We start from the raw sequence: 125,984 nt of genomic DNA, 5'->3' as shown, positions 1-125,984 counted from the left end.
AATGACGGTATCGACAATTCTTCATTAAATCCTGTGATTTAAAAAAAGCACGCCAAAAATTGATTACAAAACATTAAACGAAAGCGACAACGTGCAAAAGACATCAAAACAAACATGGATATTTTCAATACTGCAAAAAATGCGAACTGCCAAAGAAAAAATGTCAAGAAGCCGTTTAGCTGGTTCAGCTTGACCCCCCAAGTTGACTAGGAAATTATAATTTTTAAAGGAAAAAAATTTTGTTGTTCGTGATGGAAATTTTTGAGGAAATAAACTTTTGCAAATTTTCTAAAAATCACGAGAGCTGCAAAGGTTTCTTTCGCAAACACTTTCTTTCCTTAAAGTACATGTGCCTGCTGTTAGTCCATTACTCTAAATTCTGTTAACTCAATTAGTGCAAGAACTCTAATTTTGAAATTGAGAGTTGTTTTGCAAGATGGGACTGTATTCATTTCACTTTTGCAAAATTTAGTTAGTTTAAGAATCATTTTCAGAAAAAAAATAAGAGAAGATAGTTAATTTGAGAGTAGTTCAAAAATATGGCAATGATATAGTAACCTACATTGTACGATCACTTCGAGGTTGTAGCCTGGACTTGTTGTATTCACTGAGTTTGTTGCGGTACAAGTGTATTTCCCTTCAGAGTTGCTTGCACCAGGTTGGGCATTTATAATAATCAAGTCGTTAAAATCGTTTAAATCGAAGCGTTGATCTTTAGCGGGAAATACTTGTCCGCCATCTTTAAACCACTTTATAACTGTTTGAACACTTCGACATTTTAACGTTAAAGTACTTCCTTTTTCGATGACGTTCCAACTTGGACCATAGTCAGTAATTCTTGGCTGATTATCTAAATAGATGTTTAAAATTGGAAGCTTATTAAAATTGGAAGTTGTTCAATTTTTTTATTGTTTAAACATTATGCTTCGCCTGTTTTGTTTGCATCTTTTATAAGAATCTAACTTTGTTTCGTAACGGCATTCCATTAGGGCATGTCGCGCCCAAGAGACATTAAAACATGGGAATGAGTTGATAAGAATATTAAGCCGCATTGTTTTTATTATATATTTAAATTATATCAGAATAAATTGACATCAATTTTGTTACCATGCCTTTTTATAGCTTTTGCATCGAAAAAAAAAGTAAAAAAGTCCTGGAGGAGATACAGCCTGTTTGAATTTGTTATTGCTGATAATAAGAAATAGGCATCGTCATTGGTGCCATTAGTAAAATGTATAAAAAAGAGCCTGTAAATGATGAATTACCTTCTTGTGAGCTGGCAAAGTGTATGAGACAAATCATCAGTATTATATATTTCATGGTGACGAGGCTGGAATAGAAGAAGTATGAACATACATAATCTGTTGTAAAAATTACACGAAAAATTAGCTCTAAGTTGAATTGTTATTTCAAAAGATGTGGACAGACAAAAGGGTTTCTTAACGAAGCGTTCTCAAGGTATCGAAAATGTTACCCAATAAAAAATTTTATTTAAATGTCATTTTTGCCAGGCTTGTCAGGGTTACAGTAATTCGTTTAATTTGAAGAAGACTTCAATCACGATTAAGTGGGAAGTTTTTCAGTTCCTTTTCGCAAAAATATTTCTCTTAACTGTAACACAACCAATCATTTTTTCTACTCTCTGCAACTATCTGTTTGATTCCACGTAAAAGTCAACTTTTACATGTTCTCAAAGCCCCCAAAGGTAGGTAAATAAATAAGTTAAACAAAACGAATGAAAACATAAAAATCAGAATTCTTCTGATAATAAATTACTTTCACGCTGTTGATTTCTTCACCTTTATACTGATTTTTGTGTTGTTGTTGTTGTTGTTGTTGTTTTTCTTCGTTTGTTATAGTTATCTTTGTATGTGTAACAGTAATTCTGTTGCTGTAATTACTCAGATAAGCCGATACAACAAGTTATGTAACAACATAACTAACTTCTTATCACTGGATTGAAATACAGAAAGAATAAATTTTTTAATTGAAACAACTAATGACATCAGAACTAAAAGTGTTTTTGAATAGTTTTTTCTTTGAAAATCAAAGTTCTCCTCAATTTTTAAAAAACTGTGATTTTTTGAAAAACATAAGAACAAAAAGGCGCTCCTTTAAAGGCAATCCGTGTCATAGATTTTATTTATTTCAAAGGTCTTCCAGCCATGAAAAACATGTCAGTCCCAGGAGAGACAAAAAATAGTTAAATTCCTAGGAAGAAAATTTTTCATTCTGCAGGCGCTAACAATCATTATAAAAAAAGATGTTTGCATGAGTATGGAAAAGGACTGTTTAGGACCAGCCATATATTTTATGTGCGACGTACTCCTTGTCATCGCACATAAAATGTATCTCCAGTACAAGATAAACGTAATGGGTCCCGCGAACCAGTAGTTTAGATTGGATAGATTTTTGGGTGACGTACTTGACTTTATTTAGCTATCCTTTCAACTTACACTATTTTTATTTGTTATGTTTCGTTGTTGCTAAGCAAAAAAACAGTACAAATAAAATTGTTAAGATCAGCGGTTTTTAATTTAGGAGTTGGGTACTCAGTTGCGACTAATTTGGGCATTTTCTTGTTGACCTGCTAGTTACTTCTGCGTATAAAGTTAAACAGAACGCACTGAGCTACTTTACAGCTCCCATGACGAGAGGTTCGCAATTACTCACAACAGGACATATCGCAAACTTCTTCAAAGTAATTCAGAAAGTGGGAGTGCTTTGAAGGTAAACCAGAGAAAGAACATATACAAAACGCTTCTCCGCCTGCGGGCTGTATTCATTTGAAGCTACTTTTAATACTCATCATATTTTAAATCCTCTGCGTGAGAGGGCATTTGTAATTGCGATATTGTGACAAACTTTACAAATCATTACAAACAAGATACAAATCAGATCTAATGAGCTAATTATTTGTTACATAATCTTATCAATTACCCTAATCAAGATTTACCGAAACTGTACTTTATAAATTTCCTCGGAAGTTATTTTAATAGACAAATGATTTCGGCAAAGTTTGATCTCCTGTTGTTTAAAAACCGAGGCTAGTTTAGAATAACATAGTTATCTTCCTACAAAAATTTCATATGGTTTATACAACTTATAGAATATAAAAAAATGAAGAAAGGAAATAATATTCACAAAAGCTCTAGTTGTATTAAACGAGAGAAAAATTATAACAAGTATAACGCCTAGCATTGTCTATTTCATTTAACTATAAGGCTGATGAAATAGAAAGTTTTTCCTTTGGCACTGGTCAAACATTACGAATGTGTCTACGGCTTAATTTAAAGACATTGCAGTTTAATTAGATAAAAATGGTACGGTTTGATCTCCTATAAAGCTCCTTCATAATTTAGTTCTTATTCTGTCCAAAAAGAGAAACTCAATCCAAGACAAATTGAAAACATAATTCATCAATTCCCTCATAAGTAAAACACAACTTTGAACGAGTGGATTGTGAGTGCAACTCTTCCAAAACAAAAAATATTTGTTGTTAAAGAAACACAATGTTTATAGTAAATCCATGCTTTAGTCAAATTTTGATTCGCCAAGTTTATTTCATTCTAAGAATCTAATTCCAGCTAATCACAATAAACCTACACAAAAATTTCTCCGCTTATGGTAAACATGAAATGAACAATTTCGTCCCTAGAGATTTATTTCGCTTTTTCTAATACGCATGAAGACATGAAACAAGCGTTGGCCACATATCAGAAAGTGATATAGAAGCCCTGGGAGCAAGATTATGAGTAAGGTGTCTTTAAAATTGCGTCATATAAATTTGGGTTCATAATTGATATCTCGAATTGAAAATTTAGCCAAATGCGTAGAAAGCTTTGCATTCAATATTCTTATAACTATTCAGTTATATATTGAAAGTTTCTGTCAAAGAAGAGTTATGAGTTTATAATTTAAAAAATGGTCGATACATTTTAACATCAATTATCATTGTCAGTGATCTCTCCTTTTGATCTGCTTAAGCTTTTGCAAACTTTAGACAGCACCGTTTAGAAATACTCGTGACGCTTGTATCGAAAAGTACGTAGAAAATAAAAAATGAGTATGACTTTGTTTTAGCAACATGTTACCTACTTTTTTAATTTAAGTTTTTTGCTTCAATCTACAGTACCTGTGCAAGCCAATTGTTTTGAAATTAAAAGTAATCAAAAAATTTTTGTTAACAGTATTTAAAAATAAAACCTATAACTAAAATCCATAGTTTATGTTTATTGGAAAAATGTTTGAAAAAATTACCGATTAGAATCGCCCGACAAATGCTGCTTTTGACAGGTAGGCTGTGAAAGACATACTTTGGGTCGGGCAGGCCTGGTAAGAACGTTGATAGGGACTAATGGCAGTTTCTGTGATGTTTTAATTGTGGAACACGCCACTGGTCTTGATCAAAAAAATTTATAACTTTTAATTCTAAGTCCATACGTAAACATTAACAATTTCAAAGTGCATGTACTTAACGATGGTGCTATAACCTAATTTGCTCTGTACGGTGTTTTAACAAAAAAGTATATAAGCATTGTGGTCTTACTTATGAGATTAAATACAAAAATTTGTTGAATTAAATGGTATTAAGCGATATCATATTGCCGGGATATCTTATTGTCGCCGCATGATCATTCATCGGCAGGTAACTTTCAGCTAATTTAAGGCAGTTTCGAAGCGGTTATTTAGCTACAAAAAATCCAAAAGGAATATACGTGTTTCTTATGAGGTGAAAGAATTATATTAAGAGTAAACGTAGACAACGATCTCTAACAAAAAAGCTGTCCGAAAATCTTTTTCTATGAATCGCAATGAAGAGATTGGTCGATATCATCATTTATGAACCACGGAAAGGATAAGATAAAAGTCACTCGTATATAATTTAAAAATATAATAAAAGTTAGTAAAAAAAGTTAAAGTTTCTTCCCCAATTTTATAGGAGGTAATTTTTTACCACGATCTAATGGTGACAATTTTCTACCCAGTGGAGCTGTTTTTTTAATCGGTGCTAAATGTGGAATTGTTTGAGTCTTTATCGGAGCAAGTGGTGCTAATTTTCCAGCTGGTGAAGGAAAGGCTGGTGTTCCGAGTGGAGCCAACTTTCCACGTGGTAGTGGTTGTGTTTGCGTTATTGGTGGCATTGTAACCTTGGCCTTTTGTGGTGCGTTGTTATGGTTGTTTTTCATATATTCTTCATGGTAAAGTTCTTGTGCCATTAAATTCTGCAACATTCCCAATGTGGGTACAAAAAGTTCATGGCCATCGCTATCATGCTCCATATGTTGACCAGCATTGATATTTTTTTGTGATGCTTTATTAGGAAGGTAACTGTATTGATGATCATCATCGCTTTGACGCTTCATATGTTGACCAGCATTGAGATTTTTCTGGGATGCCTTATCAGGCAGGTAACCGTGATGATCGTTGCCATCGTCATAATAATCGTTGTTGTCATCATCAAAATCGCTAGGATGTGCTGTGAATTGTCTGGCAAGTGGGATCCCGAAACTTTCTTCGTCAGAAATGTCACTGTTTTCTGGCGACATGTGCATCTTTTGATTCTCAGTTGGACTCTTTCTAAAAAATTTAGAGAGACAATTATGCATAGATCTGAGATTTTTTTTAAAAAAAATTCACAGTAAACCATTCAATGTCCATTAAATAAAACTCCCTTCGCGATATTAGGTGAGATTTTTATTCGTGCGTTGTTTCAAACAAATTATCAGATGGTAATGGTCACCCTTAATATGGGGAATTAAAAACGATTAACAAATGCCTGTGAAGGCCATACAGTGTGGATTGTTCTTACTTCGAAAGAACAGTTTGGTGCTCATACAAATCTTACAGTATCAGTAGATTATAATAATCCGCAAATTTGTTTGATATCTCGCTGTTCTTTTACGTGCAGGGAATGTAATTAGAGACAATAAATTTTACTGTCAAGTTCTTCCCAAATGATTAAAAGAGCCAAATTTTCTTCTTGATTGATTATTAGCTACTTCAATACCGTTAGAAAGAGATAGTTTCCTTTCCTTTACTTAAGAAGTGAAATTTGCAGTGAAATGTATTGTTTTATATATTTTCAATAAATGATACTGGCTATTACCTTTTTAAACCATTATTGCTATTGGTGTTTTTTTTAGTCAATGTTATATTTTTTTGGCGATCCTTTTTTTCTTTTTGCGCGTTGTGTCTAAATAAGAGTAAATAAATCAACAATTAAACAAATTTGCTTCCATTTTAATCAACAATGGTTGTCATTTAATATAGCAGCTAATTTTAGCCCGTTGAATTTGACAATGGATGTCAAATGCCATAAAAATAACTAGAAGAAATATCATTACAGGTTTGATCTGTCAAAGCTATACACAAACAATGAAGTACAGACTTACTCTTCTTCGAGAAGAAATTCCAGCTGTCTTATCATTCGTGTTAGATCGTCAATAGTTTCATCTTGCGCTACTAGTGCTTGCTGCAGTTCGCCAATTTGTATATCCCTTTCCTCTTTTTCATTTTCTAATTCTTTGATTTTTTCATCCATGTCCAGGTTTGTTAATTTTGCATTTCTTTCATTTTCTAAACGTTCTTGCAAAATCTCTTTATCTGCAATAAGTTGATCAATTTCGGTGTTTAATGCTGTGGTAATTTCATTGGATTGCAATACTTTCGCTTTTTCGTTCAAATAACCTTTCTCTAATTCTGATGACTGTTTTGTAAGATGCTCAATTTTCTTTTTAAGGACAGATGTTTCTGTTTCGTTGTTCTTAGTTTCATCTTGTAGTTTTTGTAACTTCTTTTTCAACATATCTTTGTCATCTTGTAGGTTTTCTATTTTTATTTTGTTGTTGTACAACTTGTTATCGTATTCTTTTTTCAATATTTCTTTTTCCTGTTGTAATTTTGCAAGTTCTTCTTGAGCTAGTGAAAGTTGATGACGAAGTTTTTCCAATTCAACTTTGTTGTTTTCTTGACTTTGCTCGAGTTGGCTCTTATTGATTTCCTTCTGATCTTCAATGCAGTTTCTTCTTTTTAATTTCTTATGCTCTTCCACAGATTGTTGACTCTCCTTCAACTGGCTGCTTAATAAGTTTATCTGTTCTTGTTTTTGTTCAACAACCTTTATAATCATTTTTTTATCTTCTTCCAATATCCTGCACCTTTCTTCGTTTTCTTTGACTTTCTTTTTTTCTTCTGCTAACAAGTTTAAAAGCTCGTTGACTTTTTCTTCATTCTTTGTGTTGTTTTTATATTTTTGTAATTCCGCGTTATGTTCTCTCTCTTTCTTTCTCAAAAACTCAATCTGTTCTTTTTGCTTCTGGTTGATCTGTTTCTGCTCCTCCAAGATCACATTATTTTTAATAATATCTTGTTCATAATTGTAAACCTTTTCTTGTAGATTCCATACCTGCTTATCAGAAATACGTTCTCGCTTTTCCAACTCCTTCTTACTGGCCAATAAACGCGAATTGCTCAACTTCAAATCTGATAGTTCGACTTGACTTTGTGTGTTTACTTGTTTCAAATCGTGGATTTGTTTTTCCATATCTGAGATTTTTTTCTCATCTTGTAATTTATGTTCACTAAGTTGAGTTTGTTCTTTCTTTAAAAGATCTTCAAGCTCCATGATTCTCTTAGTAGCCCAACTGTGCTTCTCCTCTATTTCATTTAGTTTGTCATACTTCTGCTTCATCTTTGCATCATTCTGTTTCATAGATTCTTCTCTGTTGGCAAATTCATCTTTTAGTTGCTGCAACTCCATGTTATTTAATTCAAAAGTTTTCTCTCTTTCATTCATCGTGACTTCTTTTCCTTGTAACTCACTTTCCAATATTTTTATTTGTTTTTTTAACGCGTCGATTTCGGGAGATAATAAATTTTCCTTTATCTTACGTTCTCTGTCTAACTGTTCTTGTAGCTTGATACAATTTTCTTTCCAGGTTTTCAATTCAGCTAACATCTCTTTACTATCATCCAACGAATCTTTGCATTTCTCCTCACACGCACCACTCTTTTCTTTTTCATGTTCACTTCTCACGTTTTTACACTTTTCTTCCCAAAGCTCAATTTCAAACTGCGCTTTTGCTCTCTCGTTGGGATGTTGGCTTTCGTTTATTCTTAGCCTTTTCTCATTTTCCAATTTCTTTTGCAACGTTTCGCATCTTTCTTCGAGTTCATTTACTGCATTGGAAACTTCTCTCTCGTGTTTCATACTTTGATCTTGTAACTGTTCCTGTAGCACTTTGCAATTTTCTTTGCAATCTTCCAATTTACTTTGAAGGTCCTTGCATTTATCATTAATGTTATTGTAGCGTTGACTCATGTCAGTTAATTCCTTTCCATGAAGCTTAATTTTTCCATTTTTATATAGAATCTGCTTTTCTAACTCAATTTCCTTTTCACGTTTCTCTTCAACGCAAAGTATTTTTGCCTTCAACTCGCTTTGTAGAGAAACAATTTCACCTTTAGCTTTCTCCAATTCACTACTAAATTTCTCCTCTCTAACCAACATATCCTCGATGGTTTGTTGTTTCTCGATTTGCAGTTTAATCTCTTTCAATGGTTTATCAGAGTGGAGCTTAGATTTCTTTTCGGCTTGTTCAAATTCAAATTTTAACAGCTTAATCTCCTCTATCTTTAGGATCATTTCCCTTTCATGTTGCTTCTGTCTCATTTCCCTTCCTTTAGCATTTTGCTTTTCCAATTCTTGCAACTGAAACTTTAACAAATTGATCTGTTTTTCTTTATCCGTAACTGCAGCCACGAGTTCTTGTTCTTTTGTTTTTTCTTTTTCCTTTTCTTCTCTTCTATCCTTGCAACCCATTTGATCTCCAGTATCTTTCTCAAAGGCAATTCCATTTTCGTCTTTTCTTGGTTGTTGATTTCCAATTTTTCGTAGCTCTTTCTGCAAGCGAAAAATTTCTTTTTCTTTGGTGACAAGTGTCTTCTGTAACTCTTGAATTTGAACTTTATGTTGCTTCAAATCTTCCTTCAAGCGTCTTATCTCTATAGCACTGTTGTCAGTTTCAGTTATCTTTGCCTTCAAATCTCCAATCTTCTTTTCTTTCTCTTCAATCACATCCTGGTAAGCCTTAAGTTTGGATTTGCTTCTTTCGTTTTTGGCACACATTTCTTCTTTCTCAGCGCGCAAGGATTCGTTTTCGATCTTCATAACATCCACTTTTCCCTCTTTCTCTCTCAGAAAGTAATATAAACTTTCATCACGTCTCTCAATTCCCACTGATGTGTGGATGCGACTATCCAATCCAAATGGTCGTCCAATTTTTCTCTCCATGTCTCTCACATCTAATTTCTCAAACTCTTTCCCTATTTTTTCAAGAGAAAAGTTTTTTTTTATCTTATTAAGATAAACTTTACGAAGCGTGAGGTAATCTTCAGTCTGATTTTTGAATTTATCCAGAGCTTGCAACAATTGCGCACTTTCCCGTTTCATGTCCTCATTATAACGGAGGATTTCTTGTGCAGCTTCATGAACGTCAAGCTGCGTCACTCTGTATGACTTCGATGCGTCAACATATCCCTTCTTAGCATTACCTGATCTACTTTCATCTTCGTCGCCATCCTCTTCTCTGCTGTTAAATTTCAAGCGATCCACTTCGCGCTCAACACCGTTCAGCAACATCTCATATCGGTATCTGGTTTCCAAAATCTCTTCTTCATATATGTCCTGGAATCTTTCCAATTTGACACGAGTAATGATCTTTTCGTTCTTATATTTATCATGAAGTGCTTTATACTCTTCTCTTTCGTATTTCAGATACCACTTTAATCGTTCATTTTCAACATCTACCTTCTCCAGCTCTTTCTTGTATCTCTGCGATTCCGCCAGCAACTATAATGAAATTACATGCAGGAAATTCTAATAAGTTAAAGTATATCTTAAAGGTGGTCGCAGAATTTTAATTTGCAAGTCTAAAAATTAGACCTCTTCGCAATGTAAATTTTGCAACTTTTTTTGAAAAAGGGGAACTTTTAGCGGATTTTATATTCGCGAATTCGTAAAAAATTAACTACAGGAGAAAAATGAGTATTAGTAATACAAATTAGTATTAGCAATCAGAATTTCGCTGTTTTTACCTTTTTTTCCTAATCTAATGTCTTGTGATATCTAATTTAGCAAAAATGTCTGAATCAACCTTTATGTAATTTTAATATTCTATTTGACAAGGGATGAAAGTTTTTGCTATGTCGGATAAAAACATTTCTCAGCAAACAATATCATCAGATATCGCGAAGTTTCAACCATATTTTGATTCTCCATAGTTTTTAACTAATCGACGGAAATTTATCACTTGGGGAAGCTTAGTGTTCCTTCAGAAAGAATTTTTTCCAGCATTATTCAAGAACAATGTTTTCTAAAACAGACATTAAATGAGATTGAAACGGTACTGAAATATTCCATTTAAATAGAGTTTTCATACGACATTTGAACTTTATTTTGCCCAATGTCGGCATATGTCAACAACGAAATTTTTCAGTGATGGAATTAAAAGCAAAGAATGAAATGGTCTGACCCGTCAATTTAAGAGGTTGTAAAATAATTTCAACGTTGATAGCGTGGAAAGCAACTTTTTCTTACGAAGTATTTTTATTATCAATCAAATTAACTTTCTAGCTTACTTTCTCTTCTCTTCTGCTGTACATTTGTTCAAGACGTCCGCATTTCTCTTCTGTTAACTTCAGTTCCTTTCTGAAAGACGTGCTCTCCTTTCTTCTATCTTTCTCTACAAGTAACTTCATGCGTTCCGCTTCTTTGTTTCGCAGAGCTTTCTTCAAATCGTACTTCTCAGATTCGAGTCTAACAACTCGCTTAGCCAAGACTTCATCGTCTGAATCTAAAATGAATTGATTGATATTATTATTTGATCTTCCTAAAACGCACTAATTAAAATTTTGTTAAAAAAGAAACAAATTAAGAACAGCCTGAGGCTTGAGTGCAATTTGAAACTAAGATAAACTGGGGAAAGAAAGACAAAAAAAATTGCACGTAAACTTAAGTGCATAAAAATGAGATTGTCTTCACTTGTAAACACCAATCTCGCCAGGTCCTGCGCCGCAGACGAACACTCTACACTACGTGTGGCACGCAGATAGTTCATCCAGATAATTCACCCAGGTCCGGTCAGGGAGGAGGGAGGGGCATTCTTTGTTCAGAATGGACACACCGATGTGACATGATAAAGATTCACCTATATGCACATTTTTTTTTTCTTTATAAATCATCTTAAAAATCCAAACAAATCTCCCTCATGTGGAAGATTTCCATATACTGGTAAAGTGTACCTAAGGTTTACAAGAAAATGACATCGAATCAGTTGCCTTTGAATTCTGTGTTTACTTCTTATATTTAAATTATGCAAGAGATAGAAGGGTAGAGATATGCTCGCTTTAAGCAATACAAAATTTTAACTGAGGTTTAATGTTGTTTAGATTTCTGCATCTTTTAAGCTCTACTGTTGTTGCTTACTTGTTGCTTGTTCATAACTAAACTAATCGACAGCAAACTAGCGTTTTGAACACATCTATAGTTGCGCTAACATGACTTTTGTCTTCCTGTTGTTTGTTGTTTTTATTTTGTATTTACATAAAGTAGGGCTGTTATAAGTTTCTTCATTTTTTCAAAGCATTTAAGTCTTATGTTACATAAAACTAAGACGTTGCTTATTTAAAAGGTGGGTATCACTTGCGAAGTAAAAGCAACAACATTCTGATTATCAGAATGCATGCTGTATTACGTGTTTAACACAATTGCTGTAAAGAAGGTTCGCAGGAATATTAATTATGACTCACCAGTATCGTAAAATCTTGGGCGACATTTGTCCAACTCTCTCTCCATATCTCTTATTCTTCTTCTTCCTACAACTGTCATCTTCTCTTTACAATTTTTTGTTTACAATTTACAACCGTTCTCTCAAATCAGTTTAAAACTAATAATGTTGTCACAAACTTTTCTCAATATATTTGACGTCAAATATATTTGACGTCATTTATGCTTAAGAACGGCATCTTATTGGCGGTAGCCATGGATTTATATACCAATTGGATAGTGTTTTGAAAGTGAGGTTATATGTTTTGTATCCTTGGAGATATAGTTGATCCGGTAAGGGCGGAGGGCTACGTGTATCACAAGCCGTGTAAAATGCGCGATTCACTATTCTTATGCTAAAAGTTTTAAAATGGTTGAGAATCACTAGTAGTTGACAATTATTTTTGTGTGGAGAACTTCTAGAATTCATGTTAATTAAAGGTGTGATAGTTTTTTTTATCACGGTTATGATGGCGGGAAATCGTGTACAAAGGAGTTCCTTGTAATCTACTGACTTTTTTAAGACATAGGGGCGCTTTTGTAACATGAGAAGCAGTCCGATATTAGAAACAAGAATGATGAGTGGGATAAACAAAATGTTCACTATTGTTAAACCTTTATTCAATTTGTTTTTAAAAGTCTATAAAAGGACAACCACTGCTGTTCCATTGATTGATCTGGAGAATGTTGCGGATATTTTTGTTGATTTTTTGGAGGATGACTTTGCTTATTCTACCCAGTTCGTTTTTGTGACCTTTCAATGTTACGAAGCAGTTGTTTTGGCCGGTGGGTGGAAACCCCAACATTAGTTGGAAAATCATCAAGACATCCCCGGAAAGTGTTTCATGTCAGCTCTGCCAGGAGGAAGAACACCAAAGTGCAATCTACCCTGGTAAAAATCAGCTCAATAAAAGAATAGAAATTGTGGCGAAATGCAGACACATGAACAAATTTTTTCTGGCTACGTACGACTCACGCGTCTGACGTCTGATCTTTTTTACGTCCATTTTACGGTTAGGTTTTGTTACTACTAAAGATTGTCGTCCGTGTGGCGGCATGAAACTATTAGCTTAGAAAATATAAACAATTTTCTTACCTTATGTAAAAGGACAACCACGATATTCTAGGTGTATAGGCGCCGCATTTTTGCGCAAACAGTCGCCCCACCTTTTATCATTGCCTCTACACTTACTCTGTAACTCTACACTTTAACGGAGGTTACACTTCTGAACATGTGCTCAACATTTAAACATTTACTCGCTTCGCCTCTATATTTTTATAAGTCGAACATGCGCTACGCTTGAACTGTCGCTTCCCACTGACGTTATCGGCCGACATCTATTTGTTAATGTTTTTATAGTGGGAGGTGAGTTTAATTCTGACGGTTTAGTAAGCAGAATTATACCAGTGGAATCACCGGCAGTATTGATCATTTGTGTTTTTATACCCTGTAAACCTCGAATTTGTCTCATCTAGGAGTTCATCAATTCTTATAAAATTTTCCATCACAATAGTTGGAATACCGGTTACTGAAGCATTACCTGCGAAGTGTGTGGGGAAGCGAAGTTTTTTTTAGTGACTATTTAATGTGGAGAACACGTTAAGGTGTACAGCCATTGTTAAGGTTAGAGCCATTGAATAAGCGTGAAGGCAACGATAAGGTGCACGACTCCTTTCAGGAAAAACCCGCTGAGTTCACACAAACGTTCAAAAATAATCTGGTAAAAACGCCCTTTTCTGTACAAGTTTAATTGTGCGATTGCATCAGTGAAAAGTAATCTGTCTCCTCATTATGGTTCTGCTCTCAATTCTGAAAATCCCTTGGGACGAAGTTACATTCTAAAAAAAGTAGTACGAGCAAACAAGACATTTTCTTAGCTTCAGCCGAATTAAGTAAACCCAAGGTTTATCTGAAAGACAAAGATGGAAAATTTTAAATATTAACTGATAGATGAAATATGCAAAAGTTACGATATGCCCATTTAATAAATGACTATAGAACAAATTAACACAAAATTCCTCGAATGAAAACTACTTTGTCATATCTTTCCATACACATTTATGCAAAAAAATTACAAATTTCTTCCTTATTTCTTGATGATTGCGTGCAATGGGACTTCTGCATTTTGATAACTTTATTCTTCATACATTATTGACAGTAGTTCGTAAAACATAAAACGACACGTGTTTTTCTAAGATATTTTAGAGGCGTCAGTAGCTAGCCAAAGTTCAGAATTAATTTACATCAATGAGTTCAGTTAGATAGATCAACAGCAGTTTTTCGACTCCCCACATACATTTACTTAGATCTTGCTCGCATCTTTCTTCTCTTTCGCTTTAAACGTCTCATACGCTTTTTCTTCCACTTTTCTCTCATTGTGGCAGTACTCGAGGATATGCCATTAGAAAAGAGCGTGTAAGAAAAGCCCACACTTTTTATAAAGTCCTCCACCGCAGAGTATCCAGCAAGATTTTTAGACCGTACATTTTATGAAAGCGAAGGAGCACAAATATATTGTCGATAAGTGCAGAGTTGTTAAAATTTTAAAATTCATAAGGGAGATGGCAGAAACAATTATATTTTCATGTAACATCATTATCTGCATTAAAGCGAAAGTCCACAATTATGTCAGCATTTTATCATTGTCTGCTATAGCGGCGAGAATTCAAAAGGGTTTTCTGTTAGCGCGCGATATCTCTAACTAATTTTAAGTTCGCAAGCGCTTAACAAAAAAATGTAAGTTTTTTAAGGAAACGAGGCTTTCAGTGTACGCAACAAAGCGCTTGATCTTCCGTGTTCCCTTCAAAAAATCAAAGTCATTTTGAATTTATATAACCTCGGACAAAGCAGTGCATAATGACGTCAATTTATGATTATGACCAATGAATTCGCTTGAAGCTTCACCATTTTGAGTTTGTACGCGCATTTTAAATTTCTGTGAACACTGCTCTTATGCACCACGAAGCGTCGCTCAATACGTCATGTTACGCAGTGGGGACTTTCGCTGTAACGTACTAGACTTTTTTTTTTTTTTTTTTTTTTTTTTTTTTCGCCAAAAGAAATTTACATACAACTATTTCAAAATTACAGATACAAGTTCTACATACACATAAGTACAGGCATAAATTTCTACATTAGGATATATATATATACATATATATATACATAACTGTATCACGTACGTAGAATAAAATGGCAGGAGTAAGTAGAAGACTATGCAGTCTTATCATCTCACACCTTAGACCGTACTAGAACAATTAAACTATTATTAATCGGTGGCCCGTGGAAAAATCCACGGGTTCGCCTGTCCTCTTCATACAGCACTGCGTGCGTCTCGTTATTAGCAGTACCATTTCGCGTGACAGACAGACATATACGGGCATAATAATATAGATTCAATTCAACTTTTAATTTTATAAGTTGTGTGTACTCTTTGAAAAGTGTTGTCGCGTTTGACAATAATTTTCTTGTTGACTAAACACTTTATAGCTGTGTGTTAATTTTGTCCTGAAACGGTATGTGATTTTATAAGCAGCACAAAATTTAGGCCCAGGGCTCATGTTCAGGCTTAATTGCTTAATTGTCTTTTTGTGTTTTTATTACGTAATTTACATAACTAAATCGTCTACAAGACTTTTTTCATTCCAAAGTTTATGTTTCGCCGCTTTAGTTCTTTTTCAGGTTCGGAAATACACGATAAAGTCCAACCTCGATAACAGGGGATTTTTTCTCTTTTAAATATGGGGACGGCGAGAAAGAAAGTCGTCGCGCTGTGCCGTTATAAATAAAGAGAGACAAAGCGCGGGTCGAGGTTGGGTAACGTCATCTTGCAATGTCAGTAATCATTTAAATAATGCTTTGTCACAAAAACGACAACTAAAAAAAGAATAGAAATCGCTAATCAGGAAATTCTCAATGTCAGAAAGAGTTATTCACGGGCATCAGTACGCTGATGAATGTGGAAATAAGAATACTTCGTTCTTTTTAGTATGCAAACCTTGCGAATTAATCTCCGCATATTCGCGAAACTAAGGTATCGCTAAAAGATAGGTAGAAAAGGCAAATTTTTACCTGTAAGCGAATATCTACAATCGGTTATAAAAAATATAGCGCAACGGCTGTTTTTAGCTATTTTTAGCTTTTAGCTAAGTTGGTGCAAATAGGCAAAAATCATCAAGTCGCCAAATCCCTAATATCCGAAGTTCACTGTCAATATTGACAAGTTCGAATTGTGTAAATCTAATATAGAAACAGACGAACATATTACTTGTGGTTACTGACTTCCAAATACAAGCTCATGTACCAGTATTTATTCTTATCGATTGTAGTTACCAAGGCAAAAGAAGAAAGGGAAAACGTCCACCAAAGTTTGACAGGCTGAACAGAATGTTAGGCGTAATAACTTCACGGATCATAAAAAATTGCACAAAATGTTCGCGCATTCGCGTAGGAATTTCAAAATAAAGAATTACAGTTGTCACGTTAATCTTTGATATATTTTTTCCAATACTCGTCATATGGCCATCGTACCCCCGGCATATTTAAAAAAGAGAGGAATTAGCTAAACCCAGAAACACGCAGTACTTCTAAACAACTATATTATACAAGAAGACATATCTTCACTATTTTTTATGTTGTATTTCTTCTTTCATAGTTTTGTATCTGTCCAACTCAATGAGACTGACAGATGGCGTCGTGCGGCGAATAGCAGCCTCGAAATCAGCCATAGTAACAACCGCCTCTTCGCAATTTAAAGGCGTGCGCTTCTCTTCGTGTTCACTGATCAACCGTCGAAAGCAGTTCATAGTGGCGTCTGATGCGAGGGCGTAAAAATCTGCGCCCGTAAGGTTAACAGGACATGAAGTTTCTAAGAAATCCATTTTGACGTCTTCTGCCAACTTAATTTTTCTGGTCACTGCTTTTAGTATCTTTATTCTTTCTTCAATTCCTTCTGGAATACCAACATAAACCAGCTTATCAAATCGCCCAGGCCTTAGCAGGGCGTTATCCAACAAATCAGGGCGGTTAGTTGCCCCAACAACAAAGACGTCTGTGTTATCGTGCATACCATCTAGTTCAGAAAGTAACTGAGACACAATACGATCCATTACTCCTCCAGAATCTCCACTACGACCTCGGTTTGGAGCAAGCGAGTCTAATTCATCAAAGAAGATAATGCAAGGCGCCATACTACGAGCTTTTTTGAAAACTTCCCGAACATTCTCCTCGCTTTGACCAACATACATGTTAATCAATTCCGGACCTTTGACACTATAAAAATTCAAGGTAAATTCTGTAGCAATGGCTTTCGCGAGCAGAGTCTTTCCACAGCCCGGTGGCCCGTAAAATAGCAATCCAGATCTTTGTAAACCATTCGCAAACAATTTGGGGAATTTTACAGGTAGTTCTAGCGTATCCATAATATCGGCTTTTACGCTTTGTAATCCACCCACGTCGTTCCAAGTCACTTTCGGTATTTTAACAGAATCTGATGACCCAGCTTTCAATGCTCTAATTTCTTCTATACATTGTTCAATGTTCGACTTATTTATCTGGGCTCCATTTACACCGAATAAATTTTCGTTCGCAGCCCGTCTGAAGAGACCCATAAAATCAGAAAATATAAAACCAGCGGTCTTTTTGGCTAAATCTGTTAAAGAAAAATTACGATTAGACTCATTTTCTAATAGCGCTGTTATAATAGATTCACGTGCAATTTCATTGGGCGGTTCGATTTCGAAATGATAAACGAACTCTGAGTAAAACCTGGGTGACATTTCCTTGGAGCAATACGTACTTCCAATCACCATGATTGATTGAGCGTTAGAAACCAGGTCTCTTAGCTGATTTAGAAAACATTGCAGTACTCTCCGCTCTTCATGCACTCCTTCTTTATCTTTACATAACAAATGTATATTTTTTAAATATAACAAGCACGGAGAAGCGCTCTTAACTAGCTGAAACAAATTCTCGATTCGTCTTTCAGTTGCACTCAACGATTCACCGATCAAATCAAAACAATTTTCTTCGTGGAAGTGTATACAGTGCTTAAAACAAAGACTTCGTGTAAGCAAGCCTTTTCCAACGCCTCTAGCTCCTTCCAGTAAAATCAAAGTCTCTTTGGCAGGAACTTTATTGGAACATGCAAGTTTCATTATTTTCGACATTTGTGGCACCACCTCTATGAAAGCATTTTGAAAATATGAACTGCGAAATAAACTCATTTGGGCGACGTTATTTTGAAAAGTACACGGACACTCCGGCACATAGCATTTTACCGGACTGCATAAGTACAGGTTACTGAAATGTGAATTGACAAAAAGAAAGTTTGTTTGGTGATGTGGACGTCTATCTTCATTTTGCTTTAAAGAATTTACTTTAAAACTAACATGCCGTGGTAAATGAAACTTCTCACCCTGTTTCTTCTCCAGATCGATAGAGAAAACTTCTCCCTGAGATAGCACTTTTGTTTGTTCAAAGTGATCCTTTAGTGTTTCGCTTAGCATATCATCGCTTACGCTGCCATAAGCACAGGACACTGCAGATATTTCAACATTGTTAGCAAAGTAGACTTTTTTCGTCGCCGTGAAGTCTTCTAACTGAGAAAACGTTACGGTGAAATCTGCAGTTCTGCATTTTTTGTACAAGTTCACATCCTGTTTGGCGATATTAAAAAGAGCAATCGTGGAAACATACATAACATCATCTTCATAAACAACGGTACCATCGTTATCCATTATGCTGCCATTTTGCGGAGCAGAAATTCTTTGCTCTCCATCACAGAGTTGATCTATTTCTTTGAATAATTCATAGAGATCATCAGCTTCGTTATTTGCTTGAAGGAGTGTTAACTGCAAAACATAGTCATTTTTGCTTTCCTCGAAAGCATGGAACTTTTCAGCAACTTTATTTTTTTTGTTTTTATGCCGGTCTTCAGAATTTAGGGTGACTCGGACCCATGATTCATTCAGTACATTTAAATGAAGTAAAGTGTTAGCTGTCACATATGCGCGGTGGGTGTGTCCAATTGAAGGATTTACCCGAAGTACGACCATTTAAGTGAATGTTAATCTACACGAGAGAAACAAAGCTTTTCAATTAATTTGCTTTCTTAAAGCCTCCCACAATAAAACAAGTTGGTTTCGTATGAAAAAGCTTAACAATGTTGTCCAGAAATCTTTTTATTAATTTTTTTGACAATCTTGATTTTTTCGCTAATTATAACATCAACCAGTGACAAAAAATTTCGGACCACGGAGCTAGTCGCACTTTTTGAAATGCTATAGTTACGAAATAATTTACGTCAGGTGTTACAAAGTGCGGAAATATGGGGAAAAGGGACCATGCTGATGTCAGAAAAATTAGCAGAACTTAAGAGTATAGATTTAACCATGTGAATTCCACTGTGGACATTAACAATTCGAACTTTGACAAGAAATTGCGTAAATTTAATATAGAAATAGCCAAACTTACTTTTGGAGGCGATGGATTTCAAAATTTGCGCTCATTTGCCAAGCTTTTTGTCACTTATTGTAGCTCTAAAACATGTAATTGCTGGTATCATGCAGGATTATAGTAACTTAATGTCATATCAAATGTTCTGCCTTGGCGAAATTGTTCAAAATATCACCTAGCTATATAGGCTAAATAATGCCATGTATAATTAGTGGAACTAATCAAGCGGTTTGAAAAAGATAAACAAATTTGTAGACAACTTTTTAAAGCTTTTTCACATAAAGTTAACTTTCCTTCAAAAAACTGGAGTATTAAACACATTAACTCAAGCAGTTACACAGTGCAGATAACAGTAACAATTGGAAACAGTATCTACTAACCAATATTTAAAAAAAACATCTTGAAAATATTGACAAGATTTTGCTATCTGGACAAAAGCATTGCTCTTTAAAATACATTTCCTTTAAATAAAGAAAGTAAATTTTGTCCTTTTTAACAAAGCGAGAATGGAGAAAGCATATAAAACTGATCTGTTAAACATGAACATATTTAGACTAAGCATTGCTAAACAGACCAGAACATGATTACGAGCAGATCCAGATAAAAAAAATATTAAAAACTAAACACTTACAACAGCTCACAAAGAAACACAAGTAAAAAGGAAACAGAGCCATCGACACCGGGGAGACAAAAGGCGGGCGAGCTGCCCTGCCCTTCTCCCACCCCTACTTTTTTTTCTAAGGTTTTTTTAGAAACCAGAGGTCTTTATTATACTAGTTATAAAGAATGCTTTGTATAATGTAATAATCGTGTATAGCACAACATATAGTTCCGAAATTTAAAAATTACACTTTAGGCTCGTTCCATGAAACAAAGTAGGAGATTTCATGTTTTCAGAACGTAAAAATTATAAAAAATTTCCTCTTGCATGTTAGACGCTCTTACATCAATAAAATTTTCTTTGTTAGGAACAAAAAGTAGCACATATCACACTCTTGTTTTATTAATAATTACTTGCTAAAGATATAGACATTATAGAAATACTTAGAAATTATAAAGTATACTCCAAATATTGTGTCAATTAAATTTTTTCTGAGAAATTGTAGTAGCTATGTCTACAGCTGACCATTTAAACAGTAAATAATTACAATATAACCATAAGTATAGCTATAATAGCTGTTATTAAGTGTTAAACAATGCCTCTATTGCTCTTTCTACAACCCATGAATGTGTGGACAAGGCTGTTCTACTGCTTTCTAAGTCAAAACCCATATCAACAAGTTTTTTTAACTTTTCTTGGCATTCCGAGTCTAACTCCTCCCCACCTTCGGCATACGTTGATGTCCAATATTTTGCAGTCCTTAAAAAAGCAGTCGGTTGTTCTTTAAACTGCTGTGCAACGACAGCATCCTGTGGGTCATCAGGTTCTGGGGATGCCAATAATGCTTGGATTGATAATAAAACAGTTCTTAAAGTCATTGCTGCAGCCCACTGGTCTTTAAGTATGTCCAAACAAATCGCACCTGTCACCGAACTAACATTGGGGTGCCATATTTTGGTAATAAATTTCACTTTTGGTGGATTAAATGGATAAGTTTCTGGAATGACAATGTCAAGATTAAATTTTCCTCCTTCATATGGAGTATCGGGTGGTCCCATAATTTCTCCTTTAAGCTTTGAAAAACTACCATCTATCAATTCCAGTCTTATATTGTTCTTGGACACTTCTTCACTCCTGACAACTTCCTTAAACTCACGTTGGATTCTAGCTGTGGCAATATTAGACATTCTTTTTAATTCTAAAATAGAATTTTGTAAGTAGTTTTATTAATAAAATGGCCGGTCTAATCGCTCATACGAACTCCTTAAATGATATATATAACTGTTGGAGTAATGTAAACAGGATACACTAGAGTTGCTGACATATATAACACACATATATATAATATATATAGATAATATAGATAACAAATATAACATAACAAGTAAAAAGGTTTAAATTACTAGCACAATATTGTTTTATTTTGAATATGGACATTATCCAGAAATTTATGAAATTTATTGAAACATGCCGACATCATTCTTTTTCACAAAAAGGGTCCCAAGACAAAAAAAACTTTAGAACTATTAGTAAGCTTCCATCTGTCTCTAAAGCATGATCAGATATCTTTTTTTATGTCGGGTAAGATGCTACCGTTATTGAGTGGTTTTAGGAAAGGCTATAGTTCACAGCATGTGTTATTACACGTGCTGCACGATTGGCATAGGGGATTAAATCAGGGAAATATGTGGCAGCCGTTTTAATGGATTTGAGTAAAGCATTTGACTGCATTGACCATGAATTACTTCTTGCAAAGATGCATGCATATGGTTTCTCAAATCAAGCTCTACATGTCATCCGTAGTTACCTCACCAGTCGTAAGCAAAGGGTAGGATTAGGTGGCAAATATAGCTCATGGCTTGATCTGTTTATTGGTGTGCCTCAGGGCTCAATTATTGGGCCTTTGCTTTTTAATACTTACTTGAACGATCTCATGCTAGATTTTAGTGATATTGACGTGAGCATATGCAACTATGCTGATGACAATACACTTTATGCATCGGCTACTGATATTACTAAAGTGAAGCAGAAGTTAGAAAAAGCTTTAGTTTTTGTATCGGAATGGTTCACTAAAAATAGTCTTCAGCTTAATGCTGATAAGTGTCAACTAATTGTGTTTGGGAAAGCAAGGCTTTCTCCCATTTTAATAAATTTAATGGAAATGTTTTAAGGGAATGTAGCAATGTAAAATTGTTCTGAGTTAACTTTGACAATGCCCTTTCTTTACAAAGCATCTAAATGCATTGTGCAAGAGGGGTAGTGCCAAGTAATCTGCTTTAAGACAAATATCTATATTTATGTCATTTGATAAACGAAGTATAATAGCGAATTTGTTTGTAGTGTCAGAAACCAGATACTGTCCTCTTCTTTGGTCTTTCACAACTAAGTCATCTCTAGCAAAAATAGAACGAGTGCATAGCAGAGCCATTGAGTTGTGTTATGATCCTACACAAGAGAGATCGGTCTGCAAAACTATGCACCGTCATTATTGTGAGATATTACTTAGGGAGGTATTTAAGACTAGAAATGGTTTAAGCCCATCATATATGCAAAGTGTTTTTCCTTTTGTAGAAAATCCACTATACAATTTGCTAAGGGGGTGCGCTATTATTAGAAACAGAATTAGATCTACAAGATTTGATCTACAGTCTGCTTCCCATATTGGTGCTCAGTTATGGGACAGTCTTCCAAAGGCAGTGAAAAGTGAGACATCTTTTAGCGTTTTCTGCAATAAGATTGGGCAGTTGGATAGTCTACACTGCAAATGCTATCTATGTACTACCTATATACCATGTTTAGGTTATATACACTAGATTTATTTTTTTCTTTTATATTTTAATTATAGTCGATCTTAATTAGCCTTAGTAAGCTAACCACCTTCCCTCCCAGAAAATATTATCTCATTAAATTGATAAATCATTTCTGGCAGGGAAATGGTAGTTTAAATTTTATTTCACTTTATTTTATTAAAATATCTTATACAAAATTGTATATTTTTATTCGACTCTAAATAAAGTTATCTTATCTTAACAGGTTTAAAATTTTAGCACAGCCAGATCCGTGTTTTACCTAGCATAACCTTTAGAAATAAAGGTTTTTTAAAATGAGCAACAAAAATTTAACAACCAGCATTTGTTACAATAAATGACTGACGTAGCTTACTTGTTATAACTCTCGCACTTTGTGCAGACCAGAGTTCGATTCTCACTGGTGGTGATTTAATATGGGAAAGTGAATGTTACCAAAGCCCAGGTAACCCCCCCAAGCCATGTAAGGGAAATTGGTGAAGATAGTACATTGTGTGGGCCATTTAGTGTTGCAGGGAGTTGCCTTGTAAACTGCTGATCCTGCCTATCTATGATAGATAGATGTGCATATTTTATATGGCTAGCCTCACAAATATCGAGGGATATACCCTGTCTATTATTTCCAGGAGGGGCCATGGCGTAGATGGAGAGTCCTAGAGTATTTAATGCTCACTTTGAGCTACGCAGACCCAATTAGAGCCCGCGCTCTACTAGACAACTCCCGGCAACATCCAACGGCCCACACAGTGTGCCATCTTCCCAATTTCCCTCACATGGCTTGGGTTAACCCGGGGCTATGGTAACATTCACTCGCCCATGTTGAATCGCCGTCAAGAGGAATCGAACCCCGGTCTCCCGCACAGAGTACGAGAGCTATAACCACTAATCTACGGCGCCACTTACTCTCTACTTACACTCTATCATAGATACTTCAGCTAATCTGAACTAAACAGGAAATTACCTCCGATTAGGATAGTGCCAATAGCAATAACATAATCTTAAAATATCTCCCGCTTCAGGGGATCAGTTGCCTGGATCAGAGAATTCCTTGTTTTTAGATTTAGCTTAACTGTATAGCTAGCTAGCTAGCTAGCTACAAAACACTCAAATTCTTAGAAGTTTATTCCTGTGAAAATTTCTTAAGGTCTATATTATAGCTAGCCACAAAAATGTTAGTTCTTAAAATTTGATCATGATTTTGATATTGTAAATTACCTTCCTTGCGAAAGTTTCTTCCCTAGTAAGCCTGATTTGTCATCAAGCCAAGAAGGAAACTGTGGCACACACAGTGTGTAGCTAGAGCTAGCTGTAGCTAAACCATGATAAAAGGCTACTGAGCAAAAATTAATCCTTACTATAATTACTATGATAATATTGGAATGCAGCTAGCTAGCTACGTGTTAATAAATAAGAGCACATATAAAAACCTCCCCCAAACAGTACTTAGCTAACACCTCCTCAAAATGGACGCTGGACATTTAACTGATGACATTTAGCGTAATCGAAACGATGATGAAAGCAACAGAACATCCATGTAAGATATCATTAAATAATATATAGATTGTGCGTGCTGGCCGGGCAAGCGGGAATGATTCAGTTTTTTGTCTCCACGAAACACGGGCGTCCAACCCCGGGGATTTTTACTCTTTTTACCACCCTTAAAGCTTGTAAATACAGTAGTTTGCTAGTGGTACATTAGTCACTTGATATATACGATTCATACACATCTACTATTAATATGAAACGACAGATACACATGACACGATAGAGTTTGGTGATGAAATTGTGTACATCGCGGAAGGGTTTTAGGAAGAGAGATTCTTATTTAACCTTAAAGGAAGAAATTTATTTGCGGATGAAATTTGTGCGGAATTTTTTTTTGCGGAATTAATTTTTGCAGATTTTGCCCAAACCTGCAAAAGTTAACTCCGCAGAAGTTAAGAAATCTTGGTCACCGGCATAAATAAATAATAATAAACTCTTTTTATATTTTTATGACCCTCGTTTAAAGCGAACATGGTTTCTAGCGAATATATCGAACAAAATGTCTCGGTCCCTGTCTGTCTGTCTGTCTGTCTTTGTGACTGTCTGTCTGTCTTTGTGATTGTCTGTCTGTCTTTGTGACTGTCTGTCTGTCGAAATAGCGATTAGTACCACATTTTAAAAGCTGAATGCTTCGAATCACCAAAATCAAATCCGCTTCATTCGAAATTCAATCTTTGAATTTTATTCAATTGTTTGTTTACATATTTTTTTGTTTAAAACATGTCGGCTACTAAGAGAAAGCGGGTGAGCCTCGATGAAAAATATAATGCTATTAAATAAATAGGTATTAAGCCACCTAAAGTTGCCGAAAAGTATGACGTTCCTAGAAATACAGCAGCGACATGGCTTAAAAGAAAAGATGAGATCTAAAATGCTTTCAAGTCCGTTGAAGTTAGCTCAAAAAGGAAGATTTAAACCCATTTTTGAAAAGTTCGCTTTAAACGAATCCCTCATTATAACGAACTTAATTGCTCGGTCCCCTGAGGGTTCGCTAAAACGAGGGACAATTGTATTAATGAACACATTAGGGAGTTTTAGTGGTATATCATCTTTTTTATTTAGTCCATGGAAGAATGTATAGCTACCTTGTTTTAGAAATATTTAAGGACAGTTTGATTGCTTTAACCAAAGTTCAATATTCACTGTGTAAAATAGTGTTTTTATATATTTATGTGCGTAAAACATATTGGTATCATCTCCAAATAGAATTGAATGTAAGATATTTGAAGCTTTGTTTAGATCCTTTACATATATAAGGAATAAGAGTGGTCCTAATATTAAACCTTGTGGAACTCCACAAATTATTGTTTTGTAATTTGTTCTTTCTCCGTCATAAGAAATGTATTATTTCCTGTAAGATAAATAACTTTCAAATCACACAGTAATTATGTTATCGACTGCGTAATTTTTTAGTTTCTCCAGCAGAATATTATGGTCTACAGTGTGGAACGCCTTCCTTAGATCAATAAAAATTCCTAGCATATACTTATTTTCATCAAATGCTTTAGATATTTTATGAACGAGTTTAACTTTAAGTTTGCATGATCAGTAGAATAAGCAGCTTGAAAACCAAATTGATTTTCATAAAGGGTATTATTTGCAATCAAAAAAGAGTAAAGACCATTGTATATTATCCGTGCAAGTATTTTGGAGAAACATGGAAGAACTGAGATTGGTCTGTAATTAGATACATTAAACATTTTACCAGCTTTATATACCGATAGAACTCTGGCAAATTTTGGTTTTCAGGAAAATGTTCCTGCTGTAAGGAAAGTTGAATATATAAAGCAATTGAACCTTGCAAAACTTTTTTGATTGCTATATAACAATACTATTTACGTCATCAAAAGCTGGACTTTTATTTGATTGCATACAGTCAATCGCTTGAAATAATTCCTCTTCGCGTAGTTTATCATTTTCCCATTTATGTGTTATTAACATTAAAAAAAGATCTAAAACGTATTTTGCTAGGTTCGAATTGAGATGCGAGATAAGCCACCTTGAACTAAAAAATCGTTACCTTGATCAGCTATCAATCCTATTTCCATTCACATTCAATTTTTTGCTAGTTTTTCTTTTTTAATTTTGTTTTGCCTATTACTTCATTGATTATACTCCATTGTTTTTTTTGCATTATTCCCATGCTTATTTATCAGGTCGATGTAGTCTTTTTAGAATGTTTTTTTACTAATTTGAATACATGTTTAAATTCTTTATATTTTTTTCATTTTCAAAAGTTCTGTGTTTTAAAAACTTTTCATACAAGCGCTGTTTCTTTTTAGATGATTCAACAGACCTTTGGTAAGCCAAGGGTTTAAAAATGATTTAGTTTTAACAATTTTTTTTTGTTCCAGGACAGCTACTTAAATGTTTGAAGAAAGTTATTATAAGCCTGATCAGCGCTATTGTTCTCCAAAAACGTGATTGATCAGTCTTTTTGTTATTTTTATTTTTGTGGAACTATTGTTAAAGTGAGTTGTTTGTGACGCAATAAAAATTGGGAAATGATCAAAAATGTCTGCTTTTATTATCCTGTTTTAAGTGTTGTGTTATTGTTGTCGTTAAATATAATATGGTCTGTGGCTGTACTTAACCTCGTCAACTCGTGTTGGGTTTTTTTATAATTGGAATAAAGTCATTCTGGAAAACGAGATTAAAGAAATTTTGCATATGCTTGTTTTTGTGATAATCAGGTATATTTAAATTTCAATCGCCAACAAGTACACTTTCTTTCTCGCGCTTTTATGAGCTTTAGAAATATTTTTTGCATGATTCTCAAAAATGTCTGTTAATCCTGCGACTGGCCGGTAAATTAAATAAATGTGGATTTCTTTGTTTATTGTTTTTATACTTGTTATTTTAATTACAGTGTTAATTTTTAAGACCAGACCAACTGGCTTGGTCTGCTCCATAATAAATCAATTTACATGTTACAGCCTTCATAACCAAAAAGTCTATGATGTTGAAAATATCGTAGAGTTATAAAAATTTGATGTTTTCCCCAATAATTGACTATTTTTACACATTTGCCAAATGGGTGGCTAAATTAAAAAACAATGGAATATATTTGTCCATCCACAAATAATGAATTTAGGAAAAATATTGAAGAACATGTGAAGAACATATCTTTATTATTTTATACTACTGAACGTACTGAACAAATTGATATTTACTTTGTGAGTAAAAATAAAGAAAGTAAAGATTCGTGAATAAAGATGAAGTCATTATACTACTCAATCGATTTGTTGTTGAATGTTTCCGGTCTGTATATTTATTTAAATTTGGCGCCATCTCGTCATAACAAACTTTATCGTTCGAAGCTCGTAGTATTTTGTGAAAGAGAGACTCAAAACATGAAAAATTATTATTGTTGGTCATTACAGATCTTTCTTCAGCTCAATAAAATTTAAACGAAGGTTATAAAATGCTGTTACTACTATAGTACGTAAAATATTCTTAGTTAACTCAAGTGAAAGATCTTATTTTTGATGTTTACTGGTAAGTAAAACTAAAACCTACTTATTTTCACCCCATTGAGCCACAAAAATGTTGTTAGAAAGATATATTGATACTTAGTTCTGAAATATAGTTGTTTATTTGTTTTCAAAGTACTTATCATAGTAGATTTTAGGATTTAGAAGCATGACTTTAAATTGCGTAAAACATGTTTAAAATTTTCAAAATTTTTTTGCATGCTTCTAAAATATGAAAACAGGTTCATATCAATGTTTTTAAAAAGACTTGAATTTGGATTTTAGTAAGCTGCATTTTTTGTAACCTTGTTTTTAAAAATGTAAGGATCGGTAGAATCGTCTAAAAGTACAGTCTTGTTAATTTGGAATGGATGAAATTCCAAGTTTTCGTATTTCGTTTGTTCAGTCATTTTTTTAAAAAAAAATTATTGACAAAAATACTTTTTGGACTGTACAGTATCCTGTTCATCGCTTGTGTCATCAATGAGTTTCAATGTATTCCTCTCGTTTCTTTGTCCAACCCTGTGCGCTTGTTCAATAATAACATTTTTAACACCAAACTTATTCCCGAATAGATCCAAAACCTTTTTTTCCTCATCCTCCCAACTTTCATTTTTACTCTCAGGTATAACCCATTTATTTTCTAGTTGTCTGTTTCTTTCTATCTCCCTCTTCTCCGTGTTGAGCTTTACTTTTCCTTCCAATTCTTTTATTCCTGAATATCTGGAGTTACAGTGGCTCTCTCCTCAAGATCTTTATTCACATTCTCCAGTTTTTTTAACCTTTCTTCATTGTTTGTCAGCTTTGTTTTTAATTCATTATTCTCGTTCTTTAAGTATAAGCACGTTTCTTTTATCAGCTCCAGTTCATTCTTCATTCCAACTAGCCTATCATTTAAAATTTTACTGTTCCCACTAATGATTTTCAAGATGTCTTGCTGTTGCTGTAAAAACTAGAAAATAAATGGGTTATACCTGAATTTAACTGATGGAAAATTAAAATTAGAACCTTTTCACAGATTTTATTTGTTATATCAGTTGTCCTGTTACAAAATTCATCATTAGCGTTTTCCATTGGAATAAGGAGTTCCAAAGTGGAACAAGCGCGTTACAATCAGGTTGTTCCGTTTGCTAACAGTAGGCGTTTCTAATTGAGCTAAAACAGCTCGGGTCTTATCGTTCCCAGATCTCCTTAAAATAAACCTCGTGCAGTGCCGTAACCACAACTTTAATATTGGGAGGGGGCTATATAAAAAATTTATATATATGAATTTCACCTTGTATAGTGGCTACTCAAGGCACCCTCATGGTGTGGGCGGCGAGTGGAAAATTTTTAAAGTTTACATCTCTAGATTGGCGGAAAATGCCCTTGCAGACGTCAACGATCTCAAAGTTCAATGTTAAAAAACACGGTGAATGTTTCGATATTTTTGTAATTTAAAAAAGCTGCATTGTTTAATTGATATCAAAATTTAGATAAAAATTTCCATCAGAAACCAAAAGATGGAAAGAGAGACATATTTACATTACACGACTACAATAATATAAAAAATGATAAGAACACCAGAAATTTTAACGGTGGCACTTTTTAGAAAATTTACATCACATTTGGACTTGTGCTTCCACCCCTTTGACCATGAGTAGAACATCTGTTCTATGATTTTTATTTTTCTCTGTCTCTCTCTCTCCCTCTCTTCCTTCCTTCATTTTATTTCTTTCTTTCTCTCTTTCTCCTTTTTTAGTAGGAAAATTATTGGGGGCCTGTGCCCCCCCCCTGCCCCCCCGGTTGTTATGGCACTGTCGTTGGCCCTGAAAAAGGCTCTTGGAACAAGGACAAAATTTCTGTACATTGTGTAGAAATCATTTTGTTAAATAGTATTTGCTTGTGGTTATCATTTTCAGTTTTACGTCAACACTTCTTTAATACTCACATAATACTTTTATAATACTTCTATTTGTGGATTAATCGTCACTAGCAACGCCAGCCGACCTGGTTCCAAGTTTTTTTGTCTTTCTGGCACTTTTGCCGTCTGCAAAATGTCAGGACAGAGAAAAAAGCCCGGGAATGAAGTTGCGATTCCTTACATTATCTGTTACTATTGAAGAAACGAATAAAAGACTAGAATTTGACAATTTGAAAAAAACAGGAACAGCAGTTCTCCTTGAAATATCGTTATCCTACTGGCAATTTCTGAAAAGCCCAAACCCTGGGTACTAAGTAATTCCTTAAAATCTGGAGAGCGATAAATTGTTTTTATTGCTTTGTCTTTGTGAAAAAGCAATGCAAAAAGAAGCGGCAGTTTTCAAAATCTCATAAGTTAAAATAAGTGATACAATTTAAAATATGATACAATATACGACCTTTGTACCCAGTCTTTTTCCCAGCGCTTTCATGTTGAACTTACATAAAAAAGAACGTGATAGCGTGAGAAAAACTTGAAAACAATAAAAATGTAAGTGCAATCGTGAAACCAGAGATGATAATAACTCACTACGTGTGTTGCGTCAAACTTTTTAAATGTCGGTGCCAAACAACCTCATCCCCAGTCCTTATTTTAACCTTTAAAAATCTTTCAATTCAAGGTCTGTTTTTTTTCTTAATGATTTTTGTGTTACAGTGCACGTTGTGTTTGTAATTTCACAATGACGATTTTATCTCACATTTTACAAATGTTACATGAAAGACTGCAAACCGCATAGTGTTGCAGGTAAGGATGTTTGAAAAACTATCCATATTTCTGTCGACTATCGTGACAAGCCAAAGAATTTAAATCAACATTATGCGCACTACTGACAAGTAATACAACATCAACGATAAGACGGAGGAATATAACTTTGTCCTCAGAACTTTTTTGTTAGTTTTTTTAATATCGAAACGAAACCTAATAATTGTATAAAAAATGTGCAAATAGTTTGTTTTCATGCGGCACCACTGAAGAAATTTGACTCGCCGTGTTAATTTATCTGACTAACGATATTATCGATTCTATGCATCTGTTTTGCAAGAAATTGTTAAAATAAGACGACTGTAAAACACTATACGGGAGTTTTTGTTGCACTCAAGAGCCCAGGTCTAATCAGGTGGGAACCAAACACTATACGGGAGTTTTTGTTGCACTCAAGAGCCCAGATCTAATCAGGTGGGAACCAAACACTATACAGGAGTTTTTGTTGCACTCAAGAGCCCAGGTCTAATCAGGTGGGAACCAAACACTATACGGGAGTTTTTGTTGCACTCAAAAGCCCAGGTCTAATCAGGTGGGAACCAAACACTATACGGGAGTTTTTGTTGCACTCAAGAGCCCAGATCTAATCAGGTGGGAACCAAACACTATACAGGAGTTTTTGTTGCACTCAAGAGCCCAGGTCTAATCAGGTGGGAACCAGGCATAATTTAATTTACAGCGTTCGTATGAGGACTCCACAAAAAGCGTTGTCTTAAATTGATTAGTTTTTCAAGGTCTGACCCTCTTTCTTCTCCCCCTTTCTTGACTTAAAAATCCTAAAACTTCCTAACCTCTATTCTAAGTTGCTGTTGCTTGCAGATCCCACATTATAAATCCTGCTGCCATACCAACCTCGTCTAACCTCGTTCTCAGGGCCTTTTGATATCAAACTTGTTCCCTAAATCCTTTGATATCCATTTCGTTAGAGTAGATCCCGTCTCATCTATTGTGAAAAGCAATTTTTTGAATTTTTGACAACCACCAAGAACATTTTAAAGACAAAATCAATGGAAAAAGCAAGGTAAAAACCACTATTTATTGATAACCATGATAGATAACAATTGGCTGGATAAGTAAGTAAAGATCTCTCTACCTAGATGTGCCAAGTTTTTCGCAGGGTGAGCAGGTAAGCAAATTTTATTGATAAGAAATTCACTTTGAAAATATATCAAATTACAACGTTATTAGTAAATCTAATATCTTGAGTTGTCGATATAGCATATTAAAATTATTACAAAAAAGGATGTATTCTTTAATACGGCTTACGTCAGATGCTTTGAAAATAAATATTAAATTACATAATTTAATTAATTTTGTAATAAACTAAATTAGTTTTAGTGTTAACAAATCGTGTACAGTTCCCACGACGCATAGTCTAGAAAGTTTTAATGTAAGAGAGGTGTACAATAAAAAAGTACGTCGAAATGTTTAATGTGAGCAGGTTATAACTAACTACAGCTCAGAAAGTATTATAGAATAGAATGTCTCCTTGTGTGTGTGTGCATGTTCAAGTTTTTTCCAGGTCAATTTATACGCTTATTGTGTTGCATGACGTTTTACACGCAGGTTTAGCCAGATTCTTTTTTGTATTTACTTATTTTGTTGTTGAGGTATATAAACACGGAAAGAGATACTTTTGATTACACGATAAAAGGTTAGGAAGTAAGTAAAAGTAAAATCAACATATCTCTGGTTTTAGCTTGATTGAATATCTCACTGTCAACCGTTTCATTTTTTGTTTGCTTCAGAAATTTCAAATGGAAGTCAAAGGTAAGATCTTTTCTGTTAGGCTATCCTGGGCAAGTTGTTTTACAACGCCAGAGGTACATAAACATAAGTGGAGTACTTTGAAGGAAATTACATTTCTTTCAAGAAAGTATAGAGCTAAAAATGCTTAGCTGACTATAGCTTGCTGTAACTACGAAGTTCCACATAGTGCTTGTATTCTCTGACAGGCAAGAAAAGAAGAATCACATAAAGACAAATTGCCTATAAGTAAGTTTCTTGTGTGGTGTAATGTTGTGTTTAGAACAATAGACATGCATTTACGTGCATCAGTTAAACAGCAGTGTCAGGATAACAGCAAATAAGGTTATGATGATCAGAGAGATGGGATGGATCCAAGGACTTTTCATGTATAGTCCTGTGAAGTAAAGTACGCAAAACTTTGCTTGAACAAAGATATGGCACAATAGTGTAATTTGCTGTGTCACTGACTAAATAGACTGCCATGATCAAGGAAAACTTATGAAAGGATTTTGGCAGCTTAACTTTGAAAACAGAAGAGAGCTAGAGTGGGTTCACGGCCAGACGTTATAAATTGCATTTGAGTTCCTTTGATTCTAAAATGCTATATATATGATGTTAGCAAAGGTGCATAATCACCTTGATTACATATTTTCTTTCTGATTTTAAACCAGTGTTTGTTCTATTTAAATCTCCTGAACATGTACAAATATTTCACTTGTATATGAATACTTGCTATCGTTCAATGTCGTTTTCTCTGGTATTTAAAAACAATAACATTGTGTCCTTTCTCAATATTAATATAGTTTTGTTCTAGCACTTTATTTGTCACCTTCAGCAGTGTATACACTCACTTCAACAATTCCATTCCAGAAAATTCAGTTTGATTTATACATTTAGCTGGGTTTCATTTAATAACTTTTTTTTGCTATGCTGCATGGTTGTTCTTGCAGTTGGAATGTTCTCCTTCGTTGCTCTCCGATGAGGGTAAAAGTGAAGTTTTAACGGTCAAACTTTCACAGTAAAAACCTTAATTAAACAGAATTTACAAGCCAAATGGTGTTAAAATGTCTGATTACTGTCCAGGCCCGTGATTGGTTCAACCAGTATTATGACGCGGACCCAACCGCAAGAATGATACTGTGTTTTTCCTAGAGCCTTGGATACTGGCTATTACTTGAAACTGCATATACAAATCTCTATGGAATCCATATAATCAAGAAAATGTAATAACCTTTGTTAGCATTATCATAAAAATGTACAAAATAACTTTATATCATCTAGGAATCATACTGCAAATTTTGGAAATTTGCATTATGATTCCAATTTTTCGGATTTTACCCAAAAGTAGGGAAAAATCAAATTTTCAGGCAACTTTTAGCTTTTTTTCATGGGACCTATGTAAAAACCAGAAAAAATGGTAAATAACTTTTTTTTGGCTGTCAGAAACTTTAAACAGAATGTAAAAGTTTACTCTAGAACTTAAATAGTTAAATTTTACGTAAACTTAGTGGCCCCATCTAAACGTCTTAAGTTTTCATTGTGTTCAAAATATTCTTTTAGCAACTGACCATAGTTTATGCAGCTTCTGCATCTTTTTTTTACTTAAAATGGGTGTTGACACCCAAAAAGTGTTGAAAACTTTGTTTTGTATCAACATGTATTAGTAGATTTGACTATGGAACATTTGAAAAGCTATTGATAAAACCATCCATTAAGCTATTGACAAAACCACCATGTTACACCCTGGCTATACATTTTCATGTTCAAGTGTTATGTGTATATGTTGTCTTCTGCCATTACCTGTATAACGGAACCACCTGCAACTGAATATAATTCACCCGCAGCAATTGCAATACTTCTATCCATCTTGGCAGTAATGACTTACAAAACTTTTGAGTCCTGTTGTACATAGAATGAACTTTGAAGAAATTTTACAGCAGGGCATGAGAGTGTACAAGAGTTGAACTTTAGACAAACTTGTGCAGAGTGCCTTTAACATGTCCCTACTCAGCCAGCTGAACCATTAGTCCCCACTCCCTTGCCAGAATGGCCTTACCAACACATATGTATGGACTACTTCGAACTTCATGTCAATGCATACTTATCTGTAGTCGATCTTTAGTGGTTGGATTTGTGTGTACTCTCTTTCCACAGGAAATGCAACCAACATTACACTGGTCAGCATATGCAGATATTCATTTACCTTGTATGAGGTAGCCAAAGAAATAAGCTCAGATGATGGGCCACTAAATTCCAAGAATTTCTGCATGGATGGGGGAGTCAAACACTGTATCTCCTCTGTATCATACCCACAATCTAATGGTCAACCCGAACTTGGAGTAAAGACCACTAAAATGATTGTCCACAACAACCTATCTCTTAATGTATCCTTAGTCAACGACCGTGCTGCCTGCACCATTCCTCACTACAATAAACTCTTATGTCACATTAATCTATATCCAGCCAAAATCTTATTTCAACGTCAGTTGAGAGATAGCATCCATGCAAACCCAGCCCACTACCGCCTTCACAAAGACTGAATCATCTGCAAAAGATTGAGAAGCAGCTTTTGCCAAACACAACCACATCACCATTGCAGGCTACAATGGCTATACATGACAGCTGTCCACCTTAATTGTTGGCACAAATGTTGTCGTGCAGGATAAAATACTTGGTGGAAATAAGTGAACCACAACAGGCACCGTTACAGAATTCCTAGATCACTGCCAATTCTGAATTTGCATGGATCATGGTCCCGTCTCATCTAATCCTTTGTCACCCCCTGCAACCACACCTACCTATTGTCATAACTGACCCCCTGCAGTGCTATCCCCCAACCACCTACAGTATGATACACAGCTCCTCCACGAATACCATGAGCCTTGAAAGCATTATGGTCATATAAAAAACCTTGCTAAAACGAACAATGAACGATGTAATAACTTAATTTGAAAGGAACAATAGAGGGAGTAATGGAGATGTTAATCAATTTATTGTAGTGTACACTGACTAATGACTATTCTCCTTAAAGTGTAATCAATATTGTAATTGCCCTTCGTGCTTATTTTCAAATCTTTATTTGTATTGTTTGTTTGCTTAATCTAACCTTAACAAACTAACCAATTGTTAGTTCTCCTTTAACCCTATTTGGCCAGACCAGTAGGTATTAATGATTTTACTCCAAACTATCCATAAAAATCTCTGTGAAGTCCTAAAAATTTGAATATGTTACATTTTTGTTCCTAATTTGATTGGAAATAATTCCAGATAAACATAAGAATGTATTCTCACTATAAATATTTGTTAATACCGAACTATAAATTACAAACTGAGTCATTCCATGCCCAATAAACTCTAAAATAGGGACTTTGACACCCACCATCTAGTTGGTTTTCTTAGGTTAGATTATTGAGAAATGAAATTGTGCCAAATATTAGCTCCCAACTCCTTGTGGTTCCTGCCATACAGACACTCCATACCAGGCCCTTTTTAGTCTAAAATCTGCAGTGCCGCACAATTTTTCATATATCTTGCGATGTTATTTGCTAATTGTTTATTATTAAAGGGTGCTATGGATGTGAAATTTTCTACCCCCATAGGTTTTAGAGGTAAGGAATCAGTATAAGTGAAGTCAAAATTAGTGTAAAAAGAATAGATCTTTAGTTATTGTCAATTTAACACAAAAGTTAGGAAAATCAGTCAGCTTTTCCTAGCTTATCCTTTGACCATAGATATCTGATAAAGCATAAATCCTACAAACTTGAAATTCTTTACAGATAATCTGCATGTGTTTAATATCTTGTAGAGTAAAAACAAAAAATGTATTAGTTGTACTTTATGAGTTAAAAGTGTAACGCACTAAAAGATCACCCCTTGTTACTTTAATTCTTGTATCTTTCAATGAATCATGCTAATATCTTTTACAGTTTTCAAGAAAGCAGTGGTTGGTGTTATGTAACTATACTTGATGTTTTGGCTATTAGTTTGATGATTTTTCAACTGATGTTTATGTACCAAAGTTACTTTTTATGGAATTTTATGTGTGGCTTAGATTTTGTTAAAATTCGTTTTTGCCAACTAGACACAATTGTCATCATTTTCACAAAGTTTTTAGCAACTTAAGGTAAAAATTTGTAAGTTATTCATCATCATCATCATCATTCTCGGCTTAACGTCCGTTTTCCATGCTAGCCTGGGTTGGACGGGGTATATTAACGACCCTCTTCCAATCTGATCTAGACTGTGTTAGATCTAAACTCAACTTCTTCTCTATCAAGTCTGTCCTTATAACCTCCTGCCAAGTCTTTCTCGGTCTGCCTCTGGGCTTTGCCCCAGGAACTATGAAGTCTCTACACTTTCTTACCCAATTATCCTCCTCCATTCTTTCCAAGTGCCCCAGCCAATTCAATCTTCTTATCTGGATAACATCTTTAATTCTACAGAGACTTAGCCTGCTTCTTAGCTCATCTGAACTCTTTCTGTCTCTCAGACTGGCATGACACATCCACCTAACCATTCTCATATCATTCCTTTCTAAACGGTCAAGATCTTCCTGCTTCACTGCCCATGTCTCACTACCGTACAACATAACACTTCTTACACAGGCCTCATACAACCTACCTTTTACCTCAATTGACAGGACTCTGCTAGTCAATAAAGGAAGTAACTCTCTAAACCTTTTCCAAGCAGAACCTATCCTGCAAGTAACACTTCTTCCAACACCCCCTTCACTGCCCAACATATCACCTAAGTAACAGAAGTTCTTAACTATCTCTAACGAGCCACTGTTGTACATCATTAAAGCTGGAAATACTTCATTCTCTATAATCTCACCTTTGCAACGCTTGCATACAAACTGTATGCCAGCTCTTAACCTTCCACTAATACTACTGCACTTCTTATGTACCCAATGCTTGCAAGTCTGACAAAAAATTGAGTTACTACCAACCCCTTTCCTGCAAACTCCACAAGGCCACTTTCCAACTACAAGGTCACACTTGGCTGCAATGCTACTTATCATGACTTTAGACTTTGCTGTGTTTACCTTCAGCCCTTTTTCTTCTAGTCCTTTCTTCCACTTCTCAAACTTTTCAACTAATTCTTCCATCGACTCTGCTATGAGAACCAAATCATCTGCATACAATAACTCCCATGGGCAACCTGTTCTGAACTCCATCGACAGCGCTTCTAAGACTAGAATAAACAACAAAGGACTAAGTACAGAACCCTGATGTACACCAACATTTACACTAAATTCATCACTAAGTGAATCGTTAATCCTGACACGACTTCTAGCATTGCTGTACATAGACTGAACCATCGTAACTAGCCACTCATCCACACCTAATTTTCTCATAGCCCACCAAATAACTTTACGTGGCACTCTATCAAAAGCTTTCTCTAAATCTACAAAGGCAAAATAGAGATTCTTTTTCTTTCCTAAATACTTTTCCTGAAGCTGTCTGAGTAAAAATATTGCATCTGTAGTGCCACGCCCTGGAACAAAACCAAATTGCATCTTATCTATATCAATTCTTTCTCTAAGTAACTTATCAATCACTCTTTCAACAACTTTCATTACTTGATCAACCAACTTCAAACCTCTATAGTTACCCCTTTCTAATGCATCACCCTTGCCCTTGAAACAATTCACTATTACACTCGACTGCCACTCACTCGGAATAGCACCATCCTTTATAATTTGGTTAGCAAGACTTGTAATAAGCTCAACTCCAATATATCCAGATGCTTTTACCATCTCTGCAACAATACCTGATACTCCTGCAGCCTTGCCAATCTTCATTTTCCTAATAGCCTCCACTACCCATTCTGTCTTGATCTGCATGGCTGGCCCTTCTACGACATCATCATCAGACAAATTACCCTCGTCCCAATCAAACTCAGTGTTAAGCAACCTCTGATAATGATTCTTCCAAGCTACCCTTTTCTCCTCCTCTGTGCTAGCCAAAACACCTTCATCATTACGTATACACTTCTCACCTACAATATCTTGATTAGTCTTCTTCATTTGCTTTGCTATTTTGAATACCTCATTGCGCTGGTCTTCCCTTCTTAACACATCTGCAAATCTGTTTCTCTCTGCTTCTGATTTTGCCTTATACACTGCTGTACGAGCTCGACGCTTAGCTTCTAAGTAAATATTTTTACTACCACCTGACTTCCACTCTTTCCAAAGTTTCCTCTTTTCCTTTATACACTGGTCAACCTCATTATTCCACCACCAGGTCTGTCTATGTCTAGCTGGTCCTTTCGTCCACCCACAGGTATCATCAGAAGCTTCTAGAAGACAATTCTTCAAAGTAGTCCAAGTACTTTCAACATTGTCACTATCACATTGACTATTGTAGGCTACCTGCTGAACTTTTGCACTAAATTGTCTTGCTACAATCTCTTCCTTCAGCTTCCAGACTTTTCGACGGGGCCTGTACTTTCCCTTGGCTTCTCTGACACTCTTCAAGATAATATCACAAACCAGCAACCTATGCTGGGAAACACACTCTTCCCCCGATATAACTTTCACGTCCTTCACCACTTTCTTGTCTGACTTTCTAACCAAAAAGTAATCTATCTGTGTCTTACAACCACCTGACTCATATGTTATCAGCCTACTCTGTCTCTTACTGAATGATGTGTTGCAAACCACCATGTCCGTTGCCATTCCAAACTCAAGCAATCTCTCCCCTTCCTTATTTCTGCTCCCAAATCCATAGCCTCCATGCACACCTCTATAACCTTCAGATGACTTCCCAACATGACCATTAAAGTCGCCGCCCACCATGACAAGTTCAGTGTCTCCAAACTTTGATGTGACTGCTATTAACTCATCATAAAACTTATCTTTATCTTCCTCACTGAGTCCACACTGTGGAGCATAAACTGACAAAAAAGTGACAATCCTATTACCCATCAAAAACTTTATCACTATAATACGACTATTAACACGCATAACATCTATTACTTTTTCTACCCACTTCTCTGCAACGAATATGCCAACTCCTCCATATCCATCACTATTACCAATCCAAAAAAGCTTATACCTTGCCTTCCTACCTTCCACAAATCTCACTGCAGCTCCTCTCCACCTAACTTCCTGAACACAACACATGTCAACAGATCTACGTTCTAACATTTCAACTACTTCACCTGCTCTACCTCTCAGGGTACCAACATTTACACTAGCCATCCTCAACCTAGTGTTATCTACCTTATTGCCAAAATTAAATTAGTTATTTTTCAAGTCATCATTACCTATGTTTTTCCAACATGTGTATATATCCAAAGATAAACAAGAAAAGCCTGGTGATTAACACAGGTTCTTTTTACCAACTCATAAGGATATATACGATATATATCCGAAAACAGGTATCACAACTATAGTACTTGGTTTGTATCATCTCAACCAATGATACTACAATTAAAAAAATACTCAATGTTAGGTGTTTCTATAGCTAAATTAAAATTGAACAAAGTACATGTTTCTTATGGTAAGTTTCTGACTTACTTATAAACTATCACATCAAACAAACAATATTTTGTGTAATTATAATTTATTGACACTTGCGTATATGTAATTTACGTCAGTAGCTATTTTCTGGTAATCTTCTGTTTTTTGGTTATCCTCAGCAAATGCAAGTCAGGAGGTATATCTTTCGTAGCATTTTTTCTTCTTGAGACTTAACGGGCTAGCTTTTCTCCAAATATTAATATATAAAGATTTCAGTAATTTCAAAAAAATTATGAAAGTTTTTGTTCTCCCACTTTTGATGGAATCTCTTAAGATGCAGCATTTATCCAGCACTTTATTTTCCTTTTTTTTATTTGGAATTTATAACCTGAAAATGACCAAAATTATAAAAATCATACATGTAAATCATGTAAATACAAGTTCAGTAAAAATTAAATCTATTGACATGTTGATATAAATAGTTTCACATTTAAAGTTTTAATTGATCTGAGAAGTTCTTGACTAATGGAAATGGACACATCATTAGAACATTACAGGTTTTGCTCATAATTCTGTTTCTATTATTCCAAATGTTACGCGAAATGCTATATTTACTTGCCCGCTTTGTTAGCATGTTGCATTTGTGTCAGGAATTGCCGAGTGCTGATATGACTTAAAAAGGCTTGCATGTGGGTGGCCTTGAAATATTCAGGCCCGGTCGGGAAAATTTACTCCCACGAGCGCTAAATCGCTAACGTAAATTAATCTGCGTGAGCGATCCACGTGCGATCACAAAAGCTCGTGCAAATTAGTTTGCGTGAGTGGTCAATGAAACGAAAAGTTACGACTTGCACATGCTTGATCTGTAAAATAAAAATTTCTTTCTGCAGATGCAGGAATGCCAGCCTTAAAACGAAACCCAATAAAAATGAATTTTGTAAAACGTATTAACCACAAGTGCAAAGTTGAGCGCGATGATGTATTGGCAGATTTTTGGCTATATTTTTAAAACTTTATTCAACATGTTTTTTCTTCGGTATACATCATGAGAACATTCGTCCGAAAGCTGTATTAAGGTACAGGGCACCTAACCTCTCCCATGTTCTGATTATATTTAACTTGCATGGGCGCGCACTCTTCTCGCAGTATTCTCTGGGACGATGAAAGTCGGACTGACTTGTGGCATGGTTCCAAATGGTCTTCCCTTTTTCGTTCGAGTCTCAGTGTAATGAACCAGCCGAGCATAAGAGTGTCAGCATGAAGGAAAGGAGCCGACCTTAATGTTCTTTTTACCTCAGGTTCTTCATAATAACACGATCGTTCTTCATAAGCTTTGTGTTTTTGGTGGCGCTTATTTAGTATATTCTCTTAAAATGTGAAAAAAATATATCGTAGGATCTCTAGAAAATTCTGATAAATAGTCTCTTACGTGAGCGATAAATCGCTCGCGTAAACTTTTTTGCGCGTATATGGGCGTGTGCGCGTGTGATCGCATGCGTCTCCTGACCAGGCCTGAATATTCGTAAATGCTGTTGAAAATGCCGTCCTAGCTGTGGTAGAAAAAACATGAAAAAACCTAGTAGAATTATAAACACTTATAAAAGTCCTTATTTCTTTTTTTTCTTCTTTTCTTTCAGTTCACAACATATTGGTACAACTCTACCATTTTGTTTTGTTTTTATTACTAACTTGATTGTGCAATGCATTATAATCATTCAAACATTAAAACATTTATATATAGCTTAGCGGGAGGTCCATGTACCAAATTTATGTGAAAAAGAATTGACAATGTAGGTGATATTAAATGACAGATTGCAAAAGAAAAAAAATAATTACAAATTACTATAACTGAATATTATATCAAAAGAGGTCAATGAAGATATATATCTCTCAAAGTTCTATCTTCTGCATCCCACAGCCTGCAAAAAGACCTGCACTTTGTTTTGCAAGAAAGGTTCTATTGAGGACTCTGTTATTGCAGTTTCCTGCGTAGTTCTACTTCTGTGGAGCTGTGTCCATGACAAGCATTTTTTAAGGATTGTCTCCAATGACCTCTGACTAAAAGTGAAAAATCCACTTTGGTAGAAGAACAATGTCTAAAAATCATTTATAGTTGCCAAATTTTGTAGATTCTGTACGCTGTATTTTCCAGCTTGTGTATACTGGTCCTATTCATAAATCTTAAAGAGTTTCAGCCAAATTACACTGATAACTTTTATGCTTATTAAATTATATAGACATATTTTTATTTTTAGTATAACATAAAAAATTGATGCACAATAAACCTTTTATATAAAATGGTGAACAAATTTACTTTAAACAGAGGGCCGACAAAGAAGTACATGTGGGATTTTGACGATGACAAAGAGGAAGGCAGAGAAAAAATCCATGACTGGAGCAAAAAACGGCAAATAAAATTAAAAGGACTGCGGAAATGGTACCATACTTTTTCAGTATATACATTTAACTTAGGCACACTGTATAGTTTTACACAGAACTTTAACTACATGGTTTTTATACAGATGGCTATTGCTGGGATTACAACTTATCTTTTTCAACATTTTGATGTTGCGTTTGATGTTCACGTTAGTTTGTTTGTCTCGCCCATTGTGTTTCCACTTGCGTTTTCTATAAATACTGACTTTCAAAGACGAGAGAAGGTATTGGAAGATTTGGCAAACTTTAAATCAGCTGGAATGTTATGGTATTTTTGCATGAGAGAATGGAAGCAGGCTGCAGAGTTGGATGATGCGTGGATGAATGCTGTTCATTCTAAGTTAAAAAGCATGCTCTTTCATCTAAGAGAGTATTTATTGACAGATAAACTGGATCGCAGAAAGATCATTTTGCGAGCAATGTACGAGGATTTTAGTGATACAAACCAGTTAATCGAAAAAGTCCGTGCCAGTAAACTTCCTGCAAATACCTCCATTGTGTCACGAGTCATTCATCTGCTTAACATGATGAGTTTGTCGTTTGAAAGGTTACGCGTGGTGCGTGAATACAGATCCCCGCGGTCCATTCGCTCGTTTAACAAAGTGTTAATTTTATTTTTGCCAGTTATTCTTGGTCCATATTTTGTGGAACAAGCAAAGAAAAGTGGAAATAGTTGGTCTGCATATTACATTGCAATTTTAGTGTCATTTGTATTCAGTGCTTTGCAGGGTGTTCAGGATAAACTTGATGACCCTTTCGATGGAATGAGTGAAGATGATATAGATTTAGAACAAATTGATGAATGGACCTTTCATTCTCTTGAAGCTACAGTAAATCGAACTTTCAAGATTGGTCGTTTTCAAGTTAACGTTAATAAAACTGAAGTTATAAAACCTAGGGCTTTGAGTATAAAGCAAACGTCCCTGGAACAAACTGACAGTGTTGTTTTGAGAAAGAAAAGTACAGTGGCACAACTGTTTGAGCGACATAGCATCAGAAGAAAGAGCACATTAAAACGAGGTACCTCTATCAGACAAGGCTCTACTGAACACTTTGAACCAGAAAATCACCCTTTTGCTAATGTTCTAGAAAAAATAGACGGCAATACAAAAATTACACGAGGTGGTCTTGTACACGATGATAGCTCTGGATCTTTAAACAATACCACTTCTAACACTCAAAGTAAGAGAACTGAATTTAAAAATGACCCAAATAAAACAATAAACATTCCTGATGAACGTCCTCCCGTGAACTTGCAATCTCTTTTTCAAGAAACGAAACCAAAAAAAGCTGCCACCAAAGATACCCGAGGTGTGTCTTTCTCAGACAATCCTGTGGTTATTGATATATCGAATCTACCATTGACAGATATTCAGCCAACAATTGATACACCATTATTGGAAGAGAATAAAATTGTAACAGGGTCTAGATTTAAGTTGATGAATATTGGTGGAAGGATAACATCTTCAACGTCCTCACCCACCCCAAGTAAAATTGACGAACTTGATGAAGAAGATGAATCCGAGTCTGGTTTTGTTGTCATTAACGACAAATCCTCTCAGGAAGTAAACGAATATTTATCTAAAAAGGAAGATGATGTATTTGTGTAAACTTAACTTAGCCAATTAATGATGTCCTTCCGTTGACATAATTGTATTTACCAAACATTTATATTTATCATTTGCGTTATGCGATAATATTTTGTAAGTTTTTACACCTTTCACACTTCTTAAAGAAGTTTTAACGTATGAAAACCTTCCTTTATTTTGTTGCTCGTTTTTTTATGACTTCATAAAAATCTTAGATTATAATGTTAAAACAAAAGGATACAGTATGTGGTACAAAGATATCCATCATACAAACAAACATCACAGTGACATCAGGAGTAATACCTCAAATTAATCAAGCTCTATCCACTTCAATATGACAATTCAGGATATTCAAGTCCAACATATTGTATTTAAAAGAAAGCATGCTTTTGTTGGGTTTCAATGGATTTATTATTCTTAAACAGATGGATTCATAGGATGCTTTTATTTTTGCTAGCAATTAAAATATTTCACTTTTGTTATTATTATATTATTTTATTATTATTTTCAAAGACCATTTCCTTTCACTTTTGTCATTGTATTGTATTATTGATTTTTTCCTTTTTTGCTGAGTAGTCAAAAAAATTTTGTTGTTGCTTTGTTGATTTTTTTTTGATAAAAAATGTCTTATCCAAAAAACACTGCAAAGAAGGATGTCTGTGGGAACAGCCACTTTCCTGCACAGTGTTTTACACTAAAACTTCTCAACTTTATATGTGATTCTCAATTTGTAAAAGATTCAAATGTTCAAGTGCAAGAAATGAAAATGTTGTTTCACACGGTGTTTTTTTTGGACTTAATAATTGATTAATGGATCAATTGTTTTACTACAAACTTTACTTTGTGTTTCATTTGTATCAAGTAACTTTAAATATTATATATTAATATTTTCTATGGTACTTAAAGTGATTTAACTGTCTGTGGGAAAGTGTTAAGGTGTTTATTTGTGTACCATCAGCTTTTGTAAGTGCTCTTAGTGTATTTATAATTTATATGTTCCTGTTTGTGTGTGAATGTGCCACTATAACTGTCTCACTTATCTTGATTTTTGTTAATTAAGTTTTTAAAAATGATTAGAAATTGGGGTTAAATTTTATTACATCTTTTTTTGTGGCGGGAAGTTTCTATAGTGACAAAAAATATATTTATATTAGATTAGGATATTGAAAAAAGTCAGAGATAAACACAAAATTTGTGAATATATACTGTGTAAACAGATTTTTTATTATTCTTCCAAATATAACTAAAATCTGTCGTATTTGAGTCTATTGTTCAAAAACATCTGTTAAACCTCCATTTGATAGAAATTTTATTGTGCAGGTAATATACTTGAAAGTGTTGGATGATTATTTGTGGTAACAAAGTCAACAACATAACGTTTTCACATGAGAATAAAGTAGCCATTTCCTTAGTGGTTTCAGTTAGAGGTTTTTATATATTTGTGTTTGTTTCCCTTAGTTTATGTCAATTTTTTTATTATTTTTTTTTTTAGTATGTGTGGGCTGTTTAATTCTTTTTCCTGGGGTGGAGGTGGGGAAGTGTGAAAACTTTAACTTCCTTTCTTATATACTCCTTGTTAATATTATATTTTTTCAATTTTGTAGTATAAAAGTCTATCTGGTTTTGTGGAGCCTTTTATTTATACGTTTTTTTAAAAGTCCTTTTGCTATGATGCTTCTGTACTTTTTATGTGTTATAAATTCTATGATTTAAAAAACGAAAAACCATTGAACCTTTTCTTAATATAGATATCATTACTTTTCTTGCTATGCATTGGAGCATGACAAATTATGTATTGATTATTTTATTTTTTGTTTTAAATTTTAAAATTTTGAGGTAGAAATCAATAATGTTGATTATATTAGTTTAGTTCTTAATTATATATTACATATCTATTATTATTTTGACTCTGTATATGAATAAAATTTGTACTAAGAAAGTATTATAATGTTGTATTATTTTTATTTATTTTATTGTTTCACAGTTTTTGTCGTTGGCAATACATAGACTCTCGAAATAATGTGATTTTGTTTTGTTAACAAATGAACTGCACTTTCATTGTCAATCCTATGAAGTAAAGTAAAAATGCAAGCAAGTTTAAAAAAGATAATATAATACTTGGACAAATTTTTTAGGAAATCCCTTTATAGTTAATTTGTTCTAAAAAATTTAATCATCTTTGTAAATCCCCTCGACAGTAGCAGAAACATCCCCTAATAAACTTTTATTGTTCGTGACACAAGTATTGTTCATTCTCATCTGCTATAAGTAAACAGGGATTCATTTCTTCGGCTTTATTTGCCTTATATATGTTAAGTATAAAAATAACTTTTAAATTTGCTTTTAACAATGTAATATGACCTGACTTCTTTTTTAGACTATGAAAATATGATAAATTAATACGATACTAGTACTTTCACATTCTTCTACACTGACAATGTTTGTAAATAATCACCATGCAACAAGTATCAAATTTCACCCTGTTTGCATTGCATGGAAAGAAAGATCTTATCATGTATAAATAACTAAGAAGCTGTTGGATGCCAATATGCGTCATAAATTTTTTGACAAAGATTTCATTGAGGAAGAGGGTCGGCAGGATATTTACCATTGGAGTGAACGCCGTGAGCGGAACTATAAAGGTTTCAGAAAATCTGTGCACGTTTTTCGCATCTTTGCATTTAACACCAACCTGTTACGTAGCTTTTTTGAAAACTTTAATCTTATGGTGATTCTCCAGATGGCACTTGCTGGTTTGGTGACATATGCATGTAAATCTTTGAACATAGTGTACGATGTTCATGTCAGCCTTTTTATATCACCTATTGTTTTTCCACTTGCTTTTTCCATAAATACAGATTTCCAAAGAAGAGAAAAAGTGCTGGAAGACTTAGCACTCTTTAAATCTTCTGCCATGATGTGGTTATTTTGTATGCGTGATTGGCGTGTTGCTTGTTGTTTTGATGATGCTTACATGAAGGCTGTTGGAAATAAAATCAAAGGATTATTGTTTCATTTAAGAGAATATTTATTAACAGAAAAAATTGACAGACGAAAATTTATTGCTCGTGTAATTTACGAAGATCTTAGTGATGCGAATCAATTCAATGAAAAGGTCAGAGGTAGCGACTTAAATGCAAACTCTCCTTTAGTATCAAGAATCGTGCATTTCCTTAATATGATGTGTCTAGCCTATGAAAGACTGCGTGTGATAAGGGAGTATCGTTCCCCTAGATCCATAAGATCATTCACAAAAGTTCTCATATTTGTGTTGCCCCTTCTTTTATCTCCCTACTATGTGTTTCTTGGAAATAAGGAGAACAATAATTGGAGTCCATATTACATATCTGTTATGGTTGCCTTTGTGTTTGGTGCTCTACAAGGTGTACAGGATAAACTCGATGACCCTTTTGATGGAATGAGCGAAGATGATATTAAGTTAGACACGCTTGATGAATGGACTTTTCAATCTTTAGAAGCCACAGTGCACAGGACATATAAAATTGGGCGGTTTCAAGTATCCTCAAATCCTGAAAATGAAAAAGAAACAGCAACAACAATTAACATGGAGGACGTTGATGGATTACATATGAAAAAGAAAAATATATTTCATAAGGAGAGACCTGCAAGAAAAGATTCCATATTTCGGCACAATCATGGCACAAGAACCCCTCTACGTTCTCCTCGTTCTGTATATTATGAAGGAGATTCTAAAGGTGAAGACTTGGAATTGCATCCTTATGCTGGTGTTTTGCAAAACATCAGAGGCAACACAACAATTCATCGTGGTGGTCATATAAAGAGACAACAAAGTTATGATGATTTAAACAGTGCAAATAATACAATCACTAAAGAAAACAGCAAACCAATCCCTTTTGTACAGGGAGTTTTTAAAGCTAAACATTCATCTCAAATAAACTTAAAAAGTTTAGTAGCCACCCCAATTACAGATTCGACACCTGAAGACTGTCATGCTGCATGTAATGTAAGAGATTCTGACCAGATAAGTTTCGCCGTTCGCGAAACACCACTTACATTGTCTAATATTGCTGCTGTCAATGCTGGATTTGTTATTGATGACAGTCCAATTAATGGAGTCGCCTCTTATTTAACTTCAATAAAGAAACACTCTGGAGCATATTCACATAGTAATTCACATAATTCAGAGTTATCGAATGCTTCTAGATCTGAATCCTCAAACTATAAACAAGAAAACATCTCAAGCATTTTCAGTGTTGGAAATAGTGAACAACAAGTACCTCAAGTAATTCCACAGTCACGATTTCATATATTTAATGTAAGCTCAAGTACCGATCCATTGATAAATTCTACTTGTAGTGTGGATTCTGATACAGTTTCTTCTAGTGATGACGAGTTGAAAAAGCGCTCCCACAGTGCTAAGTATGTTAATCATAGGGAACCGGGCTGTAGTAAACGTCGAAATTACAGTGACAGTGGAAAGAGTTTACGCAGTTCTCCTACCAATGCAACATCGCTATGGGCATCTCAAAGCGAAGCTGGCTTGTATCATGAACTAAAAGATAAAGAAATATTTATTTGATTACATGTACTATATTTAAAAAACATTGTGTTGCGTTGATAGTGATAGAATTAATTTACCTGTTGCCAATTTAAATGTTTTAACACGTTTTGAATTTTCCTGTTTAAAACATATGCCAGTTGTGTTAGATCATCACTGGTTGTATTAACCAAGAAGTTAAAATTTAGTATTTAATGTAAATTTTTTAACATGTGAGACACAGGCTTAGACTATGTGCCTTTTTAAAAGAATAACATATATACTAACATCAGGGTAAAGATCCTAACTCCACAAAAGTTTTAAGACTTAAAAACACTAAGAATTGAGTACGCAAGGACAAGAAATTTCAAGACCTGTATGTGCAGGTGGTATTTAAATGAGAGTTTTACTTCACCTAAAGCAAAACAAAATTACTTTGATCTCCATTAAAAGCATTGTAGTGTTTACATAATTCCACCAAAGTGAATTTCGCGTTGGTCTAAAATTGTGCATGCTCTGAGATTGCTCATGTATAAATTTTATGTAAACACACTGAGGTGAAGCCTAAGTGAGTGAAACTGCACAGGTGCAGTTATCGTACAGTGTAAGAGACAACTGCGTCCTGAAATTTTCCTTCAATTTGGACGCAGTGAAATTTTGTGTAAGCACCGCGATTTACTGTGGCATGAAATTTTACTTCACTTAGGACACTTTCTTAAAATGTTGCCTAAATGTAAATCCAGCAATGTAATTTAACAAAAGAATATAAAAACACTTTTCCACTAAAACAAAAATAATGCTAAGATAGAAATGGAAGATAGGAAGTATGTAGAGAAGCCAAGTTATTCAGTAAAAACCTTATCCTTACTTTTATGTAACTACTAGAAGATTATTTGAGGCCTGACACAATTTCTTATGTCTAAAAAAAGCCCCTAGTGCTCTAATGCATGGCTTTCGAGTCATTTTTAGTCTTAGTATGTTGTGTTATATAATTTAAAAAAGATAGTGCATTATTATTATTTTACTTAAAAGTATACACATGAACAATTATGTGTACAATGAGTCATTGCATTTTTCTATGGTAAAGAATATGTTTTTCTATTGTGTAAATTTACAGTAAATATGAGTTTTGTAAATATTTGTTGACAAGTATGTAGATAACACAGATATTTTTAATATGACTTAACTATAGGTTATAACAAAGTATGCAACTTAATATAAATTTATTACAACATTGAAGAATGGTTTGACTACAAAGTAGAATTCGAAATAACTAGCAGTTTATTTAGTTGTATTTTGTTTTGTTATGATCTGGGTTTCCATGCCTCCTCTCATAAAAATTAAAAATCCCTATTTTTTCCATAAAGCATTTAAAAAAAATTGTTTCTTAGAAAATTTAGCACCTTAATTGTCAACAATATACATAATTTTAAAAAAAAGTCCTGTATAGTGTTTACGACGTAATTTTGACTGTTACAGATTTAATCAGTGAAAGGGCATGGAAAATTCCATGAGAGCACGTCTGCTGCAACACATAGCTACCATTTTTCTCTTCGAGACCAAAGATCTAGTATTATAATTCTTATGCTATTTACTTATGGATTAAACTGGATTTGTCCTTGTTAACTGTGACTTACTCTTCAACAACAGTTATAAATATATAAAAAGTCTAGTAGATTTAGTCAAGATAGTCCAGTATCTCCTCATTCCCCCTTATTTCAATCAAAAAATTTCCTGCGAACTCCTCAGTTCTCCTTCCATTTTAATTTGAAATAGTAGCGCTAAAGAACAATGTTGCAATATTGTAATTTTTTTTTTTTTTTTATAAAAACTGAAAGTTTAGGTATTTATTATTTGTGTTCTTACATTTTGTATGTATTTTTAGTACCAAGTTATATTTGTTTTGTTTTTATGATCTGTTTCTATAGTTTTGGTAACGTGTTTTCATAAAGGCTAATCCTTTATTGGTTTTCAATGTTGAAGGAGCATTTGATAAAGGCGTGTAACAATCTAATATCTGGTTGTGTTAAGGAGGCATTTTAAATGTTTTTCTTGCCCTGATGGAGAGATTATTTAACAACAAGCGAAGGCAATGCATTCAAATTTTGAAAAACAACGTTCCTTTCATTTTCCTGCTGCGTGTTTTTTGACTGATTGGTTTCAGTGTGTGACATTATATTTGTTAATTTTGAGAAGTTGGCTACATGGTTTTAGTTATGCCAAAATAATAACCACAGGGCTACTAAATTCTTTTAAAAAAATAATTATTGAGCAAGCATAATTTTTGGTTGCTCTTTGATGAGGATAATAATTTTATTTTTCAATATTTTAGGAAGTGTGTTTATGTTAAGTTATTACACATTTTGTTATTTGTATTTTTGTTTCAGCGTGATCAGGATTAAGCTCCCAATACCAATACCTTAAATTCCAGGGTTTTTTTCACAACAAATAAAATTAAAGGCCTTTTTTTATTTTTTCAAAATTTTTTAAATTTGCATACATTTTTCTAGTTTAAATTGTCTCTTTTTTTATTTTATTTTTCATCCATTTTAAGCCTTTAAATAAATATGTATACAAATCAAATCTTGTTGCTATTTTGGATCTCAAAATGTGAAGTTACTCTGCTTTTTTTTGCACCCTTATAATTATAGCACAAAACATTGTTTATAAAGCATCTTACACCAATTTTGCATCTTACTATTGTATTTAACTTATAATATTTTTGTATCATTTTTTTTTTGGTACTAAATGTCTTACAATAAATGTGATATGACAAACAGATGTTGCCAATTCTTTCGTTTTTCACTCATCATAATTCTATGGATTCGAAATACAGTAATGACAGGAATTGTGCCCACAATTTGTTATTGTTTATCATACTGACATTTCGCAGTATTATGTCTTCACTAATTTTATGTCAGTCACACAATACATCAACTGATAGTTATATATAATGGCGCCAAAAATTTAGTGCCTAAAAAAATTTTTGTTAGTTTTTGAAACCTTAATTGACGTCATCTATATTTGGAAGTTGGTTTTCATGAAACGCTTTATTTACAATTTTAGTTGGATTGGCCAGGGGTTTTTTTGGATAAAATTCCTTCTTTTTTCTTTTTTTCCTTTCACAGTATGGACATCAACAAGTTTCAATGGGGAAAATAATTATTATGCAATGTGTTTAAGTCAAAAACCATTTTTTAAAAGACAAATGTAAAACTCCTTTTAATGAGTCTTTAAATGGTAAGACAAGGGGAGCAAGTTAAAAGCTTGATTATTTTCAAAATCCACTTCCTGCATACTGCATGCTCAAGTTCACCAACGTTAGGGCAGCAGGTGTCCAGAAATCAGTCGCAAAAACAATTGATTGTTAGCAAAAGACAAATGGATATTTTTAATTTTTTTTAAAAAATAAAGAGTAGTTATTAGAAAAGTTTTTTCCTATATAGAAAACTGCAAAAGATATTGTGTTCAACATAAATATTCTGTATATATCTGATTATGAAGCTGTTAAAAAAATTATTGTTCAAAGCTTATTCGTTAATATCAAAATGCTATTGTATGGTAGCTGCATTTTTTTTAGGAAAAGTTGTTCTTTAAGCCTTCATTTTTCACAAGGCCATTGACAAGCTTGAATTTTTTAACACCTATTGCATTGAAACTTATGTTTTCAACCATTAATATCCACCCTATTTGGAACTGTCATAAAAACACATAATTTCATATCTTTATACGCCTCTGTTAATTTTCCTACTGCAACAAAAAAAAGGGTATGAAAGGGTAGGGGACAGTATAAAAATTTCAAGGCCTGCTTTTGATGATTTGAAGTGTGTTGCAATACTAAAATATAAGAATAATTTTGTTTTCTTTAAATCATGAAAATAGAAGGATCTTTAGGTGCAAATGTATTATCTTTCAATGATTCCGTTTCTTACTAAAGAATATTATAAAATAAAGTATTTTGGTAACCATTTCATTTTAGAAGTTGTTGTTTACATTTACAGTTACTCTGATCTTGGAAAGAAATTTCAAAACAAATTTTATGCCCTTTTTATGCCCAATGTCTATGCCCTTTTGCTACTAAATTAACTGACTGACTGTATTTTCATGAGCAGATTTGTAGACTTATATTTTCATCCTTTCAAACATTTTTTAGATAATGTATAAAAAAAAACAATGAAAAGCATTTTTGTGGTAGTATATGTTAGTACTCTATTTGTATATGGTGACGGATGTGGAACAAGCACGCATATCAGCATTGCGCATGAAGCATCAACATTTTTTAAAAGTCCACCAAATTTAAACGTTAATTATGCAGATTTGATACGAAAACATCAAGATGCGTTTGTTGCTGGAAACCCGTATCCAGATGCAATGTATCCTTACATTTGTTTTGGCGGAAAGTACAATCAAGTTGCAGAAGATACGCATTGGGCACCTTTTTTAAATGCAAGTATCAACTACATCAGAAAGAATTATCCTCAACCATGGGATGAGGTATATTATATAGATTCTCAGTGAACTTGATTTTTTACCAAGTTAATCAATAGAAAAAGCTCCTTAAAATCACAATATCTACCCAATCATTTATTATGGAACAACATGTTAGAATCTCTAGTTTTCGTTCTCCATTCGTTTGTGTTTTAAAATAGTGTTTCAGTGTTTTAAAAGCTGGCTGGTAAATCGTTAATGTAATATGTTGCAGGAAACGGAAAAGCTTGTGGCATTCGTATTTGGCTTTGTATCACATCAAGTAGCAGATGTTACGTGGCATAGTTTAGGTATCAGACAGGGATTCTTGCGCACAATGGCTAAAGAAAATTTTCATGATGTTTATGATACTGCACACACTGATGGTGATGTTGGCGGTGATATGCTCACGCAATTTGGAAAAGATGATAAACCGATTGGCGTTTTCAAATGGTGTGATAATTTTTTTTATACCTTGCTTGTCATCATGTTAAAAATCAATTTTTGCATAAACGTCGGCCAGGCTTTGTTTGTTTTTTGTCTTGTATGTTTATCGATGAAGTTTTTAGATTACAAATAACACCTGTTTATGATCTTGAAGAAAATTCAGCTTGGCCATAGGCTGTATAGATATTTTAAATAATAATAATAATGGCCACAAAATGTAATTAGAAATATCATGCTCCCCTGCTCATTACAAAGTTTTCAAAATAAAAATATAAAATAACATTTTCTGAAATTTATTAAGTTTGTTAGCCTAATATTTTTTGATAGAATTCCAGCACTTCTGGGCCGGGTTTTTTTTACGTTGCCTATTTTTCACTTTTCACGCTCCATCAGTTTGTTACAAAATCAAACAGATCAATCCATGCCATGTGAGGGAAATTGGGTAGGCATCACTAGTGTGCACTTAATTTATACATTCAGAACACAGGACCCACATTGATAACAGTGTTTCCAACACTGAAGTGGTTATATTCTGTATAATAATAAATAATAAAAACATTCTTTTTTTTTGAGTTGTATATAGCCTTCAATATGCTGAAATTGAAATTTTGCAAAAATAATTTTTTATACTTTTGCACCCACCCTTTTTTAGGTATGTTCCAGTAACTGACTTACACAATATTTATAAAGAGTATTACCATGGAAATTTTACAGTCCCGAAAATCGTGATTGAGTTATGCAATAAATTGCTATATATCGAGTATATCGCTGAACGTTTTGGTGGGGCAGAAATTTTCAAGCCTTTTGTGAAGAAATCTCCATTTTTGCTAAATCGATTGCATGATTATTTTTTAGGTGAGCCTTGATTATGTAATAATACTAGCAACCTTTTTCCCAGGACTCTTTATCTCTTTTTTTATTAATCAGTCATGTTGCTTTGACTCTGTAAGGAAGTAATTTTTGCAACAAGAAAACTTTAATTTCCTGATTTTACTAAAATCTTTGTTAAGTTGCTATAAAAAAATTTATAAAGTGTAAATTTGCACAACTACAAAATTATAATCCTGCAAAAATTTGAGACAATCTTTCCAGTGTACACATTTTATTATTTGGGAAGTTAAAATATTGTGTGAAATTAAAATATTTCACACAATTCACATAAATATTACACAAAATTCAAAAAATGTTAGCATTTTTTTTTATTCTGTTAGGTGGCATTCATGACATGGCTTCTTGGACAACTTTAATATGGAATGAGACTGCTTACATGTTTGAACATGGGACAAAAAATTGTAACTTAACCGACAACTCAGTATTTATAAAGTGTACAAACAAAACTCATTCAGAAGAATCACGTGGAAAACGTGAAAAAAACCCTGGACGTTCATACTCATTGTTAACTGGAGGATGGAATGATTCTGACGTAGCTACTGTAAAAACACGACGAGGTGTTTACCTTTACCCTGGTAAAACGATGGAGAAGTTTATTTTTAATAAAATGGGTGAAAAAAACAAAGAAAGGATTACAAACTTGCATAGCAACAACTTAAAATTGCCAGACTGGTTTTTTAAATGTCCGTATGCTAATACTGGAAGGTATGTTTATTTTTGATGCATTGTGACATAATTAAAAAAGAAATTACATAATTATTTAATACAGAATTTACAGAATTAGGTGCATTTTTAATTCACAGCAATGGCATACTCAACTGGAGTAAACTGTACATATCTGAAAAATTTGTAGTTTTAACATTTTTTTGTAAAATAATTTGCAAGCAAAGTATTTTGGCTTGCAAATAATATTTTACTAAAACAGGAAACAAAAAACAATCATCAACAAGCAGGAACCAACAGGAAATGGCCAAAAACAATCAGGATACTAACAGAAACTACCAAGAGGCAGTAGAACAGCCCAAATATATTACTGCAAATGCTTAATTATGTAACCCTAATTAAGTAAGTAGTAAGTTAAGGATTGTGCTTCTTTGGTTTTTGGCCTGTACGTGAATTCTAAGAAGTATGCACAAATTTTAAAGAAGGTTAATAATAAACTGCTTTCCTAATTTTTGTCAGTTGTCTGTAGTTTTAATATGTAGGAAGGAACACTTTCGAATTGTTAAATGCATCTTGATTTCAAATTTTAAATGTTGATTTACTAGTTTGAATGTTTTCATTTAGATCTTTAACGGTTATTAAAATCAAGGATAAGTCTCATCTTGTAATCAGTGCTCCTAATTATGGAGAGGAAGGACAGCCTCAGCTCGGCATTGTGTACATTGTTCCATTTTCTAAATCATCACAAAGATTTGAATATAACAATGAAGGCATTGTAGTTTTAAAAGGGCCATCAAGAATGAGTAAATTTGGATGGTCGGTTGTCTCAATGTTGTTTAATGATGATGAATACGAAGATCTTGTTGTGTCAGCACCTGTGCTAGGTGGGTTGTTGTTTGTTGAATATTTTTTCTATAGGTTTTAATTTTAAGCTGTAGTTGTTTCCTTTCTATTGACTTTTTACTTTTGCCAATCAAAAAAGTGCTACTTTACGAAGCTAAGGTTTGACATTGTTGCTATTGTCATTTGATTCGATCATACAACACAGATTTTTTAGTATGCAGTATTTCTAGTTTTTGCAGACATAAATTATTGCGGATATAAATTATTGCAGACATAAATTATTGCAGATATAAATTATTGCAGAGATAAATTATTGCAGATATAAATTATTGCAGACATAAATTATTGCAGGCATAAATTACTGCTGACATAAACTATTGCAGACATAAATTACTGCTGACATAAATTATTGCAGGCATAAATTATTTCAGACGTAAATTATTGCAACATGAATTATTATGGTTTCTGACTTAAATTGTGTAAATATGTTTGCAAAATGCAATATTTTCCCATTAACTGTAATTATATACCTCATAAAGTCCTGAGATATTGGAATAATTTATGCTGTAGAATACATCCTGACTAATTAAGCCTAAATTCGAAATAATTAACCTTCCATTTGCTCTAATTATGTGGCAGTCAATTTTTTTCAATGTGGCCTACCTCCATGCCTGGTATACTTAATATAACCGCGTTTGACTGTTGCAAATAGAAGTCGACGAAGCAGTATTTTCTTTCAAACGGGTTGTAACGTTCTAGAACTTTTACATAATATCACAATGTTTTTTCTTTAGGTGCTCAGAAACTGCAGTATTATGGCAAAATATTTATTTACTTCGGTTCAAAACATGGTTTGTCATCTATACCAAATAGGACGTTGAATTATTTCAACCAGTCTAAATATACAAATTTTGGACATCAGTTAACTCAGTGTCGAAAAAGCTTGCTCGTGAGTACACCCTTTGATTCTCAGCAAAAAGGTATTTTGCAAGAAATCAATGGAAACAATGGTGGTGGTGATCATATGGTGATGTCAGGTTGGCAAGACTATAGCTGGTTTGGTTACTCTTCAGAATGTGCAACAGTGTCGAAAGAAAATATAACATTGGTAGGCTCACCAACATATAGGTAAATCATTATGTACCTATCAGCACCAGTCTTTTTAATTTTCCGTTTCTCAACTTTTTTGCAATGAACGTGTTTTTCTCAAGGTTTATTACCTTGACTTATCCACAGAACGGTTATCATAAAGAACCCCAATGATGATTGGTTTATTGCTTGTTTCACCAGTGGTTTACATGGAGCCATACTAATTGGTTTGCAAAGTCATCATGAAGTGGTATTAGAGAAACATACACAACTAGAAAACAGCAGTAACAGAGATTTGAATTTGTTTGCTGAAGTTAAAAAAAGTCCAAGGAGAACGATCCTAAATTTCAACTTTATTAAAATAAAACATGTATTTTTTTTATTTTTTTTTTACCTTAGATGCAGTCTGGTAATAAAACGGATATCAACTGTTTTGATGTTGCCCTATAACATCAAAGGCCTTCCCCCTTAAGGGCACAAACATGGCAAACTCAGCCTTTTTTACCCCGAACTTTTTATTTCACAAAGTGCAGCATTAAGACAGTTAGCTATTACGTTTTAGAAAATGCTATTTTCAAAATTGCACATACACAAAAGAAGATCTGCAAAGCATTGGTGCTGTTTATGTGTTTATAAACAACAAGAAGTATTTGGAGATTGAAGGAGATGCAAATTTTGGGGAATTTGGCTCCTCGATAGCCGTTGGTCATCCATACGGTGATGGAAGTGCTATTTTAGCCGTCAGCTCACCAGGAAAAGGTATAGATCATTTTTAAAAGCCAAATATAGCACTTTGACTATACGCGTTTTGCAATATTTTTAAATTTAAAACGTGAAGCTTATGGCAGTAGAGATATGCGGTTTAATAGGCTATCCTGAAATAAGATTTGAAGAATAAATATACCAGCCGATTCGGCAGAAAATTTTACGGCGGATTACTGAGTTAGTTGTCGGGGAGTATTTGCTTTTAGTTAAGGCGAGTGTAAAGGAAAGTGCGCATGATTTTTATAATCCAAATATCATCTCTAAATAACATTTTCATAACCTGATATGTAGATATTTTGGAAGCTCTTATTTTTCTCAATTGAGTGATATAATTTTTTTGGAAAAATATCAAAGTAGTTTGAGGTTTAGGTGTATATAAAATTTACCCCCAGTCTCTCCTAACTGATGTTTCTCTTACAAAACGGCTGGATTTTTTTTCAAAATTTTTGGAATATTCTTCCCAGCTGGGCTGTATCTAAAAAGGGTTTTTACTATTTTGTTCAAAATTTTATAGTTTTCGTACTATTGCATTTTCTTCCAAATGCTACTTTTTCAACTTGCTTTCTTTCACATATACGGCTGTAAAAAAATTTAAACACGTTTTTACAAAAAAATAAAAAAAACCTTTTCAGTTATTTTATTTAGCTTTATTTCAAAACAACTTTCCTACACAAACGTTATTTAGTTTTGTAAGAGAAAGTTCAGATGTAGATACCATTTTATCAAAAAATAAACACTGAGAAAAAGAATTTTAAAGTTTTGAAGTTTTTACTCACATGCGGCTACTTGCGGCATTGAAATTACACTTGACAGGTTTTCTATTTTTAAAGCGTGATATTTTTCTCTTTGGAAGGCGAGAAAAGATCATCACAGCGTTATTAGTGAGTAAACATAATCAAACAAAATAAACCGAGATCCAGATAAAATTTTTGAAAAAAAAAATTCATAATTAAAAAGTTTAGTATATTTTGCCCTGATTTTCACGAAAAAAAAATAAACGAAAAAAAAATCATTTTTTTTCCTTTACACTCGCCTTAATTGTGCAGAAAAAATGCTGACGTTAATTATTAATTATTTCAACTGGCACAGCAGAAGAGAATGAAAAATATGAAAGTAGAAAAATGAGTTCAAATTTGTAAACACTGCTTTTATGAAACCAAAATGAAACGTAAAAATCAATAAAAAAACTGTTATTGATTTATCTCGTTTTTTAAAACGAATTTTAGCCTGTTGAAACTCATTGTACGAAGTACAAATCTAGCTTCAGTAAATTCCAGATCACTTAAGAGATAACAAACGACCGTTGCAGCTTGGTACTAGCGAAACCAAGTCAGGAAAAACGACCCATTTTGGAGGAAAGTCAGAGAAAAGTTAATGGAGTTTTATCTGTGGTCGGGAAAGTCAGGAAAAACGACCCATTTAGGGGGAAAGTCAGGGAAAAGTCAGAGAATTTTTTGTCCTTCAACTTGACTTAGACTGATAGCTCTTCTTTATAATTGTTTCGAAGATTGCTGACAGGCTCTGTTAGTCATTCAGTGGAACTAACATACTCTTGACCATTTTTATAGTATATGAATTAAAGCTCAGTAAGTTATGTTGCGACAAATACGGTTTAAACGGTTAATTTGTTTTTCTCTTTGGCTGTAGAAATTCTTGAAAAAGTCAGGGAAAGTCAGGGAATTTGACCTCAAAAAGTCAGGGAATTTGACCTCAAAAAGTCAGGGAAAGTCAGGAAATTTGATACCATATTTTCGGTAGAAACCCTGTTAAACTGAAATTTTAAAAAGTGATGAAATACGAAGAATTTTTAATTTAACGATTTGTGCAGAAACCTGAATCAGTCAGTTTTTGCATTTTTATGTTTTTGTCGAGAAAGTAAATTTTTTTTAAATATTTTTATATATTTTATATATATCTTTCAGGCCTGACGTTAATGACACGACACGAAAATTAAGTTGTTTTTCATCTGACGCTTTTATTTTTCCTGCAAGGCAAGGAAACCGCTAATCTTCTTAGTCTTCTAGTTCCAGACCCCATGTGTCATAAAAAATAACCCAACTGACTAAAATGTGAGAAAAATACCATGAAGAAATATGTTAAGAACTTTTGGACTAAATGTAGTTTCCCCATAATAGATATTATTCGGCACATCATTGGCATTCCTGTGACCTTCGTACAAGCAGGTGAAGTGACACTGTATAATTTAACTACTTTGCTCGAACAACCAACTAATATACAGACCAGTATTATTGCAAGATATCAAGGTGATCGAGCCTATGGAAGGTATGGCGATGTGGTTAAGTTTGTTGATCTGGATAGTGATGGTAAAGATGAGCTTATTATCGCTTCACCTCGACGTTCGAAAGATATAACAGAGGAATTCTGTGGAGGTACTGGAAATTTAACTTTATTTAATTTGCTTACATTTTGTAAATTATCATCGCCATTCTTTTAGTGTACAATGATATTTATTTTCTTATTCCTTAGGAGAGGAAGGGGCAGTTTATATTTTCAAAGAACCAACTTTGAAAAGTATTAAAAATTGCTTTTTAAAGAGCGATAGAATGTGCCAACGAGACAAAGTAAGTGAAAAAGCTAAGTATATGTCCAAATGGATTGTAAGGTGGTTGTGTGTGTGTGTGTGTGAATTGAAGCATCACTCATTTCAACTTATTTATGTCGTTTTATTTATTGCGCATTTTTAAACAGTTTTAATTTGCTGTGTTGGCTTGCTGAACACTATGTATGCAGGACGTAAATAATACCGAGTCTTGTTGCACACCAATACTATGCAATTTTTGATTTGAGTATTTTTTTTGCTTTAGGCTTGGAAAGTTTTTTATGGAGATGAGGTAGGCATTTGTTTGTGATTTGGTTAGAGGTTTGTGTGTTTGTTTGTGTTTTGGTTAGAGGTTTGTTTGTTTGTATATTCCTTCTGCAGTTGAAAGGATTTTATGATTTGTTGGTTGGTGAATTATTACTTGTACTGTTTTGTTTAATTATTTTCTGTGCAGCCCCATGCTATGTTTGGTTCTGCTGTTGAAGTCATAACAGATGAAGCACATGGTTCAACACTTGTCATTTCTGCTCCTAAAAGTTCACACGGTTCGTTTCAAGGTGGTTCAGTTTACACATTTGACATCAACGAATAAGATGCAGCTTGTGAGTAAGAATGCAACCACTTTAATTTTTTTTTAATCATAAAACAACGCAAGGTAAGTCTACTATTTTTTTGTTTATTTGTTTGTTTGTTTATTTTTATTTTATTTTTTTTTTGAGAACACGCTATATATTTTATAACAAATTACAAATTTTTTTGTTTCGCTGTTGCAATTTTTTTACACGTTTTTAGAAAACGTAAATGTTAATATAAATATTTGTTTAAATACGGAGCATATATATATACTATCACAAAACGACCTTTTTCTTTTACTAGTCAAAGGAAAAAAATCTGAGTCTGTATTTTTGCAAAATTTTGGATTGCTGTCAAGAATGTGTTTGCGTGGAATTGGATGCTATTAAGGATACCTGAAACACTTAAATCCATATTTTTACCAAATTTATCTGGCTTTTAAAAAATATATACTTTTATATTCATTTTTTTTCGCATTTCGAAAATGCAAACAGTCTTCTTAACACTGGTAAGAAGTGTTTCGTGTATCCTTAAACTGTCAAATTTGGCGCGTCAACATAAGCGATTTGAGAAGGGCGTAACATAATGCTTCTGATAAACACTTAGGGCGTTTATTAAATTTTGCGATTTTTAATGATGATTTCTATGTGAAAATTGACGGGTTGGGGCGTTTATTAAAAACAATCGTTAAAGGAGGAGGCGTTAAATCAAGGTTGGCGTTTAAAATTCTGAGCGTAATTCTTTTTTATGTAAGTTTATGTAACTATGAAGAATTTTTTGTAATTTTTTTATGTATATAAAAATTATCACCGATTAAATAATGGAATATACTATTTCAATTATGAAATGAATGTTGTAAATATTTTTGAAAACATACCGTAAATAACGGATTAAGCGCCTGGGGCGCTTATTTAAAAATTTCATCTTGACAGGGGGCGCTTATTGGACAGGGGCGGTTAATTCAGCAGGGGCGCTTATTAATTTTTTTTTCAGAAATACAAATTTTTTAAACTTTATTCTCATAACTTTTATGAAAATAAAGAGGGGGGGGGACTTGTTAGAGCAGGGGCGCTAATTGACCACGGAGCGCTAAATCTGTCATTTACGGTATTCTCAGTATAATATTCACGTTGTAAATTAATGTTGATATGTAAAATTAGCGTAAAAATATCCCTCAATTTTTATCACTGATTTTTTGTAATCTTCTTCAAATCTGCAAAGCGTAAAGCTTAAGGCTTACCTCCCGCTAAGAAACCTTGTTGGACCCTTTTTTTTTTTAATTTTTCAAAAAAATAAAAAGATTTTTATACCACTACTTAAGTTCTTTCATATGAAATCAACTTGTTCTTTTTCGGAAGGTAAGTTTTTAAGATTTCCTGGAAGACATGTTGCAGCTTAATTCTGTGAAGGTAGTATTACACACTGAAGAGAACTTGAAACATAACGAACCATTACAGTTTTGGGTAGGAGGAGGGAGGAAAGCAGGAAGGAAGTGATAGAGGGATCGGTTGGTCCCAACGTGTAGTAGGTCTTGCAACATGTACTGTTTAGACCATCTAAAAATGTTGCAATTTGTGTATTATAAAATATAATTGTTGCTTTTGGTATTCAAAAGAATTGTTCTTTCACAATTATTTGGAATATCCCCTCCCCCCTTTTATACCCCCGGTTGCTACAGGATTTGCTTACTGTGCTGTCGCAATGATAATAAGGCAATGATACTACTAACTACTTATTGTTGATTCAGTTTGATAAATTTTGGCTAATATTAGTCCCGCTGTGAGATTAGCGTCTCAACCGCAGAACAAAATGCGGGTTTAGTAGAGACGTGGGAGTGTGTTAGGCGCAATTCCCATGTCACATAGGCAGACTTAGAGAGTGAAAGATTCGAGAAGCGGAAAAAATAAAGAAGATACGGTATTTTGGCCAGAACTAAGGCTTCGTATTTAAAACATACTACTTTTATATTTCTTATATGTATAATAATCTTAATTTTGGTCATAATTTTAGATAAAGGGAACGTGGAAGGCCTCTTGGTGTGAGATTTGGTAATTTTTTTGCCTAGCTTAACCTATTTACTTAGGTGATCTGTTAGTTCAGTATTTTACGGGGTGCCTTTTTAACAAAAAATGACTGTGTGGCTACCATGCTGTCAAGTCACAGTGAAGTTATATTTAAGACCAATTATTAGGTGATTTGTTTATTTATCTCTTCACAACACTTTGTTTTTCTGTCTATTTGTGCGGATATATTAACTTTAATTTAATGATGTGAGAAAAATTTGTTTGTGTTGACTTTTAATTGTTACGCAAGTTACGTAATATTGTCTTTTTTAGTTTTTAAAATGCTGGTTTACCATTCTATTCCTTTGCAGACCTCTAAAGCTTGTTCTCCACCTAATTGGTGAGAATTTTCACACCAGTTACGTCATTTATTCCTACTAAGAACCCATCGTATCCATTCCTACCCTATTGACAAGGATTAAATGAAATAACATCACGTTGTCTACTGTGTGTAGCGAGTTGGGTGCAAAACTAGCTGGTAATTTTTGGTTTTATTAAAAATCTGACATTATGTGCTGTAACAACGATAGTGTAGTGGTAGGGAATTAAACTTTCAATCACGAGGTCGCCGGTTCGAATCTCACTCCAAGTTCTATAAATGTAGTATGTCGTTAAAGACCCACCCCCTAATTGTAAAACTTCCTAGAATTTGGTAACCCCTGTCATTCTTCTATTTTACCTATGTTCTCGAATAGACTAGCATTGCTGGCTTTCTAATTCGTTCAATTGTTTTAATTGGGTGGACAAAACTTCATTAGCATACTAAAATTATTGATAGGGGTGTTTCACTTCCTGTTATTTAATGAAATTATTATTCTTGTTATTAAACTAATTTCCAATACATTAACATATTATTATGAATAAATCCCTTTTTTGCACCGGTTTCTCTGTCTGCGGAGTTAAAAGAAACAAAAGAAAAGGGTAAACGAGGTACATGTTGGAAAACGTACCTTTTTTATATTAAAATTTTTTAATAAAAATAATTTTAAAAAGCACGAAGTTTATCTCTAAGCACTGCTAACTGATAAATTATTGAAAAATTTTTTTAAAAAAAGCAAACTTTTAGATTGACGAGACTCTTTCTGAAAAGCATATAACATAAAACTTTTCGCAAAATCTAGAAAACCATCCCAGGTTAAACTTAGTATATCTCTTAATGAAAAAAAATGACATGCCCAGCGATAACATAGAAGCTGAGGGCATTGCTAATTACAAAATGTTTTTTGGTTTTTGATATAAAATTTCTGTGTGATCAATTTATGATCCGGTACAATCGAAGCACATACGAACCATGCCGAATTAATAGCCTTTTGAAACATAACGTCAATCACTTAATAATATGAAATGTACAGAATACGAAAGAAGCTATCCGATACGAGACGTATCACTTTTGAAAGCAGCCCGGTCCAGTAGCTATCCGATACGTATATTGATTCGGCACAATTCGTCCCAATAGAAACAGAGGCCTATCCGTAAATTGATTCGGTACGAAACCATCCGTTAGTGGAAACATGGTCTATGATATTTAAAACCTATCCTACGATGCTTATGTTATAGATGTTTTCGCTCTTCTTCAGTGTACGCGTACCTTTGTGTACGTAGGGTTTCGTTTTTTAATTTATTGTTATCAATCATAGCTCTGTTTACTAGAAACTGCATACAGTCTTGTTTTTTTACTGGGTGTGAAATAATAAGATCGTCTGTATACTCGCACCATCGGTTCCACATGTGGAAGCCCTTCTCGCGATCGGCTGGTACACCTGCCTTGTGTACAAGGTGCCCTATATAAGCATCGTCTATTTTTAGTGGCTTTTCCCAATCGAAATAAGGAATTATTTTATTCACTGTACCGTATGATATTAAAAAGGCACCGCCCGAGCAATAAGGATCGAAGTAATCGTTCGCATGTTCCTCTGCAGTTAGCCCGTATCGGCCTTTTCTCATGACGGGTTGTTTGCCCATGACTTGCCCGAAGTATCCCTTGTCGTTGTTGCGATCTAAAGAGACCATTAATCGATCGATTTGAATGAAAATATCATCGTCGCATTTTAGTATGAAGTCGTAGTTAAAGTTAGTATGCGTCCATTGTAAACCGATCATAACTTTCATGGAGAGCTTATAAAAACTTTCGACTACATCTTCCATAATTAAATCTTTGTAAATCATCGCTTCGTTGTGAAGTTTTTCTGCTATTTTTTTGTCCTCGGTTCCACCCGTGACGAATATTACCCGCCACTTCTTAGTGGTCGCCCACATTGATGCGTTACCCCACTTGGCACGGATTGCATTTCTCCGCCAATCGTGTGGAGCGTTCGACGACACGAGTATGATTACCCGGTATTGTTCGCCGGTTTTTTCGATAAAATCTAACAATAAGTGCGAATTTAATTTGCTCGCATCGCCCTTCACAATTTTTGGTAAAAGAGAATTCAGTTTCTCTCGGTACGCCTTGTAATCGACGTAAGACTGATGATTGGTGATTGTGCGTTTAATATCGTTTAACTTGTCCATGATTTCTTCCAACGAAACGCCGGATCCGGTGTATTGCGCCGGAATAAACTGTATGTTCCGTCTCGTGGAAAAGTATGAAGCAATAATGGTCAGTCCAAAGAGCACGCATGGTGCTAACAACAAGACTTTTTTGTTCATGATTGTTCGGCTTGCTAAAATAAAAAATATAAACATTGAACTAAAACTGTAAAATCAAATAAACAAACAGCGAAGCAGCTACAGAAAAATTTCAACATCTGCTTCAGCATTTTATGTAGTATCTGTGTTATTTTAAAGCTAGAATTTAAAAACTATTTTTCTCAATCGGATAATTCTTTGATAACTAAAACTTGTATTTTCATCCCTGTGTCTCGATAAACGACCCATTTATGTTAACTCGTCACGCCTCACAGATTTTACAACTATCTCCCAAATATAAACTTCCAATTTACTCCAAATGTGTAAATAATAAAATGTCATGTTTTTAAAAAGCTCTGTAAAATGTTTGTTTATACTGAAAACATTAGCTAGCTTGTTAAAAACGTGCGTTATTTTTGATTCTTGATAACATTTAGTTTCGTTTCAGCCTATAACTACACTGTTTAAATAAATAGTTCGCTAATTACATAATAAAAATTATGCTATACAAAAGCCGCGATTAGGATATAAAAAACAGCATGAGTGTAGACACAACAAAATAATGCCTTACAGGTATACAAATAAAGTTTATTTCTTTCGAGCTTTTGTTTATAGAGCGTGTCAAAGCGCAATGAACTACCTATTTCTGTTTTAACTTTTTGTTGAAAATAGCATAAATCTAAGAATTGTGATTTTTTAAATCCATATTTTCCAGAACCCTACAGTTTAGTGATTTGGAATTAACAAAAAAAAACGATAGGGGAATTTTTCTTTATTTGTTTTAACAAAACCAGACTATATAGAGCATACGTTTTCTTTTGTCAATAGCAAGAAGTACTAAAATGCTCCTTTCAATTTTAAAAATGACAAATAAGAAAAAAAAATTAAAAACAATTTAAGGATACGGTAACCCCCTGAGACACATACTCAGTATATTTAAAATATCCCCTCTGCTCGCTATATTAACCCTAGCAAATATATATATTCTGAAAGCCGAATAAATTATCTCTAGAATGATGATAAAATATTTTCATAAAAAAATTCCAAAAAGTAGAAAAAAAAATTATATACAAAAATTCACCCTTCTAGTTCATTTTGTCGAACACTCCCCTCAGTAAAGTTTTTGTTCTTAAAAAAAATACCAAACAACACGTGGTTCCAAAAATATAGCATATTTACATAATATAGCATATTTTATGACAGATTTATCTATTTTTAAGCATGATAGATCAATAACTTGATATTTCCTCACTTTCTGCGTTAAAAAAAACAAAGTTTTATAGCCAAAGATATAATTGTCGCAACAAAATTGTTTTCGTACAATTTCGACAAGATGGAGGGTAGTGTTCGACAAAAATATATACCGTTACGACTGAAAATTTTATTTCGAGAAAAAGCAAATCAAAGACCTTTGCTTTTACCTGCAAGAATCATGGTTACACCCACTTAAACGTTATGAATAATTAATTAGTCATGAATATTTTATTTAAAATTAAAGGTAAAAGATTTTCGCAGAACTTTGGGTCTAGTTATTGTTCAGCACACAACAGGATAACATAACATAACAGGATCAAAACGTAAAAAATAAAGAAATAAATTAAAAAGGTATAGATGATAAATAATAATATATATGTATAGATTATTAAAGTTTAAATGTATCCTATGTTATATGTACGGATGCAATTTTTTATTCGTTCTGCATAACTCTCTTTAATTATTATACAGATTAAATGTATTAAAGGAATTTTAAACTTTGAGCACACTATTGAAAACACTAAAAGATAAAAAAGATTTTTCTTCATTTTATCCCTCTTAACAATAAATATTTTTGATTCTTTTTTAAAAAATATCAGGAAATTATGCCAAAGAATCAAAATTAAAAAAATATTTTTTTAAAAAAAAATGGCCCTGAAGGGGTTACCGTATCCTTAAGAACAATTCGAGGCTTCAAATTAAAAAAAGTTAAGAACATTGAAGACTTAATTCGAGTGTTTACATAAAAAAACAACGCGGAATTATTTTAGGATTTTAATCAGAGAATAAATAATGGTAATTTCGCCATTAATTTTTTTCCGATTTTTTTTATCCCAAATTAATCTTATTATATAAAAAAGAGAAAGAGAAAATCGAAAATTTTAATTTTTACAAATGAAGAGTCTTCAAGCATAAGACGTTGTTTATCCAATCCTTTGGAATTTTTTCTTTCCTAAATTATTCAAAAAATTCTTGAACTTATGATGTCATAATTAAAGATAAAATCATTCTTAAACAACACTCCACTTATGTCAAGATATCACCAAACTTTTAATCCTCTATAACATAAAAAATATCATTTTCGATGCAGGAATCCCTGTCTTTGTTGGAAAGTTTCCAGAACTGTCAAATTAAGATGAAAATCTAAGTATCGGTTTTGTTTTGTTTTACTCTTATCATGGTGTATCATCAGAGATGTGAAGCTGTTAAAACAATTACCTTTTTTAAAACATTCTGTATGTTTTAGATTTCGTAAAGTTCTCCAAATGAAAAACAGGAATCATCTATGTTTGAGAGCGAAATAGGAGAAAGAATTAAAATAAACCACTGTCTTGCAGGTCAACGGTATAAATTTTTAATCAGCAAAACGCGTTCTAAAAACAAACAAACTTTTAACTTCCCTTTTTTCCAATTTATGCTCAAACCACAGTGAAAATACACCTTTTTGAATGTTTACTTTTTTCGCGGTAAAACAACTGCAATTGTCTAGTAGAGCGCGGGCCCTAATTGGGTCTGCGTAGCTTTCTAGGACTCTCCATCTAAGCCATGTCCCCTCTTGGAAATAATAGACAGGGTATATCCCTTGATATTTGTGAGGCCAGTCATGTAAACACTCGAAAAGAAAAAATTCAACGCTTCGTATTGATCAAAATCAATTTTTGAAATGAACTATCGCTAAAAAAAAAAAAAAAATACTTTTTTCTTTCTGCAGTGTCGTCTTATAAAATAAATCTTCAGTTAAAAATTCCAATAAAACACGCGAAGGTAAGGTGTACCATTCCAGACACTAACGCTGTCATGTACATTTGAATATTTATATCTACCTGTACTTCCAAATTTTTTTCACTTTCTAAACTTCCTTGAACTAACACGAACAAACCTACAAACAATTGTAAAAAGTTTCAAACATAAATGACGGTCATTAATGCTGTACGGCTATTATTTTTAATTACTGTCTTTATCTTTTCTGCATAGAGTTCAATGGCTACTATAATTGCATATAACGATGATCCAATTTTTCATGCACTCAGATATGTATAAATATACATAGAAAGAGAGAGAGGGTTATTGTCTCTGACGTCTTTAAATGTAAAATGGTTATTTCCTGATGTTACGTAATTTTTTAAATATTTTAGCAATTCAAGCTGCAGAAAATTTATGTTGTACATTTTTTTTAGTTTGTTTGTTTGTTTTTTGAATAAGCAAGGAATTTTTCGTTCGCCTGACTGAAGCAAAGATGTCTAGTTTGCTAAACAGGCGCTTTAATTTAATTTATATGTGTGATGTTGGAGATATGGACGTGCAAAAATGAGATGACACGTGGCGTGTTTTGAATCTCTCGCGGGACTTCCCCCAAAGGCTGGCTTTATTATTATTCCGAATACTTATACAGGATATAGCCACTTCAGTGTTGGAAACACTGTTGTTATCAATGTGGGCCCTATGTTCTGAATGTATACATTATGTATACCGGCATCGCCTATTCAATTTTTCTCACATGGCATGGGTTGACCTGTAGCTGTGGTAAAGAAACTTGCTAAACATGCCCGCGCTGTGGACCGAACCACGGACGTTGTGATTACGAAACGAACTCTATAACCACAAGGCCACACGCGCAATGAACAAAATGTACATGCTAGACTTTGTTTACATTTTAAACTAAGTGGGAAGTGAAGTTACATAGATGGTTTATCTTTGCAAAGCTGTTAATTCCATAAACATACAAATATTTCGTTTTGTTGAAGGTTGCCGCAACAATAACTAACTTTTTCCAGGCATCGACAATATTATAAAACTTGCGAATAGCACGCTGCATTTTTTACTTCATGTTAAAACTACAAAATAATCCTTTTAAATATACCTGCGAATATACTCATCTTCAAAGCTGCGCGCTGATAGGGTTACGGCAACCAGTGAAAGCCAAGAGGCTTATTGAATATATTAGTAGACTGGATGATAATTTAGGAAGGCGTGGTTTAACCAGCGCACTTTTGTACTGCCCATGACAACTTGATGTATGAAAAAAATATAAAAATATTCTATTGCGTTTAATATGCCACTATTATTAAACGTAACGAAAGTAATTTGAGAATATCTTAAATGGACGTGTGTACATTACCCTGGTGTGTTCAATAAAAATTTACGTACACCCCTTCTGTACCCCTGGACCTGTTACCCCAACAACCAACCAACCAACAAACAAGCATGCAAACAAATAAACAAAATTAGTCAAGTTCAGCAGGAAAATGTTTCATAAATTTATAAGCGTATCCTGGAGTCTTATTAGCAGTGTCTCATTTCTAATATTTTTAGAGATCTCGCCTTCCATGTTCTCCACCACACTGCCGAAAAATAAATTGACCTCCTCCACACTGTCGAAAAATAAATCAACTTCATGTGTTGTTAGATATTTGTTTCATTTTTATTTTTAACATTCAGTTTTAAAATTTAGTCGTCTTTTGTGCTTTATTTTATAACATCAGTTGCTTTCTCCAATCAGCTGTTGGTAATTTATAGGGAGAAAAACCTTATTTTTTATTTTATACGATACTGTATATACATAAATATAGTATATAGTGTATATAGTATATAGTATAGTATATGAAGTATAGTTTATACTATATATGATATAGTATATACCATATACTATATGTACTATATAATATAGTATACTATAGTATACTATACTATACTATACTATACCATATACTATATATATACTAGCCATGTTTGTATATATAAATATTTTAAAAAAAACACATTTTTTTATTTATATATATTTTGGCTTCAAGCCTTTATTAGTAATACAAAAACAGGTTTGAAGCCAAAATATATATAAACCAAAAAAAGTTTCTTTTAAATATATATATATATATATTAGTCGAGCACTGTTTTGAGGATAGCATTACGCATCTGTATTGAATATATATATATATTATAAATACTGTGTATACTATAAACCTTATTTATCATGTAGAGTTATAGGAGGGATAAATAATTGTATTGGAAGCTAATTTAATGTTGATGATATGAATAATTTTTTTTAACGTTAAAGTTCTCTAATATAAAAATTAAAATAAAACCTGATTACAATTAGAAACCTGCATAATAAGAAAAAATTTAATGAGTGTAAGATATTACTTCAGGTTCAGTCAACATTCTGTTTTTTCTACAACATATAAAGTATTATGTTCTAATGACAACTTCTTTGCACTTGCGTACTACCCTTTTAGCGTCCAGGTTTCTTTTTGTTAAAAACATTTCAAATATTTTTATTGAAGTTCCTGCGAAACTAATGGAAGAAATCTCAAGGAGTATCAAGTTGAATCAGTGGGGTACTTCACTTTTGAGATCCTTTTATTTTCTCATTTGTACACATTAACTGACTTAAGTCTTATGGTACAACGTTTGCTTCCAGTGTGAGAGGTCTTGGGTTCAAACACTGTTTCAGTTAGTCAGAGACTATAAAAGTGAGAATCTATCCTTTCTGCTTAGCGCTCAGTATGGAAATAGGATTGATATCATAGGCGGTTTTCCAGTTAAGCGATTGCTGTGTTAGCATTACTTTCTTAGCCTAAATAGGGGCTTTAAATGCACTAGGACCCTTTTCAAAGGACCCTCGTTGAGAGCAGTACCATATATAATTTCAATAATAATAATAATAATAATATTAATAATAATAGTAATGTGACTTCAACAGGTCAATAACAACATCAGCAGCAACAATAAAAACAACAGCAACAACAACAACAATAATAATAAAAATGATAATATTAATAATAATAATAATTTTGCATTAAGAACCTATGTGTTATTATCATATAACAGATATCTTCAAGTTCAACTCCCATATTCTTTCATGTAAAAATTCTATATTATACAATACATGAGGCTGCAAGCAAAAAAACTTGAAATAATAAATAATTTAATTTTTCCATGTTTTGTTGTGGTACAGTACTGCAGCTGTGATTTTTTTTTCTTAGTTTATCTTATAGCTATTTTAAAAAGTTGTCCACAAACTAACGTTTTTGGAATGTGTGGTGCTAGTGGAATTGATGAAAATGGCTTGAAACCATTGGAAGAACTTAAGTTTGTTATCTTTTTATTAATTTTTATTAATGTTGTCAGCTCTATACAATGCAAACATAAGGATGCAGAAGCAGATTGTTATAGGTGTACATTTTTGTGAAACACGTTTGTTACAATTTAACTTCTAAATTTGTTTTTGTTTTATGTTTTAGAATACGTCCGTGTTGTCAGGACTTGTACAGACTAGGTGATTGGGTAAAAAACCTTAAAAAAAAATTATTTAACCCTTTTTTTTAACTTTATTTTTATTTATGTTTTCCTGGTATTTTTTTTACTGGAACAGTTTTTGCTGTAGGTTAGAGTGTATTTAAGATAATGTAATATATAATAATAATAAAGAAATTGAGCAAAATAACTATTTTCTTCATTGTGCACTTGTAATGTTTTTTTGTAATTGCGAATTGATTGAACTTTCACAGAATTATATTTTTGTGATAGTGATGAAAAGCTGTGGAAAATTTATCCAATATTCATTTTACGTCCATAAGATATAGCTTTTTGATTTATTAAGTTTTTAAAAATATTAATAACATAAATAATAAATGAACTAGTAAGAAAATAACAAAGAATTAAATTAAGTACAAAGAGAAATAAAAAAGAATAAGAATGAGTAAACCTACCTGGCCAAAACATTTTATATATTCAAAAGAGAACTTTTAGGTCCAATTTAGGGCGTTATATTTTTTTCTCTCTTTAATCTCGATATATTTTAATCTTACAAACTTTTAAGACAATTATTTACTATGTTATGCTGAAGATGTGTATATTTTTTTGTTTCAAAGAAGAAAATGAGTTCTAAAAATAATGTTTTTACATATGTAAAAAATTAAAAGCAAGTCAGTTTTGCAAATATTTTTTTCTTTCTTAAAAATAAATTTTTTCTGAAAAGCTGCTAGCTGTACTATGTTTGTTATGGCGGTAAAACTCAATGTCTTGTTTATCATCTATTGTAATGCTTGTAATTCAAATGTCTTCTTTTGTATTTTTATTTCTACGAATAATGTTTTTCAATTATAGGAACTGATTTAACTCAATAAGGAGGGGGTTGTTTGAGAGTGGTATAGAATTGATGCTTTTATCTGTCTGTTAACTCAAGGTGAAAGTTGTTTAATTTCAGATTTGACTGAACACTTTTTAAAGTTTCTATTATGCTGTTACTTTCTTGCGAAATTCTTTCCTTGTTTATTTTATGTGAGTTCTGACCAAAGGTCTAACCACCACAAAAGTAATGTTTTTACTCTTTTGGATTAATAATAATGCCTCTCTAATATTAGGGTAGGGTTTGAAAAATTATCCTGCCTTTTTCATATTATCACATGAAGAATTGTGGTACATTTCTGTCGAGTTTGTGCCATACCTTTTGTTTTATATTTCTGTCGTATATTAGTGTGAGTATGATCTTACAGTTTACCTCTCGCGAAAAATCAAGTTGAGCTCATATAAAAGTTCTTTAAAAGTTCTCTAAAAATCTTTTTATTTTTTTGAAAAATCTTTATTCGTTCTCCAGATATTTGTCTTAAAAGTTGCGCTAATTATGTGAAATTATGACGTCATGAATATGCATTGAGGATAATTATGGTAACAATAAAATTTATGTAAAATGTTTAAAACCTGTCAAAGTGAACAGCCAGAAAACATTTTTAACTTTCTATGGCTTGTCAAAAATGTTGAATTAACCCCCTTGCAGAGAATACTCATGACATCATGCATAATTAGTAAATTTTCTTAGTTCAAATTCTAAAGAACCAATCAAGGATTTTAAAAAAAATATTTAAATTCCTGGATAACCTTTCAAGCTCTTTCATATGCAATTAACTTTATTTTTCGCGGGAGATAACCTTTAAGTTTTAAGTAAAAGTTGTTAGTCGTGTTTTGCACTGAACAGAATTGTGTCATGTGACTACAAATATATGGTTAAACAGTTTACAAGAAACTTTCAAAGCCAAGATTAAAATTAAAATAAGTAAACAGAAAGCTTTACATAAAAGTTTTGTAATGAATGATCTCTATTATAATGCATGTTGTCCACCTCTAAGCGAAGTGCTGAGAGTAGTGTCATTTGACAGCTAACAACTAGATTTTTGACAATTTTTTAATAACACATTTTGAATTACAGCAAAATGGAATATTCCGTGCAGTTTTTTTTTTGCAAAAATAGACGATCATTATGAAAATGTTTTTATCACGAAAAATTTGTATATATATTTACAAAAATTTTTTGTTTTGTTTTTTGCAGAAATACCTGCATTTATTATCCAAAGGAAAAAAATTTTTGTGGAACTAAATTTTGCAGATCTTTTTGCGTTGTTAGACCCTTATTTGCAAAATTAAGTTTTCTCCAAAAGTAGGTCAAAATTTATGAATTACAAGTGTTTTGAAAGCTATTGAATCATAAAAATATTTTAAATTCTTAAAGATGATGTGTAAGACAATGTCGTTTCAAGAATGCAATTTATGCTATATTTAATTCTTCTTTTATTTTTGTTGTCATTATAATTCATGTTTTTTTTAAAAAAAAATTTCTTGTTATTATTTTACTTGCAAAAATTTTTAATAAAAAAATCGTTCCAATTGCAAACATCAGTTCCGTATTTTTTCTTGAGAGCTTCCAGTCACAAAAATAAGTTCTACATATGGCATATGCAAATCTTTTAGTAGCAAAAAAATTAATTCTGCAAAAATTTCTTACCTCAAGGTAAACAAGGTAAGCATAAGATGTGTAAAAGCAATTCAATTCTTCACTCTTACCAAAACAATAGTACTCTACTTCTTTTATATAAACTCAACCATACGGTTTACAAATCCCCATTGTAGCAACATATAACTAACCCTACCTTGCTTTCTTGTATTCTTGCAACATTTGACAGCTGTTATGTTTATTGTGAGTTTACTTTCAGTTATTACGTATGTAGAGTTCATATGGTGTTATAATATTCATTTCGTATTCATCAATTATTTCAAAATGATTTTTTGTATCTTTTCAGCTATATCAGTTTTATGTAACAGTTGCAATGAATTATTGATTTTCATATATAGTAGGTAAAATTTACTATATAATAATAACTTGTGAAATAACAGAATGTGTGAATTGGGCAATTTTTTGTAAATTTAAAGACATTATTTATTAAAGGTAGAGAGAGATTTATATACATTTTCAAAACCAATGACACAAATAGTTCTCACGAATATAGAGAAACAAAAAAAACAATAGAATTTAAAAGCGATCAAGATTGTTATCTGAGAATATGTTTAAAGGTACAAGACTTTCAGTTAAATGTTCTGATATTATTAATGCTCAGCTTGGAAAAGATGCTTCGTTCTTGTTTAGCATTGCTTCTTTTATTCTTTATGGCTAGCACAAAACGTTTAAACGAAAGTTGACTTTTTTTTTTAAACAGTAAGCTGAATGCATTTAGGTGCATTTAAGTGGTATTTTACAAGTATATTTATTTTAAAACAGAACTTTTCCTTGCTTCTTCCTGCATTTTTTCCATGCAATCTCTTTCTTTTACAGGATGTGATACAATTAATTCTTCTTTGTATTCACAGGCTGTATTCCACATGTCAAAACCAGCATGCTCCTGAGCTGTAACACCTGCTGCAAATGCTAACTCCCCTATGTAAGCATCATCAATCCTGAGTGGTCTTTCCCAATTAAACAGTGGTATTATTTTACTTATAGTGTCGTGAGACAACACAAAACCGCCACCAGAACAGTAGGGGTCATATGTATCATTAAAATGTTCTGCTTTCGTTACTCCATACCTACCTTCTCTCTCCACTCGTTGGCCAAACATTTGTTGGCCAAAAAATGTTCCTTCTTTGTAAACTTTAAGACTGGTTAATAAATTATCAACATGAACAAAAACATCATCATCACACTTTAGGATGTAATCATATTTGAAGTTCACGTGTGCCCATTGAAACCCTATCATGACTTTCTTTGCTAAATTATAGAAGTCTTCTGGTATATCTTCTATGATGGTATCTTTATAACTGCTTGTCTCATTGTACAGTGCTTCCATAGTTTCTTTATCTGATGAACCACCTGTTACAAAAAATAATTTCCACATATGGTTTTTCCAGTTTTTCTTGTTTGCCCATAATTCTCTGATATTTTGCCTGCGATTAAAGTTGGGAGCGTTTGATGAGACCATAATTATTACTTTATACCTCTCACTAACAACATCTCGGTTTAAATTATCAACTAAGACGTGAAAATTACTTTTATATGTGTTTGGTGTTAACTGGGGGAGTAACTTTAGAATTGAATTACGATCTTGTTTGTATTGGTTGAAGTCATTCACATCTTCTATTTTTGTCTCTATTTGTTTTACTCTGTTTACCAATCTTTTTATATATTTTAATATTGCATCTAAACTATGGTTTTGTTCATTAGCATTTGAATATGACCTAGGCTTTGGATGTCTGTTAGGCAATACATCATCCTTGGTGTAGATATATAACATGATTGCTGCAGTGAAGATTAAAGTGATTGTCACAATTGTATACTTCATTGTTGTGATAATGTGCAACATGTGTCCTTAGTCTCGATATTATAACTTCAGATAAATAAGTCTGGTGAATCTGATCACCATTTTTTTATGTGTGATGTTATTTCTTTTTGAAGAATTTTATCTATTTTACAAGTAGAAATGTAATGATGTACAGTTTCTATTGCTTATTTGTTAAACTTTTGTTGCTCTCCTTGCAGCATATTTTCTAACCTTTTTTTTAGACACATGAATTGAGATGCAATACTTCCTTGTACATTACTCATTTTCTGTATGTTCATGCACTCTATTTCTTTTCTTGCTAAATTTCTTGATTTTTTTCACTTGTCTTGTTTACCTTGGTAATTCCCTCTGACCTGAATATCTTTCTTCATACTGTATACTCATTGCGCATTGACCATATAATTTTCTGAAGATATAAATTGGTAACTTCGACATTACTGGAGCCCAACTAGTAAATGATTGTCTTTATTATTTGTACTTCTTTTTTAAGCATTTCTACAAAAGGAAATCTTTTAATTTGTAACCCAATGTAAAGTCATAGGAAATGCATAAGCTGTTGGATGCTTATGCATTCCACAGGTTTACAAATCGATCGGTTGACTTAGCATCATCAACTAAGGGACGATCAGTCCATTAGTGGTTTGTCTCACTGGAACAGGTGCTGGTAGGAGCGACATGGAAACAGCCTTCTATGTTGTTTGAAATTTTCCACAACACGTGTCCCTGTACTGCACTAGTAGCAGGTACTGAGAAATCCTGTGGTGAATAGTGACCCACTTTTCATCAACATCTCCACAATCCTTCTTGCCATTTACAATATATTCAGCTGTTAAGAACAATTTCTTTCTAAGTATCTGTCAAAACTTCACCAGTAGGTTTGAAATTTCTTTTCTCAAGGTTGGTGTCAATTGTTTTTCTTAATACTTAGGCTTCATGTTTGTTGTTTGTATAAGAATTAAAATAAACCAACATAATACCATACTGCTAATGTGTGAGTTAAATGTGGAACATTTTACGCATGGTTTCTAACGAAACGGGAGTGTTCAGGACAAAAACTTTTATGTAATAAATTACATTTTTATGCTGAGGAGACGTCTTATTTTATATGGAGCCGTTGCAGAAATATTAGGGTTTGTTAGGGTTCTCTGATGACGTCATCAACACGTTCATTCCGAAACGGATTAGGGGACCCAGGTTTGGGAAACTTACCCAAATTGGTCCCAGGTGGTCCCTAGTTACCCACGCGGTGAACAATCATTGACGTCACCACCTCATTTCCAAGTTATTTGGCCTCAAAGTTTTAGGTGCATTGCAATGGCTTCATTAATTTAATATAAGATATTGACCTTAAAGTATTATTATTGACGTCGCGTCGTAACGTCAGAAAATTTAACATATTAGACATGCATTTTTCGCCAACATCAAAGCAAAATGAAGAAATCCACTTTGCCTGTTACAGACACACAAACACAGACACACTCTCTGTATTATTTATGTACTATAAATATGAGTGTGCATGGTTATGAAAACAGTGTATTTTTTACCATCAGAACGCTTGTGATGGAAACAAATTGATTTAACTCATCCTTGAGGATGTTGATAAGGTATCAGAGGTTTTATGTTAAAAATTATCACTCCTACTGTTTAGAACAATAAAATAAAAATAGTAGCCACCGTGATTAAAAATTTTGATATTTTAAAAAAGTGTGTATTCTTAGTGCAATGTAACCTATGATTTACAAACAAGATACAACATTAGATAAACTTCTTATGTAGTGGACATGTAGTTTGTTATACAGCAGTATTATAAAATTAATGAACTTGTTAGGTGGAATTATTTAGTGTCATTCCGACAACTTTGTTTACATTAGACTACAACTTTAAGTACTAAAGAGGCTATTAATTTCCTTCAAGCGTTTTTCTTTATTGATGCCTCCCCCACCATCCACATACTCCTTAAAAGGGCTAGTGTATTAACCTCCAAAATAAAGTTAAATCTCACAAGGAAACAATGTACCATTGATTCATGTTTTTATGAGTGATTTCTAGTATTTTCTTCATCAGGTTTTTATTTTCCTTGTAATGTTTATTTTGTAGTTTGCCTACTTTGTTAAAAGTATTCTTTTAAGACATACTTAAAAAACACTGAGTAAGCACTAAAATCATTTGTTATTTTATAGATAATAATAACTTAGTTCTACCAACTTTATCCATATTTTAAAGGTCTAAACTTCAGACTAAATATTCTTTTTTTTTTTCAATTTTTCAGCCTCAAATGTTCTTATTTGCATTCTCTGTCAAAAAGTTGTGAAAATTATTTATATCTTTTCGGGATTTTTTGTTCTTTACTCACATAAAATTGTTCTTATAATCTATAAAAGAATTCAGGCTTAGTGGGCTACAAACGCACATTATGCTATGATTAGATCAGCAAATACTAGCTTTAGTTTATAAAGTTTTTCCATGTTACTCTTTAAAAATAGCCAAACCTCTTTGTTCAAAGGAGTTATCTATAAGAGCAAGGTTAGTGCTTAAATTTTTTTTCATAAAAAGTTCCAAAATGTCAGTGCTTAATAACATGCCTAACAAAAGTTATGCCTAGTCAAAGAGACTATGGGCCTATTATAAGCAAGATACTCTGACATATTTCCTGCATTCAGAAAAACTAACTACTAACAGTCCAACCCATGTTATCATGGAAAAAGGTTTAAGCAGAGAGTGATGATGATGGTGTTTTATAATTGCAGAACAAGTTTTACCAATGATTAGTACATGTGTGTCTAATTTTTTATATTTTTTTTTAAAAAATCAACTACAATAAATACAACAAAATATATATTTCATATGTTTAAAAATATTTGCAACTGAAGTTTTTGTTCTGTAAATAGCCATCTAGTAACTATGAACTACGCCTTACCACAGTAGCTTCCTCAGTTAAACTATCAAGGTTGATAGATTTAAAAAATGACGATTTCGACAATGCTGTTTTTTGTAATTCTTTCATGCATGGTAGTTCCTTTACCGGATGCGTTACAATCACGTTGTCATGGTATTCACATTTATTGTTCCACATATAAAAACCGTCATTGTGTTTTGCATGTGTCCCCGATTTATACACCAACTTACCGATGTAAGCGTCATCTATTTTTAGTGGACGTTCCCAATCAAATAATGGTATAATGCTGTTTATAACATCGTGGGATAAAGTAAAGCCGCCACCTGAGCAGTATGGATCATATTGTGATGCTTTATGCTCTTCCTCAGAAACACCATACCGTCCTGATCGCAATACTGGTTGTCCTTCCATTAATTGACCAAAAAATGTGTTTCTTTGGTAATTCTTTAAATTATCCACTAAATTGTCAACATGAACAAAAACATCATCATCACACTTCAAAATATAATCATATTTGAAGTTAACATGTGCCCATTGAAGTCCTATCATTACTTTTTTAGCCAGATTATAAAAATCCTCTGGTACATCTTCTATAATGATGTCTTTCTTTTTTTCTGCTTCGTTGTATAGCTTTCTCATCACCTTTGCATCAGGTGAGCCACCCGTGACGAAAAACACTTCCCACATATGACTCTTCCAGTGTTTTTTATTTCCCCACAGCCGCCTTATGTTTTTCCGCCGTTCAAAATTTGGTGCGTTTGAGGAGACTAAAATAATAACCTTATATCTATTGCTGTAAATTTTTTTATGTACTGTGTCAACTAGGACGTGAAATGTTGTGTCATATGTGTTATTTGTCAATTTAGGTAACAGTTTTACAATAGAATCTCTTGCTTGTTTGTATTTTTTAAAGTCTTCTTCTTCTTTCAAACGCCAATCAAGCTGTTGAATTTGTTTCATCATATTTTGTAGGAAAGAGTGTAACGTTTTTGGGTTCATATCAGTATCCTTAATTTCTGATTTTTTTATTTTTGGTCGACCAGCATGTAATCGTTGTTCTTTGTAGTATTCATTAAACAGAACAAGAATAAAAATCACTGTAAAACCAATTGCTAAAACTGTAAAAACTCTGCTTGATACCATAGTGTGGAATGGGTGATTATATGTTGATATACTAAAAAAAGATCAAAAAAGGAAATAAGCAAGTAATTCAAAAAAACCTGTAGCAGCCTTGTTACAAAACCACTAACAACAATTTTGATATTAGCAGCCCATTTAAAAAATCAACAATAATAAACAACAAAATATTAATGGCATAATAAATTACAGGAAAGGAAGGAAACTATCCATAAGTTTGTTATTCAATAAAGATCAGCAATTAACCTTTTCCTCCTAGCATCCAAAGGGCCGGTGTCTAATGAGGTCAAGAAAGGTAAAATTAACATTTTAACAAAAGCAGTGATACAGAAACACAACTTTTCTAAAAAGTGTGCAAGAATTTCACTGATCAATATTGCTTATGCCTCTTACTGCCACATGTCATATTATTGTTGTGTGATAAACAAAAGCTGTGTAAACAAGACTTTAGACAAGAAAGTTGTATTTACACTAATACATTTTAATGAAAGTGTCTTTTAAGATGGGTAAACAAATTTTGTACTATATTTAAAGTGATAACTGTTGAAAATTAATTAAAAAATCAATGGAGAAGAGTATAAAAGCATTTCAAGGCCAGGAGAAAAAAAAAATTATCTTCATTCTACACATTAAAATTAAGTTATCTTGATATTTTTTATCTAAACCTTGTGGTAAGCAGTTTTATTTTCCACAAACACAGCCATAAGGAAACATCCATATATATGTCTCTCTTGAAAATCTTCCTCTCTGCTTTATTATGTTTTTTAATCACCCTTAATTTTAAACCATTAGAAATGATTAAGCTGACAATATATACACTAGTGGCATTATAAAGTTCTTTTATTACCCAATGGAGATCAGTTTTACATAATGAGCCTTTTTAATTTTATAACACATAACTAATAACAACTACCTTTGTGTTTTGTGATTCAACTATCTGTTAATGTGTAAAGGTTTATATTATATGGAGGTGTGTTCCCTTATAAAAGGAAGAGTTGGGTTTTAAGCTTTAGTGTTTATAAGTGGATAATAATGATTTTATAGAACTATTGTTATTGTGTTTATACTCTGTGAAGGAGTGTTCCCTTATGCAAAAAAGAGTGTTTTTTTAAGCTTTAGAATTTCATAAGTAGATAATAATGATTTTACAGAACTATTGTTATTTTGAAGTTTGAAATTAATTTTTTTTTGACTCTCCTTCTCTGTAGTTTATCTTAAAATTTAAGTTCTGTGATTAAATGTTTGTTTGTATACATACACTTCTCCACTCTGTTTAATATTATTAGAATATAAAGTTTCTTTTGTTATACAAATGGTAAATTAAGACAAGCAAAGGAGAGTTTGTTTTAAGTATCTTAATAAGTTCCTAATAGACAACTCTATCATGGTTTCTTAGTTTCAAATTAGTTGGCCTGCAGTAATGCAAGTTATTTAAGGCTTCAAAAACAATGTTGTTCTTGGTGTTATTGAAAGTTTGTGAAGAGTCATGTTATGCATGTCATACTCAAGGGAATGTTGAAATAAGTTAAAAGACCAAAGAAAAAATGTTTGTCATGGAAATTTTATAATGCCTAGCTATGTCCAGTTACAAATAGTATTATTAATGTACTTGTTACATTATTATTATTAATATTAATCCAGGAAGGCCAAACTGCTGTAAATTCTGTTTTATTTGCATTTGACAATTCGACATAGCTGTGTGTGTTGACCAGGTTGCTTACTACCTGTTACAGCTTTTGTGTTGACACAGGCTAGGTAAGCAGGGTAAGTATCCATAGCAATAAAGATGAAATCCATTGTCAGAAGATTGAGTTGGTTAGGAAAGAATGGAGGAGGATAATTGGGTAAGAAAGTGTAGAGACTTGATAGTTTCTGGACCAAAGACCAGAGGTAGACCGAGAAAGAATTGACAAGAGATAATAAGGACAAACTTGATGCAGAAGAATTTAAGTTTAGATTTAACACGGTCTAGATCAGTTTGGAAGAAGGTCATTAATATACCCCGTCCAACCCATGCTAACATGGAAAACAGACGTTGGGCCGAAAATGAAAATAATGATGACGAAGGATTAGGTCTCATATTTTTGCTATCTAAACATAATTTACACATATATACAGTTGTTGTATGTTTTTGCTCTAACAACTACACCCTTTTTTTAAAAAGAACATGCTTTTTATGAATATTAGGCTAGGAATAACTCCAAAAAGGAATAATCCTCAGCCTGATTTTCCATAGAAAAGGAGTATAAACCGACTTCTTATTACCAAGATTTTTTTGTTTTTCCAACTGTGTATCTCAACTAACAAAACATAGTTTCCAAGTTCTTCTTACACATACACATGTGTATAAGAGTATACTAAGAATAATTTCAGCATGAAATTTGATGAAATATAAGAATATTTCACCCTGTTTTGATTTTTACTAATCTTATAAAACAAAGGCATGTAGCCTAGTATTGAAATCCTCTTCTCCAAGCATTCTCTATATTTTAATTTGAGAAAGATTGCAATAGCTTATATTATTGTTTGCTTTATACCATAACATAATAATTGAAAAATGTCGATTCACCATCGGACAAGTCATTCACTTCGTATAAGTTATACATATCAACACTTTCAACTGAAGAAGGTAAAAGATAATGAAAAAAAAAAGAAATAATTTATTTATCACATTAAAAACAGATGAATTTAGCTTTGAAATGTATTCAGTCATAAACAGCATGATGCTATATTTTGGTCGAAATACATTTTTTAAAGTTGTGCATAAGTGTCTTATAATGTGATGAAATTATAAGTAGCTAAATTTTTTCCTGTGTATCATGAATGTCTTCTCAGTTCATACATGACCTGTTATAAGAACCCAAAAGTGTGCCAGTGAAATTAAAGTCCATGTAATCAATGGAAGCTGCAATTGTACTACTCAATTTGCACAGTGGTCTGATTTTATTTGTCAACAAATGTTTGTGTATCTTTGTTAATACTTTGTTTATTAAAAATCACTTCTTTTATAAGCAATACACAGTTCTGACTGAGGTTTAATGTTGATTAAGTTTCTCTTTTTTTTTTAACAGAGATCCTAAAAGGATAAAATTCTTTTAAACAATCTTAAATCCTAAAAGTTTTTGTGAAGACTCTAAAAATTTCTTGTGAAAATATCCTAAACTGTCGAACTTAATTTTTATAATGAATTCTATTCTGTGGAGTAAAAGTCAAAAATATTTATATCCTGCATCAATTAATGTGGAAGTGAAATCTGATGAATCCGATTTCCATTCCTTTTTTTTCAATTTCTTTGATATTTGATTCATGTGATTCTAAATTACACTTTCACTAATTCAAGCCCTCATAAAATCTACTAACTATTTGTATCATTTTACCTGCGAATCGAATTAATCTCCTGACAAAAACAGCTAAAATCCTCCTAAATTCTCCGAAAATAGGTTGTCAAACGAGTGGTAATCCTGTTTGTTAACTTTTACACCATTTAGAGGTCTTGAAGAATTTTGTTTACAATCCCTGTTTTACCTCTATATTTACCTCTACTTGCTATATTTTTTGAAAAATTTCTAGGTAAAAATAATAAAAAAAGAGAAAAAAAAGAACATTAAAATAAAAGATGGCTACTTCGAGTGTTTGTGGTTGCTTTGGAAACCTTCGACCAAGATACAAACGATTAGTGGATAATGTCTTCCCATCAGATCCAAGTCAAGGTCTTGTCAAATCAAACATGGAGAAATTAACCTTCTATGCTTTGCAAGCTCCAGAGAAACTCGATCGAATTGGTGATTACATGTTTTTGAGGATTAATAATCATTTATACCGCAAACGTATTGGGTGAGTGAGGCAAGGACAACATCACATAAACTGACTGTATGGCCTCTTTTTGTGAGAAAAAATTGTGCATTTTAATAGCTTATATACCAAATATAAATTATTGTCTGACTTAGTTGATTCGCTTTGTTTTCCATAACTCGAGTTGATTGGCGTTTTTTAATAAACCCTATCTAAGCAAAAAAAATTCAGTATTAAAATTTGATCTATCTATTAGATTTATTTTGGCCAAAACGTTTTTTTTTTACTTTTCCTTATGGTTTTCGTCATAGTGGATCAAAAATTGAATTTTTTAGTTTACTGTCTTGTAGCTGTTTCTATTGTACATATTATAATGTCTGAATCTATCCTATGTCTATTTTTGTTACGTTTACTCGCTCACAAAGAATTGGAAAAAGTAACATAGAAATGTTTACCTAACAACAAATCGTCTGAAAAAGCAAGGCAATTAATTTTTTCACTCGCTACAGGTTACACCATGGTTTTGGTGATTACAAATTGTTAAAAAAAACTGTTGGTTATTGAGCGTAAAAATTTCACGACCATAGCTACTTTTCTTATAAGCCTCATTAGAAGTTTGTTTGAGCCTAAGACATTCTTCACTTGACTTTAGGTTTGTTTACATAGCAATGGAGGCGATGGATCACTTGTTGTTGGCTTGTCGATCATCCAGTTTGAATTTGTTTGTTGAAAGTTTCTTAAAGATGGTCTCAACTCTACTGGAGTCAAGTGAATCGGGTTTGCAGATATGTGCAACAAATTCTGTGAGTGTTATGTTTATTCTAAAACGATTCCCTTGTTTTTAGATGTTTTTTCCTACTTGTACTGAGGACTAAGGAATATAAACTAAGGAATATAAAGAAATATTTCATATTGTATTTAAAAATAAAGAATTAACCAATGCTTTTTGGGTAAAAATGGAGACTGAACGAATGCTATTAGCGAATTTCACAAGCACTCTACCTGGCTAATGTGTGCGCAAAGGTGTCTGTTTGAAGCCTGCTGTCTTCAGAGTAGTGACCATATCACGCTTTTGTCCGTGTTTGAAAAATGAGGAAAAGAATCTGTCTTTGTTTCATTAATTTTGTCCATGACTGTAGTGTTGTGAGTTATAATTTAATATATAACGATTTTTTTGAAAAATACTTTTCAAATTTGTTACAACCTTTTAAACAAATACTGTTGGTTAACGCCCAAAAAATTACCTGCAATCCGAATTGTTCCTCTGACTCATTCACTCACTCGCTCGCTTACTCGCCCGCACAGTCATTTATTCATTCATTTATTCATTTATTTATTTTTTAGTTCGTAAAGTTTGCAAATATTGATGAAGACACCCCCTCATATCATCGGCGTTATGAATTTTTCATTTCAAGATTCAGTCAGTTATGTTATGGAAGTAACGAAGATTCTGAAATAGAAAAAAAGTATGATTTCTTTCTCCTCTTGTGTTTAACATGAATAAAGATTTGTACATCAGACTTTTTCAAGCAGCTTGATACTGAATTTATTGTTTTTAGTGTTGTTAGAAAATCTAGGTTTCAGATTTTTCAGATTTTGGATTTAATTTTTTTTTCACTAGCTTGTGAGATATGATGTGGAAGTCTCAGGAAAACACATTACGTGTCGAGTTTTTAAAAATTATGGTTTTGAATACTTGCTTACAATTTTGTTCACTTTTCTTTTAGGATTCGTCTATCTGGCTTACAAGGACTTCAAGGTGTTGTACGTAAAACAGTGAATGATGATTTACAGGTTAGTAAATATTACAAATGTTATGCCAGCACGCTTAAAGAATCAACGGCGGCCCACGAAGGCCTCGAAATTCGTTGAAAAATGGCCATCCTGACGTCAGCAACAATTAGAACAATCAAATTAAGTATGATTAATTCCCAACTCATAAGCACTCATATATACTCTCCTGTTAAGTGTGTTGACTGCACGTTGAAAATATTTCCTGTTAAAAAAAAATTCACGAGATAGTTAAACGCGAAATAATTTACCCAAACCTTCCCTTCCAAATATGGGATGACGTTTAGCCGACTGATTTAGGCGTCACTCTAAAATGACTTCAATTCTAATAATGTTAGTTTAGCAATACAACACCCAATAAAAGTTTGTTGTTTTTTTTTTTTTCAGGCGAATATTTGGGATGATGTTCATATGAGTAAGATTGTTCCTGCTTTGCTCTTTAATATTGAATCCAACTCAGAGGCGTAAGTTTTGTTTTGATTTGTTTTGTTCTATTTCTATAAAAATGTAACCCAATAACCTAAGATCTTAAGTCCGTTGTGAATATTGACAAGTTCGGAGTGCGTATGTTACTTGAATAGAACCGATGTTACTCCATTGCTAAATAGTTACAGTCTTAAAAATTTCTTAGAATTATTAGGGAGGTGTCTATTTTATAAAGAAGTTTTATGTTTTCTTTAGATTACTTCGGAAATCTTCCGCAAGTATGTCTGCTCAAGTGGAGAGTCCAGATGACCAAAATGAAGACCCTGCACATCTTGCTGATTTGTGTTTACGTGAGTTGGTTACACGAGCAGGTTTCAATAACATCGCCGCCATATTGTATCCCTTACTTACGTAAGTCACCTGGGTTAAGTATTGTCTCATAGAAGTTTTGCGCAGAGTTTCTTTGTTGTTTGTCTGCTTATTTGCTTGTTTTTCAACCAACGTGAAACAAAACCACACATTATTTTTTCTTGCTTCCAGATTTATGGACACGAGAAGCTTGTGGTTAAAAAATGAATTTCCAATTCATATTTTCAAGATTATTATGTACTCGATCCCGGTAAATACTTTGTGTTAGTTTAATTTAGATTACAAGTCCTAAGGAAATCTGCATATACTAGTTGGTAGCCCGTGGATAAGTTTACTGGTTTACCTGTCCTTTAAAGTAACACGATTTTTTTGTCGCGCACAAACAGATACGGCTATTATTATAGAGACTAGCCGGTAGCCGGTGGAAAAATCCACGGGGTCCCTTGCCCTTATTGTATCGCATTTAGTGATTCCGTAACACTACCCAACTTTGCGTATACCGACTACCGGTATTTTTAAGATAGAGATAAATAATTGTTTAAAAATAATGGTTTTTGTAAATTAAGTAGGACATGTACAAAAAATAGATGTGTATTCTTGCATACGAAAAAGTTTTAATTTTTGTACACCTGACTTTTTTTAGAATCAATATTCGTATCGTGCAATTGAACTCCTTCTCTCACATCTTGACAAGCACAAAAACAGTGAAGCGGAAATGCGTGCAAGTGTGGTGGAGATGATATCAGCTTCGGTTGGAATTGCTACTGTAGGATCTATAGGTACGAACTTTGTTGTTGTGGCAAGAATAAACCATGTCACAATTTTACACTGTTTTCAATATAGAACTACATATGACCTGGTTGTTACCTATGCATACATTAAGAGAATAGAAATTTAAAAAAATAGAAATATGTCTCCTAGCATTATTTGCGCCTAATGTTTTTTTACCATAACATTTACGTGTTTTTAACGCGTGAGTTTCTTTGAATTTTCCTTTATTAAACTGCCACTTAAATCTAAAAAAGTAATATTTGAATTTCAATATTTGTAACCTGATTCTAAATAATCTTTTTAACTGGTGTCCTTTCACACTGAATTGTGTCCCTTCACGCAGAGTGGTGTCCCTTTAAGCTGAGTGGTGTCCCTTCACGTTGAATGGTGCCCCATTCGTTTCTAATTTCTGATTAGTTGTTGATATTTTTTAGGTCCTTCTATTCTGGAAGTATTTAACACGCTACTGAAGCATTTAAAGATCTCTGTTGATTTCATGTGCACTAAAGACAGCAAGGTGAGACCAACCAGAGAGAAAAACATTCATTTAATAGCGTCACCTCATTTGATGTGATTTGTAGAATTATTCAATCTTTCTGTCTTTTTTATTTATAACTTTTACTAAAAAGAACAGTATCCTTGTTCATCAAAAAAAATCACTTGAATAACGAAACAACGTTGTTTCGTAAGCTATTCTGAAAACTTACCTGGAAATCTCCGCGCAAACCTGCTGCGCATTTGTCAGGGAAAATGTGATGTGCGCAGAATATTTCGTTTTAAAATGTGCTTAAAAATTCTATTTCGTGAAATTTGGAGAAACAAATTACGAGATTTAAGTAATCCAAAAATAAAACTCCGTAGATAATTCACGCTGTTTGGCGTAAATTCGAAATTGAAGCTTTCGAGCGCTAATCAGCCATACAAAAAGGCGATCCCTTTCTATATAAATTAAAATTATATTTATTAACGAACCTTCTTTTTTATGTATTACCCGTAAGAAATGTTTGAAAGTTAAATGTGCGTTAAACCTTGATGCGCGATAAAAATAGATGTGCGAAATATAACGTTGCGCGTAAATTTGATGAGAACTGTGCCTAACTACGGAATTGGTGCAAAAATCTTTTGTTAAGGAATTCTTTCTAATGTTGAATAAAAATAACATTCAGTTACGCTGAGGTCTCAATATATCAAAATTTCGATGCGTATGGAAAAACGTTTTTAGCATAGAGTTGTTTATTTGATGGAGTCAGAGAACCTGTGCATTCATATATTACCTGTACACCTTAATCGAAAAAAAGGTATCGTAAAAGAGGTTAATAATGAAAGAGTCTTTAAGGCAGGTTTCCAGTTTAGTATTGTTGATAGTTTCAGTGTTAAATAAACCATTTTATATCTCTTTTCTTTAAAACATGACTCAGTTTTCAAAAAAAAAATTTTTATTTTTTTGTCAAATGCATCAAAATTTAAAATTCATTTAATCTAAGATCCATCCGAAGCGTCCATGATTGAGATATTAATTTTATTTTACTATATTTTTTCTTTCAGTCTTCATCGAGCAAACCCGAGCACAGTGAAGTATTGGTGCAAAATGCAATCATTAACGCAGCAGGTATGTTAGCTGAAATATCTCGATGTGAGATGTATCATCGGATTATGTTTATAATTTTTCAGCGAGACCACGAAAATTTCGTCTAGTGAAGCTCGTATTTAATTTTCAAAATTACGGGGTAGCTCAGTCAGAAGATAGGTTTGTGTATAAGACGTCGTGGTTTTAGATCCGACATAAAGGCGTTGTCTACCGGGGAGAAATCTTTACTCGTAAGAACGTCAGTTACGATGAAAATGATATCTAAACTAATGACTAATGAATTAATAACTGACAGACGGACGGAGGGACCTTTCTACTTTCCTAAATTAAACCTTTAAGGAGCTTGCTGGTGTCATCAAGTTTGTTTTAACGACCTGTGATCTCCTCGTAGGTGCTTTCTCATCAATCCTAGCCGACTACCAACGTGTAGACGTGATGTTATTTATTATCATGAAAGTTCCCAATTTAAATTCCACCGACGCGAAGAAGAAGCAGAGTATAGTAAGCGAAACTGAAGAAGATATCGGTATTGCCACCGCGTAAGTTTTTTATACTTGTCGGTAAAGTTATTAGCGTCCCTGTTTTACTTGTGTTGTAGTAACGAAACGTTTCGTGGATGTAGTTCAAATCTTTAAAAGTTTTTGTTACATAGCAATTGCTGGTGTAAAAAAGCCACGAAATATGACGTTTATAGCCACAATGGTTTTCAAGTATTCGCTTGTTAGGATAGAAATACGGGGAAGCCTTTAACTGCACAAACATTTGTCACCTATTGCTAGTGGCTTGTTTGTAATGATACCGTTCAAAGATATATAGGTTCTTACAGAAGTTATGCACTTACTAAAGATTTCACACAATTATATTTTTAGTGATCCCACTGAAGAACTTGTGCAGCTTAATCTGTTGAAATGTTTACTTCAGGTAGAGAATTCTTTATAGTCACTTTAAACTTTTTAACTCTTGAATGCTTACTGCTATCACAGGCATTTTCTTTTTTTCACAAGTTTTTTTACTATCTTCACTGTAATAATAAAAGATCATTCCCGAATTTAATGTTATTAAAATTTTTTGGTTTATAGATAGGATAGGTAAAAACAGTATGATTTTGAAAATTTTAAACTTTGTTAAAATTTTTCGCGAGGATTTTAATATTTTATCCATCTTTTGTCAAAAAATTTTAAATAATGCCGAGAAAAAAACTAATTAAGAAATACAAAGGGCCTGAAAAAATTGTGGAGTTTTTCCACATATTCTTAAAAATGATCGAGAAAAACCGAACATTTTTTTCAGATACGTAGGCCAAGTGGACAGAAGTTTAAAATTCTCTAGTTACACTTTTGAATACGACTGTGTTAGGGCCAATGAAGGCACAAAGGTTAAGGAAATTATGTTGACCTTGAGGAAGTTATGTTTGAGGAAGTTATGTTTGAGGAAGTTATGTTGACCTTAGCAACATTTCTGAGCCCGCGTGTAAATCTAATATATAAAAAACTAGCCGTTGCCCGTGGAAAATTCACGGTTTCGCCCGACCTTTTTATACCGCATTGCGTGCGTCTCGCTACCTGCGCAGCTAAGCTACCATTTTGCGTGACAGACAGACCGACGGACGGGAGGACAGACGTATACAGGCATTATAATATAGATAGTCGTTAGCCCGTGGAAAAATCCACGGGGTCGCCCGTCCTATAAATTAACCCGTTGCAGCAAAGTGGACAGAAATATATCACATTGAATATTCGTGCGCATTTTAAAAATTTCGTGTCTCCGTTACTGGACACGGCTTTCGCGGACACACAGACAGACAGACGACGGCTATTATTAAAAAGACTAGTCGTTGCCCGTGGAAAAATCCACGGGTTTGCCCGTCCTTTATATTTACCCGTCGCAACAAAGTGGATAAAAATATATCGCATTTGATATTCGTGTTTCTGTAACATCATTTTCTAACTCAGCGGGGGGTCCGCGCAGAGACAGACAGACGGAATACGGCTATTATTATAGAGACTATATTTCGTGTGCGAACGAAGTTTTGTTATCTTGTCCCGATGTAATTCGGCCGGGATAGTTTTACAGGCGTTCTGAATATTTTCCCAGGTCGCTGAAAGTCATCGAACCAAGCAGTTTTCTTCTACATTTTCCGCCAAACTAATGGATGCTGTCTTGACAGGCTTGTTGTTTAAAAATTCAGGTGTGTGATTTTTAAACATCTATTTTCTTCTGTTACTTTTGTTATACCTTATCAGTAAAAGAAAAGTCGTTAAAAAAATCTTAGTGGGCAAAAAATATTTGGTCGGTAAAGATTATCACCTTAAGTTGATTAATTTTCGCGAAGATTAATTTCGCAAATATTACCTAATTTATCTGCGCGAAAATTTCTGAGGAATATAATTCACTAAAATTAATTAGAAATGAATTGATTTTTTTCGGGTTTTATTTCTCTCTCTCTCTTTCTCCACACCTCACAAGATTTCTTTATTACGTTTTTCTGCTTTTTTAAACATTTCGCGAATGTCTTTGCATCCCATTGACTTCTCCACTAATTGTTGTACTTTTCTCGCCTGCTCTTTGGGATAAAAATCCTTAGTGATGCCAGTATTCGGGTTTTTTTAAGAAACCTACCCATGATAATCTTTTCTTAAGCCGACAGTACATTTCTTCAACCATGTTTTTGTACCTAAGAATCAACATATCGCTACTTATGCTTGCATGAAAATGCTGGATTTGCCATGTGCAAAAAATCTAAAATGGTCCATTCGCGAAAAAAGTCATTGCAAAATATCTGGCATGGACCAATTCACGAAAATAAGTCCTGGCGAAAATTGATTAACTTAAGCCAAAATTTAGTTTTTTTTCCCGACTTTTTTATTGATAAGGTAATTTATCGAAATGTTCAGTAACTTGTTTTTGTTGTTCTTCTAGATGTTCGATTTTATGTTGGCAAATTATTAGTATCGCTACTCGATCGACACAAAAATCTCAAAGCAATAGACAATCTAAGGTAGATCCTACTGTTTCTGTTTAACTTGCTCTATTCCCCTACCAGTTTTCCTCGATATGTGCATCACCAATTACCAGGCCTCTAAAGTAAAGGATTTTTCATTGTTTGATTTGATGTATCTACCAGTCTTTTCGAGAATAATTCTCGTTTTAGCTTGTATTCGACCACGGGCGAGTTAACTTTCAACATTGAGAAATGTTCCCGACAAGATTCAGTTTTTATGAAAAAGGTAAATGTCGAATTATTTTGAGTGAAAATATGTGTCTTATGGCTGATTTTAACTCTTTAACTTCAAAGAATAACTCATTTTATGCAGTGCATGCTTTTTATAGCAGACACCAACGGTTTCAGCAAAATGTATCCGCTATAGAGAGGTTGCCAACTTCGTTGTTTATACGATATTGCACGTTATTTATTCGATACTACATGCAAGTTGCACGATATTTTCTTGTTTATTTTTAGAACAGTCAGTATTTCTACTTTCACCTGTATCAAAGTTGTCGTTTGTTGAACAATCGTCCATGTGATATCAAACTGCTGACAGATATAATTTGCTTACTGGCGTTGGAGTTTGGTGAGGAAGATGTTATTGTCGAATTGGTTGGTTTTGTCCTGGGAATACAGGTATATAATTTATTCCTTTACGCATAATTAACACAGACACTGAAGGAACCGTGCTGGATTTTAAATTTTTCTTTGAAAGAAATCTTAGAAATTCGTGAGATTTTTTAAGTAAAATGTAGCGAAAAATAAAGTTCGAAATGGATATTTGAAATAAATGCACGTTTTGTCCTACAGACCTCAAATTTGTATTGTGGAAATTTTAACTGGAATTTGACCAGATTTTTTATGGTTATCATTGTGTTGGCGAACCTTTAAACTAAAATAATAACCAGATATTTTTATGCATATCATGTGTAAAGAAGGGAGAGGGAGAGTGTTCTTCAATTTGTTGATGTGTCTATTTAATAAAATTTTTCCGATATCTACAATATAAATTCTATGCGACCCTTGTATGGCTTTTAGCATTAACAGGACCTTCGATGTATAAAAAAAATGTGCAGCCCTCCGGCAAACAGTAATGGTTACACTACGTGTATGGTTGGAATTATTTACAGAAGTTAAGATTTTCCAGTCTATATAGACTTCCCATTGTTTTTTAATATTTTTTTTTGTTTCTTTTAGAATTATGCAAGATCGAAAGATTGCAAACTAACGCTGACTCAGCAGTCTTGTTTACATTCTCTCACAGTTGTATTTTTCTTGCTAATCAGTGACTTGACAACCATACCTTCTATATTACGTCATTGTGAAGAGGTAAGCATCTGTGTTTTTTGGGAGGGGGTCACTAAGATGCAACTTAACTTAGATCAAATATTTATTGATCTTTTAATTGATAGTACCATGCCTATTTTACAAACCCTAATGAATTATAAAATGTTAGGATGCTAAATTCGTCTTTTTCGATGACGTTTGGCTGTAATGTGGTCTAACATCAAGTCAAATCCGGTACAAAGTGTCCATGCTTAGCCTATAAAGTCAAAGCTTAGTTAACTTAAGTAAGCTTTTTTCAAGGATATTAAACGAGTTTCTCTCATACGAAAGCTTAGACGCAAAATAATTTGTCAGAGCAAATCCCTAAATTCAAATTTGCCAATTAAACATAAAATAATTTATCAGAACAAACACTTAATGACCATAAGGCCACCGTGGCCACATCTTACCTTCTTAAATAATAGGGAATCAATCATGTTTGTTTAGGTGAGTGGCACCATTCCAACACAAAACATTAAAAAAGATAGGGTTTCCCAAAAAATGATCACGTGGGCAAAGATAATTTTTCTGGGTCTCCTGGCTAATTAAGTTGTCGTTGGGCAATGCTGCTTTTGCTTGCATTCTTTTTGTTGACATTTAATTTAACTTACAGGTTCTAGCGAAAAGACACGAGCAAGCAAGATGGCTGCTTCCGTCAGTAGCGTTTGCAGCTGATGACGTTTTAATTGACGAGCAAAGACATTCTACATTAGACGACAGTTTCTTCTTCGATAGAAACACAATTGTAAATGCGTTACGAAGTAGCAACTATGAGACGAATGCCATTGAAACGCCATATGAACCAAAACCAGCTGGTACGTGGAATCGGTTGATTACTTGCTAGAAGACAAACTGATTGCGCGAAAGTTTCTTGTTGAGATTAACTTCGAGTACTACTTCTCCAACGATCTAGTCCTATACTTCTATTCAGATATTTGCAATTAATGGTTATCATCTGAGATTTTCTAATAACTCGAATTTTTCTTTAGTTCGTAATTTATCAAATGCATCCATTCCTGAACACATTCCGATTGTGAAAGCTGACTCCCTGTTAAGTGTTGGGTCAAGCATATACAGAGTAGGTCAATGCTGCAAATTGTGTGCGAGTAACCGTGATATGTTATTAACACGCGTGATGTAAACATTATAGGTGGATGCTCCAGTACCTAAAATTACTTATGAAGATTTAAAAGATGCATTACGTAAGTTACATTATTGCATTGGTGGTTTGTTTGTCCGTATTTCAATAAACATAGTTTCAATAATTAGCACAGAGCAGAGTTATTACCCATTTTTATTAAGAAGTCGAAATATTCTTCCAAGAGTTATTAGGAAAACAATGGCAAGCCAGGTAGCAAATGGTGTGAAAAATGTTTATCGATGTGTGCTAACTTCGAAACGTTGAAGGTTACCTCTTGCGAAAAAACAAGTTGATTTCATATGAGAGAGCTTGAAAAGTTTGTCTATGAATCTTTATTTCTTTGAAAAATCTTTAATGGCTTCCGAGATATGGGGAATTCGTTTAAATGTGTTCAAAATATCAAACTGGGTAGACGAAAACATATTTAAAACAACACCTCATTTTTTTTCACACATGATGCGTCATGACAACTTTTTTTTCGCAGGAGGAGCTTTATCTTTATACAAACTGTTTAAATTTTAGGTGGCGAAAATGTGGAGAAGAGAGATCATGTGTTAGATTTTCAAACAGTTCCTTATGAAGAAATAATTAACCATAACACAAGAGTGGTAAATCTTCATTTTTAACTTTCATGAGGCTTTGTGGTGGTCTTTTGTTAACTGACTTTTTTCAATTTGACTTTTAGAAACAAGAAATCGAAAATTCGTTGAAGAAATCTCTCGATGTCGCGTGTCGGTAAGTTTGTATTTCTCTTAAATATTTGTTTACTTGGTGCAAGCACCTAAGTAAATTTCCGGAAATGTATTACATGAGCGGAAAGGATAAAATTTACAGTCCTGATATGACTACGAAACTCGCTACCGCTGTATTTTTACTTTCATTTTGTAATCGTATTTTTCTAGAACTTTGGACACTCCACGAAACCAAGAACTTACAAAGAACTTGTTTGAGATTGAGTTTCCATCTCTACTTGTGTATTAATTAGTGATCCATCATTGTACATATTTTAATTGAATAGAACACTTTAGAAATATATAACATATATTATTAGCTTTCTGCAAATATTTACAGCTCAGCCTCGTTGTCAGTACGAGAATAAATTATCTTTGCAACTAGAAGTATAAAAGTCTATTTACAAAGCATAGTAATAAATTGTACAGTTTAAAAATATAAATAAAAGTTGGTCGTCAAACGATAAAAATAAAAGAAATTTGGATTTTTTCATCACACGTCTTCCCCAAGACTTTTTTCCAACCAGGCTACTATCTTGTTCTCGCTACCAGGAACAATATCATCGTCGAACAAGAGCTAAAATGCAGAACACAGATTGCAAATACAGTGAACACCTATAGACAATCAAAAATAATTGTTTTTAATTTTTACGTTTCATTTTATTTTTTCTCATCCTGCTGTGCTAGTTAAAAATAACAAGAAGCCCTGGGTGCTCTAAGAATTTCCGCTCGCTACCAAAATATTTGATGACAACCTGCTAATTTGTTTAAGAGTTTTGGTGCATGAAGCTCTGAAGATAAAGCACAAACAAACGCAAACAAAACGAAACGTGTCATAATAAACTCACGTTTTAAAAGAAATTGCTAACAAAAAATACAGCCTATCATTTATGGTTGAAAGTCTTGCGAGTAAAAGGTTTATGGTCTTAAACGGCATTTAGTTTTAAGTGTTTTAATTTTTGGACCAATTTTGGCATGGAATGACATTTAGGTGACAAAAATCAAAATTTTGATGTCACCATCATGTTCAGCATACTTTATTTGTTAACTGTGTCAAACTTTGTTGAAAATAAAGTAGTTTTAATTTTTGGACCAATTTTGGCCTAAAATGACATTTAGGTGACAACTGTGCCAAATTTTGTCAAAAACAAATACCAATTTCGGCCTGAAACGTTATTTAGATGGGTACGAAGTTTAAATTGACCATTTGGGACAGGGTTAGTTAGTTAGTCAGTTATACCAATACTCAGAGGAACGTGAAATCCCAGGGTCGATTTTTTCTCAAAAAATGCTCCGAAAAAAAAAAACGACGGTTTTAAAGAATTTCCTACGCCTTCGGGTGCGGAAATTCAATTAATCATTAATAACCTGATCACTTTTTCTGCACAATTGGAGAACTGAAGTAAATTCTCCCATGGAGGATTTGGAAAAAATCAGCAATTTTGGTCCCATAAGTGAAGTGTCCGCTTTAAGAAGTTTCCACTTTGGAAAAAAAGGGTAATTCAATTTCCCTGGACATGGTTAACTTATACAAAGAAACTAACAGTTACGGTAATATTAAAATTTTCGGCCTCCTGCAGTTGTCAGGGAAAATTAAATACCTCCTCTCTGACGAAGCCAAAATCTTTATCAACAGATTTGAAGAAATATCGGTAGTGTCCAGGTCTTTTAACAACTTGTTTAAAATCCCTCAGCGTGAAGAAGCCCAACCTAAAAAGACGAAGTGAAAATTCATCTTAAAACCTTGTTTTGGGATTCCTTTTTTAAAAGATTTGTCTAAAAATTGTACAATTGGTTTATAAAGAAAATAATTCTCGCGAAATGTTCCAATTAGAATTCTCTCAGGATTTAGCAGTGTACTTCAGTGTATACTTTCTTCCTTGTCTGAAAATTGCGAATTTCGCGCAAGAAATTGAATTTTGAGGCTTTAAGAAAATCTTCAACATCAGCGTGAAAGTTACGGACATTCTTTATACATAATTAGGTCTTTTCGTTTTCAAAAGTAGGTTTCAAATCGTTAATTAATTTTCGCCAATGAGTTTTTAATTTATTTTGCGGAAGAAATTTTCGCAAATCAGGAACTGCGCTAAATTTATTTCGCGAGTAGTAGCTCTGATAATAATGCAAAACAAAGAAACCATCGGCACTAAACGTAATTACTGCTTACCCTATATCACTTGTTTTAAGTACTGGTGTAATCGATTTTCCGAGAAAATATACAATTTTTACTTGTTCTCCTCCTTCGAGGTTGAAATTTGCATTATGGTCATAACCTAAAACCAACACGTAAAGAAGTAAGCAAAACCAATTTCACATAAAATAAAACTAAGAAAAGTATATTTAAGATGAGTGTCTAACCTGAATCAGAACTAGCTGGACTCTTGACATTGACGGTGGATACTTTAGGCGCACTGAGTTGTCGATTATCCTAAAAAGAAAAGAAAAAATTCCTATTACTTTTATTGTCTTTTTTTACCTCTAATTATTAACGCGGTACCTCGAAAATAATTATTTAATTTGCTGCGTTAAATTAGAGAAATGACAGTATCACTATTGACCACAAATTGAAATTCTTTGATTGTAAAAATAGTGGCAAAAAATGAAACAGCCCTTCTTTCCGATGATTTTATAATAAGATAAACTTGTCATATCAGTAGCTTAGGGGAAAACATTTTTGCAAATTTTTTCGCGAATTAAAGGTCAGAAAATTACCAATGTCGACGCATATATCGCGGAAGAATAAAGGACATTTTTTTATATATATATTTAGGTCGTTTTCAACAATAAGTCAGAAGCTATTTGGTTGTGGTCAGAATGAATTCTTTGGGAAAATGTCAATTTGCGTAGAATTAATTTCCTCCAATAAACATTTTTATTTTATTTCGCGGTAGATTTCAGGAATCAGGAATCTATATTATGGATTCTACCACGGGCAACCGACTATTATTGCTAAATTTCGTGAAATTGTTTCACAAATGAGGACAACATTCGCAAAAAACATTTCCTGACGAAAATTCCTTCCCTTAAGATAGTACAAATGTCTAACAGCAAAATTAAACGAAACATATATCCACCTCGTTTTTAACATTGCTCTCCATCATAGAGATTGTATCAATCAAAGATGACATACTCTAAAACAAAAAACAAAAGAATCACCGAAAACTTTTCACACATATTTTGAAGTATAATATTTTGAATTTTTTCGTCGAGTTCAAGAAACCATAGATTCAACCTTTTAAAACAACACACTTACATGTTCCATACTTTCAAAAGCATGTTGTACTGGGTCTTCATCTTTGAAATGACGTCGAATGTTATTTAACGTGGTTTTCATATTATCATGCTCTCGAGATATCTGTGGATCAATAAAATTAGAAAGTATAAAATATGTTTCTCGGACTGGATGGTTGACTACCTCACCTTGCGTTCCCCTTTCATCTAACCACAATATTAAAGGGCAAGGGAATTATTTTTAGAACACAATACAAATTATTAACCTTTTGTTTATCCTTTTGAAACTTTGCTTCATTGATTTTATTGGTAATGTTTCCTACGTTGCTTCCAACTTTGTTAAAACTTCTTTCTGTCAGCGATGATGTATGCATTCTCTCTGTTAACTCTTTTACTTGTAAGCGAAGACTGCTAACCATGGACTCACTCACCTCAAGTTTTGCATGGAGATTCGCCTGCAAATATAAAAATACCGATTAACAACAACGCTTTATCGAAGTTTTTTCATGTTTTAATTGCGATGTACCCGATTATAAATTGGAATAAGACCGATATATAGGCAGAAGCAGTTCTGTAAAAGCTATATCTTGATCGTAAAAATAAAAGCCATTAAAATCGGCAACTAGCCTGTGGAAACATACGCGGGTTCGCCTGACGTACATAATTCGATCATCAGATTTTTGACCCACGTATGAAATCGAAACATCTTTATTTCGTAAATTTTTAGCATAAATTAGCATTATTTAACCATTTAAAATTACAGTCGAATCGATTCGGTTGCAATTTTGAACGTTTGAAATTAACATACCTCGATTCTCGCTTTACTGACAACATCGTTACTCAAAGTATCGATTTCCGCGGTTTGTTGATGTATAATATCGTCTCGCTTAGTCAACTCTTCGTGCAAAAGTTGTAGCTCCCGGTCTCTTTCGCGAAGTAAGGATTCGAGTTGTTGTTCGTGAGTATTCTTCTTCGATATCTCGTAGTGCAAAAGTTTGGATTTTAGAGACAAAATAAGTTGCTCTTGTTGAGATACACGTAGTTCTAGGCCAGTCTATAATTTAATAGAAATAGAATTCAATAGAAAGCTATATTTTGTTGTTAAAAATTTTCGCGGTTTTTAAAAGAAACGTATTCTCGCGAGAAATTAAATTTTTTTATTAACAGTTATCGCATTCGGAATGTCAAAGACAATCAAAGTGATATTCATGATAAAATTAGTTTTTTTTTCTTTCCAGCCTAATTTAAACGACCATCAAATTTTTCATGTACTAGAATAATTGCAAGTTATTTTGGAAACGGCGCCCTTTTATAGAATGCTATGACGGTAAATTCAACGCAAATCCACGCATTACCTTTTCACCACCCCAAGTCATATTGATTTCTTTCAACTCGTTTAGTTGAGCCTAAAATATCAACAAAAGGTTACATGATCGAGAGTTAAACGCAGTATCCAGCTTTTACGCATGTCCGTAATATATTTATTGATAACACCTTTCAGAGTCAGTCTAATAAAGAAGAAAAGAAACCTAGAGAAACAACCGTTTAAAATAGACTAGGTAACTACCGCAAGGCTACGTTTAGGGTCATTGAAACAGCAGCTAAACAGATATCCTGCGCAGATGTAAATGTCGATCCATCTGCTTTAAAAGATTTATAAATAGCAGAATCAAATTATGAGGAAAAATAGAATGGTGTTGTTTGATGAAAGAAAGTTATCAATTATCTGCTAAATATTTTATATAGTCTTTAGGTCCACGACGTGGCAAAAGAAGTCATAAAAAACAGATAATTATAAACAAGTCAAATACACACCCTTAAGTCGTCGCATTCTTCGTTCTTGTGGTCCAAAATAATATTTTTCATAATCTATAACCAAAAAATGATGCAAAATTGATATTACGGCAACTGACCATGCGACAAGTTGAGGCTTTAAAGCACACAACCTGATAAAGATATCAAACTGAGGATTATTGGAATTAGGACCAAGCATTACCAAACATACCAATTGTTCTTGATAAGATTCGTCTTTCGGTGATTCCATGCCGTATTCTTCCTCCGGTGTGCAACCATTCAAAAGCTGAAAAGAAATTAAAAAAAAAATTAAAAAACATCTTATCCGCGAGATTTCCGTTTTAACCCTAAAACTCCGAGTTACCCACAACCCTCCCGTCGTGCCTCCTCTCCTTCCCCTCTCACCCTCCCCTACCCCCCAAAACGTATCTTTATAAAGAACAGTCTAATCTATTTCTTCCTAGAAAATGTTCCACATCACCTCAAAAATCATTCCCACATAAAGACCAGTTTTATCTCATATCCAAAACATCCTATTGCTTCCCAAATATATTCTAAACCACAATTCAAATCAAAAGCGTAATCGATACGTACTAAGTTTTGCAACTGCGCTAAAACTTCTTTTGTCGCTCCCAAATCATCAAGTAGACAATCATGTCTCTGCAGGACTTCTTCACGTTCTGTTATTTCATCACTACACTCACTCTGCTCTGCGATCAACTTTCTTCTAGCATGTAAGTTCTCGTCTCTGGCTAACACAGGACTATTTTTTGGTATTTGTTTTGTTTTCGAGAAATTTCTCTGCGATCTTGATGCTCCTGGAGATTGGGGCAGGTCTGGTATTTCACAGTTACCTAACCTCAATATGTTTGACTTAGTTGATGGAGCTGAATATGAAGACGTTCGAGATGACGCATTTGAAGATTCCGATGATTGCAGTTTGGTTGGTGTTAAAATTTGCCGAGATTGGTTTCTATAAAAAAATGGATAAATTTAAAAAATTTGTGAGGAGAAACCTGAGCTGTAAAAACACCTATTACAGAGAGACAGAACTGATGTGCACATTAAATTGGCTGTTGCTCTCAAAAACAAAAGTTTCCAATGCAAACCAAATTGGCTATTGCCCTCAAAAAGAGAAAAGAAAAGAAAAGTTGACAGTAGTGTGGATAAACAATAAAAACAAATACCATTATAAAGCAAATACCATTATAAGACTATCGACTCTGTGCTAAAGTAAGATGAAAACACATGGATAACTTACACTTCATCACAAAAAATTATTTTTGTTAAGCGAGGCCAAAAAGTTGTTGTTGTTTGTAACACAAATTTACACGTTATCCTTTTCATCATAACATTGCATAAAAACCCAGGAAAAAGTAAAAATCTACCTGTGTTTATAATGCAGAGACACTCCACCATTGGATGCATTCTTACTGGCTTCAGCCAAAGATGCAGCAGCATCAGTCACGAGCGACGCAAGTGACGTGCCACGCTGTAGGTTGGTACCAGTTCCTCCTTCAGGTGTGTTTTGTAGTGTTTGATACTTGAACGAATCCGGTTTGAAATGAGCAGCAAGGGCGAGAACAAGTCGCATTGTGGCTTTTAAATTTCCCTCCATGATCTCTATAGCAAAAATATTTTATATCTCAGTACAATTCTTAGACAGTTAATGACAGGTCCAGAAAAAATATGGGCCTAAAAATGTCTTTTTCAGTACCATTGATGAAAAGGCTAATTTCTTTCCTGCTTGAGATTGCTTGCATTAGTTACCAGGATAACTCATTTGTTATTCATCAAGCGATCTAGTTTTGATCCTGTTAAATGATTTCCTGCATTGTAAATTGTTTTAAGTGTTTTAGGAAAAGTATTGTGTAGCACAACGTAGACGTAACTTATATCTGTATCGGATGTGGTTGCACGTATGTAGCAATATTCAACGAATCATATATACGAATATTACATGGTGACATATATGATATGTGAATGATATATATGATATGCGAATGATATATATGATATGCGAATGATGTATAGTATATAGTGTATATGATATATATACACGGTTATGCCAACTCATATGTAGATCACCAGTTCGTTGTGCGAAATACTGATATATGTTCAACGAAATTATGGAGTCAACGAAGCCAATCTGTCCGTGTTTTACAGGCATTCCTTTAAATGTTTTGCTTCAGAACACGCACGTACCACCTAGTCAGGAATGCTTTAGAAATAAATTGAAATATAACTCAAATATCTCTGTGAATGTTGATTATAAATGTCAAAATAAAATTTGACCTGCCAAATTAACACACTACGCATTTCGTATTTTTGGGCCTTCGTTTTTGCGCGTACCCCTTTTTGTAAATCAATTTGAAGATATGAGCATGTAGCCGTACATGATAACTGTACTTGCATCCTTGGGCCTATTTCCTAAAAATCAAAAATGCAATATAACTTAAGAAAAAAAAAGATTTTTGATTTGAAGATTGTTTTAGGGCGCTTTTAGACCATTGTAATGGAACCAGTACAAAAGATTTGTTTAGTATTAGCCGTAATTTCTGTGTTACAGAATTTAGGCATTCTAAAGGAGGCTTATAAGACTTTTTGAAAAAAATAAAAGAGTTTGACCAAATAATAAAGAAATAGTACATTTTTTTTTATAAAATAACGTGATCAGAGGTTGTCAACATAATAAAAAAATTTCAGAGCAACTAAGTATTTCATTCGATTTTAGGCCAAATGTTAGTTAAGCTCTACCCAACATATTTTAATTCCATGATCCGGTTTTATTAGGGGTTGAATACACAATACTTCAATGTAACACAATTTATTGTGAATCAAGTTTTAAAAGAATATCAGAATTAAGGTCTCCCAAATGTCAAAAAAATAATCTGTGAGGAGTGATACTCCAACTCTTTTAAAACTAAAACTTTGGTGATGTTAGTTTCCATCACCGCATACTCAGTATATCTTTAAAGCCATATTATATATGATAAAGATATCACATATATCTTAATATTTCAATTGTAAATTTAGTCGTCAAATATTGCTACATGTGAGCAACTATATTCGGATGCCCTGGATATCACTGTGGCCTTTTGAATGAGTAACAAGTTGGCAAAAATAATTATACTTTCTTTTTTTCTCGTGTATAGTTTTAAGCACAGTTTCTCATGGGGGCATTCATAATCAGATTTTAGCCATTTTGGAACAAAAATATTAGGAATGACATTGTTGCTAAGAAAGAGTGAACCTGTTATAATACACTTAAAAAGTGCGTCATAAAATTACAAAACAAAATAATTACAACAAAGTTTTTGGAATCAGCACAGTTGTCGACTATCGAAGTTTCTAATGTAAAGTAACAATTATGAACAATTTTACAGTGTCTTTTACTATCGTGGGTTGGTGTTGGGAATAAAAAATAAACAACAACTTGATTTTTAATTTCACTGTCACTTTTTATGGCTAAAATCTTGGTTGCTTAGAAAGTGTAAAATGTAATATTTAAATTTAACCGTAATTTAGCTTTACACTACTGTTTATTATGAAAAAAAAAACTAATAATTCTTTTAAAAACTGTTTTGTAGGAAGCTAGTAGATTACTCAATCTTGTACCTTAGTTGCGTAACTTTCAAAACATGTCAGTTGCATGAGAGTCGTTTGGTGTTTGACCTGAAGTTAAACCTGTCCTTAGCAACTGTTGCTTTAATACAAACATGTAAGCAAAAAATATATAAAAATCTGCTTTTAATAAAAAATGAGAACATACAAAATATAGCATTGCGTTGAGTTCACAATCTAATATTGTACTATTAAAACTTGTCAATATACTTTTCGCAGTGAAAAAGAAAATAAACAATACCTTTTGGCATGATGTGGTGTATTCGAACATTATTTCTCGATAAAAATTCCAAAACGTTACTAATGTTATTCCTCATATCAGACAAGGAAGAACCATTGCAGATATTTTGTTTCTCTCGGCCTAAAAAAAATTAGAAACCATTTTAGAAATATATATAAAATACCTATTACTTGTTAAATTTAATTTCTAATTTATAGAAATTAGGATTAAATAATAAATTATATAATAAATTAAAAACAATAATAATAAAATTACGACTTTTAGGTGTGGCTCTCATTCGAGGGATGAGCTTTTAGACAGGAAATGCTCATTAAATATGTTTAAAGAACATTATAATAATTTTAACATGCCTCTTACATAAAGATCTACTTGAGTAAAAAAAAGAAAAATGTAAACAATTAAATTTAGAAATTTTCAGCTTGGCTGAATATTCTGCAAGACATCACAAGAAACCAAAAAATTTGAAACTAATTTGGTTGTATTGTTAATTCTTAGTGTCTCACTAAATTATAACCAAACACTATTCTACTAAAAAAGCAATGTTTTTTAAAAACAGAAAGGGTTATTCATTCAAATTAGAGGGTCATGAGATATTTACATTTAAAATTAATTAGGGGAACTTGTAAATACGATATTCAAATACGATAAATTTGAGTATAGTACATTGACTAAATCTACTGCAGTTGTATTTACAACGTGGAATAAATCAGCACAAAAAAACCTTTAAAAAAAGAATCAACACACCAGATTTTTAAAATACAACTAAATTTCTCTAATTTAATTAGCCATAAACAAGCTTTCTAATTCAATTTTTGTCACGTCCTAACTAATTGCTGACCTGAACCTTAAAGCTTTATCAAGCCAGCATTTGCCTCAGCAATCGTTTACTTACTGCAGACACAAATTAGGAAGGCTAAAGAAATATCAGAATATTCAACTTACTAATAACTTCGACTAGTTGCAACAAAACAACACCATCTCGTAAATCTTGTGACAAATTCAAAACATGACGACTGTTTGATCGCTTTTCCAGCTGACTGTTAATCCAACTAACGTAAGTATCAACCTGGTGAAGCATCTATAAACAAATTACACTGATTATTTATTTGTTTTTATTCTGAATTATATTGTTTCATTGTTTCAAGAATAAACCCCCAGATGACCTCCTTTTGGTAGCCAACTGTGGGAAACACATTGGGAAAGCGCCAGGGAAGAGCATAAATCTGAGTTAACATTTGATAGAAATACAGCATCTCAACTGCATCAATCATATTTCATGTTGAGTGAAAGTAAAGAATGTTGATTATCGCCATCATTGCTGCTGCTGCTGTACATGCACGGATTATTTTTTTTCGGGTGCAAGAAAATCAAAAAAAGTAAAACTAGAAAAATAAATAATGAGATTTTAAGTTTGGTAATACTTTTTTTAAATATAAACATAAACCTTAAAAAGTCAATAAGTTTTTACACAGGAACAGTTTGAAATCTTGAAACTTCTCTTTTAAAATTTCTATTAAATTCTCAATCCTTTTGAAATTAGAAAAGCTGGGCGGTTTATGGTGTCTTTAAGTTCAAAAGCTTGTTCCGAAAAAGAAGGAAAGCTGCAAGGTTCAGTTTAAATAAACACAAATTCTAGACTTTTTTCTCTATCTAAATTTAATAATTGTTATGGGTTTTTTTTTATTATTCTTTTTATTAAGTTAAAAGATATTGAATAAGTGATTTATGCATTTATTTTTATCTGTTGTGTTGTACCCCCTTTTCTCTTAATGTTCATTGTTATATTTCAATTAACACCTTTAAAAAGAACCAGTCATTTTTATTTCTTTTGTTTACCATGCACCCAAAAAGTTATCATACAGTCCCTTTTCAAACATTTCCTTGTTTGCTGCTACCATTTTTGCCAGAAAGATGTCAAAAATATTAAAACAAACTTGATGCAGCAATAAATTCTAGAAAACGAGAGAAAAAACGTTTATTAAAATATATATTGTGATAACGACACAGATGGAATAAGTTTTGTATTTTTTTAATCTTTTTTTATTAAATATAAAAAAATTTTGACATTTAGTATTATAGTTTGCTTGCTGTTAGCCATACATGATGCTTGCACTCATTCTGTCAATAAGAAAAAATGAAATAAATAGGAAACATCTCTTTAAAATTTCGTAATACACTATGTGTGTTTTTCATAAGCAATAAAAAAATATACAAATAAGTGTCTTGCCATGCAAAACAATTCGTTTATAAAAAGTTTTATAAACTAATAACTTCAAAAGATGTGCAATAAATAAAGATGCACATAAGAATTCTCATCTATTACTTTTAGGAATTGCATGAAAAATGAATGTCTGGTAATATTAAGTGTGCAGAAATTTATTGTGTTGTACACGTATAACTAAAAATTTAGGTATTTACAAATAGAAAGACAGTGATAGAATACTAGAAGTGAAAAAGACACAGTAAACAGAAAAATACACAAATATATATTTAATAACAAAAAGTACAAGCAAGCCAACCTGCATTCGTATCTTCTTTTTCTTAAATTTCAGCATCTTCATAAAAAAGAACTACATCTCACAAAACAAGTGCTTGAAGAAATTTTAAAATATTTATTTTTGTTCTTTATTTCTCAAGACAGAGATTTATGAAAATTAATTATTCAAAGAATAATTACAACAGACGGTGTATAAAATAAAAATAAAAATAACATGGAACCATGTTACAACATGAAGAATATTTTTCTTAACAACAGTCTTCCATCTTGACCTTAAGTATTTTAAGATATTAATTGAAATAAAACTAAAAAATAAATCTTTCTCCAATTTTTTAAGATTAATTTGTTACACTTGCTAAACTAGTATCAATATTTTCAAATATAATTTTTAGCAATCACAACTTAATTATTCACAAGTTTGATTCTTTTCAGAATTTAAATCTATTTTTGTTTTAAATTGGAATTGATATAATGTAATTGTATATATATCCATGTATATATTATTAAAACAAATGTTAATAATAAGGCTTCTTACCGACTGACTTTTTGAACTCAATTGTATAATTCTAGGTGATGGTATTGCTGGGCTAGATAACCTTCCATGAAGTTGTTTAACAGAACTCGAAGTTGCAGTTGCCATTTTTTATTAATTTTTTATTTATTCTAATCCAATTTTATTTTTATTCTAATTTCATCTATACAGATTAAATGTTTACTGAAAACAACTTTTATTAATCACTGGCCATTTTTAATTGGACTGTCAACACAGAACTCAATATCAATTGGCCAATTGTTGATTAAAAGACCAAAATCACTTGTTGATGGACCTAAATAGTCGTTTACCCATGGAAAATTTACTGTATTGTTAATCTTATATATTCTGGTCCTTAGATTATCACCTGAATTAAGACGCCTGGGACAAGCAAACGAGTGTCATTTTGGCAAAAAAAATTATGTTAATCAATTCACCTTTATAATATCTATGCACATCCCTTAAAAGGTCCAAAATTACTGATGACAAAAAATGTCAAAATTTGCTATGTAAATATCTTGATAATGAAAAAAGCTTTTAAAAAATTTTAAAAAGACTTGTTAACCAACTTCTTAAGCTGTATAATATACGTCTAACATCATTTTATACCTTGGGTTCCCTTTAAGAATTGTTCACAAATGACATCAACCATTAGGGAAGAGGGGGTATACTACAGTTGACAGGGGGCGAAGAAAGTGACACTACTGTTGACGTCAATCTTCCAGTCATGAAAATTGAAACGACATTCAGCAATGCCGCCATAAGTGACTTCCAACTTTGCCAATGGTAAAAATAAATGCTGTTGTGACTTTATTTCTAGTTTTTCTAAAGGAATGAGTTGTCATAAACATTAACCCATCTTTTGACATAATGCTAAGGGACCATCTATAAGTCCATCCATGATACAAGAGAATTGGAACTAATTAGAGCGTCTCCTCAAATAAATTTTAACATATTTTAGACAGTTTTAGTTTGTAATAATATTTTTTTATAAAATTATCTTAAATAATACGAAAAAAAATTAAATTGAAAGATAATGTATATAAATTCAATTTAATTGTAAAATTAAAAATATTCTTGTTTTTATTGAAAAATACTGTGATATTTCAAGCTTTGTAATATGTGGGATATTGAATAATTTTAAAACACGACAAGGTTTAATGCTTAAAGGCTGTGTTCTAGTTTTCCATAAGGCCATGTGATCATCATTTTACAACAAAATATGGCTTCTTTTAAGTTTTCCACAGAACTATTTTCATAATTTTATATATAACGAGATACATCAAAGCTTCATATGGCTGTCCATTTGTTTTTTTAGAATGAAATACAGTGATCTCTAAGTTTCACACAGCCATGTCTTATCAGTGTAGAACCAAATATGACGATTTCTAAGCTTTATTTGGCCTAGAAACTATTATCATACTTGATTTCAGTGACAGCAAATTTTCTGCCATCATAGTGCTGTTGTCTTACATTGTCTTATAAAATTGCTGTTACCATATTTTTAGGCTCCCTTGCCTTAGCTATTCTCAAAACTTCTAATCAAACAAAGGTTTCTTATAAAAATACTTACACTATGGTGATGATAATAGTGGTAATTTTAAAGTTATTAATTTTTAAAATGTTTTGCTGCAGTTGTTGCCGTAATAAATATCTCCAGTTGAATGAATGTCTTGACACCAACAACTTTGGGGGGTCTGTTTATAATAAATGGCATCAGCTTCAGTAAGGGGAGGGATAAAGCAAAGTTGTCGCAGTTTAAAGGAGGGTAGAAGAAGGGGGTTAAAAATCCTGAAAAAACATTTCACATCATTTGCGAACAATCCCTTATAGAACGACCAGGATATAATTTCTCAAGAGCCCTGCCCTATCAATTAATTTTCTTTTTTTAACAATATTTCACAGGTTTGCCAGCAGAAACATATAATACAAGGCTTCTATTATCTAAAATTATTGGTTTTGCGAAATACGTACTTAGTGTCTATCAGCTACGCTGCATAAAATCAACTTGTTTTTTAGTGGGAGGTACGCTTTAACTTTTGATCTTCATCATGCCTTACTTGTATGTCTAACTATGCCTCTGGCTTTTCTCATTAGTATCCAATCTATTATATATTGTGACCCAAAACACATTATTGAGAAAAACGATTATGGCTTTTAGAAAAACCGCCATCATATATCGAATGTAAATATTGACAAATCCCAATGGATTTATAAATTTGAGGGTCAAACGCACCTCAGATCAATCTAGTCCCCAGGGCTTCTTTGGTTCATGTAGGTCCGCCGGCGGCGGTGGCTAGGTTGTCACTTCAGCTGTTCCAGGCGTTCAACATTATGTGCGATCATCAGACAAAAAGTCAATTCAGCGCAAATTTGTTGCGCAGAATACCTAAGATTAATCTCGCAAAATCAAACAAGAGAAAAATATGACGACTTGAGTCCAGGTCTATTGTTTTAATGGGGATAAAACTTCGAAAATTAGTTCTCGGAAAAGGTATTTCCCGTATTAAAGCACTTCATAGTTTTTTTGTATTTTTTTAATTTTTTATAATTTGCTAAAGTGGAAGATTTCCCTAAAGCCAAAATAATTATTTATTTTTTTCGTCCACGCCGTGATGTTCTTTTAAATCGGTTAAGAGCCGTGTCAGAGAGAGATTAGAAAACAAAGACAAAATGCCCTCGTTCCCAGGGCATTTTGTATTTTTAATAAATTTTATACATGGGCCACAAGACCCTGGGGACGAGGTTAATTAGACTCACCTTGCAAAATCCTCATGATAGGAGGCAGTATAAAAAATTGAAGATCTATCTTCCTTTTAACGTGTCAGTCGATGGGTATCACCTTTTATGATTTGCGATTACTAGACAGGGCTAGATAATTATTTCTTGCCAGTTTTGGTCACTAGCCTCTACGACACAGTTCTTTTTTAATGCAAATCATACGGTTGCAGTGTATATAGAAATAATTTATAGTAAAAGGAACAAAAAAAGAATGAAAGAATAATAGAGCAAACCTTTTTGTTCAAAAGCTGATTAGTTGATTGATTTTGTTCTTCGGACACATTCTCCTTAAATTTCTTTATGCTTTCATCACGTTTAATATTGTCAAACTTGTCAACGTCAATTTCAACGTCTTTAACGCCGTCGCTCATATTACCGTTTTTATTAACGTCAGTATTACTCGTTTTATTCTCAAATGTTTTGTGTTTGTTCTTCTTCTGTTTGTTTTGGTAATTTTTATCGTGAAACTGTTCTCCTAAATCAAATTGACGTCGAAACTGTTCATAAGCTAATTTCGAATCTTCAAAGTCTTTGTATTTTCGCGGGCTTTCTGTTCCTATTCTCGCTGTGTTATCTTGCAAAGAAGTCTTCGGAAACACATTAAAAAATGCTTTCCTGAATCTTTTTGTTATGTTTGGAGATTTAATAGACTCAGTTTTACTTATATCCTCATTTTCTACTTTAATTTCCTTAAAGCCTTTGGTTGTTTTATTAACGCTCGGTGACCGGTGTTGTGATTCATCCGGGTCATATGTCCGGATGCGATTGCGTGTATGTGACCGGTATTGTGAAGCCATTGACATATCCGCATCTAACATGGCATCCGTAGCTGTTTCCGATTGTTGCATATTATACTGATTAACCAGTGGTTTTTGTTTACCTTCCGGCTGCCGTAGAAATGTTTTTGGTATTTTAGCAACAGATTTAACTCGCTCAACCCTATGGGATGGCAAGCTTAACGATCTCCTAAGTTTTGGTTTCGTTTCTTCCTGGTTACGATAATTCGTTTGTCTTTTAATAAATTCATCGAGTTCATATTGAGTGTCTTCTCGAAAGTTTGAAACGTCCAAGAGTGTTGTATAGGATGCTTCAATATGTGAGCTCATCTTTGTCTTCCAAACAATTTTTAATCCTATTTTTTCGAAATAATAAAACAGAAATTTTAAAAATGCAGAATGGAAGATCACGACAATTCAAATTTTTATGTTCAACCCACATGGATGGAATTCGTTGCATGAAACAGTCATACTCAGTCACTAGAAATAATCTCAATTGAGACCTGCTGATTTTAAAACCACCTGCAATGGAGAGTGTCTTGAATATTGAAAGCAACTATAAGTTCTCCCTTTTTAGTTATTCAGGTTGAGGCAATGGAAAGGGGCGGGCCCTACCGAGATAGGAGAAAAATTGACAATGGGAGGAGTTACTCAGAAATGCTAACCAACCCAAACAATCTATAATGTGTTAATATTGTCCACAATAATTAATGGATTCCTAACTTTTAATAGTGACGGTAGAATCAACTTCTTTCCCAGAGAATTTAGCCTTTATGATGAATGTGATGGCTGACAGTATCGGCTTAGGGGCAAAGATACCTTAAGCAGTAGGTATCTTTGAAGTGAAAAGACAGTGTTTAAAGTAGCATAAAAAATATGCTTATTTTTTAAAAAAAAAATAGCAAATTAAATTAACTAATTCTTGCTTAACTTTTAAAAATGGCTGATTCGTTTTGAGCTTTCAACTAAATTTTAAAATCATCTTCACTGAAAGACATTCTACATATTTGGCGTGTTTACTAAATAAAAATTTTATGGAAATTCGCTTTAAGGAACAAACGTTTTGAACTATATATTCATAGTTAAAAAACAGAATTAAATACTAATAAACTCAACCTCGTCCCCAGGGTTTACTTACACTTATGATATGCTGACCCCCAATACAATTACCCCCACCCCTTCCCCTCCTCTTCTCTTCCTTCTCTCGTCAAATTATTTCGTTTCAAAAAGAAGCTGTAGTGAAAATAAAGTTACCTCAACCTCGATCCCAGGATCTATTGTCTTTTTATGTCTATCTGACGGCAAGACGAATTTGACATACCTGTCAATATGCGCAGCGCTGGTGAGAGACAAAAAGCCTTGGTGACGAGGTTGAAGCGACTCATAACTTTGTGGTCAAGTTTTATCTCCAGCAGGCGTCACAAAAACTAAATAAATCAATTACCTATGAAAAGCCAGACTGGTCAATATTCTTACTTCTCTATTGTTCTAAACAATAACCCCATTGTCTTTAACTTAAAGTCCCTGCCTGATATTCTTATAAAAGATATTCTTATAAAAGATAATCTTATAAAAGATATTCTTGTAAAAAAATAGCGTGCATGTATTTTATTTGAACCAGATAATATTGAAATACAAAACCTTTCCAATAAATTTGTTATCTTGTTTTCCACTTCGTTTTTCAATGATATATCAACAAAACACACACAGAAAAAAGATATAACATTCAAAGAAAATAAAAATTATCAATTTTATAACGTAAACTGATTAAAATATTTAACAAGAGTGTTCAAATTTTTATCATAATAAAACCACGGCAAGTAGAATGTCGAGAAAACCTTTTTTAACACAGGGCACTTACCATAATGGAACACGTTTTCCAAATTCTTGCGTTTTGTTTTTTACTGTAATTTATAAAAACAAAGCTATTTGCAAGATTTTTCATTCTCACTTAAACTTAATCGCTAAGGTGTGATCTCAAGTAATTGCTACACAAAATCTTGTTTTGTTAGATTAATAGCTTTGCTACTAAAGTTACATTTTTCGAAAGTCGTTCTTTCGACGTCATTTTACTTTAGCAATATTTTACTCAGTCTCACTTTTTTTGTTATGTTATTAGACACATTTACAGCGAGTGCTTTTGAGGTACAGCCAAGCTCGTGGTGGGGAAGAATTTTTGTGAGTCATCCGTTTACAGATAAAAGTCGATGTAAACCGCATGAAAATGAAGTTACATCAGCCTAAATCTGAACCCCTGTTCAAAAATATGATCCTCCATGTTCCCAGGGACCTTTTCACGTCTGTTTAATAAAAAATGGCCAAAAATGAAATTCACTGAGCGTGATATCTTTGAGATTTACGGATGGGTCCTCCAGAGAGTGTTGTGTGTTTGCCATGGACATATCATGGTATGATAATAATATTTCCCGCATTTCAAATTAACAGGGGGATTAAAGCCTTGGGGATTTGCTCTAAATACTTTTGTACAATAAAAAAAAATAGTTTAATTATCATCCTTATATTATTTCAACGAAATTTTTGAAGCCTTTGAGGTTGTTCAGGGACACTTCCCAAAAGATTTTATCTAACAACCACTAACGCGGAGCTTCCATGGTTTTTTGATGTTTTATCAAGAATGTTTATGTTTTGGCAAAACAATTCTCCAGAGACGTGACAATATCATTAAGAACAAAGATTGCTGTATGTAGCATACTTATAGTTGCTAAGTAACAGCAACAAGCAGTTTATATTACGTACATGACACGTAGGAGTAGCGCTACAAATCTGACAAAAGAAAGATTACTTCTTTTTGTCGGCGAAAAAAGAAAAACTTCAAGAATGTCACAAACTTTAACCTCTCTCGCAAGAGGGTGCTGTTTTAGCGCTCAGTTGTTTATAATGCAAATTTTAAGGGAATTTTAAGAGTATTTTCCAGTACCATTGGAGCCTCATGTCCATTTCATCCCTTCCATTATTTTTTATTATTATAATATATTTGTGCTCACAAGCTGTTTTTTTTTGTTCTCTTCTCAGAAGGCACCAGTTACAGAACCTCGGTGAAAACAATAACCTACACTATCCTTTATTGTTGTCAACTATGGTGTTATCATCATTGGATATTTCTCTTGTGGTCTACTAGAAAACTCTGGAAAAGTGACGAAAAATTTCGCAGATATCAGCTAGCAGACACATTATAAATAGCTGCTTAATAATCTAAATGGATTCTACAAACAGATTTAAATCTTGTTAAATCTTTATTATGCAATCTCGTCCCCAGGGCTCCCTTTTTGCTTTCTAATATGTAACTAGAGCGCCAGTACGCATATCAGAAAGTGAAGAAAAAAAGGTCTGGGGACAAAATTGCTTTATTATGTTTATTTTTTTTCCTTCAAACATGAAAGCGGCTGGCTGTATTGTAAATTTCCCATATTGATTCAGTTTATAATTCACATAATTATTCAACTTAGTTATGTTAATTACACACATTAATTAACGTATGAAAGCTCATAGTCACATTTAAAACACCGATTAGGCGCCTCCTCGACCAGCAGGCGTTCTCGTAGGCAAAAAGGAATTTCAACGACATAAGATAAATATTGTATCTTCTTGATTAAGATTACCAGGAGAGTAAAAGCTTCGGCGCTTGATATTTAACCCAAAGTATTAACTGCTTCGTCCAAACCAACCTCGTTTGAAGGACTTTTTTTGCTTTCTATCACAGCGTCAAAAACACAATGTACTTCAGAAATTAAAATCGCATTTGTTTTTATCCATAAGGGTGGCAAGAAACGTGACTTTCAAAACAAAGATCATTGTCTTCTGTAACGCTTGTTGAGTAATTCAAACGAGTGATTTAAATTAAGAGAACATCGGAGCAGCACGAACGAAATTGAAGAATCAATAAACAAAAGGATGGTTAATAAACAAAAACGGAAAAAGGGGAGTTATTTGCTTTCTTATGACTGACAAAAGAAAGATTTATGACAACTTGGTCTTCAGGTTTTTCCCATAGAAAAAATAGAAAAATCTAAAATGCCCTGGGAGCGAGGTTGTTACAAACAATCGTTTTTGTTAATAAATTAAAAGAATTCTGCTACGATAATAAAATTCACGTGATGTTTGTTGTTGGTAACATGTAGTTTTCTTGTTGACACAAAAATACCTTTTAATTAAAATCTTGATAACGAAACCTTGTATCACACAGGTTAAAGGTTCACGTGCTCGTGAAAGTATACGGAATCCCAACAGTTTCTCATATGAAATGCGCGTACCGACATAACAGTAGTAACAACCACGCCATCGCACGTCAACACACGCCAACACACGTCAACGCGTGTTGTTTAAAAAAGGTTAATTAATTGGATTTCCGGCTGCTATGATAGGAATGTTTCAAATGAATGGCAAAATGTTTGAAGGTTATTAATTACGAAAGGGGATCTGGGGTAGACTTTGAAATTTGATTAAGATATAAGAAATTCTATGCCAGTTTACTGGCAGTCGGGAAAAAAATATATCAAAAAAGAAAATTATGGTTAAAAGTCGAGAGACCTTTGATTATTTTTAGCTAGAGTTAGAAAAAATAACTCTCGTTTCCAGCAGAACTTTCCCAGATAAACCTTTATTGAAAGGTATATCCAGACAATCTCGAAAGATATACGGACGAGAATAAGGAATAAAAATTCTGGGATCGTCTCGTTTCAAAATTGTAAGCATGTCAATAAGGAAGCTTTTATATTACAAGTTATATCGCGAAATCATGTTTGTTGACCTATGTTGACCAGGTGGCTTGGTGACGAGGTTCGGTGTTATGTGTACCATGTTGTAAGTTTCAGTAACTTCGTTTCCGGGACGTTTTAAGGCCCTGGGCAAGAGATATTGAGAAGTAAATGCAAGTGATATGCATTTTCCAGACAAATATATCATGAAAGGTATGTCTAGTCAGTAGAAATATTCGTCAAAGGGAATTAACAAATTCTCTCTTTTATATGTAAATTTTAAATCGAAACTGAAAATATCCAAATATTTTGATTAATTAGGTTCTAAAGACAAAAATTGGGAAAAATCGGCATCGTCTAAGTTAGTCGGTAAAAATGGTTTGACTGTACAAAATATTAGCCGCTTAAGTTAAAGTTTGGTCATTTTTACTGGCCCTTTTAGATAAGGTAAATGATTAACCGGTAAATAAGTGATTATAAAAAAAATCTCTTTACAAATTTTCGCTTATTTTTCAACATGAAAGTATACACTCTATAGTTCCTCAGATGGATTCGGGAAAATGAAGAAAACTTTCCTAACAAAATGAACTATCATTTTACAAACGGCTGCTTTAATTAAAAATAGATTAAAGACATCAAATCCTCATAAATGTATATTACGCCTCTCTCTCTCTTTCTCTTCCAACATAAATGTGATTAGTGGTACTGTATATGGATTCATATGTTAAGAATATTCTAAATTTATTTTACACTTATTTCTCTCAAAGAAATCGATATTTAACAATTAGTCATACAATTTTCAGCAATTACTTAAGGATCACTTTTAAAAATTATCTAAGGCCTATGTGATATTTTTAAGATTGCTGTATAGACAGATGTTGCGGTAAATTTACAAAGCAAACAAATTGGATACACATGCACAAATTAACGATGCCATCTGGCATTTCATAAATGGTAAACCGCGGAACAGAGACAAAAAAGGCTAAGTTGTTTTAGAAAAAAAAGATCATTCACCTCTTCATATAATACAACAGTGCGTTAATATTACGACAACTAATAATTTAATCGCATTCCAAACTCAAAAGAATTGCCTAGGTAATAAATACCCTTCATGCTTGTTATTGTGTCTTCATAGCTAACAAAGACCTTTAAATAAAACTCGAGTGTTTAATAACAATCCGGGATTACCAATTCATTGTATTTGTTATAGAATTTAATGTTTCCATAGCGACAAACTTATTAAAATGGTATACCACATTTATGTTGATCATGGACAAGTTCACAGAGTTGGTAAACAAGGCGGTCCGTGTCTCGATTAATAGGGTTATATTTTTATCTAAATCAGCTATGAACACGTAAGGTGAACGAGTTAACAACCTTTCACGATTAATTAGATTACAAAAAATCAGTCAGTGTAAATCGTCTTCATATACCATAAAAAATAGCAGTGAAAACAACCTCGTACCTAGTCTACTCAGTGGAATTGTGTATTAACCCTACCGGATGAATTCCTGTTCACAGTTCAAGGCATTGGACACGAGGTTGTTACGTATTAGAAATAAGAAAAAGAAGATTAACAACATCACGCTGTTTTTAACACAAAAACACATTCAGGTTTTAATTTATAATGTGGAACAAATTTTGTTAAAATTCCATTACCATAGAGATTTTTTTTGACATTCTAGAAACTTAAAAACACGAGTATTGGTCAAACTACCTTAGGTTAGATTTTTTTCCGTATGACACTGTTTTTAAAACGGGTTATATATAGAGAGATTTAATAAGGCTACATCTTCAACTAAAATATATAAAAATCGCCGTTTAGTTTATAGTACATTAACATATATAAAAGCACCAAACATAAAAGAAAAACATTTAAAAAATCGAAATTTCACAAATAAATAAGGCAAATATAATTTGCAGTTAAAAAAAAGTTTTTAAAGTGCTTATAATGTTCGCTGTTTGTTTTTTACAACATAACGTCCAACGTTAGTACTTTGTAGTTCTTAATGAGCAAATTAATAATAAAAGAATTTGTATGTTGGATTCTCGAATCCATTCTTTTGCATTTCCACCAGATGCTCTCGCTCGTCGTTATTTTCAGCCAACACAACTCGTGTAGGTGTCATACGTCGGCGTCGGACAGCCAAAACGACGACAAGGAAAAGGACGATCAATAAAACGACGCCGGTTAATCCGATGACGACGTATAAAGCAACGGGTTTTACGCCATGTTTCTCAACGTCTTTTACGACTTTGTCGGCGCCCAATTCTTTTACGTGACCACGGGTATGGTGGCGGTGGTGCTTGTGATGGTGGTGCTTGTGGTGGCGTTTGTGGTGTTTCTTTTGTGGAGCCTCCTCTATGATCACATAATCGAAGTTCTCGGTGTCGCCATCATCGTCATTATCACCATCGTCCGCAACAATCATTTTTTCCGTTGTTTTGGTTTCTTTGCGAGCAGCAGTAGTGGATGTAGTTGCAAGGGGTTCAGTGTCGACGTCTTTCTCGTACTCACCGATATTCTCTTCCTCCTCCTCCTCCTCATCATCATCATCATCGTCATCATCATCACTGGACGTTTTACCTAATTCCACAGTTGGTTTCACTTCAGTTGGAACATCTTCTTTAGCCTACAAGTAAAACACAAAAATTAATCAATTTGGTAATTACTTCAAGTAAAGCAAGTGTTTTCAAGCGTGATACAACTGTGTTGAAAAAAATTCTGTAAATGAGAATTCCAATTTTGTGCCACCATTATTGTCACAACAATAAAAAATAACCAACATTCTATTTGAAGTTCAAAAAATACTGGACATTCTAATAACTTACTGCATTTTTGGCTTCTTTAGTTGGCACAACACTTTCCTCTCCATATCTTTCATTGGCAGATTCCAGGATTTCCTTGACACGGTCATGGTCATGTTCAGAGTGGTCATCTGTGGGTGTTTCCAACTATAAAAAAACAAAAACAAAAATAAATTTGTGACACTTAGAGAACCTATTTTTTATACTTATACAGTCTGTGCTTAACAACATACCTTTGGTTTCAACACTGCACCGCCACTGATACCGAACTGTTCAGCAATTGATGGTAAATAGTTCAACAATGACATGCTCTCATTGACAACTTTGTTTAAATTTCTCAAGTGCTGCAAGAGTTCAACACGGAGGGTCTCTGCCTTTTCAGGATCTCTATTTCTGACATGTTCAAAATGTCGAAGGCTGTGTACTCTATCATGTTCGCAGACTTGAATAAATTTGCGAACAGTTTTCAATATTTTTTCAGCATTTACAGGCTTCTCTTCAATAGCACCCAAGTATGCAATCATGGCATCCCGTTTATTTTTTGAGATTTGGGTGTTAATGCAGTCAGCATGTTCATGTCTAAGTCTTGCCTTTTCTTCCTTTGATTCTTGTTCTAGTGCAGCAAGTGTCTGTCTAAATACCTCCAATGTTCCTAAAAGAAAACAAATTTCAAATAAAGCATATGTTTAATATAAAAGTAAAAAAATGCAATTTTCAGGCACATACTTTTCATTTTCTCTTCAGCAGCAACAGGATCGGTGACCTTTAATTTGTTGTATCTTTTTTCAGCTTCATCCCATTCATCCACAACAGCAGCAATTTGATTACGATGATGTTCCTCCATTGCTGTCTGCTTGGTAATGTAGGAGCTTCTATCACATCCTTTTGTTTCCAATGGCAAATACTTCTGAAACTTCTTGATGGCAGCAGACAAAGCTTTGCGGTTAACTTTCTTCACAACCTTGGTCTTTTTTGAATGCTTTTTCTGAGATTTTTTTGGGCAACATACAAATTCGACACCTACAGATTAACAAAATTTCATAGCAACAAAAACAAAAGAGCAGCAATAAAAAAGGGCATGCTTAACACAAAATAAAGCAGTGCCCAAAATGGTTAAATTAGGTAGATAAAATACCTGTGAAGTAATCAGTTTTGCATGACAATAAAATTCCATAATCTCTCAACTTCATGGAGTACTTTCTCTTGCACTCTCCTGCTGCTTCTTTTTTCCACTCATCATGTGTCATGCACTTCTTCTGGTCATGTAAATGGTCAAATTTGCAACCATCTGGTACCATCAAAGCATCAGCTTCGTACTCGTTAACTAAAAAACAAAAATTTAATGTAATACACAAACTTTTTTGCATTTTTAACTATTCCAATTACTAAAGATTAAAAGCTTAACAGGGTGGGGGGGGGGGGGGAAGAATTTTTGAGAAACTTTAACATACAAGAAGTTCACAACAGTCATTAGCATTATTGTTTGTAAGTTCAAAATAAAAAAAATAGTTAAACTAACCCAAACATCTGTACGGTACAACTTTTTTGGCATCTGTGCATTGAACACGACCAGGTTCACACCAGTTCTTGAACATGACACCCTTGTTGGCTTCAACAATGTTTGTAATGTTGAGTTTGGGGTACTTTTTTTGGCAATATCTAAATAAAAAAACAACATCTGTACATATAACAGAACTTACAATTTGTGCATCTTAAGCAAAAATAATGCTGCATATATGTACCTCTTGACTTCTTCCTTATCGTTGTCACAAGAAACTGCCCCATCACTGTCAGCTAGCCAAGCCCCAGTTTCTAAGTCAATGAAAAAGGGGACTCTGTTGCAGTTTATAGCAACTCTTGGTTCGTGCCCATTTGTTGCTTCAAATACATCTACTATAGATGAATGAGTTGTAGATACAAAAAAGAGGCACAACACGGCAAGTATTGATTTCACCATGATTAGTTTAATTTATCTTCTTGTTTAACTTCTTTAATAACAAATTCTTCAGTTTTTATTTCAGTATATATAGTTTCTCTAAAAATATTGAAACAAGAAAATCAGTAATATATTGTACACATGATAAACTAAACCATATATATTTGAAAACTTGACAGTGCTTTTAAATAAAATATTTAAAATATCTATACAGGAATCTGATAAAAATTAATAATTAATAAGAAACTTGTATGAACATTTTCTTCAACTCAAAGCCAACACTGAAATACTTAAACTGTTGAGCATTTACCATTTATAAAATATTAAACAGGAAAGTTTCTATTTTCTTGGTAGTATGGACAACATGATGTCATAATACCTTTCAACGAAGCATGACTTGTTATTGAAGTATTAACCAATCATATCATTCATAGGAATCCTAATTACAAAATTAATTTTTCCGACATCCTGTATGTCAAGCCCACATACAAAGTTTTAATTGCTTTTTCCAATTACAAATAACAAAAGGCATACTTTATAAGAAAGTTCATAACTATAATAAATTGTGGCATTTCTGGCCTTGAAAAGATTTGAAGCCAATTTTTATGATCACAAGCTAAAAAAAATTACCTCAAATTTTTTTATTAAATCTTGAGATTTTTTAGAAATTTAAAAGTCATGTGACAACCAGGTTTCACATCGCTCTAAGGAGAGATCTATGATTAATGATCCTATTTACCTTATTCAATAAAAGCAATGAACCATTTCAATAGAATTATGACATTTCACTTCAAATTAGGGAAAAAAAGAATGTGATGCTAAATAATTAAAATCGTTATACAAGTTATGCTCTGATGAACTACCTTATGACTAGTGGGGAAAAATACATTGTTATATGAGCAGAATGTTTTGTGTCCCTGAAAAATGAACTAAAACTAGGATTCATAAAAATATTAATCAATACTAGAATTAATGCCATTATTGAATTTTAGGTAGCTATGGTACCTTTAAATTTCCCTGCCATACTGTCAGGGAAATATTAAATTTGGTACTAATAATATTGAAAGTTTGGATTAACTTCGGATAATAAATATTTTAAGTGTCTAGCTCAGAAATTCACAAAAACCTATAGCTAGTTAGTGGACATTTCCACCGGGGGACACTGAGAAATCTATTATAGCCAGATGTTTTCTAAAAAAACATCCGAAGTAAAGATCTAGCTAGTTAACTACCTTGGAACTATGATATACAAGAAGTTATATTACCTGAAATGCTGAAAAGGTTTAACAGAGGTTTTACAAATTTATTTTTGTGATGATTTAGCTGTTTTTAGGGTCAAAAGTTAAAAGACTACCTATGATTGTAATAACGCTCCTAGATAGTTGGAGTTACATAAACATAAACATTAGCTACACAGGTTTAACTTAAAAACTTTTGATCCCTAAAAAAATGCCGTAGTCATCTTTACTTTCCAGTTGTGTGATATGAAAGTTTGAACAACAAAGGTAAACTACAAAGGACAAATCGACTGATGCATGAAAATTTAATAAACTTGCAGCATGAGTCAACTTTTATGTTTTCAGTCTGTCAATAAAACTTAAATATTTAAATATAAACTCACCGTTTTATAAAATTATAAAAAATATATACATATATATATTAAAAAGTCTATTGACAAATATTTGTTGACTTCCCAAATCGATCTTCGACATATATTTTCCTTCGCTTCATTCAGCAACGGAGCTATATAATATGGCTTCCAATGAGTTTTCAGTATAAGTGATACTTATCACGTGTCATTTTTAAACCAATAAAAACGGTAGCTTTGAACACTTCTAAATTTTGATTGGCTTATAGATTATAATAAGAATCTCTTTAATTATTTTGTGACGTAATGATCTTTCGGAGTGACTGCTAGCGATTAAAACAATCTCCTTGCCCTGTGCGCTTTCTATCTCCACGCCTTTTGGAGTTTAGGAAACTTTTGATCTATGCCTTCGGGAACCCCCCCTAACATTTTGCAATAGCTCCCTGCCTCATTTTATACCGAAAGTGAGAGTAATTGCGCTCCACCAAAATCAAACACAAAAATAAATCAACAATCATAGTGCACTCTGCTGTTAGAGGGTGCGATACACTATCCATCTTGTTAAATCCACTTTTTTAATTCGATATTTTAAAAGTTGGCAATGTCCAACTTTTCATATTTGTGAAAAGAAAAGTCGACTCATAAATTTTTTTAAAAGTGTATCCAAGAATTACAATCAATCACACTCCTCAAAAATAAATTCGATTAAATTCGACATATAATCGATCGTAAAATCCTTATTATATTTGAGCGCAAAGTTCGAATTGGAATAAGTAAATAATGTATCACCCGTATGTATCAACATGGTCTCACGTTCTCAGACGAATTCCTAAGGATTTTTGTCTTACAACGACCATTGTATAAAGTGTCTCACAAAATGTACGTCAAGGAAGTCGAGGACATTATGAAGCATCATTTTGAAATTTTTAAAAACAAAAAGTATTTTCAAAGACGTGTTTGGTACCAAGTTTTATTATTTTTTTGATTTAGAACATTCTCGTCCGCAAATCTCGGGTGTTGGCTCTGATGTATGAGATTCTCATTGAGAATGAATTTTGGCATGTTAGAGGTCAACGTCAGACTGACTCGTTTTTAAGTCCTCGAACGTTTTACTTCATAATGATGCATTCAGGGTATACATCCTTTGACTAACCTCGTATCTAGAGGAATCGTCGAAAAAAAGCACTGGAGATGAGGTTTATTTGACTATTAAACACAAAAATGTTTTTGAATAAGGGGACTATGGAAACCCCTTCTGATAGAGTAATACTGATATGATTTTACGAATAAAAATCAACTCTCCCATTTTGAATTTCCAATGTAACAATATCTCGATTTTATGAAACAAACTCTCTTCCTGGCCTAAGAAACTCGTACTAAAACCTTCGGTATATATAAGGTAATCATTCTTAAAGAAACTTTGTTGTGTCCTTCCAGGGTTTGTTATATTGAGAAATTCTGCACTTAGCCACTTGACATAAAATTCTATATTAAAATCCCTAATCTCGTTCCCGGAAATTTTGTCTCTCACTTAACGCTTACTCACTTAACGCAGACCTGATGATGAGAAATGTTCGGTGTCAACCGGGGGGAGATCGAGGATTGGTCTTAGCACCCTTCCCCCTTCCCCCTCAATAAAATATTTTTTTTTTTAAGAAAAAGAAGTACGAAATAAAAAGATTGTTTCTTTCTCCCTTTTAAAAACTTTTCGCAATCTCGCTTTTTAGCTTTTCATATTGGGACGGAATCTTTTTTTAAAGCAGGTTCCGATATAATATAAAAAACTTAAAAAAGCCCTGGGGACGAGGTTGAACCATCCGTTGGCACTGAATTTGCTGTTTTTCTTACTATATAGCAAAACAGTAGATAGAAAAAAAGTCATTTTTTACTAAGTATACTGTCAACCTCGTCCCCAGGGCTCTTTTACGCCTATGATATTCTTACGGGAGACGTTCCATTAGAATATCATAATAAGTAGGTGAATAATTATCATAGCACATCCGTATTTCATTCTTAACAGAGAATGCTTCACCCCGATCAGACCCCTGATCATGACGGGCGAGTATAATGCGTGTAAGTCATATTGAAGAAGAACTACTTTGCTCATCACTAACATACTGCCAAGCAGTAAGCGGGATTCGATCCGCGGTCCTCTGGTTACCGGGGATCGAATCCCGCTTACCTATATATACACACCATCCGGATAAACTATCTGAGTTCATCACTAAGATATTGCCGCGCGTAGTGTAGTAGGTTCGTCTGCGGCTCCCAGTTCTGTGATGGAATCCCGCTAACTGTTTGGCAGTATGTTAGTGATGAGCAAGAAGTTCTTTTTCAATATCATAATAAGTTATTAAAAAAGATGATTTGAAATTTCAATTCGTTTTCTTGTAATCATTAGCCATCATTAGATAGATCATGGCATCATTAGATAGATCATTAATGTAAACAAACTAACGCCGCTTTTACTCAAATTTTCTCCATTTTTTAGTTCTTTTTTTACGCTGCTTTGACACCGACCCTAATTCCGCCACCCTCCAAAAATAAACGCCAGTTAGGGGCAACATCCTCGTCCACAGGGTAACTGAAGGAGGCCACACGTGCGATGTTGTTAGAAAATATATAAAAAAAATTGAAAATAGGAACTCGTTTTATTTTCGCTTCTCTAGAAAATCTGCCTCGAAGGATTATTTCAACCTCGTCCCCAGGAACTCTTAGCCTTTTTATATTTGGACGGCTTGGACGGCCCTCCAAATTTAAAAAGCCAAACAAGTCCTCGGACGAGCCTGGGATTATTCCAAAGATATTCTTAATTTTTTAGTAAATCCGAGACTGATATTTTTAAAATTCTTTTCTTATAACAAAATGACCTGTAATAATATCACTTGGTAATAATATCACCTGATAGATAAAAGATGTTTCAATTTGATCTCATTTTGAAATATGCAGTACACAATCCGGAAAATTCTTTTCAGTTCTAAAATTTTAACGAAATTTTCCGCATCTTGCTATCAACACATCATATTCAATTAAAATGTCTTTAATTAAATATCCCTGAAGTTTTCATAACATCAAAAAGCGCTGTATAAGGAGTTTCTTCTGTTGAAATAATCTGAAAGTTCAACCAGGTAATTTCTGATGTCCCAGTCTCAGATTAAAAGTTGAAGACAATTAATAATATAGGATGAGTGACAGATTTGTCAACGACACAAGAAAAAGAAAGGCTTTGAATTAATTTAGGAAATTTTCCGCAACTTGAACCTTTTACGTAAGTTTCACATATGACGTAAACAGCGTAAGTTATTAAGTTAGATTAACTAAGTTTAAGGATTTTCTGGTTACCTTAAACCCAGTCCCCTGCAGAAGTTTTTTTTCATACACATATCACAAGATGCTCCTAGCAAGATGCCACAGGCCCGGTTATAAGTTGGGTTTTCTTATTTTAAGCTTTTTAAGGTAATGAGATACCACTAAGTTTATTTGTTGTCCTTAGAAAGAGGTTAGTGACAGATAGAATCATGAATTATGAATATGAAAGTTTGTAAAGATGAATTTTAGCAACCACAATTGATTCACCTTTTAATAAACTTTTGCCGAAAAAAAAGTGTTGCACAACATATTCGTCACTTAAAAAAAATTCGTCTCTTTTATCCGTTTTGAGGTTTCCTGCTTTGTCACTTTTTATCGACATTTTTTGGCTCGATGGGGTAATGCTAGGTAAACTGAAAACTGCTAGTTCAACTTGTTATTCTACTCAAGACACACAGCCTCGTTCCTAAATTATTTTGTCATCACAACGGCTAAAGTCTCGAGGGGACGAGGTTGCGAGATTCTGTGGGGCGTAGTCACAAAGTTTTGCTAGATAAATTGTAGGCCTCTCACGCTTTTTCAAGTCACACTTGGCTCCAGGGTTTGTTACTGATTTTCGCTTACTTGACAGCTGGCCACGACTTCTGCCTCAATGTCAAAAAGGCAAGAACACCTGGGAACGAGGTTGGTTTAAAATCCGTCAATCCATCAATTTTACTCTTTATATATATATGATGATGTCATTATAGTTTGGACACGTTATGCAAGGTTTTTATCCTAGCTCAAGTAAGCTAAAAAAAAACTTTTGTCTATGGTTTTGTCATAATGCAATGCTTCCTTCCGTCACTTTTGCACTCCAAAAAAAAAAACAGTCCGGGTGAATAACTTGAACGATGAGTTCACATTGTGCTGACCTTGACATGGATGTACACCTTTTTTATAATCATACACGCTATAAGCATAGCGAGACATTGAATGTCCACAATATTAGGCATATTTTGAACATGCCATAATCTATAAGATATGCGCAATACTTTACTGTTTTCCTGTAAGCATCATTTTCTTAGGAAGAATATTTGCAAACTTGAGCTTACTTATTATTTATTTATTTATTAATTTTGAGGCTCTAAAAAGAAACAATATCTACACTATTGTTTA

The 125,984-nt window shown here is 33.2% G+C and overlaps 11 protein-coding genes across 16 annotated transcripts; 3 read left to right on the top strand and 8 right to left on the bottom strand.

Moving 5' to 3' along the window:
• Positions 1-3,820: 3,820 nt before the first annotated feature.
• Positions 3,821-11,120, bottom strand: LOC130636980 (trichohyalin-like). Its single transcript, XM_057446834.1, has 5 exons — positions 11,045-11,120; positions 10,642-10,892; positions 6,396-9,853; positions 6,110-6,196; positions 3,821-5,580 (listed from the first exon to the last, which is right to left on the bottom strand). Exons 1-5 carry the CDS (start codon positions 11,118-11,120, stop codon positions 4,917-4,919), a joined length of 4,536 nt encoding a protein of 1,511 aa, XP_057302817.1. The 3' UTR covers positions 3,821-4,916.
• Positions 11,121-16,302: 5,182 nt separating this feature from the next.
• On the bottom strand, positions 16,303-19,683 carry LOC130636407 (peroxisomal ATPase PEX6-like). The gene is made up of 2 exons (XM_057446121.1): positions 19,302-19,683; positions 16,303-18,899 (listed from the first exon to the last, which is right to left on the bottom strand). Exon 2 carries the CDS (start codon positions 18,881-18,883, stop codon positions 16,451-16,453), a length of 2,433 nt encoding a protein of 810 aa, XP_057302104.1. The 5' UTR covers positions 18,884-18,899; positions 19,302-19,683; the 3' UTR covers positions 16,303-16,450.
• A 129-nt stretch (positions 19,684-19,812) lies between these two features.
• LOC130636408 (ubiquitin-conjugating enzyme E2-22 kDa-like) lies at positions 19,813-21,104 on the bottom strand. Its single transcript, XM_057446122.1, has one exon. The coding sequence runs from the start codon at positions 21,069-21,071 to the stop codon at positions 20,466-20,468; it is 606 nt and encodes a 201-aa protein (XP_057302105.1). The 5' UTR covers positions 21,072-21,104; the 3' UTR covers positions 19,813-20,465.
• Positions 21,105-31,869: 10,765 nt separating this feature from the next.
• LOC130636402 (phosphatidylinositol-glycan-specific phospholipase D-like) lies at positions 31,870-72,601 on the top strand. Its single transcript, XM_057446113.1, has 13 exons — positions 31,870-32,204; positions 52,346-52,686; positions 52,895-53,112; positions 53,759-53,961; positions 54,318-54,702; positions 55,285-55,544; positions 56,298-56,631; positions 57,155-57,351; positions 59,493-59,747; positions 59,845-59,939; positions 60,183-60,209; positions 60,372-71,523; positions 71,676-72,601. The coding sequence occupies exons 2-12, from the start codon at positions 52,366-52,368 to the stop codon at positions 60,507-60,509; spliced, it is 2,433 nt and encodes an 810-aa protein (XP_057302096.1). The 5' UTR covers positions 31,870-32,204; positions 52,346-52,365; the 3' UTR covers positions 60,510-71,523; positions 71,676-72,601.
• Positions 45,810-50,771, top strand: LOC130636403 (uncharacterized). The gene has a single exon (XM_057446114.1). It carries the CDS (start codon positions 46,222-46,224, stop codon positions 48,232-48,234), a length of 2,013 nt encoding a protein of 670 aa, XP_057302097.1. The 5' UTR covers positions 45,810-46,221; the 3' UTR covers positions 48,235-50,771.
• On the bottom strand, positions 63,349-68,368 carry LOC130636406 (beta-1,3-galactosyltransferase 1-like). 3 transcript variants are annotated; one of them, XM_057446118.1, is made up of 2 exons: positions 68,259-68,368; positions 63,349-65,216 (listed from the first exon to the last, which is right to left on the bottom strand). In XM_057446118.1, the coding sequence occupies exon 2, from the start codon at positions 65,200-65,202 to the stop codon at positions 64,105-64,107; it is 1,098 nt and encodes a 365-aa protein (XP_057302101.1). In that variant the 5' UTR covers positions 65,203-65,216; positions 68,259-68,368; the 3' UTR covers positions 63,349-64,104. The 3 variants fall into 3 exon arrangements, with proteins under 3 accessions (XP_057302101.1, XP_057302103.1, XP_057302102.1); XM_057446120.1 differs by having other exon boundaries at positions 68,131-68,271; XM_057446119.1 differs by lacking the exon at positions 68,259-68,368 and adding an exon at positions 67,654-67,792.
• A 2,221-nt stretch (positions 72,602-74,822) lies between the features above and the next one.
• LOC130636979 (beta-1,3-galactosyltransferase 1-like) lies at positions 74,823-76,061 on the bottom strand. Its single transcript, XM_057446832.1, has one exon. It carries the CDS (start codon positions 76,059-76,061, stop codon positions 74,970-74,972), a length of 1,092 nt encoding a protein of 363 aa, XP_057302815.1. The 3' UTR covers positions 74,823-74,969.
• A 2,758-nt stretch (positions 76,062-78,819) lies between these two features.
• On the bottom strand, positions 78,820-81,073 carry LOC130636405 (beta-1,3-galactosyltransferase 1-like). The gene is made up of 2 exons (XM_057446117.1): positions 80,987-81,073; positions 78,820-80,110 (listed from the first exon to the last, which is right to left on the bottom strand). The coding sequence occupies exon 2, from the start codon at positions 80,077-80,079 to the stop codon at positions 78,940-78,942; it is 1,140 nt and encodes a 379-aa protein (XP_057302100.1). The 5' UTR covers positions 80,080-80,110; positions 80,987-81,073; the 3' UTR covers positions 78,820-78,939.
• A 2,542-nt stretch (positions 81,074-83,615) lies between these two features.
• On the top strand, positions 83,616-95,301 carry LOC130636401 (protein EFR3 homolog B-like). Its single transcript, XM_057446112.1, has 23 exons — positions 83,616-83,907; positions 84,518-84,668; positions 85,210-85,331; positions 85,593-85,659; positions 86,044-86,120; positions 86,338-86,493; positions 86,623-86,701; positions 87,095-87,230; positions 87,657-87,739; positions 88,768-88,831; positions 89,202-89,349; positions 89,680-89,731; positions 90,905-90,998; positions 91,730-91,808; positions 91,962-92,037; positions 92,271-92,432; positions 92,994-93,125; positions 93,736-93,937; positions 94,112-94,200; positions 94,273-94,324; positions 94,786-94,871; positions 94,949-94,998; positions 95,166-95,301. The coding sequence occupies exons 1-23, from the start codon at positions 83,690-83,692 to the stop codon at positions 95,242-95,244; spliced, it is 2,454 nt and encodes an 817-aa protein (XP_057302095.1). The 5' UTR covers positions 83,616-83,689; the 3' UTR covers positions 95,245-95,301.
• Positions 95,287-111,326, bottom strand: LOC130636400 (dixin-like). 4 transcript variants are annotated; one of them, XM_057446107.1, is made up of 16 exons: positions 109,928-111,326; positions 104,827-104,962; positions 103,885-104,004; positions 101,408-101,642; positions 100,614-100,992; positions 100,231-100,305; positions 100,041-100,094; positions 99,581-99,631; positions 99,034-99,279; positions 98,492-98,680; positions 98,248-98,349; positions 98,069-98,125; positions 97,353-97,422; positions 97,162-97,267; positions 96,596-96,704; positions 95,287-95,571 (listed from the first exon to the last, which is right to left on the bottom strand). In XM_057446107.1, exons 1-16 carry the CDS (start codon positions 110,798-110,800, stop codon positions 95,488-95,490), a joined length of 2,886 nt encoding a protein of 961 aa, XP_057302090.1. In that variant the 5' UTR covers positions 110,801-111,326; the 3' UTR covers positions 95,287-95,487. The 4 variants fall into 4 exon arrangements, with proteins under 4 accessions (XP_057302090.1, XP_057302093.1, XP_057302094.1 ...); XM_057446110.1 differs by lacking the exon at positions 109,928-111,326 and adding an exon at positions 108,888-109,040; XM_057446111.1 differs by lacking the exon at positions 109,928-111,326 and adding an exon at positions 108,487-108,505.
• Positions 111,327-116,492: 5,166 nt separating this feature from the next.
• LOC130636404 (amyloid-beta-like protein) lies at positions 116,493-121,778 on the bottom strand. Its single transcript, XM_057446115.1, has 8 exons — positions 121,551-121,778; positions 119,736-120,028; positions 119,513-119,652; positions 119,129-119,317; positions 118,720-119,013; positions 118,227-118,645; positions 118,018-118,140; positions 116,493-117,818 (listed from the first exon to the last, which is right to left on the bottom strand). The coding sequence occupies exons 2-8, from the start codon at positions 119,948-119,950 to the stop codon at positions 117,204-117,206; spliced, it is 1,995 nt and encodes a 664-aa protein (XP_057302098.1). The 5' UTR covers positions 119,951-120,028; positions 121,551-121,778; the 3' UTR covers positions 116,493-117,203.
• Between the last annotated feature and the right edge of the window lie 4,206 nt (positions 121,779-125,984).

This window comes from Hydractinia symbiolongicarpus, chromosome 3 (assembly GCF_029227915.1).
Source record: "Hydractinia symbiolongicarpus strain clone_291-10 chromosome 3, HSymV2.1, whole genome shotgun sequence".
Lineage (NCBI taxonomy): Eukaryota > Metazoa > Cnidaria > Hydrozoa > Anthoathecata > Hydractiniidae > Hydractinia > Hydractinia symbiolongicarpus.
Note: the sequence above shows the minus strand (reverse complement) of the source record. Positions and strands in the feature narration are given on the sequence as shown.

Coding starts and splice junctions, on each gene's coding strand:
- LOC130636980 (XM_057446834.1), bottom strand. CDS start 11,120: ATGAACTATCTGCGTGCCACACGTAGTGTAGAGTGTTCGTCTGCGGCG. Junction 9,854..10,641: donor ACAGCAGAAGAGAAGAGAAA/GTAAGCTAGAAA, acceptor ATTTCATTATAG/TTGCTGGCGGAATCGCAGAG. Junction 5,581..6,109: donor AGCAATAATGGTTTAAAAAG/GTAATAGCCAGT, acceptor TAAATTTTTTAG/AAAGAGTCCAACTGAGAATC.
- LOC130636407 (XM_057446121.1), bottom strand. CDS start 18,883: ATGGTCGTACTTCGGGTAAATCCTTCAATTGGACACACCCACCGCGCA.
- LOC130636408 (XM_057446122.1), bottom strand. CDS start 21,071: ATGTCTAATATTGCCACAGCTAGAATCCAACGTGAGTTTAAGGAAGTT.
- LOC130636403 (XM_057446114.1), top strand. CDS start 46,222: ATGCGTCATAAATTTTTTGACAAAGATTTCATTGAGGAAGAGGGTCGG.
- LOC130636402 (XM_057446113.1), top strand. CDS start 52,366: ATGAAAAGCATTTTTGTGGTAGTATATGTTAGTACTCTATTTGTATAT. Junction 59,748..59,844: donor AACAGAGGAATTCTGTGGAG/GTACTGGAAATT, acceptor CTTATTCCTTAG/GAGAGGAAGGGGCAGTTTAT. Junction 59,940..60,182: donor GAATGTGCCAACGAGACAAA/GTAAGTGAAAAA, acceptor TTTTTGCTTTAG/GCTTGGAAAGTTTTTTATGG.
- LOC130636406 (XM_057446118.1), bottom strand. CDS start 65,202: ATGAACAAAAAAGTCTTGTTGTTAGCACCATGCGTGCTCTTTGGACTG.
- LOC130636979 (XM_057446832.1), bottom strand. CDS start 76,061: ATGTTGCACATTATCACAACAATGAAGTATACAATTGTGACAATCACT.
- LOC130636405 (XM_057446117.1), bottom strand. CDS start 80,079: ATGGTATCAAGCAGAGTTTTTACAGTTTTAGCAATTGGTTTTACAGTG.
- LOC130636401 (XM_057446112.1), top strand. CDS start 83,690: ATGGCTACTTCGAGTGTTTGTGGTTGCTTTGGAAACCTTCGACCAAGA. Junction 85,660..86,043: donor CAGTGAATGATGATTTACAG/GTTAGTAAATAT, acceptor TTTTTTTTTCAG/GCGAATATTTGGGATGATGT. Junction 87,740..88,767: donor TGTGCACTAAAGACAGCAAG/GTGAGACCAACC, acceptor TTTTTCTTTCAG/TCTTCATCGAGCAAACCCGA.
- LOC130636400 (XM_057446107.1), bottom strand. CDS start 110,800: ATGAGCTCACATATTGAAGCATCCTATACAACACTCTTGGACGTTTCA. Junction 99,632..100,040: donor AAGAATGCGACGACTTAAGG/GTGTGTATTTGA, acceptor TTGATATTTTAG/GCTCAACTAAACGAGTTGAA. Junction 98,681..99,033: donor TCAGTAAAGCGAGAATCGAG/GTATGTTAATTT, acceptor TTATATTTGCAG/GCGAATCTCCATGCAAAACT.
- LOC130636404 (XM_057446115.1), bottom strand. CDS start 119,950: ATGGTGAAATCAATACTTGCCGTGTTGTGCCTCTTTTTTGTATCTACA. Junction 119,318..119,512: donor TGTACCGTACAGATGTTTGG/GTTAGTTTAACT, acceptor TTTGTTTTTTAG/TTAACGAGTACGAAGCTGAT. Junction 118,646..118,719: donor TGCTGAAGAGAAAATGAAAA/GTATGTGCCTGA, acceptor GTTTTCTTTTAG/GAACATTGGAGGTATTTAGA.